The 132,761-nt window shown below is 46.0% G+C and overlaps 10 protein-coding genes across 16 annotated transcripts in view; 2 read left to right on the forward strand and 8 right to left on the reverse strand.

Annotated features, from left to right (window-relative positions):
- Positions 1–4,150: 4,150 nt before the first annotated feature.
- Positions 4,151–24,106, reverse strand: nfkb2 (nuclear factor of kappa light polypeptide gene enhancer in B-cells 2 (p49/p100)). 2 transcript variants are annotated; one of them, XM_004575713.6, is made up of 24 exons: positions 24,002–24,106; positions 22,270–22,362; positions 15,801–15,840; positions 14,423–14,492; positions 13,683–13,723; positions 12,401–12,499; positions 11,471–11,622; positions 10,858–10,970; positions 10,417–10,575; positions 10,010–10,114; positions 9,840–9,928; positions 8,433–8,571; positions 8,076–8,186; positions 7,728–7,940; positions 7,493–7,634; positions 7,295–7,409; positions 6,767–6,974; positions 6,504–6,673; positions 6,317–6,419; positions 6,066–6,244; positions 5,775–5,862; positions 5,522–5,691; positions 4,759–4,870; positions 4,151–4,555 (listed from the first exon to the last, which is right to left on the reverse strand). In XM_004575713.6, the coding sequence occupies exons 2-24, from the start codon at positions 22,284–22,286 to the stop codon at positions 4,485–4,487; spliced, it is 2,706 nt and encodes a 901-aa protein (XP_004575770.1). In that variant the 5' UTR covers positions 22,287–22,362; positions 24,002–24,106; the 3' UTR covers positions 4,151–4,484. The 2 variants fall into 2 exon arrangements, with proteins under 2 accessions (XP_004575770.1, XP_012771644.1); XM_012916190.5 differs by lacking the exons at positions 22,270–22,362; positions 24,002–24,106 and adding an exon at positions 16,636–17,079.
- A 1,984-nt stretch (positions 24,107–26,090) lies between these two features.
- Positions 26,091–39,234, reverse strand: LOC101475256 (glutamate dehydrogenase, mitochondrial). The gene is made up of 13 exons (XM_014413778.4): positions 38,385–39,234; positions 34,975–35,055; positions 34,822–34,877; positions 33,408–33,471; positions 33,123–33,217; positions 31,595–31,774; positions 30,157–30,294; positions 29,876–30,013; positions 29,107–29,187; positions 28,875–28,998; positions 28,703–28,794; positions 28,559–28,621; positions 26,091–27,773 (listed from the first exon to the last, which is right to left on the reverse strand). The coding sequence occupies exons 1-13, from the start codon at positions 38,791–38,793 to the stop codon at positions 27,654–27,656; spliced, it is 1,641 nt and encodes a 546-aa protein (XP_014269264.3). The 5' UTR covers positions 38,794–39,234; the 3' UTR covers positions 26,091–27,653.
- Positions 39,235–41,739: 2,505 nt separating this feature from the next.
- On the forward strand, positions 41,740–50,255 carry shld2 (shieldin complex subunit 2). The gene is made up of 13 exons (XM_076891970.1): positions 41,740–41,961; positions 42,215–42,288; positions 42,606–42,766; positions 43,783–43,950; positions 44,241–44,977; positions 45,599–45,749; positions 46,094–46,201; positions 46,275–46,469; positions 46,618–46,764; positions 47,119–47,328; positions 47,478–47,721; positions 47,841–47,956; positions 49,942–50,255. Exons 1-13 carry the CDS (start codon positions 41,740–41,742, stop codon positions 50,121–50,123), a joined length of 2,715 nt encoding a protein of 904 aa, XP_076748085.1. The 3' UTR covers positions 50,124–50,255.
- Positions 50,256–53,330: 3,075 nt separating this feature from the next.
- Positions 53,331–56,682, reverse strand: LOC105940575 (uncharacterized). Of its 2 annotated transcripts, XM_076891388.1 has the most exons (4): positions 56,334–56,668; positions 54,407–54,658; positions 54,308–54,370; positions 53,331–53,858 (listed from the first exon to the last, which is right to left on the reverse strand). In XM_076891388.1, the coding sequence occupies exons 1-4, from the start codon at positions 56,368–56,370 to the stop codon at positions 53,809–53,811; spliced, it is 402 nt and encodes a 133-aa protein (XP_076747503.1). In that variant the 5' UTR covers positions 56,371–56,668; the 3' UTR covers positions 53,331–53,808. The 2 variants fall into 2 exon arrangements, with proteins under 2 accessions (XP_076747503.1, XP_076747502.1); XM_076891387.1 differs by having other exon boundaries at positions 54,308–54,658; positions 56,334–56,682.
- A 1,986-nt stretch (positions 56,683–58,668) lies between these two features.
- LOC143421741 (uncharacterized) lies at positions 58,669–60,629 on the reverse strand. The gene is made up of 3 exons (XM_076891389.1): positions 60,496–60,629; positions 59,463–59,774; positions 58,669–59,330 (listed from the first exon to the last, which is right to left on the reverse strand). Exons 1-3 carry the CDS (start codon positions 60,530–60,532, stop codon positions 59,278–59,280), a joined length of 402 nt encoding a protein of 133 aa, XP_076747504.1. The 5' UTR covers positions 60,533–60,629; the 3' UTR covers positions 58,669–59,277.
- A 3,231-nt stretch (positions 60,630–63,860) lies between these two features.
- LOC101475848 (uncharacterized) lies at positions 63,861–66,036 on the reverse strand. Of its 2 annotated transcripts, none has more exons than XM_076891390.1 (3): positions 65,905–66,036; positions 64,499–64,699; positions 63,861–64,098 (listed from the first exon to the last, which is right to left on the reverse strand). In XM_076891390.1, exons 1-3 carry the CDS (start codon positions 65,969–65,971, stop codon positions 64,064–64,066), a joined length of 303 nt encoding a protein of 100 aa, XP_076747505.1. In that variant the 5' UTR covers positions 65,972–66,036; the 3' UTR covers positions 63,861–64,063. The 2 variants fall into 2 exon arrangements, with proteins under 2 accessions (XP_076747505.1, XP_024660544.2); XM_024804776.2 differs by having other exon boundaries at positions 64,421–64,699.
- A 5,610-nt stretch (positions 66,037–71,646) lies between these two features.
- On the reverse strand, positions 71,647–73,527 carry LOC105940576 (uncharacterized). Its single transcript, XM_014413777.4, has 3 exons — positions 73,390–73,527; positions 72,603–72,854; positions 71,647–71,930 (listed from the first exon to the last, which is right to left on the reverse strand). Exons 1-3 carry the CDS (start codon positions 73,424–73,426, stop codon positions 71,896–71,898), a joined length of 324 nt encoding a protein of 107 aa, XP_014269263.3. The 5' UTR covers positions 73,427–73,527; the 3' UTR covers positions 71,647–71,895.
- A 3,568-nt stretch (positions 73,528–77,095) lies between these two features.
- Positions 77,096–83,817, reverse strand: sncga (synuclein, gamma a). 2 transcript variants are annotated; one of them, XM_004575719.6, is made up of 6 exons: positions 83,614–83,814; positions 80,346–80,387; positions 80,063–80,190; positions 79,610–79,636; positions 78,442–78,498; positions 77,096–77,462 (listed from the first exon to the last, which is right to left on the reverse strand). In XM_004575719.6, the coding sequence occupies exons 1-5, from the start codon at positions 83,732–83,734 to the stop codon at positions 78,442–78,444; spliced, it is 375 nt and encodes a 124-aa protein (XP_004575776.1). In that variant the 5' UTR covers positions 83,735–83,814; the 3' UTR covers positions 77,096–77,462. The 2 variants fall into 2 exon arrangements, with proteins under 2 accessions (XP_004575776.1, XP_004575777.1); XM_004575720.6 differs by lacking the exon at positions 79,610–79,636 and having other exon boundaries at positions 83,614–83,817.
- A 7,945-nt stretch (positions 83,818–91,762) lies between these two features.
- mmrn2a (multimerin 2a) lies at positions 91,763–121,258 on the forward strand. 2 transcript variants are annotated; one of them, XM_024804777.2, is made up of 11 exons: positions 91,763–91,999; positions 103,798–103,920; positions 105,038–105,144; positions 106,301–106,381; positions 110,689–110,940; positions 115,568–115,992; positions 117,194–117,391; positions 117,497–117,961; positions 118,094–118,457; positions 118,620–119,084; positions 119,194–121,258. In XM_024804777.2, the coding sequence occupies exons 1-11, from the start codon at positions 91,788–91,790 to the stop codon at positions 119,601–119,603; spliced, it is 3,102 nt and encodes a 1,033-aa protein (XP_024660545.2). In that variant the 5' UTR covers positions 91,763–91,787; the 3' UTR covers positions 119,604–121,258. The 2 variants fall into 2 exon arrangements, with proteins under 2 accessions (XP_024660545.2, XP_024660546.2); XM_024804778.2 differs by having other exon boundaries at positions 91,764–91,999; positions 118,620–119,072.
- A 10-nt stretch (positions 121,259–121,268) lies between these two features.
- usp54a (ubiquitin specific peptidase 54a) overlaps positions 121,269–132,761 on the reverse strand; it is a 36,073-nt gene continuing 24,580 nt past the window's right edge. For both annotated transcript variants that reach the window (XM_076891392.1, XM_076891391.1), the window contains 11 exons: positions 131,951–132,665; positions 131,067–131,191; positions 130,778–130,942; positions 129,401–129,520; positions 127,964–128,150; positions 127,791–127,865; positions 125,501–126,309; positions 125,003–125,100; positions 124,795–124,911; positions 123,595–123,820; positions 121,269–123,151 (listed from right to left, as the gene is read on the reverse strand). In XM_076891392.1, the coding sequence (XP_076747507.1) occupies positions 122,613–123,151; positions 123,595–123,820; positions 124,795–124,911; positions 125,003–125,100; positions 125,501–126,309; positions 127,791–127,865; positions 127,964–128,150; positions 129,401–129,520; positions 130,778–130,942; positions 131,067–131,191; positions 131,951–132,665 (3,176 nt within the window). In that variant the 3' untranslated portion in view covers positions 121,269–122,612. The remainder of the gene's footprint in view (positions 123,152–123,594; positions 123,821–124,794; positions 124,912–125,002; positions 125,101–125,500; positions 126,310–127,790; positions 127,866–127,963; positions 128,151–129,400; positions 129,521–130,777; positions 130,943–131,066; positions 131,192–131,950; positions 132,666–132,761) is intronic.

Here is a 132,761-nt window from a genome sequence, read left to right on the forward strand (position 1 = left end):
AGTATTTGTAAGAAACATTGCATATTATATTATATACGAGGGCCAATGCATTTTCATTTAAGAATCAAAGTATACGTTCATTTAAGAGAAAATAAATAGCAGATTTTTGTTTTGCTTTCAAGAATGCTAAGTTTGAACATCTAAACGTCTCTGTGATGACACGGAGCTCCTGTTTGGCTTTTGTTAGCTTTTTAGGATGGAGGTCATCATTTTTGCCACTAAAGTAAAATTCCATCCATCAGGCAGATTTCATACCTGCTGATCTCTAATGTGGAACTTGACCTGCAGTGGCAGGACTATAGCTTCACAGCATAAGTTAGCAGGACGATTGTAAGAAGTAAACCACCTCTGTGGCACAGAAAACCAGGATCGACCCTGAGGTTATCGGGATGAGTCAAAGATCCTGTTTCCTAGGCCTCTAATACTATGAAGAAAGACTTTAAGCTTGTCTAAGTAACTTCAGGGTTGACGCTGGGTTTTATTTTACAATCATTGAAATTTTGTATGCATGTATAGAAACATTAATATTACTATATGATTCTTTAATGTCATTTCACTGTACTTGCTGTCAGGGCGCCGATGTCTTTTTAAACTGACCCCAGAGCAGAGACGACGGAGCTGGTTAGCAAAACAAAAGTGAGCCTTTGAACAACTATGAACTGGGAAAACGATGATGACTGCGGTGAGGAACAACAGACCAGGGCCGTGCAGAGAGGTTTAAAGGGGCGGGTGCCCAAAGTTAAAAAGGGGCACATTGAACCAGGCTGAATAACAACAACACACATTCATCAAGAGTCTAATATGGGAAGGGCAGGGCTGTGTTGATCTGAGACTGTAGACATTAAAAAGTCCACAGGAGAGATGGTAGCAGATTAAACAAGTGTCATGAGATAATAACAAAGTGCAAAGATTGGTGACAGCGCTTGGAACCATAAGGACACAAAAAACTGTGAGAAATAATTTAGGCTCTGCCTGTGAATCACTCTTTGCTTCTCTTCTTCCTTCCTTCCATCATTTCATATATCACTCTCCACTTGCTGTCTATGTGAGAACAAGGCACAACTTGCTATTGCAATAAACTATAATCTAATTATCCACACCTAACAACTCCAGCACTTAATCTATAATAAAATGATGACAGAAAAATGTTATAGCCCTGCCTTTAGTAGCCTCACACAGCTTCTACTGTTTCCTCCTCATGTCCTTACCAGGCATGTCTGCACAATGTTATATCATGAGTAATATTTTTTTTTTAAATCCATCTAAATAAAACACACACATGCACGCACACACAGTGACATGTTAGACCTTCTTCAGAATACTGTATATACTATGGGCATCACGGTGCTGATCCAGAATCCTTACATATTTATTACTAGAGCTACAATAATAAAGCAATGAGGAGGGGGAAGTAATAAATATGAAATAATGTATTTATGATGATTCCATGTGTTTCACTATCCACTCTGTGCAGGGCAAAGCTTATTACATGTTTAAACTGTAGAGATACAAAAATTTTACAGCTGTAAAATCCAACTTTTGTCTTATTTAAAATATAAATCTAATATAATCTGCTTCTTAATGTATGTTCTTTAAAATACAGCGTGTGTTTTTTAAAATATTATAAAAATGCATAATTATGTGGACATGCATATTAGATCATTTTTTAGTGAAATATAATCCCTCCAGAAAGGCAGGAAAAGCCCAGAAACTTACTTTAAAACTAAATATGTTCCCTAAATATGTGACACAGCTGCAGACCCATGACAGCCTTACACAGGTAGCCAGCAGCTATGACCAGCACTACCTGTGCAGTTAATAAAAGGACAGGTAATGTTTGTCACGCTGTTGCACACACAGCACGCTCGTTTGTTTCAGTTCGTCAGTCCAACGTGTACGTAATAAGCTACTACTCCTGTGTGCTACACACTACGGTGTGCGCTGTACACCTACTTACTGGTTGTGTCGCATCAGTCTGTGTTTCTCCTGCAGCTCCGGACCGGAAAAAATGCGCGTGCTCTTTGTGAGCTCGTTCCCGGCTCGTAACCAGCGCGTTCTGCCGTCAAGGGCGATCATTGGTTAAATGTGGTCATGTGACTGATGCAAGCCAGATCCTTCTATTTAGCAAAACTGTGATTAATAGTTAAATATTATTGTTGAGGAGCACAGACAGGACTCCGCACACCCACATTAAAAATTATTATTTTTTTAAAAGTTGCCTCAACAAAAGGGCACTTTGGGCACCCATCAGGAAAGGGGCGGGTGCTCAAGCCCCTCTAGCCCCCCCTCCCCCTGCATGTGCCTGCAACAGACGACCGAAACACACAGGCTGTATCCCAATCCAGGGTCTGCAGCCTTAAAGGCCGCATTTTAAGGCCGATTACATGGCCCAACATATCCCAGAATGCATAGCGCGGCGGTGGGTGTGGATAATTTTGCAGGAAAAAAAAAAACGGCGGATGAGGGGCGGCCGAAGAGTGAACTTTAAGTACTGAATATGATGTCACTGATTTATGTGCAAATGTTTAATAACGAAGAACATTAAAACATGACTGTTGGCCACATGTCGGCAAAGTCATGTGACATTAGTGACGTTTGTGCTAACTTGGTTTTAAAGCCTTTACTTTAAAATATACGCCGTTCAATAGCTGAGCTTCATCTTACAGAGAATGATCAAAGCTCATGTAGAAACAAACACATGAACAAAAGATTTTCTCCTTCATTTCTGTCAAACACAGCTGCATGACACGTTTCCAGCTGTTAGTATCATGGTTGCTAGGCAACCTGGGCATCACAACGGAGGTTAGACCGTCCCATTTCACAAGCCTCGCACTTCCGGCCTTAGCGGTCTTTAAGTACGCGGCCCTTGAGGATCGTTGAGGCTGCAGACCCTGAATTGGGATACAGCCACAGACTAGAGGTAATCTGGGGAGTGGAAACACATGAGGAAACAGCTGACACTAACAAACCTAACGACTCTGTCAAAATAAAACAGGAAACACTGAGAAAACACAATAATCAAAGAATAAAACAGGAAATACACAAAACACTGAGTGGCAGACCCGGTGCTGTGACACAGACAGGACTTTGTACCTACGCTGAGGCTACTACTGGCTAATCTTCCCTCCCTCACATAGTGACAGTTTTTCCAGCAATGACATCATCTAGTAAATGAATTCATGGCGTATGCCAAATTTGGCAAGTTCTGGTCATGAGTTATCTAAAAATAAATCTGTTCGTCACACAAAGAAACAACTTGATCAACAGCCGATAAACTCATGTCATTGAACTTGGTCTCCCACTCGTATCTAAATATGCGTCTGAGGTCTGATCGGGTGAAGCTGGTTCTGCTGTAGGTTACCAGTGTTGCACTGTGCTGTGAACACTGAGGAAGTTTACCCACACACACAGACCAGTTCGTCCTCTTTGACTCCCACCACCCTCGGGAACACAAACTGGGAGTAATCAGGACAACACAGAAAATGTTCCCACAAAGGAACACACATGTGCAAAGGAGGCTCTTAAAACAAGGTTATCATCAAATCAGAGAAGCTGCACAGAAACGAAGGTCAGACACCAACGAGGGAGAATCAGAAGGACAAACAGGAAGTCAGGTTTGTCAGACAGTCTTCTCCCAGCACGATGTCCCAGTGTAGCTCAGACACACAACAACACAGCAGTGCAGGGAGGACCTCTGCACAGGAGACAGATGCAGTGAAAGAATCCATGATGCAGTCTGAGCTCCTCCGTCTCCAGGTGGATCAATCCTGTGCTGATGGTGAGCCGCCACTTTTTGTTCGCCTCTTGGATCAGAGTTAAAATCCTCTTGCTGAGAGATTACGGTGTGTCAAACACCTGAGACCGCGAGCTTAGCTCCTCCTTTAAACTTACCTCAGAAAACGCGGCCACATGGCGGGCAGGTCGCCGTCTTTTCATTCTGGTAAACTTCAATGTTTATTTTTAATTCCTCTCTGAAGTGCGGTCTGATTGGCTCATATTTCACATCAAACTTATACGTTTAGTTTTGGTATCGTCACTTTATTTTTGAGGTGCTGGGATCGTCCATATCAGGGAGCAGGCGTGCTGCGTTTCAGACCGGACAGAAAATGGGAAATTCCAGTTTCCAGAATGGAGAAGAAGCAGCTCAGTGTGAAAGTGAAACAACAGATTTATTGATCATTTCATCCACCCAACTTTTCAAAAAGGTTATTGACACAACACACATACTCTTTAATAAAGTGAAATTATTACAGGAAAATGAAACATAAGTTAAAAAGAGCACGCTCTGAGATCTATGGTACAGTTTCAGCGTCGATTCGTCCATCCTCTGTATTTGTTTTATAAAAAACTTCATCTTGATTCGCTGAGCTGGATTTCAAATGTTCGTCTCGATCCTACAGGAAGCAAACGTTTACAGTCCGATCTCTGAAACCCGCTGCAGGTTTCTGATGGATCGCAGATAGATGGTGCTCGTGACGCACTCGTCACTGCACGCCCGCGGGCGGCTCCACGTCCTCCATTGGTTGGCTGCCGAAGCCGCTGTCGACAGTGACGTCTGATTGAAGAGAAGAATAAGAACGAGGTGAGTGGGTCTGTTGGACGTAACAAAACGTAAGCAGCACTTCAATGTTAGATGTGAGACTAAAAACAGATTCCAGTCGTCGCTGTTCTGCACATGCTCAGTACCGTCCTGCTCTATCGCTGCAGCGTGTAAAACATCAGATCTGAGCAGAGCTAACGGACGCCTCCGTCAGTTACCTGTGTTGTGTTTGTCGTCTCGGAGCTCGGCGTTCCTCAGCAGTCGGACTCCTTCTGTCAGACCGAGAGACTGCAGAGCTTCAACCAGGCCTTCGACTGCACCTCCACCCAGCTGCAAACACACACAAACGTTTAATCTGACCTGCAGCTGTCACAAAGCACACCTCTGCAGCTTAACGTGGAAGACTGCCACGAGCTCCTGTGAGATACATGAGTCACACTGCTGCAGTACCCACATACTCCACCAGGAGGAGCCCATGACATTCAGTTTGTTTCAGTTCTACAGAAAATCACCGAAGTCCCCTCCAGGTGCTTTACGCGGTACGTTAGAGACTCGGCAGTAATAACAGACGCGTTGCTGCTCACAGGTGTCACAGGTGTGTCTGACAACCTGATCGAGATAAACAGGAAACGTCCCTCACAGAGTCTTCCTCTAAATAATAAACTGACAGCGATCATGTGACTGTGTGCACAGGAAGTAGCAGCACAGCTTACGGAAACATCTATGAGCACCAGCGATGCTTCCTGTTTGTGTCGCAGAGCCGGGGCGTGGCTGGCAGGTGAGCTGTTACCTGCAGCTGATTTCAGGGTAAAGACCCTAAAACGGTGGCGAGGACGAACTCCCTGTTAACAGGAAGAGACCTCTAATTGACTCGGGCAGAGGGAGAGGCGGACACGTGGGGTGCCATCACGTGAGGCCGGCTGTCAGACGTGACCCCGCGCAGCCTCAGCGAGGCACGTGTGCAGTGGGCGTGGCTCTTACCTTGTAATGGCGCAGCAGCTGGCGGCAGGGCGTCGGACTGTCCTGGTACAGGTGAGTCAGCGTCATCATGCCCAACTTCTCCGCCAGTTTCTTCCAGGGGACGTCGCCGACGCTCAGCACGTTCACGAGCCGTGACAGCGTGTCCTCGTCGAGCCCCGCGCGCTCCACCTCTGTGGCGGCATCGCAGCTTCACGTTAGCTTGTTTTTAGTAACATCTGAAAGCCGATCAGCTAAAAAGAGAAAACCGACAAACCTTCAGTGCTGCTGGTCGTCGGTCTGATGTTCCCGCTGCCGCGGCGATCCGACTTCGGACTCTTAGATGGCGACAACACTTTCCTGACCTGAAGAGGTGATGTAGCCACACACAACAGCTTCTCTGTTAGCGTCCTCACAAACCGTAACGACGTTCAGAAAATGCCACCTGAGGGTGTACTCTGATTACTCTGAATCGATTACCCCGCTGTTTACGCAGTTGGTCGATCACATGTACATCTGTCGTCTCTACATCTGGAAAATATGCTTTTATTTTGAAAGTACAACTTACCTTTTGGCATTTAGCCAGGTCCAGGGGGGTGTGGCCTCCTGCAGGTCTCTTGCGGGGATTGGATGTCTTTGGGGCGACCTCTCGCTCTTTCTCTTCTTCTCTGATTGGTTCATCTTCATCGTCTGAGGAGGAGGAGCTGAAGAAGAGCGGCTCATCGTTCTCGATGGACTTATCAGCACCTGAGGAACAGCCCACCTTTAATCACCTGTTTGTTAAACGTGGCTCCGCCTCCCCATGTGTGCGTGTCTCACCTGCAGCGATGAGCATGGAGCAGAAGGTCGGCGAGCTGAGGCTTGCGGCTAGGTGGAGCGGCGTGTTTCCTCCAAACGTGCAGGCGTTAACGTCAGCTCGGAGCTGGAAACACAAAGACATTAATGACATCAGATTCACACTGCCGGTTGATGTAAAGAAGCTCCGCCCCCTGCTGTGTCTCGTTACCTCGGTGATGAGCAGGCAGGCCACCTTGAACAGGTTTTCTCTGACGGCCAGGTGGAGGGCGGTGTTCCCGCTCTTCTGCTCAGGCTCGTTTATTTTGGCTCCGCCCTCCACCAGCAGACGCAGGCAGCGCTCGCCGTCCCTCCTCACAGCCAGGTGAAGTGGGTGGAGGCCTGACGGAGAGAAACGTTTCGGTTACTTTCAGCCTTTTATATTTCTGTGTGTGTGTGTGTGTGTGTGTGTGTGTGTGTGGGGCATCCTCTCACCGTGGAAATCAGGCATGTTGACCAGGTGGGCGTGGCATTCTCCCAGGTGAGCCAGCAGGAAGCGAAGAATGTTGTGGTCCCCGGCCAGCGCCGCCAGGTGGAGGGGGGTACGGCCATCTTTGTCCACCAGGCTGGGGTCAGCCCCCGCCTTCAGCAGCACCTCCACCACCTTCACCTGCCGTGTGATCACCGCCAGGTGCAAGGGAGTCTGCAGAGGAGGAGGAGTCAGCGGTCACGTGATAAGGATGTTTGCAGCTTCCTGCAGCGCCCTAACCTGCCCAACAGGTGTGTGCTCCGTGCTCCGATCAGAGCACAAACACTCCAAACAGGAAAAACTTCCCAGGACTTTACCTGCGCATCTGAAAACACCTGATCTGCCAGTTTCTGCTTACCTGTCCTCAGACTGCAGCTAAAAAGATGAGGCGAGTTCTAGTTTACCTAGTAACCTGTAAACTATGCAGGATGTTATTACCTGTTACAGCTGGGTTTACTCATTATCTACATCAGACAGGAGGGGGAGGAGCTTACCTGCTGGAGGTGGTTGGCTGTGTTGATGATGCCTTGCTGCTGGCTGCTGAGCAGAGTGTGGATCAGCTGCTGGATCACACCTGTCTGATGATGGATGATGGCCAGGTGTAAAGGTCTGGAAGGAGAAACAAACACGTGAAGCCACCAAACAAACCTCAGAGGAGAAACTTGCTGTGATTGGTTCTCAGAAACACTCACGTGTCTCCGTTTCCATCTTGGATGCCACACAGGTGTCTCTGGATGGCGAGGAGGACGCGAGCGTCTCCAGTGCTGCAGTACTGCAGCAGGGCGGTGGCGGTCTGCCGGGCGCTCTGAGAGACTCTGCTGTTGAGGGCAGCAGCTGGAAACGCAGCACAGGTGGAGGTTCAGGTGAGAGAGCGTACAGCGGCACGTCATCGGCGTACGACGAGAGGAGAACAGTTTTGTTTCTTACCGATCTGAAGGAGCTGCTGACGGAGCGGCGAGTCGCTCTGTCCTCCTGTCTGTCTGTCGGTCTGCTGCTGCTGCTGAGCAGCACCTGACTGAGGGGCGGAGCCTGACATCTGAGCCCCTCCCCCATTACCGAAGCCAGAGAAAGAGACATTAAAAAACCCTCCCGTTCCTGCTCCTCCCCCGGCTCCATTCATCTCCTGGTGGAACTGAAATCCTGCAGAAAGAAGATTCAAAACTCAGGATGGCTGAGGAAAGCCCGGCGCCGCGTCCGTTTGAGTCTGAGAGACGCCTTCCTCGTGTTCATGCGAGGAAATCCCCCTTCTCATGCCAATCTTAGAAACATTCCTACCTCCTCCTCCTGATCCACCAAATCCCCCGGCTCCTCCTCCTCCTCTTCCTCCTCTCCAGTGCTCATAGTGAGGCAGCGGCTTCTGCTTCTTCCTCAGCACCTCCTCTTTGTCTGCGAGGGAGAGAAGACGAGACGATGGTGACGGAAAACAAACTAGAAAGTGCGCTTTGTGTCTCTCGCTGCTGTGTAATGAACACCTGAGTGAGTAGGTGAGGACTGAAAGTCTGTGCATGGCAACAGTTTCCACTGTGGGAAACCCCAGAACTGTGACCTTTAACCCCAAACATCTGCGAGCCTCTGTGGGGATTTACCGGCAGCGCCCGGTTAGAATGTGCTGTGTGCAGCGTGGCGGCTCACCTAGGACTTGCGGGATGTAAGTGAACTGTTTGGGGTCACTGCTGTCGCCCGCCTTCTTCCTCCTCAGCTGCAGGAAGACGGTGACGGGCCGCTCGATCTCTGTGCTGTGATAGGCCGGCGTTTTGAACACGATGGCGTACTGCAGGGAGGAGAACAGTTACTCAGTGTTAAGTGTTTTCTTCTTCGTGGCCTCTATTAGACCAGCTTTGCATGAGTGAAGGCTCGAAATAATCCTTCTTTACATTACACAGCCTCTCAGATCACCCTTGGCCTAAAATAAGCTGTTGTAGCTCCTCCCCCTTTAAGACAATGCCAAAGAGCCTCCAACACCACGGAGAACCGCCCGTGTATGGTCTTCCTGTTCCACAGGGGGCGCTCTTGAGCTGGTAAAAGCGTCTTTAACAGACTGGAGAAAAAAGTTTTGCTGGTTTCTGTGAGTATCAGGAACATCACAACAGCACAAGCCGCTTTACAGCATCCTAAACCCTTAACCGACCAATCAGCACGCAGTAGCAGGACAGCAGTGCCTTATGGGAAACATCAGCTCCACTGCGAGCCAAACTAAGGGGCTGGTTCCATTTCAGTTCAGACATGTGATCCACGATGGATCTCTACTAAATAAACGCCTTATTCCTCTCTGAGCACGCTCACAAATGCAAGACTTTAAAGTGGGTGGGGCTTCTGTGGCTGGGAGCTACCTGCCCTTTGTGACATCATACAGAGCAGGAGTAGAAAAACCTGAGGTGAGTGCAGTGATGAGAGCATTTATAAAAACACTGACAGTCGTCTGTGTTCACTGTGCACAGCTGCAGTGCGTCACATGACTTCCTCTTTAATGACGTTACACATGCTGTGCTGTGCGTGGGGGCTTTCCTGCACATCGAAAAAAGCCACCGACACTTTATTAATATTATTTTCACAATTTTTAACGTCACACACCACAAACCCACAAACTGCAGGTTTATTGTGTTGAAGGCTGCCTCTGTTTGTCTCTCGGCGACTCAGACATTTCCTACGAAGCAGATCTGAGACGGGATTTCTGGCAGAGCTGCTTCCCCCAAACGCAGCCTCAAGCTGAAGCTGAGGCAGGTGAACTCGTCCAGCGGGCAGATGTGTCTGCAGCCCGTTTGGAGGAATTCCCCTCAGAGCGCGCGCACACACACACACACACACGCGCACGCACGCACGCACGCACGCACGCACACACACACACACACACACACACACACACATGCACACACACACACACACACACACACATGCACACACACACACACACACACACACACACACACACACACGCGCGCACACACACACACATACCCCAAATGTAACCCTGACACTAAAACCACATTTTGAGTCTCCAACTTGTGGGGACGGGATATTGGTTCCCACACACACACTTACCTGTTTGTGGACGTCCGTAGGTGAGAAGTCCCCAAATGCCTCCCAGCATCCGTCCTCGTCCTCCTCGTAAAACCGGATCTCGATGTCATCTGAGGAGCACAGAGGCATGATGGGATATGTCTGCAGCCTGAGCGGCGGTGAAAACAAAGCGCTGGAGGTTTGTTGTTTACCTTTCTGGACTTTGTCGCAGAGCAAGAAGATCTCGTCTCCTCCGAGCACCGAGCCGCACGTCTTATCCATGCGGGAGATCTTCAGGTTGGAGGCGTTGGGAGACTCTGCAGGAGGAACAGATTTTTATCAGAGCTGAGCTTCTGTCAGCGTCTGCAGTGCGGTTCATTTTCTGCTTCTTCATCAGTTACATTGTTTACTTTAATAAACAAACTGGTTACTTCAGCACTAAACACGTCTGCAAATACAGCTCATCGTTACAAAGTTCACTGCGCTCAGATCAGCTGAGCAGGACGCTCAAACCTCTATCCAATCAGAGGCCTGAGGACGCTGCATGGTCAGCATTGATTTCGTCCACCTCTGCAGCACAGCGAGCTCTCGTCTAAGCAAATCTTTACTGAGGACTCACTGCTGTCGTAGATGGGGTTGGAGACGACGGGCTTCAGCGCTCGGGTGAAGGCGCCGGTGCTGTCCTGCAGGTAGGCGGTGAACTTTAACCTGACGATGTTCAGGTCCATCGTCTTCCCTAGCTCCTTGGCCTCCTTCACGATGGCCGACTCCTCGACATCTGCAAACACGCACGAGTTCGACACCTTTTATTCTGCTCGTCCCGCTGAGCTGATCGCTACGTGTACGGTCTGACGTTTGTGTGCGGACATGACAGCACGGCATGTTCTGATGCTTAAAGAAACAGGAAGTTCAAAAACTGAAAGGAGAATTCTGACTTTCTGTTTCTGAACGTCTGAAAGCAAAACGATTACTTATCGTTTCTGAAAACGAACAGCAAACCATTTTAAACGGTGACAAAGCGAAACAAAGACTCAGGACTGAGGTGTTCAGGTGAGTCTACCTGTCAGGTGACAGTGCGGCCCTTTGAGCCGCTTCTTCTCTTCTCTCAGCCTCCGGGTCAGAACTTCAACCACACCCTTCTTGGTCACATGGAGGATCCCCAGGTTGCTGAACCTACAGGAAGTGACATCATCCATTATGCACAGTCTCTTTTCTACATAAAGGTCGTGACTGCAGTGAAACACAGGCAGCGATGTGTTCAGTGTGTTTTTGTTTTTCTCTCTGGGTTTTTTCATTGCAGTAAAGATTCCCAACACTTTGCTGGATTTCATCTGAATCTCAGACAGAAAGCTGCGACTTCCTCTTTGGACTTTTCCCTCACAGCAGCACAAAGAGGCACAAACACACAAACCGTCTGCCTCTCTGTCTTTAAACTGTCTGACACTAAATCCAAACTTTAGAGCAACAAAGAGCACATCGAAAACAACATCCAACTGACAAAGAAAACGAAATAACAATAAAATAAATATTAAATAAAAAAGATTCAAAGTGACCAAAGACTGACTAGAAGCTGACTCTGAGGGGGTCCTTGTGTTTTTTAATAATAATAAGGCCAAGGGGAAGTAAATAAAAAGGGAGGGGGTAATAATGCCGTGATGTGATTGGATACTGACGAGGCGGTGAGGTCGTTGGGGCCAATGTCGATGGTGCAGGTGCCGTTTTCGACGCAGTGGCGTCCAACCAGACTGTGGGCGTGGACGCGAGGAGGGTCGGTGTGCGTCACTAGCTGGACCTCGACCCGGGCCAGACCCACGTAGTTATTGATCTGAGGAACAAAGACAGTATTACGGTCTGCACGCCACAGGCGGGCTTCAGGTTGGACTCCATGAACAGCTTTAATAAAAATGGTGGATGTTCTGGTTAAAGGTGTGTAAAGATGAAGGCTGGAGGTTCTGCAGTGGTGAACTTTGAGCCACGTGTTGCACAATTATTACACAAACATCAGAAAACGTATTGTGGGAGAACGTTTCAAAACCTGCTTTAGGACACGAACGATAACGAGCCCAGCGTGGAGCCCTGTGGGACACCGGCTTTTACGTCATTACCACACACGCGTGGCTCTCTGCGGATAAACATTTATGTTTATTATTGCTAAGAGCTCCTCCGAGCGTCTCCACGCACAGGGAGATCAGGTGTAGTACCGAGCTCTCCCACATTTCCTGTCCTGAAAATACCCGATAAAAAAGTTCCAAAAAGTCTTTAACTGTAAATATAGAGAGACAGCACGAACAGGGACGCTCATCGGATTCCCTGGATGCAAACTGTCACCGATCAGTGTGCGTGAAGAACATTTGTTCCTCAAACTGTCGTGAAGATCGGTACAAATGTGGCGCTCGCCCCCACCTGGCTGGAAACTCCACGTCCACATTTCCCGATCAGCACTGATTGATTATTGGATCGTTCATCCAGAAACAAATGTCCGAGGGTTTGTTTTTTAAAACGACCTGACTGAGTTCAGTTTTAGGTCGACGTACAGAAACATTGACCGCCGGAGAGGTGAACGTGGCAAAATGCCGAGGTTGTTATTGACGTGTGTTACCCACCCTCACTGTGGGGTACGTTCTCTTGTTCTTCTCGCTGGAGGCCCCCGGGAGCCCGCCGTGTGATGGACCCTCGCACTCATAACGGAAACGAAATCCCCTCTGTAAACACACACACGTTAAAGATAAGCACAGCAGTCAAGATAAGGGAACATCTGTATTTGTTTCCCTGAGCCGTCACGCTCACAGTTTCACTTTCTCTTCAAAGCAGTGCATGAATTCAACAACATTTAAAACAAGGCGACGGGTCTGAAACTGTTGTTCATTTCATTACAAACAGCTGCTGTGTGCATGACTCGTGATCTTAAACTTTATTAAAACTTTATTCTGAAGAAAAGCTAAAAATGCGACTGCATATCAGAGCCGGTGTGCAGGCTGTGGTGCTGTGAGCGTTTGCGTCACTACTTCAGCACTGGTTGCGTAAACTCGGCACTTCCTTTGTCTTCAGAGCAGAACTGAGCGATTTGCATAGAGACAGTCGGCAGACACGCAACCTTTAGCAGCAGAAACTCCCTGTTTGTGCTCGTCGGCTCTGTCCCGTGTTCTTATATGACTGTTGGGAAAACCCTGGATAAAAGGAAGTGACTGTTGTATTAACGTGCGGATCAGCCCGCCGGGGAAGCACCGCTCTGAGTCTGAACGAAGTCTCTTCTTCCTGTTTGAGCTTCAGCTCAGGTCGGAGCTTTGAGCTCATTCATCACCTCACGCTGTTCAAATCCTTTGTTTGTTTGCTTTGCCATGCAGGGCATCGTTCGGCTTCACGTTACACACAACAACAAACACATTTTTGTGTCGTGCTGCTGGTGTTACGTCATCACGCTGCATCCCACCACAGCTGTAGACTTTGTATTGTCAGAGCTTTTCTACTTCAAACTTTAAAACATCAGGATAAGACGTTAATGTTATGATGTCTGTGGTAGGCTCAGGGGAATAAAACTGGACTGGGACAAAGCAGTGAACCTGACTCTGATCCCTGTGGGACACCATCAGCAGCTACAGCACTTAATGGACCGTTCGTCGGTAATGCTGGCGTCTGTTAATCACTCCACCGGTGAATAAAATTCAAATGAGGACTAACAAAGGAACAATCACGTTTAAACCATTGTTGAAGATCTGAACCACCAAGAATCCAGGTTTATCAGGCCGTCTGTGTCTTATTGCTACGCTATATTGTTGACGACTGCTTCGATCTTTATCTTTGTCACCTCCATGTTTCCACTGCAGTCTTTATCCACCCACCGCTGCCTTGTCGTGTTTGTAACAGGAAGTAAGATGTGAGTCTCACCTGTTTGGGCTCTTCGATGATCTGAATGTACGGGCCGTGAGCTACAACACAAACACAGGTGAAGAAAAAACACTCGTCAGTCGCTGTGACTGATCATTTCTCAAAATCATCATCAACTTTCACTATTTCATCAGCGAGAAGCAAAATGTTACCAGACGTGAGTAAATTCTAGAAGGTTCTAGATGACCAGGTGTTATTCGCTGGAGTTTTGTGGAGTTTCTTGTAACATGTTACAGTACTGATGCCCACTAACCGACACACACACACACTTCTGGGTATGAAACCCAGACTGTACATGTTTCTAAAACTGAGGGAGGGTACTGGGGCGCCCCCAGGGCAGGATCAGAGAGCTGCGTCCATCCTGAGCTGTTTGAGGTTGTAGCAAAACCTAAAGATGGTGAAAGGCTCTGGACTTCACAAGGCTTGGTTTCAAACACACTCGTGTGTTCTCAGGAGCTCCTGACTCCAGCCTGACCGTGTTCTCAGTCAGACCCGTTAATGGTTCACCTTTGACCTTTTTAAACCAGATGTTGTGGTGCAGTGAGATGCTTCAGACAGGAGGTCAGTGTGTTAAAGGCAACAAACTGACTTAAATAACAAACACAAATGAGAGTCTGCAGATTGATGTTGTTTCCTACAATGGCACGCATCTTTTTTCTGATTAAGGAGGCAAAAAATGAGCTGGGAGTTCAACCTGTTCCATAGTTTGACGTGACTGTGACATCGTCCTGAATGCTCACCTGTCTCAGGCATGAAGGGCTCTGTCTTTATGTCCACTGGAATATAGTCGTACGGCATGAACTGCTGCAGCTGAGGACGAACAAGCAGAAACATCTTTAACAGAGCGTCGATCGATCGTCTTTACAGCTCAGACCTTTCAGTACCATCAGACTGTGCTGTCGGTGTAAAAGCACATGTTACAGTTGTGATGTATAAAGGCAGCGGGCCCAATGTCGATCCCTGTGGAACACCTCCATCACACAGGAAGCGGCTCGTTCGTTGTGCCTCACTCTGTGGCTTACGATTGGTCGCTGGCGGACATTCCAGACTCCAGTTGCCTAGGTAACCCTTGTAAAACAGTTTCAGGGGCTTCATAACGTTCCTGTGAATCATCGATTTATCGGCAAAACTGACACATCCCTGGTATCAAAATGATTGATCAGTTAAACGTGAATCATTAGCGCTGTAAACCCCCTCGCAGCCCCTCAGATTTCTGCTTTTTAACGAGTTTCAAACGAATCGGTTATTTCTTACCGTAACTGAAGCACTCTGTTCTTTAACTGCCTCCACTTGTTTTACACCTTTCTGCATGATTGCATTCAGCTGCACAGAATTCACTCATATAGAGAATGAAGAAGATTTTAAATGTCATTTTTGGGATGCTTTACCAAATTTAAGCTTGTAAGTTGCACATTAATCCTGAGCCACGTCTACAGGAGCGACAACTGCGGCCGTCCTAATGAACGCACCGCGCTGAGCTCGTACTCCAGCAGCTAACCTGAAGCAGACACCCAGTGCAAACATCTGGAGCCTGTTTGGCTTGTGGTAGGCCTCCTCAGTTAATGAGAAGCAGGAACAACTTTATTCAAACGCGTTGTTGTTGCATCAAAGCGAAAACGAGCAGCAACCGACTGAAGCTCTGCGACGCTTCGTTGTGTCACCTGCACCTCTCGCCTGGTTAAATACAAAGCTGTGCTTCTTTGAATGAGAAGTGGCTTCCTCTTTAACTGGAAACGGTGTCATTGCTCCCGAGTCAACATCCAACACTGATCCGATCCTCGCGCACCGTATGAAAAGTTTTCTGAACTGGTTTTGTGTCGCTGCTTCCTGCTGAGGTCTCCACAGGTTTACAACAAAGAGCCCACCGCACGCTTTGATTTCAGGCTTTGATGTAAACGCGTCTCTTCTTTTAGACATCAAATAAAACTTCACAGATGTGCAGAAAACCTCTGAATCCACTCAGGATGATGTAATCAGAGGAGACCTGAAATCATTTCCACGTTCTCGTGTCAGAACGAACGGTTAGAGCGAGGCTCAGGCACGCTCGCTGATCAGCTGGATTAAAAACACACTTCCTGTAGTGGAGAGAATAAAGACAAATGTAGAGAAAGTACTTACGTCGTGCTCGTAGCCGCCGATGAACTGGGCTTCAGTCATCCTGCAGCACAAACAGAGACAGTCAGTGAGAAGCGTTGAGAAAGTCAGAGGCGTGTCGGAGGAACCATCGGCCGAGCCGAGTCGCTTTAAGCCCCCTCAGGCTGAAGCTGAAAGTCCCGAGAGGCGGACAAAGACACAAGAGCGCAGCAAAGCGATCCAAAGTTCAGCAGTTTCACTTTCACGCACTCAAAAACTGCACGACCTCTCTCCTTCCCTCCTTCTTCTCTGCTGTTTGTCTCTAATCTCCCCCCTCTCTCTCTGCCCCTCCCCTTCCCGTATCTCGCTCTGCTTTCAGTCACTTCCTGGAAGTGGCTGAGCTGAGGAAAACCCCCAGAATCCCAGGCCTGCAGAGAGAGGAGGCGGGGCTACAGCTGCTGATGTCACTCTGCTGCTGCCGGTGAGGCAGACGAGGAAGAAGAGCAACAACAAACAAAAAGAAAAACAGAGATAAACATTCGAGCTGAAAAATAAAGACAGAGTCGACATCCTGAGACAGTTAAAGTCTTTAAATAACACTCATGATGGTGTGAACGACTTCTACAGAAACAGCTTCGAATGGAAGCAGCCGTGTGGAGCTTAAAGAGCAGTAAATAACTACAGCCGCACTCTCACAGCTTATTTCACCTCATCAGAGCGTAAACAGCTGATGAGGTCTGCAGCACAGTCACGAGAGAGCGGACGAGAAACCGGCCCGACAGCGTTCAGCCGTCAGACCCCAGCAGTTTAACACTGAGACAAAGCAGCTGATTAAAGCTGAAGCCCAGCGTGAAGCTAGAACCAGCAGACAGGGACGAACCTGCAGAGGTTACAGCTGTGAACGGCGCTCTGTCACAGCCGGGCGTCCGGCTCCGCTCTGCTTCCTCTTTGCTCTCTTTTCTGTCTTTTTGCTGGTTTCTCGTTCGACTTCCTGTCCCTCGTCTAACGCCTCTGACTCAAAACTGATGCGAAGCTCACTGCTCTCCCAGCTTCAACCCGCTGTGACGGGACAGCCCCTCTCAGCGCATCGACCAATCAGAGCGCTGTGCAGAGACAAACCCACAAAGGTAGAGTACGAGCAAGATGAGAGAAAACCCGAGGGGAAGTCTGCAGGAATCCACAGAGGTTATTTCTTTCATGTTTCCCTGAAACAGCTTCAGTCATTCGCTTGAATTAACCTGATGAAACATGCAGCGTGAGAAGCACCGAACGCGATGCAGACACACAAACAACAGCTGAGGATGCCCATGCGACACACTTCATGTTTGTGACCTCGAGCAGACGTCCCAGGCTGCTTCCAGCTCCTTCAGCTTGTTTCCCGAAGCATCCGGACGCTCTACAGCCGAAGAGCTTCAGTCATTCACCACAGAAGAACAGCTGACAGCAGCTGCAGGAATCTTTAAGACCTGCAGTTTAACTGATGTGTGTTATCTGGCTTCACGGACAGAGAGCTGGGTGTCATCAGCATAGCAGTAGAAATGTTTGCTATGATGATCCAGCCTGAGGGAAGCATGTATGATGTGAACAGAGCCGCGCGCTCAGTTTGTGAAACTTTATCTTCAGATACAGTTTGACTTTTGTGTAATACCGATTTGCACCAGCAGATGGTACAATGAGTCATCGTCACGCACATTATTAACATCTGTATTTAAAAAAACATGCCAGTGCAAATGTGATGTCACATTCTTCGTTTGTGTGTATTTAACCAAACTGTGGATCCTGATTCGTCTCACCAGTAAATAAAAACGCTGCAGGTTTGAATGGATCTGAAAGCTTCTTCCACCTGCTGATCAGAGCTTATTGATTACTGCACATTGTTCCTAGTTTAGTTTATTTGTGTCTTTTCTTTATTTTGTTGGATTTGTTCTTCTCGTGTCTTATTCACGGTTTGTGAGTCAGCTGTGAGCTGCACTGACCTTCATGAAACTTGTGCAGCTTGAATCTGGTTATGTTTGGTTTATGATGGTTATAAATAATCAGCCTGAGACGTTCGAGCTGCAGACTGAGTTTCTGCTATCGGCCTCACTGCCGCTCCTGATTCTGTCGCTGCATTTCTACCCCACACTGAAGCAACGAGCAAAGTGCTGCATAACAAGTAAAAATAAGAATAATCATTTAATAAAGAAAGACAAGAGAAATAAGATAAAAAGTAAAACAATGATAGAAAAACAGAAGCTGAACCCAGTCTGAAGCTGAGAACGATGATGAAGAGAAGGGTTTTCTTCAGTTTGAAGGCTGGTAATGAGGAAGACGATTCTGGAGTTTCACAGATTCTGGAGTGCGAACCAATCAGCAGCTAGTAGGCGGACCTCAGTGAATGACACGTGACGTAGACGAACCCCGTAAAGCAGTTAGCGACAATATTTGAAATGTTTGTGTGCACGTCACCGGAAGCCAGTGCAACAATCAGAGGACGGGCCAATAATGGCCACGCCTCCGTGTCAGCAGCATTATGAACCCGCTGCAATCATTATATTAGACCTTTCTACCAGAAACAGACGGTTTAACTTCAGTTAAGTCTAAAGTACGCTGCTTTATCAACGTATTCGATACCTGAGCCAAATGAAAGAATCAAATATGACTCCAACATTACCTGATGTCAGGGCTCAAGATCTGAAGGAGGAGTTATGGAGAGTGCGACCGGCAGCTGATGAACGTCATGTAGGTTCAGAGGGTCATTAATATGGCCCAAAAAATCATTGGACATCCTCTTCCCTCCCTGAAGGACCGGCACATCAGCTGACCTGATTGGCTACCTCCCTGGACTTTTTTGGGGGGGGGGGGGTAACAACAATAATAATAATAATAACAATAAAAATGTGCAATAAAACGTCCCTTTTATTTCTTCCTTTTATTTAGTTAAGTTACTGTGTTGTCCTGTTTGTGTTGTGTGTCGTATTTCATTGTACTGTTGTTCTAGGTATGACTGTGCAATGACAACAAAGAGTTACCCGTCAGAGCGTCATCAGCATAGAAATGATCCGCAACATGTGGCAGCACATGCAGTGAAAAGACAAGTGGTCCCAGACCCGAACCCTGAGGTATGCCCCAGAGACAGTATCCGACAGTTCAGGAGATCCAGATCATGTGATCCACTGTATCAGAGCAGCATCACCACCGTCAACAACACATGCGATCATTAACAACAGACAAAAGAGCAGCTTCTGTGGAGCCAGGCTGAAAAACCTGCAGCTGCTGGAAATCCACGTCCTCCAATACGTTAGAAGGAAAAGACGAAGAGCAGGATGAGGGTGGAGATCTACAGGTGGAGCGTTTCATGCTTACGTAGACCATCCCTTAGACTCACAAACATTTCTAAATGTTAAAACAGATGAGACAGTCATTTACAGGCAGGAGGATTCGACCTGTCAGTAACATTAGTTAGTAAGAAACGCTCAAAGTGATGGATCAGAACGTTAGAGCCAATAAGAAACTGAAATAATCTCAAATCAGATCCAGATTATTAACAGAGCTTCTGTCATGAAAACAAACATCTTGTAACCGCCTCGAGTAGAGATTAAAACCTTAAAAGCTGAACTTTAACTTTTCCATTCAGATAAATCAGATTGTTTCCACCAGAGCAGAAATATTTATATCAATATATACATTTGAAAATTTGCGATAACGATATAACTAACGATATAATTGACACGAGACAAAATACTTTACAACTCCTCAACTTTATTAGTGCAAAAAACCCCATCAATGCATTTCCACTGAAACAAGCAGCTGTTTTTTATCTGCATTAAAGTTATATAAAAACGTAACAGTGCAAACTCCTCACTGACAGTTTAACCAAAAGGCATTTCCAGTGGAAACTGGCCGACACATCCTCAGCATAACCATGTATAATATCCACAACACTTAAAAAGAGCTTATACACACACAGTACGGTAACATTATGTTGAAGCACAGTACGTATCACTCCGCGAGGCTCCGCCTACGATAGCCGTAACGCTCCGACAATCCATCAAGCGGTGCGGCTTCGTAGCTCAGCAAAGTCGTACTGAAACATCTGACAGATTTTCGAGCGCCGTGCACATAAAATCGTCTCGAGGTCAGTAAACACAACCAGAGTTCAGACATAAGGCACACGGGATTATAAGGGGCTCTGTCGACTGTCAGAAAAATCAAAGGATTGATTTTAAGTGCGCCGTATTTTCCAAACAACACGGTAATAACGACGGCCCGCTAGCATGCGCTACCAAAAATAGTGCTTTGTTGTGTATCTGACGGACGGAAGCTAAACCAGTTCCACACCAGTGAAGCTGCAGCATTTTACAAACCAGTTCAGGTTCATGGTTTCACTCAACGATCCGCTTTCGCTCTTCTCGTTCTGCGTCGCCGCCATTTTTCGGCCATGTGCGTATGTAAACAAAGGCACTGCGCATGCGCGTTTTACCCATATTCTATCGCCATATTTCATTTTCTTATCGTTGCCCAACATCATACCGGTGTTACTGTGAACGGTGTGAGATGACCCAGCACTAGTTTCCACACTGATAAACACATTTATGTTCTTTTTACTGCAGTGATACGAGTGTCTGAATCCACTATTGTTCTGTGATGAGAAGTTCAATGGAAGCATGTAAAATCAGGAAATATTTGCCATGAGTCAGAGAATATTCCCCACATATGAACTTCTAAATGTAACAGCAACAACGTCGTCTTTGCTGCCTGTTAGCAGAACAACCGCCAGAAGAACTTTAATAAACTTTAAATAAACCAGGGTGTGTGTGGGCTTCACGGGGACACAAACGCTGCTCTTTTAGTTTCTCATCAAGGAAAAATGAACTAGAACGACTCGAATACACCTGTTATTATTCTCACTACAATATTATTATTTCCTGTTGTTATTATTATTATTGCAAACATACACTGAGCTGATACAGGAGTGATGAAGAAAACCGACAGCGTCTAACGTGTATTTTTACCTAACAGGCGCAGACAGGGCGTCACTTATAATCCAAATCTGAGGATGAGATGGTTTGTCAGTTTTATTTTCTTATTCTTACCCGTATTAAACTGGCCCCTATTGTAAACATCAGGCGCTTCCTGCAGCTTGGCTCTGATTATGAGGAAGAGCAGCAACAAACTGAACGAATAAACCAACGTCAGTCTGCATCAGAGGTTCCCATCGCTTTCAGGTGAGAGCCATATAGAGTCAAACTTTCCGCTGCGCTGGGATGTTTTGTAGCAACCGCTGTTTCAGAAACAACCTCCATGCGCCTTAACGAGGTGTTAGTCATCAGCTGCTGGTTGTCACGGAAACACAAAACAGACTGAGGTCTCAGCTGGTCAGATGATTTATTTAATCTAAAACAGGCTGCTGTCGGCTTGGGACCGAAGCATCAGTCCATCCTCCGTCTCAAACAGGCTCCTGTCTCTTTAAAAACATACTTTTCTCTGATTGGACAACTTGTGGAAGCCTGCAGAGGGGCACTACGTACCTACATGTGAGCTGCGCTGAATGATGATTTATGCAATCCACGAGAGAAAGCATGACACGCTTCAGAGCGGCGGCCTGTTGGCGGTTTAAAAATGATTTCTTTCCTGCAAATCAAGTCAGGGGCGAGGGGGTGGAGCCTACAGCCGGAGGACGCAGACACTACGCAGGTTTGGGTTCATTTCCTCAGGTGATCGAACACACCTGTCTGGCAACCCACGCAGACACGTGGAGGACAAACACACCCGAGTGCACCAAGCGTGACACTGTCACATTTTCACGACCTTTAACCTTTTGATTCATGTTTGTGTTTGCTCTCATTCATCAGCTCACGGTCGGTGTTTCACTGTCAGAGGGTAAAAAACTCGTTTGGAGGACCAATCACATCACTGCTCTTTATGTGTGTGTTTGTGTGTGCTGCATAAAGCGCTGTGAGTGCAGTCAGTGTAACATTGAAGTGAAGTCGTTCTGATTAAAAATGGTGAAAAGAACATGGACCCAAACGTCTTGGGTCGCAGCAGATGGCCCCGCCCCTCCCTGAGCCTGGTTCTGCTGGAGGTTTCTTCCTGTTAAAAGGGAGTTTTTCCTTCCCACTGTCACCAAAGTGCTGCTCATAGGGGGTCACATGATTGTTGGGGTTTTGTCTGTATGTATTATTGTAGGGTCGACCTTACAATATAAAGCACCTTGAGGCGACTGTTATAAATAAAGTTGAATTAATATTACTAATAACAACAACAACAATAATAATAATAGTGCCATGACGATTTAAAACAAAACCCTGGCGCTGCAGCGAGCAGGACAGGAAGTGAGATACACAACCTGCTTTAACTTCAGTGCACAACCTACAAACCAAAACAAAAATCACTTTTTGGAGCTTCGGGGCTTCCGTAGAAACCACAGAAACATTCCTGTGCGTCGCTGAGCTTTGAGCAACAGGATTCCAAAACATCTCATAACAAACAGGAAACGCATCACAGCACATTACAGGGTTAACAGCAGACGTACCGCAGGGCTCCTGCCATGGCTCAGCGCTGACAACGACGATGATGATGATGAGGAGGAGGCAGCTGACCTGTTCTTCCTCCTTCAGGGATTTTCCTGTGGATGGTAAGCGAAGGGTTAATGACACAGCTCGGTGCTGATGGAGTCACATCAGTGGGAATTTCCACCCTCCTCCTCCTCTGTGATGTGTGGGGACGATCAGGGAGCTCAGGCCCAACAGACACAGTTAAAGGAGCAGTCCGCCTTCACCACAGCCTCGGTTTCACAGGGTTAGCTTAGCACAAACACTGAGAACCAATGGAAACTGTTAGCCTAAAACCCAACAGGAGGAGGAGGGGGAGCAGCTCTGGAAAGGTCACATTTACATCTGCTTTCATGTGTTTTTGGAAAAATGTTTTTCAAGCTACTCAGAAAAATTCATCTTTCAAAGAAAATGATGAATTTTTTTCAATGATTTGCAAACCAAACGAGGCGTTTAGGCGCCGTCAGAACTTTCTGTCCTACAAACAGACGAGGAAGACTTGCTGAAGCTTCGCTGCTTCCTCCAAACACAGTTTTCTGAACTTTGACTCTCGGACCTCGGCCTTATTTAAACTCTCCTCAGCTTCTTTAATCTGCTTTGATATTTTCACGTCTGTAAGGTAGAAATTCTCCTTTCATTCATTTTTCCAGAGCGGACAGAAAAGTCTCATTTTAATGTAGCACCATCAGCACCACATCTGTGCTCTGCGAGCGTCACGTGATTGTTGGCTGCTGTCTGTTGTATATTTGTGAGTCTGTGAGCACCTTGAGGCGACTGCTGTTGTCTTTGGTGCTTTATAAATAAAACAGACAAGATGATTAAATATTGTAACATCTGTGTCTAGAAAATTCTCTTTTGATCATATTTACAGTAATGAAGTCTGTGGATGTCATCAGAGCGCCTTAAAGGAAAACTTCAGGGTCAGAGGTCAGTGTCATAACGATGAATGTTCCCTAACCCTGCAGATGTCTGACGTCAGCACGGCTGTTTCACGGGTTCGTTTCGGGGAAATGTGCGAGCAGAGCCACACGCGTTGGATCCACCGTGAACACCTGGATGGAGGTGATGCAGGTGTGGCGGAGCGCCTGGAGCCGCCTCGGGTCACACGGGGTAAAACGGCCGACGGCAGGGCTGGCGTGCAGCACGCTTCCTGTTAGAAAGGCCTTGTTTCCTCTGGAACTTCTTTCAGGTACATCTGAGCCGCAGGTGGGCCACACCGAGACCACCACACGCCACACTGGAAGTCCTCACTCCGCGGCCCCTCGGCAGGATTCCGGAAACTGGCGAATCTGAGGGCTCGGTATGCGGTAAAGGATCATTTTGAACTGTGAAGCAGCTCAAGAACAAACCCCAGGAGCCGAGCACAGTGGCTATTTAACTGGATTCTTTGCGCCTGACAACAAACACGAGCCTGGATTACAGAAGCAGAACGAGCCAGTTTAAACATCACAGCGCAACCTCAACACCTCCACACTTCATCTGCATCAAACACAGCCAGCGCTGAAACGACCCAATAATCGATCATCAATAATCCTCAGTGATCGAGTAACAGCTGCTCACGTCACCCCGAATGTTTGTCACGCGAGAATGAGGCACATTAAAGTTCGGCTGTGGTGGAATCACCTGAGTTACAGGTGCGTGTCCAGCGCTCGGTTAATAATTTTATTTTATTGATCAGCAGTTTGACTTTAAACGAAGTTAAAGAAACGTTACCTGCGCGCAGCTCTCAAGGTTCACTTCAGTCTGGAAACTCCAAACTGGATTCAGCAACAAGACCAAGATCACAACCCCAAGGTCACGTCCTGCTCCCGATTTTCAAAATAAAGCTAAGAACCCTGCACCTCTGATGTGAAGCGAACAGGAGAGAAATCAGTGTGAAAAACATTCAAACGAGAAGAGAAAAAAACAACAAAAAAGGAGGACAATAAAACAATAACAGTCGCAAAAAATATTCAGGAAAATTAAAAAACAGCATTTCAAATGTTTTTTTATTTATATATCAAAAATTCACATTATCTTAATTTTTATTTATTTCCTCTGAACTCATCGACTGTAATACATTCAGTTCAGAGATATCACTATTTCATTTGAATTTTTAGATTTTGTTTATTTAAAATTCTCCAGATAATTTTATACAAATTATTAAAATAATTAATTTAAGGAGAAAAGCGAAAAGATACAAACATTTTTACACAAACAGAAAAATTAGAAATATAAACAAAAAAAGAAGCTTTTAATGCTTTGTATAAAAATTAAAAAAAAATTAAACTAAATTATATTTAACTATTTCACTATCCTTTCAAAATGTGCGGTAAAATGATGCTTTTGTTTTGATAATCAGGAAGTCATGTCCCGCCCTCCGCAACAAACTTGACTTAGGTCAGCTCGGTTGTCATGGTGACCGCAGGCAGGCAGTCAGATTGGAAAGCCCCAGAGCTGAAGGGGAATTCCGGCACCACGTGGCAAACTCTACCTACTGATTGGTGGATGGTAAAGGGGAGCCACGCCCACCCAGGCAGAAAAACAAGAAGAAAAAAACAAAAAAAACTTGTTTTTTAAAAAACGAATCAAGTTAAAAACTTTACAAAAATAGTAAAAACAAATGAATGATCATAAAGAGAAAAATACAAAAACACGAAAAATATTACATATATTCTTTTACTGCTCCTATACAGCTGTGTGTGTGTGTGTGTGTGTGTGCGTGTGCGTGTGTGTGTGTGTGTGTGTGTGTGTACGTGATTGCACTCAGGTGTTATTACGTTCACAGCACTGTGGCATGAGCTGAGCCGGCCTGTGCAGGTCACAGTCGGGGAAGTACCCTCTTGTGTATCTATGAAATCACTGATTCGTCAGATGAGTCGTGAGCGTCATCGCTCATCAGCTCAGGCTGAGAACGGTGTGGAGGGAGGTGCACGCTGTTCCCCGCTCTCCACCTGGATCCACCAAACATGAATCCAGGTAAACGTCTCAGGTGCTTCTGCACCTGCAGCGAGTGCTGACGTCATGCTCAGCCGATGACCCATTAAGATTCTGTCTTCAGCTCGTTCATCATACCCGTGTCCATTCTTCAGATAGTTTTTGCTGTACTTCAGCAGGTAAACTTTATTTAGACAACACTGTCAGGGCCATGAACAGCAGCCAGTGATGCAACACTGCCACCTTCAGGTCAAGCTGTGAGACGCCACCTGCACGTCCACAGATGTCAGTCACAGCAGGGAGCAGAGGTCGTGCTGCGACAGCGCCCCCTGCTGGCTCCCCTGCAGCACTCCTTCGCACAGCTTACATTTTACGACTCAACGTCCTCATTTATTGACTTTTGGTGGTCAGAGTGACTCATTCTTCCTCTTCTGCATCATAAAGTTGATTTGATTTTTATTGTTTGTGTTTATCAGCATGTAAACAAACAAACGTCTGTAACGAGCCAACATGTGCACACGAGCTCACTCCAGTGTGTGACGACCAGCTCTACACATCAAACACTTTGATAACATTGTTTTCATATTAACCTGCAGGTTTGCCTTACAGCACAGGGTCCATCCAGCTTTTCAAAATGATTTGGCAACATGCAAAAACAACTGGAAACAAAACAAACTTTAGAGATTTTATTTTGACACCAATACAAATGAAACTTTTTTTTTTTGCATTTTTTAAATGATCATTTTCCAACTCGACCTACGGCCAGATCGGACCCTGCACCTCTTTTGTTCTTAAATATAAATTGTATTTGCACTGAAACAAAACGCTGTTAGCTGGAGACTGAACAATAAAGCTTGATTTTAAAAAAACGAAACACATTCAGGCGTCACTTTGTTTGGATTTTATTTCTCTTTAACATAAAAACTCAGAGTCCACAGAAGGAACAAGTGTTTGACCCCGAGAGGCGAGGCTGCCAGGGGGCGCTGTGACGGCGAGGTCGCAGGGAACCGTCTGTGTTTGCATAGTTTGTAGTTTTCTTACAGCAGGTTTCTGATTTTTCAAACATTTCAAAGAAGAAGAAACAACTTTTGGTTGTGGTCATTATCAGAAAATAAAAACTAAAGCTGGAATGAAACAGACGTCCTGACTGAACGGCACTTTATCGGCGCAGCAGATTTCCCCTCAATTAACAAAAACAAACTTTTGTGAAACTTCAAATTTTTGAATAAATTTTGGGTTTTTTTTAAAGTGAAACAAACTTTCTGCAGCTAAAGATGAAATCTTCTAAATTAATCTACAGATTTCAAACAGTGAAAAATAAATATCGGCTCTTTGGTCGAGTTTTTCCTGACCTGAATGTTTTGGGTCTGGAGCTCCGGCGGCTGGACTGATGATAAGATGATGAAGTTTTCTCTGCTGTAAACGTCTGCATTCAACTGGATGTTTTTTAAAATTTCAGCGATGGCTGTAAACGAGTTATTGCTCTTAATAAAGTGACTGTGGGCAGAAGAACATTAAAGCGACAGTCCTGAGGCACGTGCGCACGGCGTCACAGTAGAAGAAGAAAAGCACGACACGGTCAGAAGTATGTGGACACCCACAACGAACTGATCTGGGATCAGTGTTTGCAGCAGCAGACGTTCCCTCCACGATACGAACCGGGCCCGTTAACGGAGCCTGAAGGAGGCGACCTACAGACCACTGTCACTCGTCCAAAGAGAGTTCAGCCTCGTTTCAAGTTTTTAACCTTTCGAAAGATAGAAAAAGATTCATTTAATCCTGAAGTTATAATCTCTCACAGGTCTGATCTGTGTGTGATCTCTGTGACAGCACTGATCCAGCGTTCCCACAGAGCGCCGGCACTTTCCCCACAGTTACAGAAATGAGAAAAAGGAAATCATCTCAAGTGTGCCAACAGAAATGTCCCGCTGCACGTCTTCAGGTTTATTCAGTGATTGCACCTTTTTCTAATCATGCGTGTTAAACCGACACTTCAGCTCAGTTTGTTCATGATTCAACCCGAAAATATTAATAAAACAATAAAAATGAAAAAACAAATATTGTTTTTTCCTGAAGCTCGTTTTATGACTCGTCTACTCGAGGCTTTCGGGACCGCGACACTCCAGAGAAAGGAATCGTTTCATCTGAAAGGCTCCGCCCACATCATCTGTGGGGTGTCCACATACTTTTGGCCAGTGAGCTCAGATAATTTGTCATTTCTGTGCAGGAAGCAGCGATTCAGGTGAGCGACCGTGGCGTTAAAGCTGCCGACCGCAAGTTTCTTTGGTTTTTTAAAGTTTAAATTCAAAGAAGGACACAGACACGAGGAGGAGGAGGAGGAGGAGGAGCGACTGCACCAAGATGAAGAATCCCAGAGAAATTCAAACACACGTGGAAACTAAACTCAGGTAGGACAGACAGACGGACGGACAGGTGGATGGAGGCGGGTCTATGTGATGATGAGGCCGGCCTCGCTGTAAACCTTGAACACCTTCTCGATGGCGTTGACGTACGCCGCCGTCCGCAGGTCCAAACCCAGGTCGTACTTGTTGGCGGTTCTCATGATTTGCTGCATCGGAGAAGAGACAGGAAGTGACTCAAACACGTTTGTTTCATGAAATCAAATATTACAGACTTTTATCAGCGAGCACGCGATGCATTGATTTATCATCCATGTGTTCATCAGGGTGAGGGGTAGATTTATTCTAATAACCCTGACACTGCGTTTAAACTGTGCTGTCTCGTGTCATAAACGATCCGTCAGGAGTTCCTGGCGATGTGCTCACTTCCTTTTCCCCCCTCGGTGGGAGGAAGCGTGTAGCCGCTAACGCTGTCACGTTCAGATTTCTTCAGAAGGAAGCACGGGAGGAATATCTGTCGTTCCAAAGATTTCATTTGCTTTGACAGTTGAAATGACAAAAGTTACAGCTTCTGTTTAACTTTTGTGTCACCATAGAAACGAACCAACAAAATCAGGTCAGGGTCACGCCCTTCGGGGAGGTGTGGTCTCTGAGGGCGCCAACTATAATAAATAAAAATACACGTACATCTGCATTTATTCTGACGTACTCTTCATAACAGTCGGGTTATGATCCAGGTGTTTGCAGATGTGAGATGTGAAAGTTTAATGTAACCTTTGGGTCGTCTGATCACCCGCGTTAAACCAAAACTGGGATCAACGGATGAAGTCGCTCATCATCATCATCGTGTATATTCATCTCAGTTCCACATCGACTGTGACAATAACGATTCTCTGTCATCATCTGCGTTATCGCTTATTTTGAGTCATAAACTGGTCGCGGTGACGTTGTATGACTTTCCCTTCGTGCGGCGCTGCAGGTTTGGCGTGCTTACCCGGGCAGAGCGCTCCATGGTGTAGGCCAGACCCGAGTGAACGATGTCCTTCTCAGACGCTCCCTGAAACCACAGAGTGGAGCTTACACACCTGAGGAAGAGGAGGAGACAGTACTCGAGTACTACGAGTATGTGTGTACTCACGGCGATCCGAGCCTGGAACTCAGAGGTGGGGACGACGGGGACGGAGCCGCCGTGTTTGCCGAACTTCCTCTCCAGACTCTCCTGGACCGACACTGCAGGGAGACGAGAGCGTTACTGACAACAAAGATCAGAGCGTTGGTGGGAGGCTTCCTGAGTGGATGCTCAGACTCACTCAGCAGGTGATAGTTGGAGTCTCGCTCGTATTTGAAGGTGAGTCGCCCGTAACTGACGTGGTTCAGGTTCTTCAACCACTCGAAGTAGGAAACCGTCACACCGCCAGCGTTCAGGTACATGTCCTGACCCACGAGAGGAGAAGAGAGAGGGGATAACACAGACGTCTCGTTTACTTCAGTCTGAGACTAATTAACCTTTGACAAAGGTCACGAGCGTTTGCGTCCACTGACCGGGATCACCAGGATGTTTCTCTCCAGGAAGATCTGGTCAGCTTCAGGTGTAGTCGGCCCGTTGGCTCCCTCTGCGATGATCTGAAGGTACCACAGACTCCAGGTCAGTTTACTGATGGAAACCCACAAACGGTTTCCCAGGACGGACATTTTTAGCGCTATTTATTTAGATTACTTGAATTTATCTGAAATGTTTACGGCTTCCAGCCTCTGGACCGGCACGGTTCCTCATGTGTGCATGAGACACAGCGGTATACAGGGGTGCATGTGGAGTTCCTCCATCATTGGCCCACTGGATTTTAATATAACGTTCATCTCCAGCTTTAAGGATGTTTCCCAGCAGCTGTTCCCAAACAGTCAGAAAATCCAACAACGACTATTTTTAAATCAAAAGTCTTGTTTCCTCAACTTCTGTTTGTTTCTCTTTATAATTTTCTGCTCTTTGTACTTTTTAAAGGTTTTTATTTACTTTTATTTGTAGGTTTTATTTATGTAAAGCACTTTTTTCTCTTCACATCTGAGAACATTCACTCCTTTAAATTCATACATACGCAGTATATTTATAATCTACTAAACCTTGTTTTCTGTATAAGTTTGTGGGTTTCTTCCTTCTATGAATTCTGCTTCTTGCATGAAGGATTTTGTTTTCCTGCCAGTGCCGTTATTCCCGAGAGTCGGAATAATTTGTGACTAAAGACTGAATTAAATATTGCGTGCATGAGTTATCGTCGCACGTATACGTGATGAGCTGATCTGGTAACCGTGGCACCTTGGCCTTGATCTTGTGGGCGTTGCTTTTGGTCAGCTGTTTCTCACTGGCGGCGGGGATCAGGATGTCGCAGTCGGCTTCGAGGATGCTTCCTTCGTATGGCGTCGAGTCCGGGAAACCCACGATGGTCCCGTTGGCCTGGAAACGACAAACCGTTCAAACTGATGAAAACAGCAGCTGCTTCACACGAATCATAAAACAAACCAGCTGGACTGTTAGTACACTGCAGTGACACAGTACTGCCAGCAGGTGGCACACTGCTCCTGTTTCTGTGTACCCACCAGTTTGTAGTCCTCCAGCTCTTTGGGGTTGATGCCTTTGGGGTTCCAGATGCTTCCGTCCAATTCTCCGACTCCGACGCACCTCGCTCCAAAGCGGTGAAGGTAGCGCATGCTGTGAAGCCCCACGTTACCGAAGCCCTGCAGGCAGAGCAGAGGGCGCATTAACCCATGTGTCTGCTTCACTGTCAGAAATCACACAGCGTTCTCCTGAATAGGAAACTGCACACTTTTATGTAGAGTTATTAGAAGCCGGGTCAGCCATTTGGTGGACAGACACAGCACTGGTTTTAGACTGGGCACCAGCACGGTATGGGTAGAAAAAAATAAGTAACTCAGATTCTGTGACAGTCTAAAGTGGCTGCATTACTGTGGCGAGGATCCAGACACTCATCCATCTCTATCCAAGTCATTCAGGCCCTTTGAGAGAAAATGTTCCAGTGTGTTCAACCAAAGTCAGTGCCAGAAGATAAAAACAGGAAACGCGCTCACAAAACTTCAGGGAAAAGCTGATAGCTTCAGTTTGCCCTCTGACCTCACTTGGTCCTGAGGCGGTGACGTAGAGGAGCACCACCTTCAGGGGTAAACCTGGAGGTGCGTCTGTAATCTCGACTGAAGTCCTCGGCGGTTGTTCTGTGACTTTAGTGGTTGAGTTTTCGCAGCAGCAGATGTTGTGGGCACGACGTCGCTGTATCTGCTCAGGTCTGTTTTCAGTCAGCGTCGTCTCCTCGTGGTCCTTCTGCGTCTTAGTCGCTGGATGATTTGCCTTTTGAAAAAACCCAAACATCATCAGCACAGAGGACGGGCGGAGCCTCCTCCCTGCTCTCCAGCAACACTTGTGCTGAACGTCATGAAGGGCATCCTGAGGTCTCTTTGTTGCGGTCGCCTGTTGATTAAATGAAAACATGCAGCTGGACATGAGTCACCTGAGGAGGGAAGGATGGAAGAAGTGACGAGGAGGAAGAAAAGTTTTTCTCATTTGTTCTTCATAAATGGATCCAGACCGAGCCGTCTGCTCTCACACTGTAAATAAAAGATGGACCTGTTACTCCTCCTCGATGTCCCCGTCTGAGGTGCAGTTGCTGCAGTGTGATGTAAATTATCCACAGCCGAGTCAGTGTGGTCAGAGCAGGCAGCTACATGCACATCTGCACGTTGCCTCATGCTCGCCGTCTGATGATGAGAGTTACATCACTCGGACCCGAACGGATGAGGAAACGTCACTTAGGCTTAATCTGCTCATCATTTATAACATGAGCAACCCTTCTTCACATCGGCCCACTCCCGCTGACGTCCCTCAGCTCTTCTGTGAGAACTTTACACGGAGGTTTCGGGCTCGTGGTCATCGTGCTGCGTTCACTGTTCATCCTGCTTTTAAACGAAGTGTGAGAAACTCGTCAGAACGTTGCAGACGTTCTGTTGTGACGATGGCGGAGCATACCTGGATGACGAAGGTCTTGTCCTGGAACCCGGGGTACATCCCGAGCTGGCTCATGTATGACGCCTCGTTGATGAAGTTCTCGATGCCGTGGAAGACTCCCCGGCCGGTGGCGGAGATGCGGCCGTGAATTCCTCCCTGACTGATGGGCTTCCCGGTGACGCAGGCGTGGGCGTTGATGTCCTGAACATGGACGACACGCCGAGGTCAAAGACAAAAACAACAGCCTAATTCTGAAATAACACATGAAATGCTCTCGTGACCGTTTTTACAAATACATGTAGGAGTGGGTCGTATAAACGGTATACGGTAGAAACGATATAAATCTGGCCACCGGTAGAGATTTTGACTATACCGCTCTACCACGATAGTGCATGTTGATGGTGTCATCAAGCTGCGCCTGTTTCTGCTTGAAAGCATGGCAGCGGCTGCAGCAATAACATCTGCAAATTATGGCGGCGACAGTAAAAGCAAAGAGACGAAGCACTTTTGAAATATGGGGAAAGCCAAAAACTGCGCTTCCTTCACTTCCCTATCATTGATTCACTAATGCTGAATTCTCTCGCAGCTGCTCTGTTCCCATGCAGCAGTATATGAATGACTAACCTCGTACTGTGGATGGATTATCTCAGTTGTTCTCCTGACTGAAGTTTGGTCCGTTTACAGCATCCTGCCATGCGATTGCATTTGTCTCTAACCATCAGGAACCGTCACGTTAACTTTTATCGAATGGAAAAAAAGTTAGCTTCATCCTCCAGCTTCTCTGTGTTTATGCTAACATAGCTGTGTCGCTAGCGGTCACGTAGCACATCATTATATACCAGCTAGCCCAACTTCAGTAACCCTGCAAACGTCACTGCTGTTTAGTTTCCTGTCTTCATTTATGTTGGAAGTGATAGCAGAGCTGTACGTTTGAATTTTTCAGAAATCTCTCAGTCAGAACATGCTATATCATGCTTAGGTAACTAGCGAGCTAACTCCCTGCTAACTTCTAACTCCGTTAAATGTAATAACTTTTGTTTTCATGGATGCCTGGAAGTTAAACTTTATAGTTACACCTGGTAAAGCAGCAACGCTGATCGTTTTATTAAAGATGAAAGAATTTAGACAGTTTTTAACTCTCAGTGTTCGTTTGACTTTGGGACCTGAATCTGACAGAGTTTAGGACCCAGATTACTCCGCGAGGCTCCTGACTACGGCAGCCGGCTTCGTAGCTTATCAAAGTCGGACTAAAACATTTTTGACAGTTTGCTGAGCGCCGTGTAGCACAGAAAATCTGTTCGAGGTCAGTAAGCACAACCAGAATTCATACATGAGGCACACTGTCGACTTTTGAGAAAATTAAAGGATTTTAAGTCCTTATAGTGTGGGAAATACGTTATAAAGAAGAACAGACTATATCGTGATATATATCGTTACCGCACATGATTCAAATTATACCGCGATATGGATTTTAGGCCATATCGCCCAGCCCTAATGTGTAATCATACGCATTTGGACGTCACGTCTTTTTTGCTGGGTCAGTACTCACATTGTGTCCCATGACGGTGGCGAAGGTGTCGGCGATCCAGGACATCTCGCGCTCCCCGGTGCTCATATCCGGAGCAGGAACGTCGATGCCGGGCCCTGCAAGAGCGCATCGGTTCAGGGAGGACGCGAAGTGAAAATTAGCCCACGTCAGCTGACTCTGTCTGAACTTCCTGTCAGTAAGATTTAAGCCACTTGCAAGCCACTCTGCAGCCCACCTCCTGCTCTAAGAGCCGCACCACCTTCAGTGGAGCTGACAGGTGTGACATCGCTGTGTGACATCACTCACCGATGAAGCCCTTCTTGGCGAGCTCGATGGTAAACCTTCGGGTTATCTTCTCCAGCTCGTTGTCCTGAAAACACAATTAAAAAAAATACACATATTTTTATTTTGATGCATTTCACCTTTCAGCGGTGCTGGCTGGAGTACACACCCCAGTCTGACCCCCATTAAACACAGCAGGCACTTTTATAGGACAGCACGAGTGCACGCCCACATTTGTCTGGTCTGTGTCTGACGAGGGAAACCAAAGAGCAGCAACTGGGAACATGAAGGAAAGTCCCCACTACCACAAGCTACGTGTTGCAGTGTGATCAAAGGGAAATGCTTGGCGTGATTCTTGTGATCCTCCACTTTATTTTTCCATTGCGGCATTTTGTAGGCGGTCCCTGAGCGCTGTGGTCACGACGGGTTTGAGTGAAAATGAGCTCTCTGCGTTAATGACCCGAGGAAGCTTCTGCTGATGTTCTGATATGGTTCCTCACGGGTTTGTCATAATTGGTCGTCACCGCGAGTGGCAGTTTTAAACCAGACACAGGATCCGTGTCTCCAGGGGGGGTTAACCAGCAACCTTCAGGCGAACAACAGCATAAACCACGACATTAAGAGGCCCTCAGGCATCTCTGGAGTTTATTTCTTATGTAACCATGAAAGTGAAGCGATGCAAACATCCGTATGTTACAGTAAATATGGCGTCCTGTAACTGCGCTTTCATTTTTATTTAAACGATCATTCTGTCTTTACACAAAGGAGAAAACACGATAATCAAGCAAAACGAACTCGTGTGATTTTTCTTGTGGTATAAATCAAACGCAATCAAAGTCTGACCTAGCGCTCGGCAGGACAAGAACAGCTCTACTTTTAACATTTCATCATGTCTGTCCGTCCATTTCCTGTATTTCTCTCATATCAAGAGGTCAGAGGTCAGCAGTCCTCCCAGTTATGCTCGTGTCAGCTGATCGAAGTTTTCCAGCGGAGAAAGCAGCAAAGAGCGAAGGTCGAGCAAACATTTAGAGAGGGAGGGGGTGGCAGAGGGCCCTGACATCAATGTGGGGAGAAAGTCACGAGTCATCACGTTTCAGAGTGAATCCTGGCGTCTCTCTGCCAGCTGATGGCTCAGCGTTTCCGCTCAGGTCGGAACGTTTACTGTAAAACAGCAGGCAGCTGCTCCGGGTTCTCCATCTACAGCCGTGGAACCATTACAAACAACAAGCTGATGAGCGGGGCCGACTGCAGCATCGTGGGAAAGAACACTTGCACACTCGCGCTTCGTTCACTTACCCACAAGGCATTAGGTTTCCATGGCAACACAATCGCCCCAATAATCCTATTTCCAGTTTAGTTCGAGGCCGAGCGCTGATCAAGAAATAAAACCACAAGGATCACCGAGGAGGGCCGGCCGGCGTGGAAGCGTCGCACTTACCGAGTACTTCTTCGGGTTGATCTTCACGCCGGCTTTGGCTCCACCAAAAGGCACATCTGGAAACAAAGTCACTTTAGTTCACAAGACAACAAGCAGCAGATTCACTCAAACACAGCAGAGGGCGACGGGGTGCTGGGTTCAGTGTGTCCTCACCTACGACGGCACATTTGTAGGTCATCAGCGAGGCCAGAGCTTTCACCTCGTCCACAGACACCTCTGTGCTGTAACGGATACCTGCAACAGACACACGCCGTTATTTCACAGACTTTCAATGGTTAAAGTTCACCATCTGTGCCAGCCCACCTGCACTACCTGCTTTGGCCACCAGGAGGCCTCTGCCCATATTTGGGTAACGTTCCGTCCATAATGGAAGTGTGTTTGAGCTTTAAGGTGGACGTGCAGCTATGTGAACATTTATAAAGGTGGCCTGAGCCGCTGAGGCGAGCGCTCAGAAAGTGGAGGGAGGTCAGCGTGGAAGTGGGCCAGCAGCTCTCACGCATCACTGCAAACACAGGCTGCAGGGACAAAATGGCTGCGCTCGGAGGCGAGTGGGAAGGAAAACAAAAACACATGGAGGCAGGTTGAAATGTGAAAGCAGCGGCGGGAGGAAGTGACAACATGATGGATGAGGAGACAAAAGCAGAGAAGGAAGACGGAGAAATGCAGAAGTGAGAAGGACGGCGTGGAGGAGGAAGCAGAGAAACTCGGTGTGACTCAGGGCGGGTGTGGCCACCTCGCCTCAGACACACGCTGCTTTATAGGAAAACCACCACACCCTCCACCTGCTCCACCACGTCTCTTTATTCGCACACAACACTGGATGTGATGAGTAAAAGCTGTAAGCTGGACTCGCTGAAGGACCTGCAGACACACAGCTGACGACACAGCAGCAGACAAGAGTCACGGGAAAGACCGCTGTGACCAAACCATCAGCACACCACAACTCCCAGTCTACTGAGTAAAACACGTCTGTGGCTCGTACAGCGCCTCTTCTTACCGTCAGCAAAGCTCTTTGGGACAAACAAATGCCAATAAATAGAAATAAAACCAACCCTCTGTCATCCCAGCAATCAACTCCAACTGCAGACTGTATATCAAAGATGGACAATGCCATCATAAAGGCCACTGTGGAGTGGAGTCACCAGCGAATGACGGGTGAACAGGAATAAAAAGCCTTTTGTGGCCTCTTAATGGAGCCCTGTATTCCCCCTCAATCACTGATGAGCAGGAGTCAATTACATATAAGATTAATAACCCAAAGCTCATATACAATGGGGCGATCGTGGCTCAAGAGTTGGCAGCTCGTCTTGTAATCGGAAGGTTGCCGGTTCGAGCCCCGGCTCGGACAGTCTTGCTCGTTGTGTCCTTGGGCAAGACACTTCACCTAACGCCTACTGGTGATGGTCAGAGGGGCCGATGGTGCGATATGGCAGCCTCGCTTCTGTCAGTCTGCCCCAGGGCAGCTGTGGCTACAACTGTAGCTGCCTCCACCAGTGTGTGGATGTGAGAGTGACTGAATAGAGGCATTGTGAAGCACTTTGAGGGTCTCGAAAAGCTCTATATAAATGCAATCCATCATTATTATTATTACAAATATCATTAATGCAATAATACTAATGACATCAGGTTAAACAGTCTGTGAGGAGCGTTTGCAGCATCTTGTTGAATCGAGAAGACTTGAATATTAGCAAGATGTGCATAATAAAGTGTCCGGAGACTGTATGTTCATCACGTCCATCATGTGAGTGAATTTGAAACATTATAAGTTTAACTGATTAAATTGTGTGCCGAAGCAGCAGACGTGAATAAATCCTGAGTAATTAATCTGACCGGCTCTGTGATTTCAGAGCGAAGCAGCATCATGTGATCGTTCAGGTTCCTGCGAGTCTTCGGGGAGCTGCAGGAACTCTGAGGACAGTTAAAGGTGGAGGGGTCCATGACGACAGCTGAGGCGGGTGTGAAAAAGCTCTGAGCTGATTGGACAGCTCAGGTCTCTGTTTGTTTGGTGGTTCAGGTCACATGAACGCATTAAACAGGCTCTCTGTGTTCTCATAAACCGTCTAACTACAATCTACCTGAGGGGAACATTTCCTAATAATCGCTTCCCTCCTTTCTATGAACTTCTGTCCAAGCTCCGCCCCCCTGGAGGCCGCTGACGGCTTGCGGTCGTTTACTCAGCTGGATTTTTTCCAGGAAACCTTCACTGGGCGGCTCGAGGCTCAAACTGGCACCAATTTGTCAGCAGAAACATGAGCCGAGTAAACCTGTAATAGCAGGAAAAGCTCAGGTCTGTGTGTGACCGGAGCCAGCAGGCACGGCCTCACAGTGGAAACCCCAGTAAAACCAGCGTTTCCACTGTGAGGCTGGGGTGTGAGCTCAGAGCAGGACAGTTTCTGTCCAGCACACAGGAGGAAACTGGTCATCAGAGACAGTGTGTGGGTGGATTAAGGTGCAGCTCAGGCAATAACCTGACACCCCGTCAGCGTCATGAGCTGACATGTTAAAGAGTGAGTGCGGCTCAGGCTGAGTTGTGTCACAGCAAGTCTGCGTTCAAAGTCACTCAAAGCAGCTTCGAATCCTCTGCTGCACCATCGTATCTGTTCAAGTCTCCAAACGTGGTCTTTCGTGCTCCGAATAAACCGAGCATTTCGTTCACGACACCTCCACCTGTCGGACCACTGTGACCCCCGTCTCCACATGTACTGCAGAGTCTGAACCTCGGACCAAACAGAGTGATGGCACAGAGCTCAGAACAAAAACACGGCGCCCTGAGCTCGAACCGGACTGACAACATTCCTGCCTCAGGCGGAAACGTCAGCACCAGGAGACAACGCTCCTTTCAGCATGTACATACACGTCACACACACAGATCCTGTCCAGCAGCTTTTGCAGTCAGAACTGTGATCTGCAGCAGGCAGTGGACCCGCTACAGGCCAGAACAGAAGCCTCCAGCAGGGTGCGGGGCCACATCCCACAGGGGTCATGGCTCAGCAAGCCCCAGACACGCACACACATGCAGCATTCACGCCTCACTCTCGCCCACCCCAGCTCTTATACTACAGCTCTTTTACAGTGCAATATTTGCATTATTGTTCATTGCCGTTTGCTTGACGTCGTTATTGGTTTAACCGAGCTATCTTTGAACCTTTACCTCAACCGTCTGATGTTATTAAAGCTGTGTTTCAGGTTCACACAGGAAATCCCTGCTTTGGGGATGAATGCACATTAATTAGTGAGAGGAGAGTAAAATCCTAAAGTGGCTGTCTCACTGGACGAAAGCTTCCTCGGGCTGGTGTGAATAACATTTCCTGCACATCTGATTTTAGTTTCTTTGCGCATGCACAATGTGGTTTTAGTTGGTTAAAAGACGGGAGTCTAGTTTTAAATCACAGTAAAAGCACAAAAATCTAGTCTGTCTGAATCAGGCTGCTTTCAAACCCTTTACACTCATTTTTCATGTGGGTTCAAATCGTGTCACGCCGGCTCTGCGCGAACGTCGCTTCACGTTGTTCAGTGAAACTTTTTTCAGCGGTGCTAACAGGCGCCGGGCGCGGGAGACTCACCTCCCTTGCAGGGCGTCCGGTGCTGGCTGTGCTGAGCCCGGTAGCCCTCGATCACCTCCCACTCCCCGCTGTCTCTCTTGATGGGGAAGCTGACGCTCAGGACGTGGTTGCACGGCTTGATGATCCGCAGGATCCCGCGGACCCGGCTCCTCTTCTGCTCGGCAGTCTCTCGAGTCTTCAGGTCTTCCACCAGCTTGTCCTCCACGATAGCGGCGCCCTTATCGAAGAAGCCCTCTACCATAGTGAAGAAGTTCGGGTCGTCGGCCGGATCTACGGCCTGGCTGTAGCCGCGGTGCCGCAGCAGGGACGCGGACGCCGGCAGAACAGAGTCAGCAGCGGCGGCGGGGTACCCCGAGGCCAGGACGCCGCCCGCTCCCCGGGTGAGTAGCTCTCCGAAGTACCGGTACATTTTCACGGTTTGTAGAAGTTCGCTGTCCCAGGGAGGTGAGACGAGACCGCGGGGAAGACGAGGAAATGGAGCCGCGTAAACACAGAGCTGTACCGCAGCAGCGGCTCCTCCTTCCCGCCGCCCCTTCCTGTCAAGCTACACCGCCGCGTGCGGCGCCGGGCAAGACGTGCGGCTCAATTTCATACACAAAAACCCGCACGAGACTGTAACGGCAGCACCGGGGAGGCACGTAGCTTAGCTTATCGTTAGCTTTTGGCAACACCCGGAAAAGTCGTTAAAACTGAACAACTTATTAAATAAAGTGCAGAGAAGCACACGGAGAGGACCAAATACCGCTCTAAAACGGAAGCATCCACCCAAAAATGGACATTTTGATGGTATTTAACACGTTTAGAGTTAATGTGTGGCGGTTTAAGCTAGCATCGCCACAGTTTTGCATATCCGGTCGTCTGGACTCAACTTTCCAAATAAAAGCCCAACGTTCACTGCAGATTTTCAGCCATTTTCTCCTGATACAGTGGTCCCTCGTTTATCGCGGGTGTTACGTTCCAAAAATAACCCGCGAAGTAGCCAACTTTATTTTTTAAAATTATTATAGGTGTTTTAAGGCTGTAAAACCCCTCACTACAAGCTTTGTACACTTTTCTCAGATACACGTGAACTTTTTCACACTTTGTCCTCTTGTTTAAGCGTAATTTATGACAGTATGTCTGCACTGAAGCACCGCAGCAATTTCCTAATGTTGTAAACCCGCTCAACATTTGGCAATAAAACCCTTTCTGATTCTGATTCTGACTTTACACTTGAAGGAAACGGTTTCCAAGGCCTAATCCGTGGATCGACTTCCTTCGAGGCGTGGACGTCTATCAGCAGAGAATGTCCCTTAGTCTGTAACACAGTCAAATATATTCTCAAGTAATATTCAAGCATGCCATTCAGCGTGTTAGTACGAGCTCGGGAGCAGCTTGGGAGAACAAGAAAACAGAGACTGCTTTAGATTGTCTTCCCAAAGTGACTCAACTTTATTCACAAGTATAACAGTTTATATAGAGGGTAAAATTCATGAGACAGCAGATTATTAGTTTAAACCAGTACAGACCAAGATAAGGCAGCGTCTTCCTGCCCTTGGGTGAAGAAGCATCCTTTGTGTAGTGTATCAGTTCAGCTACAATTGTGATTATCTCAGCGACATATTTTCAAGGCACAAAACAAAGAGTTCTTTCATTAGTGAAATCTGAAACAAACCATTTGGCCTTCAACAGGCGTCTCCTAAAAGATTAAGAAACTAATGTAGCTGAGGGAGTGATCTCTGTGGTATTTCAACCTTGTACCAGCCTGTGATTCTCACACATCAATTCTTGGGTCAAAGAGAAAAATAACTAAAACAAAGGGGCCTTATTGAATGACAGAGTTTTCCTGCATAATGTCACTATAAAACAATATCCAGTAAATGCTCCCATGGTACTAAAATACCTAACAACACTGTTCTTACTTCTTTAGTGATGCGCTGATGTCAGCATGTCACAGACTTATTCATACAGCTGGCCAATCAGGAAACAGTGGGGTGTAGGGAGGCGGACCTGAAGTAGACGGGCGCTAACACATTTAGAAAGGGCTGAATATCACAAAGACTGTACATAAAAGACGGACTCCTATTTTTAAAGCATTTTACACTCCATTTGTGTCCTGTTGTTGATGTTTTTATTTGTTCTTTTGCTACCATGATATTGTCCATAGCAACACTAACTTCATAGCTGATGTTGTGCTCAGGGGAAGTTTTTTTTTTTTTAAATACTCATTGTTTGTTAAATAAAGTTTATATACAACATACGAATGGATGAAGTATACAAAACAACAGAACATGAACACACAAAGCCAGGGGTAAAAGAAAAAAGTAACAATTATAAGAATACATGCAAAAATTCACATGCATATCACCATGAAACCCAAGACTGTGTAAACACAACATTTACACGATAAGTAAATATTGTCAGTGCAGATTCCTCAGTTTACAAAAACATTGTCTGAAGATGATTTTACAGTGTTAGGGACAAACCCCAGCACTCAGATGCTATCAGCCAATCAGATACTGGCTCATCATATATTTGTTCCCTCATTTTTCTACTGCTGGTTAGGATGTAATGTATGGCGTTATTTTAGTGCCTCTATTCTGAGCACACACTTCTGAGCACTAGTGCAAACATGTGATGTCTTGATACATCGAGCAGATATTTGAAGTTTGCACAGCACCATTCTCACCTGAAAATATCTTAAAAGTTTGGGTCTCGCAACTGTCTCGTTTTGGTTTTGGACGAATTGCATTCTGGGATATTTGCCTGGGTTTGGCTACAGTAGCTAGCGAGCTGATTGGAGACCAAAACAGCCAATCAGAATTTTTGCATCCAAGTCTGTGTGTCTCGTGTGAGAATGCGAAATGCAACGAACACGATGATGCTTAGACTATGTTGCCCCCTGCTGGACATCAGAGAGAATGCAGGTTTAAACCACTCAGAAGGTCAGAGAGGGAGCACGCTCAGCTTTGCTTTCACTCGCTGAAAGAGCAGGCTTACAGTACCTGAGTGACCTGGAGGGAGGATGGGGAGAACCTCTATGGAGAGATCGAGGTCCGGAGCGAGAAATGGTGGAAGCTTCAGTCAAAGGTGGACATGGAAGACGCTTTGATGGAAATGCTGTTTGAAGAGTTTGCTCCATGACTCATCCATGATTTCTAAAGAAAACGCTGCAGCTGGAGGTCAGACAGAGGAGCGTTAAGAATGACGTCCCAACGTTTTAAAGGTTAGAAGTGGAACCTCACAGGACAAAGTGTCTCAGGCGCTTTACAGTGGGCTGAGCAATGAGGTCAAACAGCTGGAGGAGTTGGACGTTCAAATCCAGGAGCAGCACAGATCTCTGAGCGCAGGAGGAAGGAGAAACATGAGCGAAAAGATGATCGACGAGATCTCCAAGAAGCTCAGTGTCCAGCTGCAGGGTGAAACCCCAGAAGAAGAAACGCTGGAGGACCAAAACGAAGTGCAGGAACATCAGTCACTGAAGGACGAAGAGAACACCGATACCTGCTCCCAGGAAGTCTGGAAATACCGTGTGATGAAGAGGAGATTGTACGAGCTCCGAGTGATGCGATCCTACGGGAGGAGCGTGAGTCTGCAGGTAAACCAGACACAGGAAGAGACGCCAGCAGGCCGCTGCCAGGAAAATGCTGTCGGCCATGTTTGGCTTCAACTGCTAACTGAGCAAATAAAAAAGAACGTCATTAAAAATGGCTTTATTATGAAAGTGCATTTCCTGTCTGTGTTTTCTCCAGTTCCAGGCCAGAGTGAAATTCTAGGATTTGAATTGGATGTTGCTGATTGGCAGGTATCTGCAGTCTGAGCACTTCACCGTTTTCTGTTGTGTGAATCAGAAAATGAACGTGAAGTCGTTACGGTTACTCGGTGTGGAGGAGTGGCTGAGGCGTCAGGTGCTGCAGGTGCTGAGGTGTGCTCACCTTTGACCCCGATGCTAAAACAGAAGCTGTCGGCCTGGATTCAAAGTGATTTTAGTGCTTTTGAAGGCTGCGGGTCTAAAACTGTCTGCGCCTCTGTAAACCCTCACCGATGGGCGACCCTCCCCCGGCGTCTCGCGCTCTGATTGGTGGAGCTGCTGGAGGGCTGTTTACGGCCCTGTTATCGTTCCCAGCTGTGAAACACATCATCAGTCTTCACTTCTGCGTTTCTGCTCGGTCATTGTTGTGTAACTTGTTATTGAGTTTGGCTGAGAGATGTTTCAGTTCTAACGAAGCTTCGGATTCTCTGACGTCTGAAAAGCGCAGACGTCCTGGCTTCCTGTCAGAGTCCAGACTTTCTGCAGGTCTCAGAAGATAAAAATCTTTGGTCTCACAGTCTGAGACTCACAGATGGGTCATTTAATCAATATTTTGTTGGTAAAACTTATTTATTATTATTTACTTTTTTGTGCTGGGCTTCTGTCTGCATTAAGCTGATTTAGCTCCAGAATAAAGTGCATCATTTTACGTTTTCTTTAGATTAAGAGAATTAAACATTTTTATCATTAAATATCTTCTTTTAGCCCAAATAAATACTGACTTCATGAGAGAGGAACACTGGTGACAGCTAGTTTTCAGAATTGTAAGTATTTAAAGGACTTTTTAAGGAAAAACAGTTAATCCCATTAGTTTGCAGGAACACTGGACCAGGTGACCACAGGACTGTTGTTCATGCTGACGCACGTTTCCTTTTTTCAGCCCTGTTTTGAAGGAAATGCACCAAATTTTCTGACCATCCAAGTATAAGGCAAGGCAAGTTTATTTGTATAGCACAATTCAACAACAAGGTGATTCAAAGTGCTTTACAGAGACATTAGAAACAAGAACAAATAAAAAGCATGATTTAAAATTGATTAAAACAAGCAAATAAACGAACTAACTAATTAACAAACAAACAAACAAACAACAGTATATAAAATCAAAACAGATAAAATCAGAACAGTAGATAAAATCAGTAGTTAAAATGTAAGTTTTGAAATTTAAGCTTAAAAGTGTGGATTTGGTGCTTTATTCAAATGCAGCTGAGAACAGGTGAGTCTTCAACCTGGATTTAAATAAACTGAGTGTTTCAGCTGATCTGAGGCTTTCTGGGAGTTTGTTCCAGATATAAGGAGCATAAAAGCTGAATGCAGCTTCTCCGTGTCTGGTTCTGACTCTGGGAACTGATAAAAGACCGGATCCAGATGACCTGAGGGATCTGGATGGTTCATACTGGGTCAGGAGGTCACTGATGTATTTTGGTCCTAAACCATTCAGAGCTTTAACTGAATGCTTTTTATTTTTCACAGTCATTTTACGAGTGGAGCTCTTATTTTGAAAGGCTCTGTGCAGCAGCAGCTGATGATTAATCAGTCACTTGTGAAAAAGCATCCATGCATGGATTTAGAGTGAAGTGGTTAAACTTCCGTACGTGTCCGCCTCTCCAGCAGGGAGCATGTGTGACCAGAGAAAGATCCACGTCTTCCTCGGGGCTCCTCCGCCCGCCTGCAGCCCAGCCTCAGAGCCCGGCGCCGGGTTAGAGGAAGACGATCGTGCTCCTGCTCGCTGGAGACACCTGGAGCTCACCTGGAGGGACGGGCAGCTCAGACCTGCAGGTGAGACGTTCAGGGACCAAACAGGGGGGAGGAGCACTCACTGCTGCTTTGGTCTTTTTATTAACTGAATTACTGAGCTGTAAATGTGCAGGCAGCCACAGGCCATGGCTGTCTGGAAAACGAGTCTCTGTGAGGACGTCTTTGTGTCTCTTTATGGGCTGCAGGTAACTTCAGTTTTAAAACTCACCTGTTAGATTTAGTGATCAGGATCCCTCAGGAGGCAGAATCGTGAACGCTTCTCTGAACGTCAGACTAAGAAAAATAATCCAGGACATTTGTAAATTTTTCAGGTGATCCTGGAAATGAGACAGGAGAGGCGAGTACACACCACGATCCGACAATCGCTGAAGGCGATTGGACAGAAAACAGAGTCGGACAGGAAGGAGAGACAGGGAGTCTGAAGGAGGATCTGCGGCCTGAGAAGAAGTTTCAGGAGTCAGACGCTGGACGGGACGATCAGCCATCAGCTTCGGTTCACAAGTACCTGGACCGCTGTTTCCCTGCCGCTCAACCAGATCATCGAAAACCTGAACAACCGCCAGCTGCCGCACCTCTTTCCTCCCAGACTCATTACCTCACCACCTGGACTCTGAGCCAGGCGTTAATCCTGAGACGCAGTGTCCAATCAGCATCCAGCCTAGAGAAAACCCCGCCCAAACACACCCAAACGCCTCCCTCCGTCTCGTCCAGCACCCCAGAGCTCTTCAGCCCAGCGATGCCATCACCTGCAGCCTCTGCCGAGCTCTTCAGTCACCCCTGTCTGACCCCGAGAGTGGAGGAAGGCGGTGTTGTCCTTGAGGCCACCACCGATGGGGTCCTCTGTTCTCAAGAGTCCACAACTAACGCCGAGTCCCCAGCCGTGTCCCCCAGCAGCAAAAAAGCCAGAATCTCCCCACAGTCACCTGACAGAGGTGCCAACACCAGACTCCACAGTCCCACCACACTCCTGGCCCGATGTGACAGACCAGGGGTGCGGTACTCAGTTCTGGTGGCGGTGGTTCACCCCTGTCACCTGAAGGAAGTCAAGGTGAGTCCAGGTGTGTTTCCAGGTAACACCAGTTTGTACCACAGCGTGCTACAGTGGGATAACGCCTTTCTAACCATGTTTGGTTAGAAAGAAATGAAATAATAAACACCTGGATAAAGAAATAAATTCTAATCATGAGCATGAGATGTTTTACTTCCTCTGATATGAGCTGTGAGAAAGGGAAAATATTTAACCTTAGTGACCAGTTTAGGACAACCTCTGGAAAGCAGTGATGCTCTGGACTGGCCAGTAACTGGTGACAGCAGTATTTAACAAAAGTGTGGGGGCAGAAAAGGCCCTAAACAAGCCCCATCAGGGTAGGGACCAGAAACATGAAGGAGGATGTCATATAAAGAAAAGAAAGCAAGATCGAGCCCTGCAGAGCCGGGCGGTGACTGTTGGGCTCATCAGTGACGACTGCTGAAAGACGGCCTGGTCGAGCGTAAAGGGCAGTGTCATCAGCATACAGGTGAACAGACGTGAGCTCGAGCCCTGAGCTACACCTTTACTGATAGAGGGGGGCTGAGCTTAGACTAAACTGGAGCTCTAATCACACTCTATCCATCTACTGGTGAAATATTTCAAAAGCTGAATTCACGAATGTTTGTTTAATGTCTACAGGTGAAGTCGGGGCCGTCGGCGGGCGCCTCTGTGCCTTTAGCGTCTATTGTAGTGACAGACCAATCTGGCGTTGAGATGAAGGTGGTGCTATGGCGGCGGGCTGCGTTCTGGGCGTTGACTGTCGGTCCTGGAGACGTTCTGCTCATCACAGGTACACAAACACAGCTGACTGGTTTAGTTTGAACACGATGCTCTGTGTCAGGGATGGATGAAGAAAAGACGTCAAAACAGACCTGGAGGCAGAAAGAGAAACTCTCTCAGTTACTGTTCGCAGCGTCGTATCAGGAGGGATCCATGTTTCTCTGGATCACTGAAGAAAACAGGTCTTCCTCCCACCTCGGCTTCATTTTTGAGGCTTGGCAGCTTTGTCCATCTTTAATTTACAGTCTGCAACTTTTCTTCATAAATGGGCGGGGCTGTCACCTTCAGATGGTCGCCGCCCTGCCATGAGGTGAGTTGTGTCCACGTGCGTAAGCTCTCTGTGTGTTTTGTCAGCGCTGCAGGTGAACGAGGACAGGTGGAGAGGGGAGACTGTGCTGCAGTCAACCTTCAGCAGCAAACTGCTCAACGTGGGACAGATCACTTCCTCCTCTTCACCACCAGGTAAGCCGAGCCTTCGTCCAATCACGTGCCTCCAAAGCTGACCTGCTTCAGTTACCTCTCTCTCTCTCTGTAGTTTCCCAGCAGGTTAATGCTCGCTCTCTCAGGTGTCTGTGCAGCTTTCTCCGAGAGCGGCGCCCCCTCTTGGTGTCTCTGCCACGTCGCCCCCCTCAAGACCTGAACCGCCTCCCCTACGCCACGCTGAGGTCACTGAGGGCAAACGCACTGGTTCACGCCCTGCTGCGAGTCACGCATACACACATCAGCCCAGGTGAGTCCTACCTTTACCTGTGCTGCTCTAATTGAAGGTCTGAGTGTTTCAGCATTTGAAATGCTGTCAGCAGTCGAGTCGAGTCAGTGATGTAGATTATTTAAGTCGGCTGAACTGTTCGCTGCACGCTTCCTTCCCTGTTTTTCAGAGTGGCGTGCTGAGGCGGAGTCTCGCAGCAGGTCGGCGGTTCAGCTGAATGCTGTCCTGACTGTGGAGCAGCCAGAGGACCAGCAGGGGGCGGTGTTACTGTGGGGAGCAGCTGTGGACTGGCTGCCTCGCTTCAGCAGAGACAAAGGTACGCTCTGGAACAAAGGCTGTACGTCAAAGATGGACACAGCTGTCGCCAGACCCCACTGTGGGGTGAAATCTCACTTTCACTCTAGTGTCTGTGGGACGGTACGAGTACTGCAGTACTTCTACTGTAGGGATGAGCCTTTGGACACTTTCACATGCAGCACAGCTGGTGAGAGGAAGTTCAAATGGATTCCTTAGAAATGGACACAAGGAGAAAAGCTGTGTTGATACAATGCTTAGGAGGATGTCTGACGTCCTGGTACCACCAAACTAAGAAACTGTCACTTTAGATTCTAGCTTTACTTTAAGAGTTTGTTGCTGTGAATCACACCGACAGTAAATCCTGCCTCCTCAGGGGCTGTTTGGGACTTCCGTGTCCTCCTGGTAAGGGAGGGTCTGACCTCTGACCTTCCAGAACTGCACTCCACCCCCTGGAGCACCGTTCAGGCCGTGGACCCGACTGACCGCCGAGTGCAGGACTTCCACCGGACACGACGGTGCCAGAAAGGAAACAGCAGCACTCCGGAGCTGGACTTGGACACGCTGCTGTCCCAGAAGTACAGCGGTGAGTGAAACTACGAAAACTCGCCTGAAATGTCCACAGCAGCTTTATCGCCACGTTTAAGGAGCAGCGGAGCTCCTCAGGGTTCCATTCATGGTCCTGTTCGTTTTTATTTTTACATTTTTAAAAGGTTCTCTTCTCCGCTCCATCAGGTGATGTGGAGCTCAGAGTCCAGGTCATCACGTTCTGCTTTCAGGATGCACCGGCTTCCCAGAATGCACCTCAGCCCGTCCTGGACTGCTCCACGTCACTGGAAGGCATCATGGTGGCGCTGAGCGGTGACATCACTTACACCGGCTGCGGGCGCTGCTCTGCAGAGCTCGACACAGACGCCAACGACATCTACAGGCCGTGTTACCCCTGCCTGCCCCACACCGCTGTACGCCGCTACTACAGGTACTGATGACATCATCGGATGATTAACGGTTTTCTTTCTTTTAGTTTTAAATATAAAAAATAACAAGTTTCAGAGCCTCACAGATAAAAACACCAGCATGTGTTGGTGTGTTTTTCAGACCAGGTGTGCTGACAGTGAGTGGGCGGGGCTCCATCCAGGTGTGTGTTCAGGTACCTCCTGATCCTCTGCAGAAGATCCTCAAGGCTCCGCCTGATAAACTCCATCGTAGCTCAGGTGAGACTGTCGTTCAAAGAGTGACGCTTTATTCCAAGCAGGCATGTGGCCGCACAGGCGTGACCCACAAGCTGCCGCCACAGCTGGGTCGGTGTCCAGCCACAGCTGGGTCGGTGTCCAGCCACAGAGCCCGACCTCCTCATCGGTTTCTCTGGTCTGCTGCTGTCTGCAGCTCCGATGCAGAGTGATGGAACATCTCCGACTGGCCGAAGGAGCTCAGCTTGCTCAGGAATCTGCTCTGTGCTGCTTTTCCAGCTCAGCCGGAGCTCAGTGTGGATGGCGAGGTTATCACACTCCTCCACCACATCCACCTCACATCCTCCAATTTCACCATCTCTCTGGTCAAAGCAGATGAAGCACAAAAACATCCACTAGTAATCAGCCCTCCTTCTCCTGCCCATCACTAGCACACCCAGAGTGTGTCTGCTGGTGTGTCTCACTGATGTCGCCTTCCTCACTGTTGACCACTTCCTCTGACAGGTGAACTGAGGCCTGTGCTAATACAGTACATGTAAATCTCACTGAGCAGTTGTCTCACCTGGCTCAGCCCTGCAAAGGTGATGTCAGTCCAACCGTCTGAGGGCAGGAGGAGCTGCAGTTACAGAAACTGTCCAGCAGAGGGAGTCGCTGCTTTGCAAACCTGCTGCACAGGAAACCTGCTGGAAAATAATGAATATGCAGGACAGTCTGAGGATGCTGATTCAGCTGAACATCCTGGCTTCTTAGAAGTCATTTAATCATTGTAATGACATAGTGTTGGTGAAAAATATGGATTTACTGTCACCTGCATTCCTGAAACAAGTGCACAGATGTAAATGTGTGAAACAGCCTGAAGTTCGCAGAACGTGTTTGCAGATCTTAATGAGTGGCTGTGCTTCCATGAATGAATCCAACACGGACTGACTGCTGGTTCCTGTCAGCGAGACGATTATAAAAGGAAAACAAACGGTCAGTCGTGGAACATGCCAAAGCTTCGGGAGTTCCAAGTCTCTAAAACGGGAAATGCACAAGAAGACCAATCCAAACCAGCGGGATAGAAACGGAGCTCGCAGTGGGTATAGAGGAGCCATGGAGGACCATGGGTGGATGCATGGATGAATCGGGGTCTGGCAAACCGATTGTTAAAGCTCTTCCTCAGAGTCTGGCGCTCAGATCGAACATTTCAAGTGGAAAGGGAATAAAATGGTGACGAGGCTCCATCCTCCATCTTTTCCATGGTGGAACCAACTTCATCGTTATAAAAGCTCAGAGAGCTGCACCGGGATGCTTTCTTTGGTGATTACATCATCGTTAGTCATGCAAATTCTGTTTTTGAGGTGTGTTTGATGAAGCCAGGCTGTTAAAATAGTTTGGTAATAATAATAATACATTTTATTTATGGCCTCCTTGAAGACCCTCAAGGTCACCTTACAATAATATATTAGCAGTAAAATAAAATATAGCAACATAAAATGTAAACATAAACAGTGTTGTTGGTTTGGTTCAAAGAAAGAAAGCTGAGTGAGCATCCTTCCTGTAACTGTGCTGTCACGTGTCCACGTCCCGCGGCCGGCTGAACGCGCACACAGACTCACTGAGGCCCTAAAGGCAGCGCGAGGTAGAAAATGTCTGTAACCCAAAATGTAGTTTATATCGCCTGTTTCCTCTTTCTGCACTTGTTGTGCAGTTTGCTCGTGTCTGTGGTAACTGCACTTTTTGGGTTACAGTACACTGAGTAGCAGAATGATCAGTCAGAGGGAGGAGTCACAGGAGGGAGGAGTCAGAGGGAGGAGTCAGAGGGAGGAGTCAGAGGGAGGAGTCAGAGGAGGACTCATACAGAAGAGTCACAAGGAGGAATCAGAGGGAGTCAGAAGAGGAGTTACACAAGGAGTCAGAGGGAGGAGTCAGAGGGGAGGAGTTACACAAGGAGTTCTTGGTTTCAGATCCTTCCTGGTGTGATTCTCGGCGCCTCTGCTCATCTTGTCTGCATCTGTTTTGTTCCTCAGCTCCGGGGTCGGAGGTGAAACACATCCAGGTGGCAGCAGAGAGGATCCACACCCTCCTCTCCCTCCCGAGGAAGACCTTCATCGCCACCATCAGAAGCAACTTCCTGTGCGATGAGAACAGCATCCCCATCAGTCAGGACTTCACACTGCTGGACCTTCAGTTCCTCCCTGAACCCCGCTGACCTCACAGTGACTGCAGACCTGATGGCAGCTTTGGGATCTGTGGGTCCTGAGGACACGTGTGACATAAGTAAAGAACAGGGCGGGGCTTATCAGAGGTCATAGGTCAATAAAAACTCATTTTCAATGCTTCAGTGATGTTTTCATGTTTCACATTTATACCTACAAATGATAAGTACCCTATATTCTGGAGTACCCTCTAGCAGATCATTACATGAAGGAACCTTTTAAATGCCAGCGCGTCCATGCTCACAGGTGTACACACGGGTGCTCACACACAAACTGCACCCTTTTTGGCTCCTACCTCAAAGCACACTGTGCGCTGTCGATCCTACGTGCTGCACAATAATGTTTAATACTTTGTATTTACTGTTAGCAGCAGGGTTAGCTCCCTAACCCAGCTGAGGTGTAACGAGTTACATTTACTTGAGTAAGTTTTTGAAAAAAATGTACTTTTAAAGGACCCTTTTTGCACAATACTTTTTACTTTTACTTGAGTACATTTGTGAAGAAGAAACGGTACTTTTACTCCACTACATTTGCAAAATTCGACTTGTTACTTTAAAAAAAAAAAAATTAGTCTAACACATTAGATAACATGCTGCCAGTGGAGTTTCCGGTAACTTCTTTTAGCCTCTGATCTCATACAATTGAGATTAGAGGCTACATCGCAGCTCCAGTCACGGCTTCCATCACTGCCTTTGTCTTTTCCCAGAGTAACAGCCAAACCGTGCAAGGAGGATCTATTGGCGAGCACTGCTTGTGAAGGACTTCTCAGTCGTGCAGGACTCCTGTTCACTGCTAAACAGTCACAGCTTCACAGAAAGAACCTTGAGAGCAAACTGCTGCTGAAGCTGAACCATCACCTCACCGAGTGAAGAAAGGGCACATTTTTGCTGAATATGCAGAAATAGATGCACAACTTATGGTAAACTGAGCTGCCTTGTGTGAAGATGCCTCGTTCAGTTTTCTCTGAGGCTGCTGTGCCATTTGGAGCAAAGATGAATATAAAGTTTACAGCATATCTTGTCACTGGACATTGTTTGCACTGTTTATGTATTTATATTATTTACTGTAGGTATTGGTGAAAAAAAGCTTTATGCTGTGAAAAACTGAAATCTGGAAATTAGAATTGTTGTTTTTACATATATTCCTGTTGAAAATACGAAAATTTGTATATTTATTTATTTTGTTTGTCTGATAGCATTTATCTAAAAAATAAATCGGACATTTCAAACAGTTACTGCTTGAGTAGTCTTTTCACAACGTACTTTTTTACTCTTACTTGAGTAACTTTTTTGACGACTACTTTTTACTTTTACTCGAGTAATAATATCTTAAAGTAATGCTACTCTTACTTGAGTACAATTTTTGGATACTCGACCCACCTCTGGGCCACAGTGATGCGGACGCTGCACCGGACCGTCGTGGTGAAGAGGGAGCTGAGTGTAAAAGCGAAGCTCTCAATTTACCGGTCGATCTACGTCCCTACCCTCACCTATGGCCACGAGCTGTGGGTAGTGACCGAAAGAACGAGATCGCGGATACAAGCGGCAGAAATGAGCTTCCTCCGAAGGGTGGCTGGCCTCTCCCTTAGAGATAGGGTGAGAAGGTCGGCCATCCGGGAGGGGCTCAGAGTAGAGCAGCTGCTGCTCCACATCGAAAGGAGCCAGCTTGAGGTGGTTCGGGCATCTGACAAGGATGCCCCCTGGGCGCCTCCTGGGTGAGGTGTTCCAGGCATGTCCCACCGGGAGGAGGCCCCGGGGCAGACCCAGGACACGCTGGAGAGATTATATCTCTCGGCTGGCCTGGGAACGCCTTGGTGTTCCCCCGGATAAGCTGGAGGAGGTGGCTGGGGAGAGGGAGGTCTGGGCCTCTTTGCTTAGGCTGCTGCCCCCGCAACCCGGCCTCGGATAAGCTGAAGAAGATGGATGGATGGATGGATGGATGTTAAATCTAAATCTTAAATGTTAACTCTAAATGTTACAGGAGGCCATGAGCTGCTTCACTTCTTGCCTACCAGCACGTCCAGCGATTTAGCTGAAAACATCGGAAGATCCGTTTTGTCGGCCAACCAGAGGTTCAGCAGTAGTGCGCTCTCAGCAGCTGTGGTCTCCACTTCACAATCGCTGCAGCACATGTCCAGCTAAATCGCTGGACGTGCTGGTAGGCAAGAAGTGAAGCAGCTCATGGCGGTGAGAAGTGACCATCAGGGAGAGCAGACACAATCTGACCACTACCGGCACACTTTTGCACCCGAGGATTTCGTAAAGCTTTTATTTTGGTATTTCCGTTGATTCGTACAATAAATTTGCATGTTAGCTAAATATTTAGATTTAACATTTAGATTTAGATTTAAATATAATAAGATTTAAATTCAACATTTAGATTTAACATTTAAAATTGTGTTTTAAATATGAAAAGTTACAAATATTTTACTAAATGTTGTAAAAAAATGACTCGAAAAAAGGTTTTTGAAAGGTTTTGAGCTACATGTGGAAAAATGTTGCCATTAATTTCAGCATGTTTCACTTTACAAACCATACATTACCCATGTAAATCTCACAGTCTAAGAAGGCTAACCTGCCACTGATCAGTGTTGCTGATCAATGGCTCATGACAGTTTGCATAATAATGATCATAAACTGAGCTCCCAGCCCATTGTTCCTTCAGTGGGCTGATTTCAGTCATTATGCAAATGTCCTGTTTATAAGATTGAAACCTGCAGTCAGCTGAGACTGAAGGAGTCAGCTGGATGATGACCAAACGTTTCTCCCACTGAAAACGTCCAGATGAACAGAATCGACCTTTTTGGACACACAATATCTAGACATCTGCAAAGAAACACATTTCTTCATCGTCTCCTTTGTTCTTTTAATCCTGGACCTGCATCATCCAGTAATCTCATACTAAGCTACTCTGTCTGAAACGAGCTGCTTTAGCTTAGCTCTCATTTAAATATTTAAACAGTATAAAAACATTTAGGCAAAGACTGCAGAGCTGACAGTTGTTCAGACGTCACTGCTGTTCCCAGTGTTTCATCGAAGCATTTTAATGCCTTTGTCTTATTCTAATATCTGAGATACTCTTATTTCTGTGACTACTTTTACATTTCGGTTTGAAATGTTATTTAAATGATTGAGTTTATAATGAATCAAAGTGTATGTCAACATAAGGAAAAACATCAGAAGTAAATGGAAAAAAACACATTTTCATAAATTTATTTCTTTATTTAATTCTGTTTGTTATGACAGTATTTATTTCAGATTGCTTTTATTGATTTTCAATGATCATATATTGAAATATCTATGTGTAAGATGTTTATTTTTCTTAAAATTAAAACTAATATATGCTTTAAAACATCCACCATGGAGTTTACGAGAAGCTTCTACGAGACAAAATACTGACAAACTGACCAAAAGAAGGAAAAGTCCCCTCCAGTAAAACATTTAAATTTATTCATTCATAACGTCTTTGCTGGTGCTATTATTATGATAAAGTTAAACACACTGACTGGTTATCTAAAAGCAGAAAACACGGTGAATAAAACACGGTGAATAATAGGCTGATAATGCATTAAAATCTTTAGTTCTGTGCAAAACTGTAGACCAGAGAAAAATGTGGGCGCTCTCGTCCTTCCAGATCTTCTCTGAGTGGTTGTGGGAGTCGGGTTTTCTTCCTTTTGCTTCAGTTCCCTTTCATTTCGTCTCCCAGCTCGAACAGATCATCCATCAGATCTGAGACAAACCAAGAAGACAGAGGATAGGTTACTAACTCTAAACAGATTATACGTGAGTCTGGGCTGCTGATACGTCAGTCGGAGGTTCACTAAAGACAACTTAAACCAGTGAGTGATGAAGGCGTAAAGTCATGACATACTTAAACCAAAAGATGCAACACGTGTGTGAATATATCTGCTTTGGATTTCTGGACTCATCCAGAATCCCAGTACCTAAAAACCCCTTTAACTTTTATCAAGGCTTCCTCTGAATGGCTGACTTCAGGAAGCCTGCTGAGGGGCAAAAACTGGTGCTTGCAGCGAGCACCCTGCCTGTAGCTGATTCTTTCTTTTGTCACTTCCTGACATGTTTTCTTTTAGCAACAACTTCCTGACTTTAAGCCTTCATGGCTTCATCTTCAGTGAGCGGACAGCTGAGCACCAACAGGAGGGTCTCTTTATCCCTACCTCTGTCTGTTGTGACTCCTTCCTGTCCTACAGGTCCAGCTGATCCTCCACTTCCTCCTGCACCTCCTCCCATCGTCGGTCCCACGCTCCCTCCTGCACCTCCTCCCATCGTTGGTCCCACGCTCCCTCCTGTAGTTCCCGCTAAATTCCCTTCGGGTACTGGTTTCTTGCCCCCACTATCATCTTTGTTGGGCACATTTGGGAGGGGTGCTCCTTTATCGTCTTTGTCCTTATTTTTGTTCTTGTTGCCTCCAAACATCGAGAAGATGCCGCCTCCTCCTCCTTTCTTCTCACCTTTGTTCTTGTTGGCTGAATTCAGAGCTCCCTTCACTGCCCCCTCCACCAAGCTACCTGCTCGGAAAAAACAAACACTTTAGGTTCAAAAACATCTTTTCTCGATCTCCACTGCCCCCCTTCTCTGCAGCTCAGGTTTCCAACACATTTTCCTCATTTAATGTTTTGAAGGCTCTGAGGAGAAACTCAGTAACGTTCCCAAAATTCACCCAGAGGTGAGATCCAACAGCTCTGTCTCAGACTCTGCAGGCCTCAGTAAAGGTTAAATTTCATGACAGCCATACTTGTCCATCAAATGTGGGTTGTTTGGAGGGCTGCAGGAGAAAGCCATATTCTTCTCTTTAACAGAACACGGCAGCAAAGCTGCTTCTGAACAAACAACACCAAACTGCAGATGTTTGACCGTCATGGACAGCAGCACGTTTGGAGGAAACAAACGCCTCAGAGCAGCTGTGAGCACCGTGGAGGAGGAATGATGATCTGAGTGCACCACGAGCTCCTCTCTACACCAAAGTATTCTTGAGTCAGCGTGAGGCCGTCTGTCTCACAGAAAGTTCGGACCAAACTGGTCATCAGCAGGACAAAGCTCTGAGCGCAGCTGCAAATCTGCGACAGCACGTCTGCATGGAGCTGCTGCAGAGCTCAGAGCTGAGCATGAATGAATGCTGCAAACCTGAATGAGCTGAAGCGACGCTGCAAAGAGGAACTGCTGCCCTTTAATGGACACAGCACATATGTTTACATAATGAAATGCAGCAGGGAGTCACATGTCTGTTTATCAGTTCGTCACCTTGGCGATCTCTCGCTGGACAACATTTTCTTCCTTTTTACAGCACCACCCTGTGCTGGTGCCGTTTGGTATCTAACATTACAGGACACAACAGAAACCATCACTGCAACTTAATGCTGCTGAATCAGGGGGCGGAGTCAGTTTGCTTTAGTTCCTATCAAATAAATGCTGACATGATGCAGTGCGTCACACTTTTGTTCTTCTGAGGCTGTATCGAGTCATTTTAGACCCGATAAAGACCAGATGACCTCACCTCCTCCTCCTCCTCATCTTCTGGTGGACACTCAGGAGTGCCCCAGGGCCTCACCTAAGAGGTGCCCGGGAGGTGCCCTCAGATGAACCCATGTTATGACGTGGACAAGTGGCGTCTCTACTCTGAGCCCCTCCCAAATGACTGACTCCTCACACAGACAGGTTTTTCTACCAATTCCTCAGCTCTGACTCGTCCCTGACGAGGGGGGCGTGGGACTCACATCACAGTTACAATCAGTTAACAGGTCGGGTATGCATAATTAACAATCATTAATAAATGCTTAAACACAAGTTAACTTAATCTGAAAAGGGGAATATTAACTAAAACGGCAGCCTTCTCACCTGCACCAGGTAAAGTCAGGTAACCTGAACAAAAGGACGTAAAAATGAACAAAAACTAAAGAAAATATGAGCTGTTTTTTTTCTTGATACGCAGAATAAATCTGCCCTCTGCCTCTGAGCCTGCTTCTAACAACAAAGCAACAAAACTGACCAAAGGAGCCAAAGAGGAGGTGAAGCCCGGCAGGAAGGAGCTGCTCTGACCCGTCTCGCCAACAACAAAGGCTGCGAAAATCTCAGGTTTTACTAATGAAACATCATTTCCTCTTTACATGTCTGCAGTAGAAGAGTTTATGCCAGTTTCACTGTTTCGAATCAGACCATAAACGGATGCTTTGTTTTTTTACTCACCCGCTTTTTGGCCGGCTATCTGTGCGAGGTTGTCCATCTCTGCGGTGTTTCTGTCTCTGAGGCGCACTCAGGTGTGCTTTAAGTTCAGCTCTCAGGTGAGAGCGCGGCCGGCGACGCCCATCAGGTGGCTCAGCTGAGGAATCAGGTGTGTCTGCAGAGCAGCCCGACCTGTTCCACCGGCTAATTCATCATTCACAGAAGTGCTCTCCTTTTCTGTACTGATGTTACTTCGTATGTTTCTGTGCATCGAACTAGTTCCAAAACATGAGCCAACACAAACCGCCCATCACTGAATGTGAGCTCAAAGTGCTGCCACGCTCTTCAGGCCACAGACACTTCACACTTTAAATAACAGTGTATGAACTGTTAAACTGTGACTCACCTGAAAACAAAAGCAAAATCAGTGAGTAAGTATTTCTATGATACGCTACTTTCTGTTTCTACTTCTATTCTCAGCTACTGCTCTGATGCTCAGATGTTATTTGTAGTCTGTACCAGTACACGTGCACAGTACACAATGTGCACGTGCTCCCCTGTAAAATAACAAATCTGACCCTAGAATAAAACTAGTTCATGCATTTATTACCTCCAGGCTGGACGACTGTAATTCATTATTATCAGGATGTCCTAAAAACTCGCTGAAAAGCCTTCAGCTGATCCAAAATGCTGCAGCAAGAGTCCTGACAGGGACTAGAAAGAGAGAGCAGATTTCTCCTGTTTTGGCTTCCTGTTAAATCCAGAATTCAAAATCCTGCTCCTCACATACAAGGTCTTAAATAATCAGGCCCCATCTTATCTTAATGACCTTGTAGTACCATATCAGCCTATTAGAGCACTTCGCTCTCGCTCTGCAGGCCTACTTGTTGTTCCTAGAGTATTTAAAAGTAGAATGGGAGGCAGAGCCTTCAGTTTTCAGGCCCCTCTTCTGTGGAACCAGCTTCCAGTTTGGATTCAGGAGACAGACACTATCTCTACTTTCAAGATTAGGCTTCAAACTGTCACGGTTCTGGGTCCGTTGGACCCAGTATTTTGAGTTTATTATGTTTTGGTTTATTTCTGCTTCATGGATTGTTTTCTTCTCGTAGTGATGATGATGATTATTATTAGTTTCTTGTTTCTGTTTATCCGTGCTTAAGGATTTGTTCTCAGTTATATCTCACGTTTAGTTTAGTTCAGATTCCATGTGTCATTCTGTCTGTCTCTCAGTGTAAAGTCTGCATGCTTGTTTAGTAATTCATGTTTCCTGTTTTATTGTGAAAGTCTTTGTCTTATGTTAGTGTGTGCAGCTTAGCTCCCCCGTCTCGTTAGCCCTGATCTCTCCCAGCTGTGTCTCCCTCCTGTTGCCGATTCCCCCGTTACTACCCTGTGTATATAAGCCCTGTGTTTTCCCATGCTCAGTGTCGCGTCGTACCATCAGTTTTTGCCTGTGTGTTCTTGGTCTCAGTGTTCCGTCCTCACTTTATGTTTGTTTTCCTGCCCGCAATAAAGCTGAGGTTTTTTGAGTTACATTCCATTTTCCGAGTCCTGCATTTGAATCTTCATCTCTGCCTGCCCGCACACAGAGCCTTGACACAAACTTTCCTTTTTGCTAAAGCATATAGTTAGGGCTGGACCAGGTGACCCTGAATCCTCCCTTAGTTATGCTGCAATAGACGTAGGCTGCTGGGGATTCCCATGATGCATTGAGTTTTTCATTTCCAGTCACCTTTCTCACTCACTATGTGTTAACAGACCTCTCTGCATTGAATCATATCTGTTATTAACCTCTGTCTCTCTTCCACATCATGTCTTTATCCTGTCTTCCTTCTCTCACCCCAACCAATCACAGCAGATGGCCCCGCCCCTCCCTGAGCCTGGTTCTGCCGGAGGTTTCTTCCTGTTAAAAGGGAGTTTTTCCTTCCCACTGTCGCCAAAGTGCTGCTCATAGGGGGTCATATGATTGTTGGGTTTTTCTCTGTATGTACTATTGTAGGGTCTGCCTTACAATATATACATATATTACATATTTTATAATTATTTTTTTGTTATACATCTAATTTATGTATTCATGTATTACATATATTCACGACCCCCCATCAGGTCACAGAAAGGTCATTGATTGGTCACCTGTGTCACAGGTAGACTGTCATACCAAACCTGTGCAACGTTTCAGGTATTTTCTCCTCACATTTAGATCAGTTCATAGAAATGGATTATTTATGTGTGTGATGAGCTACCTCAGAGACTCTGTTTGACCAGAGTAATAATTCCACATAACTAATTTATTCATTTAATTTATTCAATATTAAAGGACAACCAAACCAGAAACAATAAATGAATGTATTTAAAGTCCATGTTCAAGCATTTTAGTTTTTATTACCCAACAATCATATGACCCCCTATGAGCAGCACTCTGGCAACAGTGGGAAGGAAAAACTCCCTTTTAACAGGAAGAAACCTCCGGCAGAACCAGGCTCAGGGAGGGGCGGGGCCATCTGCTGTGATTGGTTGGATTGATCCATGTTAATGCTGACAGCTCTAATAATAACAAATGATTAAATGCTGATTATTAGAGATAGGTTGATCATATTTAAGATCGAAGCATTAATTAATGGCAGGACTTCTTTGAGCAGTTTTGTAGGAATGGGGTCTAAAAGACACGTTGATGGTTTGGAGGAAGTAATTATTGAAGTTAACTCAGAAAGATCAATTGGAGAAAAAGAGTCTAACTTAACATCAATGGTACTAAGAGTAGCTGTAGATAATATTACATCTGTGGGATGATTATTGGTCATTTTTCCTCTAATGGTTTGTGGCACGCCATTTCCTTTCCAGCTTACGAGTTATCTGCCTGAAGCTGTGCGTTTCTGAAAGACGGACAAAAAAGTGGATTTTTTTTTTAGTCTTTATTCAGGAGTGGGAGTTGATTCCTCGGGGGTCGGGATGTGCTTTACAGCTTCCTGTTTTAGTTTCCTTGAGATGTTTCTTCAGCCAATTCGAAAAGATCATCCAGCAAATCTGAGAAGAACCAAAAGTGAGACATTATGAACGAATCCATTCAGCGGCACAGCTTGTACACTTCCGAGGTTGCCATATACAAAGAGGCTTCAGTGTGACGGAGCGATGTGCAGTCCTGCTCCTCATACGTACCCCCATCGTTGGCAGAAGCACTTTGTGGTTTTTCTTCACCTTCTCCTTCCATCGCTGCTCCGCCACCACCGCCAGCTTCAGGGAGCGGCCCTTCAGTGAAGAGACCCTTGAATCCGGACTTCCGCTCCTTCTCATATTCGTCCTCTCTGTTGAAGAGTCCTCCTTTGTCTTCGCCCTTGTCCACCTCCTTCTTTTTGTCCTTGTCGCCTCCTGTCCGTGAGAAGATTCCTCCTCCACCTTTCTTCTTATTCTTGTCTTTGTCTTTGTTCCCTAAATGCAGAGCGCCCTTCACCGCACCCTCCACCGCATCTCCTGTACGAAAAGCACAAGTTTAAAATAATGGGTATACACGACGTTCTTTCCTGCACTTCCACTTCCTGTTCCTCTTCCTCAGTTTCCTTTATAGCCGCAGAATCAGGTGTTGTCCCACTGCGACTCGTATAAAGGCTTTATGGATGTTAAACCATGCCAGGTAACTGTTAATACTGATAATCAGTAATAATCACTCAGCTGAACCCAACGAGAGTAATTTTCCAACTATATTTTCCAGCTCCGGAGGCCATCTTTGAAAAGATGATCTCACTTGAACTTGTGAGATCACAGTGAGCATGTTTGCAATGTCACTGTGTATCGTACTGGTTTAGAAAGGTTGTCCAGTCTCGACTTTGTCATGTAAGCTGTAAAAGTATTTTTCACACATTGAAATCTGAGACAATGCTTGAACATGAAAATATCAAAACTATTAAAGATAAAAGAATTAAACTGTTATTTGTGTTTCTCTCCATCAAAGCGAATCAGGGTCTGTGATGTGTCTGAGCATTATGAAAAAAGCTGTCCTGTTGAGTCCAGTATTTGAGCGCACACTGAAAGAGTTGTTGTTACTGTTGTCTGTGCATCAGCTCAACTAAAAAAACTTAAGTTTGAGTTTCCACCTGACTGCAGCTCCGCCTGTTCCACCAATCAAAGCAGGAGCAGAAAAACGAATCAGCTTCACTTCTTTTCCATTTATCATTATTACTGTTTTTGCACTCACCCACTTTTTTCCCGACAATCCCGGCCAGTTTGTCCATGTCTGTGATTTTCTGTGTTGCTGTGAGGAGACGTTTCCCTTCTCAGGCAGGTGGAGGTGAGACTGGAGCCGGTGACACCTCTCAGGTGTGTTTGCAGACCAGCTCGACCTGTTCCACCTGCTGTGACCTCACAGAAATGTAAAACACAGAGTGTGGTTCTGACAGCTGAACTGCTGTTTGTTGTGCTGCGGTGATGGTTTTGTGCATTCGTTTGGAGCAGTGGTGTCCCAGCAGGACAAATCTAAAAGTAAAGCGCTGTCCTCTCCCCGTGTCCCCGTGTCCCACAGCGCTGTCACAGACATTTTACTCTTTTACTTTACAGCCTGTTGACTTTTTTTTTGCCAGTGCTTCATTTTTCATTTACATTTTAATAACCCTGTAGATCCCAACGGTTAACCATTTCCCACACAGCTTGAGCCTTTTCAGCGGATTTCGTAGATATGTGGACATCCACACGTGATTGTGCTGCGTGTCATGTAAACACATGATTTATAGAATATGATGCATAAACAGAATATATGAAGTATTTAAAATGAGCTCAAAGTTCAACACCTGTAGCAGTCGGAATATTCTACTGCAGCATTAATATTTTTACCTTTAATATTTCAACATCATCGTTTATTTGTATAGCACTTTAAAAACACAGCAGGCAGACCAAAGTGCTGAACAACACAAATCAACACAACAAGCAAAATTAAACATACAATAAAACTGAGAAGAAAGGTGTCAGTTTCCTACAGAGTTAAAAGCCGGGAATAAAAATAGGTTTTCAATCTGGATTTAAAGACCTGCACTGATGACGCTTGTCTAATATGGAGGGGAAGCATCGGAGCTGCAATTGAGAACCCTCGTTCTCCTGAGTTTTGGCCGCGACATAGGTACCGACAGCAACAGCTGCTCAGCTGAACGCCACGAGCGAGCAGGAACATGACAGGAGCCGGTGTCACCGGCCTGGGTCTGAAGGATCCAGGGATTTTGAATAAGCATGTGTATTTTTGGTGCTGCTGCCCTTTGTTTCCATGTGTTTGTGTATAGGTGTGTGTGTGGGTGTGACAGAGCACCGGTTCTTCAGGCCTGGTGGGTGTGTCTGCCAGGTGCCAGGTTTAACAGTGTGCGCTGTGGCGCTTTTTGTCCGGTCACTAGCGCCACAGCATGAAAACTTTAAAATTGACCCAGAAATGTCGCTCCGTTGTTTTGTACATTTTTCATTCTCGAGGAGCTGGAAAAACTTTATCGTTGTCACCGGCATGTTTGGTACCTTAGACTCATCAGAGACAATCACATCCAGGTAAAATAATTTTATTTAATCTACACGCATTTAGGAATTACTTAGCTAATTCAATGGATAATTTCAGTAGGCCGGGTAGGCCACTCACTTCTGTACGGAAGCGTAGAGCTGCCACCCAGGCAAAAGAAAAATACAAGTGTATCACGTTATAACGTGAAAGGTTTATTGTTCTAACAAGATACTTTTCCTGTTTGAACAACATAATATCACGTTATTACAATATACATAATTATCACGTTCGTACAATATAAATATTATATTGTACAAACAGGAAAAGTATCTTGTTAGAACAATAAACCTTTCACGTTATAACGTGATACACTTGTATTTTTCTTTTGCCTGGGTGGCAGCTCTACGCTTCCGCACTTCTGGCCTACCCGGCCTTTGAAGGACCCGTCCTACGTGGACCAGGTGGGTCGGGTCCTTTGAAGCATGCTGCCCCTGAATTTGGAGAGCATTAGGCTACGCAAAAAGGTCACAAAGCTGAAAACAGGCTTATTTTTGAGTTCACAAAAAAGCTTGTTTACACAGATGAAGTCTATAACGTTTAAGTCTTTTCACAGCGTATTAGAATATTTTACTTAAACTTAATAACCTGAATAATGCTTTGATCTCTTCAACTAATTGGAATTTATATTGGCGCTTTATATCGTACAGAAGATCGTACAATAATAGAAAGGAGAGGAAATTAGGACAGGAGGTCTAAGGCCTCTGTCCTAATTAGTTATTACAGCAGTGAGCTTGAACTCTGTGTCTAATACTGAGCTTCAGTAAAGATTCAAGCTGCAGTTATTTATATTTCCTCACCTTAAATCTTCACTCAAAGACAAGTAAGTATCTTTGACAGTGTGTATACAGATGTGTTATATATAAGAGACAAATATTGTTCTTTTAATATGTTGGCATCACTAAATTTGGCTCAATGCTTACATACATGTGTAAAAAGCAAATGTACGAGCTGTGATAACTGTGTCTGATAGAATGAAGAGTCGACTGATATATGAAATATTCCTGTATTGGGTGAGAAAATCAGACCATGTCATAACTGCTTTAACCAATTCACACTACAGCCTGGGTTTGCCTCTTATCTGTATTTAATTTTAATAACTGTACAGTACTCTGTTTTTGGTAACTATGGTCTTTGATGTAAATATTTAAAAAAAAAGTGTATGTTTCTGTTCTGTGTCCTGTTTGTTTGTATATTTGTTTTTATTGCTGTTGTTACAACCAAATCTCCCCCTGTGGGACAATTAAAGGATTATTCTTTAAGTCACACAGAATAGATATCAGAGCCTTAAACAGGCTGACGTCTGCTAAATGGGTCAAACTGGGCAGAAAGTCTACAAACACATAACATCCTTATAGAATATGATGTAACACTATAGATCAACTTAGCTCAGAATATATAAAGCAAATAAACAGTTACAGCAATATGATGCAACACACACAGCAGCTACTGATCCAAAATACTCAAAGCTTCATAGAACTGAAACCAACATTTATTTTAGCTCCATTCTGCTGCTGATACAGACTTTAGGTTTCTGAACATTAAACTTGTTGCTGCCTTTCATAGTGTGTAACTTGAAGGCCCTGAGTACTTTCTCCCACACTGGAAACACTGGGATGATCACATTATTTGAACATTACCTAATAAGACTGATTCAGCACAGACAGTTATGTTAAACTTTCCTAGCAGTCCTTCACAAACAGGGAACAGTCTGTCTATTCTCTCCATCTGTCAGCTGCTGCTGGCTCTTCCTCCTCCTCTTCCTCACACACTGCTGAGTTTGTCCTGGTGGATCATCAGGGCTGCAAAGCCTCACAGATGATGTGCAGCAGTGGGTCCCTCAGTCTGTACACCTGAGCCATCCTTCAAATCCGGGGAAATGAAGGACGCATTTATCGGCCGCATTTGGAGCAGCCTTCGTCATGTCGCTGTGACGTAATCGGCCTACAGATGCGGCCTCAGGAGGATGCAGACCCTGATTTGGGACACTGCTTAAATCTGACTAAACAAATAAAGCAGGAAGTAATGCACACTGGTGACAAAGCTCTTTTAATTGTGCCTGTTTATTAAGGCAGGACAAACAATATAATGATAATAATCATAAAACAATCAGACGGAAGAATTTGAATTTTCTGCTGAACATGAAGTGAAAGAAGATAAAACACAGCAAACATGATATGATGTAGTCATCTCAGGAGGCTGCAGGTGGAGGTTTGATGGGGCTGAAGGAGGTTTTCTATTTAAATAACCCGCCAACGACGTTCCCCAGACCTGAGAGAGAAACGAGAAATTAATATCAGACAAACACAGATGGAGCCGTCTCTGAAGCTGCAGTTCCTCCCACGTCCAGCAGAGGCAGCAGCGAGTCGACTCCCACACACTGACCTCTGTGGATATTTTCCTCTTTCATAACACCTGTACAGGTTTGATTTTTTTGGATGATAACGTGACAGGGTGCCATCAAATTCAAAATGAAATCATATCAAATTTAAATATTTGGTCTAAATCAGCTTTCTGCTTTCATCCTGCACGATGCCAAGTCACATGTAAACACAAAATGTTTAAAAATGCTGCTCCATTAGGCAGCGCTCACCTCCTCCACCTCCTCCACCTCGCTGACCCTCGTTTTTGTTTCCACCGTCGAATGACAGCACGTCATCGATGTTGAGACCTCCTCCACCTCCTCCACCTCCTCCACCTCGCTGACCCTCGTTTTTGTTTCCACCATCGAATGACAGCACGTCATCGATGTTGAGACCTCCTCCTCCTCCTCCTCCTCCTTCCTTCTTCTTCTCACCCTTCTGGCCACCCTTCTGCCCCTTCTGTGCGTATGCACTCATGCCCTTCTTCACTGCACCCTCCACCACCTTACCTGCACAACAAACAGCGTTTAGGCATCCTCACCTGAAGGGCTCTCACCATCACATTTATATGTACTGATTATTACTGCTTATTTCTACTTTCAGCGTGAGCTATTTCATCTGTACTTGGCCATCTGCAACCTGCCGACACAGCTCCACAGCCACAGATGGAAGAAAGGTCAGGGAAGGCAGAGGGAAGAAACAGGAGCCACGGCCGCTGAAAGGTGAACCGTGTCTGTGCGTGTAGTGCTGCTACTTTGTGGTGACCCTACTTTTGGAGACATGCTGAGCAGCTAGGTTGGAGCTGGTGGCCTCAGCTCGCTCTCTAAAGCTTCTGGCCTCACGTTAGCGTTGCTGTGGAAGGGTACGCGTGGACCAGTTTCCTCTTTTTGTGTCTGCAGTACCTGATGGGCGGTGTGGGCGTGCGTGACGTGGGCGTGTACCTGCTGTGCTTCGTGTCTGCTCCCTGAGCTTCAGCGGCTGAGTTTGCAGAACAGGCTGAACAACGACGGCCGAGTGCGATAATTACACTTACTTTGCATTGACGTTTCTATGACAACATGATTGATTGCACTGTAAACAAGGCCGCCCTCACCGACACGGCCGTGTGGAAATTCCTGTCAGTTTCACGCAGGAATGTGGACGGACAAACCGGGGAACTGTCGGTGTTGGTGTTTGCATTGATGTTGTTGCACACCTCGTCTTCTCAACAAAGTCCAAAAATTACGTTAAATATTTAAATTTTTTTTTACTGCAGGCTGAAAATGAAATGACTGCTCATTCATAAAGTCTGTGATTTAGTATCAGACAGTGTTATCGCTTCCTGGTTGTGAGTCTGAACTAAAGTGTGAGTGCTCAGTCAGCTGATCGCCACACAACATTTTATCCATTTTTCTGTTTTTGCTTAAAGAGCAAAAGGATTTTAAAAAGCGTGGACAGTTTAGATAACCACAGAAAAAGTAAGATAATCATAATCATGATAATAGAATGAAACATCAAAATAAACAGAGGTCGTAAGTTTACATTTCTAATGAAGAGATTCAACTCAACTGTTATGACCTAATTAAAAATCTTTCATTTTAGCTTCATACTTTGAACCTTTTGAAGGAAACTCTCTGAGGTTTGAAGCTGTTGCAGACAGCAGAATAAAAACTCTTCTCTTCTTTGAAATAATATTTAAAGCTGATGAAATCTGAGAGATTTTCCTCAAACTCACCGGCTTGCTGTCCCAAAGCACGCGCAATCCCATCATTTCCCCCGGGTTTGCCACCGAAGTCTGCCATGACTGCTGCCGCCCGGAGTGTGTTTGTGGATGCTGAAGCATCTGTCTTATACAGGAGGGTGCGCTCGTCCCCTCAGGTGACGGGATACGAGCGCCCCTCCCGCCCTGCTGAGGTGAGGCTGCCGCACAGGGCTGACCTGTCACACAGGTTTGAGGCCAGGCGGCAGCATCATTTATCTATTATATTATGTATACAGTGTCAGCTCACGACAACTACTGTTGTGGTTGGTTACTTCAGACTTTTAATAAAAGACCTGCTCAAACAGGAACGGTAATTTGAGAAGATGGCAGCACTGAGGTGGAATACACCTGTGATGGTGGGAGTCCAACAGGTGACTGAACAGTTTCCTCTAGATGAGAGACGAGTGCAAACCTCGCTCATAAATCATTTGTAGACTATGAATGTGAGCAAAACAGCATGAGTCAAGTCAAGTTGGCTTTATTGTCACTTCAACCATGTACAGTTAGTACACAGCGAAGCGAAACAACGTTCCTCCGGGACCAAGGTGCTACATGCAACATAAATTAACAGAAAACACTAAACTAGCTAACTAAGAGGCCTAGTTAGCTGGCTAGCAGAGGCAAGACAGACTGGCCTAACATAAATGAACAAAAACTATCTAACTATCTAAGGAAGACTTTTTTTTGTTAAGAGACAGCAAAGTGCACGTGCAAATGTGCAAACAAGAGCAACAAAGTGACAGTGTGACAAAAAAACACAACGTAACATAATAATAAGGTTTTGTAGGTGAAATGCAGAGATCTGTTTGGGCTCTTCTGCCTGACAGGTGGCAGGTGTGCTCCCTGAGACCGAATGAGGAGTTAATATGCAGCTGAAGCTCCTCTATGGCTGACGCAGTCTGAGGGAGGAGCTCCGCTGCCCTGCAGGGTGGAGTTGATGAGCTTCAGGCTCATCCCAACGATGCTCCAGCCGACGAAACTTCGTAATGACTCAGTGTTTAACATGGCAGAGCTGAAGTGACTGAATCTTCATGTTTTGACAAATGTGAAGAGTCTCCTGCTCTGTGTGTGTGTGTGTGTTCTAAAAGCCCTGCATGAGTCACGCTGTATTATTTATGTTCATAATAAGCTCGTTGACAAAGAGCTTTTTCACAGGACTCCGGGGTTAATCAGGTCAACAGGACATCATCACGTGGGTACCTGCAACATCCCAGGCCTCAGTTCGTTGATGGAAACTCAAAGATTTATTTCAAAAGGTCAAACAACGAAAACAAAGAGACAACAAACAAGTGAAACAGAAGCTGTCCACATGTACACCGTGACCTCAGAGACCTACATTTATCTCGCAGTTTGTTGTTTGTTTCACTGGGACACAAACAACATGCTGGAAGCCAAACTGGGATCTTCTGCTGTTTGCAGGATTGCCTCACAGCTCTCGGGAATCGTTCAGCGTGTGAACACAGCGAGGACTCAGTCACATCCTGGTGTTGGTTTGAACATCTAGAGACAGATGTGTGATCAGGGTAAACGTGCAGCCTGCCTCACGTTTTATAATCTGAAACCTTTTGGGGAGTAACGCAGTGTGAGTTCACTCGTCAGTTTCTGCGAAGCTCGTTGTTGTTTATTGACCTGTCAGACCGGTCGATTCACGCTCTTCTCTCGATGGAGGCGCCAAGGATAATCCGGTGTCTGATTGGCTGCAGAATCCAGGTGTTGCTCCGGGCAAGTGATTAACATTTATGGGTTTGACTGTAGCCGCCCTGCTGTCACTGAACGCCTCTCTTTGTTTGCTTCACAAATAAAAGTGGGTTAAGTAACCACGGAAACCAGGTGATTGGATAGAAATTGCTCCAGTCTTGATGTTGTTCTTGTTAAGAAGTCACAACATTTCAAGCTACTTTACAATTTTGCCAGACCCGTGATCTTTGTGATATCTGTAGCTTGTGTTCTACAAGATATTTAATTATATTCATATCACATCGCTGTAACCACCGGTGACGGGTCCGACCTTCCTGTTCCCTCTCTGTAAACATTATGGGCAGATGCACAAACTTGTTTATTGCTGGATCGTTCAGGACATGCAGCCTTTTTGTTCGGTGGTGAATAAGAACGTTGCGAGCGTGCAGGAATATTATCAAAATGTTATATTAAAGCAACAGCTGCTGCTCGAGGGGTTGGTCAGTCGAGCACGTGGGGAAACATTTCTGCCTGACAGGTAGAACCATGGTTTCCACGTCTGCACCTGTTGTGGGTGCAGTGATTCAATAAGCTGCAGAGGTGTGCTGAGGGAGACCGTTCTCATTCCCAACGCGTAACATACCGATGATTTGTCATGTCCCGAGGTGTCCCACAGGAATACGAAAGCTGACCTTCCGTGTCCCTATGATACGCGCCGGATTCTGGAGGGAATCCAATAGAATGACTGAGTTGGCTGTAAAGGAGGTCTGTAAGATGAGCAGTAGTCATCCTCCAGCCTTATGCAGTCTTAATCCACGACTGATAGAAAACTCCAGGCCTTCCTTGAGCTGGTGATGAGACTGAGCAAAATAAAACCGGAAGAATCTAAAGAGCAGACGCAGAGAAGCTACGTGGAACAGGTCTTTGAATGGCGTCTGTGTCTGTGTGCCACACAGCAGCTCAGAGCGTCCTCATGGAGGTGCTCCATCGTTCTGCTGAGGGACTTCAACACTTGTGTGGGCACGAGTGTGACCTGGACAGGTTTGAATGGGAGAAACGGCCCAGTGTGAACACGAGTGGTGTTCTGTTATTGGACCTCTGTGCTAACCACACATTGAACACCGTGTTGAAGGATGAAGGTGTTCATATTTGCATGCGGCACCAGGATTTTGTAATCATACCATCGGATCTGCAGCTGTATGTTTTGGACACGTGGGTCAAGTCGTCATCACCACCTGGTGACGACTTGGTTGGGGCGATGGGAGAACAAACATACAGTGAGGGTGGGAATGTCTGGCTGAGGCCGCGAGATCTTCAACTGCTGCCTTGTTGTTGTCGGTGAGGCAGTGTGTCATCGTCAGGGGTCCTTGACAGGAGCATGGCGGACCTCTGACCTCCGTCTGTGACAGCGAGAGTACAAGTAGCGTTTAGTCAAACCGGTGATGATGGAGGGAAAATGGAAGTTCATTGGTTTACAGAAAGCTTTACTATATTCATGCATTTCAAATTCGCTCAGGAGATCTTACCAACATCTAAACGTAGAACCTTTCTGTAAAACACCGACACTGTCATGGTACAGAACGACTCCGTGTTATTAAAACTCATCGTTTGAGTTTCTGGTTATTTGTTTATTATTTCTAGTGTTTAGGTGCTCCTGTGTGCCTCCTCCTTGTCTCCACGCTCGTGTGTTTCCTGTTGTATTTTGGAGAGTTTCGCAGTTTTTTTTTTAATCGAGGTCTTTTTATTGAAAGAGATTTTTATACAGTCACAACAACAAATAAACATACAAGCAGAGGGACACACTGCTCATAAACTGAAACCGTCCCATCTGCCAGAAGGAAAAGAAAGAAAAAACAAAAAAGGCAGAACGACTTATATAAACTTGACATGTACAGACACACTGTGGAGGAGGCAGCTATTGTCCATCTTTCCATTTGCCAATAAATGTCAGAAATGTTTGCCAGTTAGTGTGAAAGCTGGACGTGGCTCCTTTGACGGAGCATCTCATCTTTTCCAGTTGAAGTTACTGCATAACATCTATGATCCACCGTGAACATGAAGGAGGCGAAGAGTCAGTGCTTTGAGTTTTGAGTCTCGTCTGATTAGTCTCAGCTGCCGTTTCCTCGTCTCCCTGTGTGTGTGCTTCCCTCTCTTCTCTGTCGGATCGTCTTCGTCGTCAGCCGTGTCCCCTCCTCCTCCTCCTCGATGTCTTTGCTCATGGTTGTAAGGTTTTTGTAATGTTTTCCATGTTCCTCGTGTTCTTTTGTTTAGCTGCTCCTGGTTTCAGCTTTGTTGTGTTTTTGTTGAGCCTCCGAATAAAGACTTGCTCTCAGTTTAAGCTCCGCCTACACCTCCGTTTGTCTGCGCTTGGTCCGCTCTCTCTCATCATCACACGGTCTGCCTCACACATATAAATATATTCTTGGAGCAAATGAAGTAGAGCACCTAAGAAACGAGACAGAAAGTGGAGCTTGGACTCTGTGGTTGTGGCTCACCAAGTATAAAAAACAATGATTTTGTCACGGATGCTGAAGGAACCAAGTGCAGGCACTGACGACTGGCGTCCTGTGAGTGAGCTTTATTTACAGGCTGGATGAAGTGCAAACAAAAGTAGAGAATGGTAGTGACATAAACTAAGAAAAACCTAAACTGGTAACGAGAAACATGCAACCTGAGACAAAGAACGAGAGAAAAGCTGAACGTTGGAGAGAATGACAGCAGGAGAAACACCAACACAGGCAGGACAACGAGAGGAACAGCTGGGAATGATCAGACATAACCAGACAAAGGAAGCAAAGCGGAATACACTGAAGAGGACTGCACTCAGAAAAATAAAGGTGTCAACTGGAACCAAAAGTGGTCCTTTAGACTGATGCCGTAGAAGAACCTTCAAAGGTTCCCCAAAGAACCATCAAGAAATGGGTCGTTGGGGAACCTTTAATGGTTTTTGAAGAACCTTTTTAAAATGGTTCTTTACAGAATCATTTTAAAGAAACTTGAGTGGTTATTCAAAGAACCATTTTAAATCTTTCAAAATAAAATGCATCATAAATGGAATTGTCTTGACTAGGGTAAAATAAATACGAGCACAGCACAGACATGTTTTAATGGTTTATTGCCAGTTTGCAGTATACAAAAAGACAAAAAGACATTTTAACCCTCAGCACAACATCACTACTCATAAATGTCACATATTAGTGTTTTAAACAGTAATAAATAAAATTCTTTACTACACTATAAATAAAAACATAAATACTATATCTATAGATAACACAATGAATACATGTCTTGGTTAATTAATAAAACGTCAAAAAGTGATAAAAACACATTAGAAATAGCAACAGCTTCATAACAGACCAATAAAATAACATTTTCACCAGCAGATGTTTGCATGTTCAGTAAAAAACAACGTTTTTGATTAAAATGATCAATGAACTTCAGCATTATGTGAGGTTAGTTTCATGTTGGACTCGTTGTCCTTTGTTAGTCCAGTTTAGGACCATGTCTCTGACGTTTGTATCATATCAAAACAAGCCCACACCTGCAGTTGTTTCAGTTTTTTCACAGGTGTTTCCTGTCAGCTGGTCAACCTCACTCAGGTGGACATCCATATCAGCCAACCAAACGACAAGCTCCTCCCTTTGTGCTTCAAATCCCTCCCACTCTGAGACAAGGAGCTGAGAGAGAGAAAACAAGGGTCAGTTATAAAGAAGAGAGAAAGTGAAACCCTCCTCAGAGGGTCTGACTCTATCTCACTTTGTACAAGCCTGCTATTAAAGTTTAGCATTTAATCGTGAAATAATTAACTGCTGGGTGCTGACATGTAAGAGAGCATTGCAGGAGTGACACAGGTGGGTATTGTATTACTGCATCACACATTTAATTCATTCTGTTTGTGTAATTATGTAACCACACAATCACTCCACCCCATGCACCCCCTCTACATCCACACACTTAGCAGCATATTAGGAGTGATGTCTCTCCATGAACCCAGATTAAAAACACCTTCAAATGAATAAAACCACATCATCATCCATGTTATTTGAACAAGTTTATTTCATTTTCACATAATTTTTTTTTACCTTGTGTACATTTCAGAAGCACTTATTTTAAAGTATTCCCAATAAAAGATCTCTCATTCAGGATTTCCTTTAAACCAATGAACATATATGAATATACACATTTTCAGAGAAGCAGTTTCCCATCAGTTCGGTTGGACACTTTCATCTCAGGCGGCTGCAGACGGAGGTTTGAGGAGGCTGCAGGAGAATCTGGACCTCTGGCTTCCTACTTAAAGAGCCCCCCGAGAGCGTTCCCCATACCTGAGAGAAAAAGAATCCGATTAATAAAAGACACTGAATGTGAAAAGACATCAACAGCCGGGGCCAAAACCTGCAGTTTCTCTAGTGTCCGGCAGGGGCAGCAGTGAGTCAGTCTCCATAGACTCCCATGTTAAAACTGCAGCAGAAACAAATGTTTACAGTCTGATACACAAACTGCTTGACTTTTGCTTGCGTGTGGAGGAAACTTCTACAGCTCTTATGTTGAGTGTAGGCAGACTGCTAAAGAATGTGTCAGGAGGAACTCAGAGGACGTTTTTATTGTTCACATGTTGAATTTTTTAACAGCTGGGATGCAACGATTTCATAAACCCACAGAAAACATGTTCAGCTGCTACCAAACTCAAAATGAGTCTTTAGTTAGTTTAAATGTTTGGCATGTTTCCTGTGGTCTATCGTTTATGAGGAAACTGCATTGTGCTGTCATTTATTAAGGTTTGTGATCCACTGCTGGTCATGAAGTGCAAATTAACCTGCACAACATAAGATCAGTTTTAAAGTTGTTTCACTTTAAAGTAAGAAAAGGATGCTGTTACAGATCCTGGCACAGCTGGGATCTTATCACATCCACATCATGTGACAGCTGTTGCTTTGCCGTAGCTGTGAGCTTCACAGTTACAGGAGGAAACGAAAAGGAAGTTAGACAGCGCTCACCTCCTCCTGCTCCTCCTTGATCCTCATTCTTGTTTCCACCGGCCAGTTTGAGGACGTCTCCCACGCCGAAGCCTCCTCCTCCTCCTCCTCCTGCTCCTCCTTGATCCTCATTCTTGTTTCCACCGGCCAGTTTGAGGACGTCTCCCACGCCGAAGCCTCCTCCTCCTCCTCCTCCTCCTTCCTTCTTCTGCTCACCCTCCTGCTGCTTGTTTCCACCCAAGGCCTTCTTCACGACACCTTCCACCACCTTACCTGCACAGTAATGATTTATTAGAGGACGTCCTCACTGATGTCATCTTTTTATCATCTTTCCTTTTCTTTTTGTATTTTTATAATTTTTGCTAAAACTGTTGAACTGATTCTGCTTTAAATGATTTATTAAATATGTTCATGTTTGAATGGAACCTGTTTTATTTAATAGTTCTGTAGTTTCTGTGTCTGATCATCTGTCTGACATTTTTCTCTCATCTTTGTTTTTAAACTTGATCCATGAGTAAAGTTATGCTCTTTGTCGTCATGGTTATCATTGAGCTGTGTGTATGAAACATGATGTCAAATATGATGCGAGTAAGTTTGACTCTACAAAAACATCCCAACTTTAAAATGTTTGAAACACGATCTAATGATAAAAAGAAAAAAGTGCACATTCTTTCATAACATATTAAAATCTTTGCCTTTAGCTTCTGATTGTGCATCTTTAGAAATAAACGGCCTGAGGTTTGAAGCTGTTGCAGACAGCAGAATAAAAACTCTTCTCTTTTTAAAATAACATTTAAACCAAACTCACCGGCTTGCTGTCCTGCAGTACGAGCAATCCCGTCCATGACTGCTGCTGTCTGGAGTGTGTCTGTGGATGCCGAAGCTTCGGTCTTATACCCGCGGGTGCGCTCGTCCCCTCAGGTGATGCGGTACGAGAGCCGTTCCCGCCCTGCTGAGGAATCAGGTGTGGCTGCCACACAGGACCAATCATGTTGGTGTGAACCCAGGCGGCAGTTGAAGAGTGACGGTGAGGAGCTCCACATGTAAAAGTCACATCGCCTGCGGTCAGAGCTACGCCGATACTATGAGCATCACCTACTGGCTCTAAAAACAATGAGGGGTGTGTCTGCATATTTAAGTGACAATAACAAGCTTTATTATTAATGCTCATAATAAAAACCTGCTTTCATAGAACTGCATCAGGACACAGCAGGAAGGACTGTGTGTGTGTGTGTGTGTGTGTGTGTGTGTGTGTGTGTGTGTGTGTGTGTGTGTGTGTGTCATGACACAAATGTGTCTTCTCTCTTTGGTTCCTGCTGGTTTGCTGTCACACGGCTGCTCGGTTCTCACACTGCTGTGTTGATGGAGGCAGCGATGAGGATCGGGTACGTGATTGGCTGCTGAATCCAGGTGTTGCTCTTAGCAGATGGTTTATGGGTTGGACTGCACCTGCCCAGCTGTTGTTGAACGCCTTTCCACATTAGTTTACAGTAACCATGGAAACCAGGTGACAGGACAAACTCACCTGCAGCCTTTTACGCGCAACATGTTCATGTTGATCTTATTAGCTCATTTACAGGAGTCAACATAATGGAAGCAATTCAAGCAACATAATTTCACGTCTTCAGTAATAAATTTTTTTTTTAAAAATGAGATAAAAACAACATTTTTAAATTTGAAATATATAAATAAATATATAAATATATATTCATGTTAGTCCACATTTTGAGACTAAAACTCAAAATCTCAAACTAGCATAATAAGATAACATAATATAAAATCCAAAACATTTAACATTCCTGAAAACCCTCTCCTGTCTGATCATTTCCTAATAACATTTACATTTACAATAATTGATTACACAGCGGTGGAGAGTAGACTTTATCACAGTAGATGTCTTTCTGAAAGCGCTGCAACTAAGTTTAAGAATATAATCCACCCACTGTTATCATCTTCAATGCCCTGTACCAACATAGAGCAGAGCAGCTATCTGAACGCTACCCCAACAGAGGTCGATTATCTTGTTAATAATTTCACCTCCTCACTACGTACGACTCTGGATACTGTAGCTCCTGTGAAAACTAAGGTCTCTAATCAGAAGTACCTGACTCCGTGGTATAATTCTCCATCACGTAGCCTAAAGCAAAAGACTCGTAAGCTGGAGAGGAAATGGCGTGTCACAAATTTAGAGGATCATCATTTAGCCTGGAGAAATAGTTTGCTGCTTTATAAGAAAGCCCTCCGCGAAGCCAGAACATCTTACTATTCATCACTGATTGAAGAATAAGAACAACCCCAGGTTTCTCTTCAGCTCTGTAGCCAGGCTGACAAACAGTCAGAGCTCTTTTGAGCCAACAATCCCTTTAACGTTAACTAGTAATGACTTCATGAACTTCTTCACAAATAACATTTGAATTAGAGAAAAAAGTATCTGTGAGTGCATCTACATAAGAAGGGACAGTGTTTGCATCCCACCATCCACTGTAAGGACACAGATGTGAGCTCCCACGAGGTACCTGAACTGAAACTAGTTGAGGTTTAGTCCTTATACAGAACAGCAGAAACAAGTAGGCAACCTTTTCTGTGTCGTCTGGAAACATTTGGTCTATATTAACTTTTCTACGTGTGTTGTGTAGATCTTCACAGTGCAGCAAAAGTGGCCCAAGTATGGAGCCTTGTGGGACTCCTACAGAGGATTCAAGCTCAGCAGATCTTTGGTATACACTGTTATGATTAAATCCACATTAAATCATAACAGCTTCTTCAGAAAGATGAAAACGTGTGAGTTTCATAAACAGATTGTGACTGGCAGTATCAAATGGTTTTAGTCGTTTGCTGTTTTTCCTGCTATATGTTTCTTTATTGTTTAAACTCAGTTAATCTTGACTTTTAAAAATTAGCGAGGAGTTTCTTCAACTGCCACTTTGTGACAGAAACACCCATCAGCTGCTCTGCAGAGAAACAGGTTTCTCTTTCATTAAGTGACAGTTTCACGCGATCATCAGCAAGAAGTAAAAATACTCGTGAGGAACGCCCTGCAGACTGGAACATACCGACACATCGCTGCACCTGAAAACATCCAGTAAATCTGGAACACAAAGCTTAATCAGGTCAGGAAACAAAGAGCAGACAATAAACTAACTGAAAATAGAACTGCATTCCCAAACACTGGGAACGTTCAGCAGCTCAGCAGGTCGGTCACATGATCGGGTCTGAAAAGAGGATCTCAGAGTTTTTCAGAAGTAAAGAAGAGCCGAGGTTCAGCAATCTGCAAAAACTCTACTGTGAAGACAATTTATAAAAATCACAGTTTTACAGAAGTTTATGTTCTGGGTCAAAACTCAAACTCAAAGTCCAAGAAAAGTGCAGATCAAAGCATCAGTTACAATTAAATTACTATTTAAAATTACGATTTAGAAATTCAAATCAACACAATAATAAAAAAGATGATATAGATTCATAATTTAAAAAATGATGAAATAAAATTTCTAAACTGAAATAAAGTTCAATATGAAGAAAAAATGTAAAATAATAATTTGCTGATTTAATGTTAAGACACCAGACGTCAGATTTCTGAGGGTTAATATAAGAAACTCATCGCTCTGGGGAAAAAGTTTAAATGATGACAGGAATCAAAAAGCTTCGCTCTCCTCCCGACAGCAGGACGAGCTTGTTGCTGCGCATTTCTGACACTGGGTGACGTTGCAGCAGCTCGGCGGCCCTGCAGAGGAGCAGCAGCGCCTCACACATGTGGCAGCTTTAACATTTAGACTAGAAACAGTGTTTCGATTTTAGCAACTCTGTTAACGGAAACGCAGAATCACTTTAAAATGAACACTAGTTAATCAAATATTTAACATAAAGAGTGAAAATTTACACATCGCATAGTTTTAGCACTAGCCTTAAACCAGGACAACAACAGCCACGCACATCGAAATAACGAATTCTGTGTTTAAATTCAAAGCATTTCCTGTTTATACGGCGAGTCTTCCTTTCTGAGTCCTACAATAAACATCATTTTTCTAACGGTGGACCGAGTGACACCCGGGTGAAGATGAGAACCAGAAACCTGCAGCGTCAGCAAAAGTAAAAGATATTCTACTGGATATCAATCAGAGTTGTTTTATTGTGTTTGCTGACAGGAAGCAGGAAATCAGGCACATGTTTACTCTGAGCCCCAAAATAAAAAACTGAAAAATCCTTTCATCAGCTCGTCTGCGCGGGCGGAAAACACGAGCTGAGTGTCTGTGGGCGACACAGACGTTTGCTTTAGTGACGACACACAAACACCAGTCTTTCAAGTCTTTTTGTTTGTTTGTGTTTTTGGTTTTAAATTTAGCAAATCAAAATTCATTTTTGAAACAAACGTTCCCCCTCAGACCGTCCCGGGAATACTGCGGACACATGAAAATGCTCCACAGCAGGTGAATAAAATATGAAGCAAAATAAAATCCTTTGAATAAAAACAACAAGAACGAATCAACGTTTTGTGACACTGAAGACGACGAAGCTCAGAATGTTAAAACATTTTTATTTTGTTGTTAAAAATCAGCAACACATACAGGAAGTGTGTGTGTGGATTAATCGTTTCAGTGTGTGTGTCAGCAAAGCCACGTGCATTTATAAGGCTTCAGGTAGCCCTCTGTCAGGGGGCGGAGCCCAAAAGAAACCTGTGGTCCACAACAGCCAATCAGATGAAAGTGTGGAGTTAAACCGACAGTGTATATGATGAGCGAAGGCGGCGTAACCATGGTGCGCGGGGGGAGTGATGAGGAGGGTTTCTCTTGGTTAATGAGGGGTCAGAGGTCAAAGGTTGAGCAACAGATAAAATATGAAGATCCTTCTTCTTCTCTCGTTCGGTGACGGCAGGAAGTTCAGAGTCTGAGGGAAACCAAATGAAGAGGAGAAACATTTTGTTTAAAGCAGGTGAGTTAGGTCAGCTGACGTGAAGCTTACCTGTGACAGGTACGGTGCAGCACATATATCCAAAGGACATTTTAATCAAGGACTTTTGACCTGTAATGGATCATTTTTGTGTTGTATTGATGCTGAGCTGTGGGCATCTTTCCTGGTGACTCGCATCACCGAGCAGCTTTTCTTTTCTGTATGTTCTCATAATTATGTTGTGCCTCCTGGTGGCAGCTTCATGCTGGTTTATTTGCTTGTTCTCTGCACAGAAACTTTATGATTAGCACCACGTTGGTCTTATTGGGGCCATGTTTGTTATTTACAGCTAACAGGAGCAATGTGAAACCTGAAGGGCTGTGGGCTTTCACACCAACAGCTGTGGCTACAGTGTAGCTGCCATCACCAGTGTGTGAATGGGTGGATGACTGGATGTGTAAAGCGCTTTGGGGTCCTTAGGGTCCTAAAGCGCTATACAAATACAGGCCATTTACCATTTAGTGTACTGCACAGAAATGCCACCAGAGGGCAGTAAGTGCTGGTCTGCTGAGCTGAGACACTTACAGATGTGCGCCATCAGCACCAGCAGGTGATCCTTCATCTGCTCACTCATGTACCATCAGGATGTCCGATAAGAATCTTTGAACCAAGGTAGGGGTGTTGTTATCTACTGACTCTGTCGTTTAAAAGGATGTTTGCATTTAGACGAGTTAACTGATCTAAAAGTGAACCGCTCCAGCAGTTTGACCTGCATCTTCGGCTAGTCAGACACAGCTGACATGAGACTGATTAACTACGAGGGGGAGGGCTTTGTCAGGAAGTGCAAACAACTCTGCAGAAAAGAGCGAGTGCACTCTGATCGTATGAGGATCATTATCATCCTGCTTCCCCAAAACTCTGCAGATTCATCTGCAGCTGAAACTCAGCATCACCGCTCTTTCATGGTTTTTCTCACCTACTGTTCAGCTGGTTCAGTCTGTTCTCCTCCTGCGTTTGGTTTTTGCAGCTCAGTCTACAAATCAGACAGAAAAGAGGTCAGTGCAGCAAATTTGTCCATACACAAAGCTGCATTTCTCCCCAAAACAGAAGCCATTAACACAACACTAATGACATGAATAATCTCCTTGTGGTTTGACTCTGAGACACCACTTTAAAGGTTTGCTGATGTAAAATAGATGTAAATAGAAGTTAAGCTGCTTATTTTTGGGAGAAATGAAACTTCATTTGGAGCAATCAGAACCACAGCAAGGCGTTCAGAAATCCAGAAAAGTAAGACGAAGCCAAAGTTGAGCAAAGGCGAAAGAAAAACTCGTGTTAGTCGCTGTAAACAACCTGCTGAGATCATCTGTGATCATTTCCAGCTCCTACTTTGGTTTCTGTAGGCTCCTCAAGAGAACATGGCTACATATGATGCGATACATCAGGAAATATATTTCAAAGTTACATGTAGTCATTGTCTTCATGGGTGCAGAGTTGTCAGTTGTGGTTAACAGAATAAAGAGCAGTATCATGCAGCCGTTTCCTGTTAGTGTTGTTATTCATCGTCAGCCTCTTTTCTGCTTAAACACCCTTCATGCAGGTTTTGTTTCTTGTGTCGTAGGAGCAGAGATTGCTGTTCGATTCCCTCTGATACTTCCATACTGCCACCGCTGTCACAGCACCCACACCGCTTAAATCAAGCCCAGCTCTCAGAGAGCGCCTGTCAGCATTAAACGAAAGGTCGGAGAGGGATCATTAAGGCTGTCAAACAAATTCTCTAGATTCTACTTTTTTCTTGTAAACATGCTCCTTTTCCACATTCATTTTCCTTTGTTTTATTTTCACATATCTGCTGGTTGTTTTACTGTAAATTCGCTGGTTTCTTTTCTTTTAAGTTTACAGTGTTTTTGCTTGTTATTTTGTTATTCTCCTTGTCCAGGACCTTATTTGTCTGTTTTAACTTCATACGCAGCGACAGTAGGAGGACTTTATCTAAAGGAAATGATATTTTACTGATGTCCAAAAAATCCCTGACATCTGGTCTTTTCTGATCTGAAATGTCTGATTCGTGAAGCTGTCGATGTCAGATAATCAGGCAAGAAGCTTCATGCCATGCCACCCCTCCCCCTCAACCAATCAGGCACCTCCTCAGGCACTGGCTCCGCCTCCTCCTGTTCACATCCAATAACCAGAGAGTTGGAAATGACAAAGGACAAAAAAAGTTATACACAAAAAACAGACTGTGAATAATTACTGCATGAATGCTGAACACATGACTTTGACTCAGTAGTCATGAATATAATGAAACACACTTTATGTGAGTCTCCAAAATTCTGTCACGACTTTCAAAATTCGGTTTAGAAATATATTTTTGTAATTTTGTTAATGTGCAAAGTAGAAGTCCAGCTAATAAATTACTTAAAAACAGAAATTTGAAATAATTGTATAATACAAGTATAACCTTTATCTGTAACATGTGAGAAAAACAAACCCCAGGTTATACAAATAAAATAACAACAACACAAAAGCAAAAATGGAAACGAGACGCCTCAGTTCTCGTTTATATTTAAAATTTATAATCAGCTGACGTCACTCACCGTGCTAACGAATCCGGTTGCCGCTGCCGCATTCTCCACCCCCTGCACCGTTGCCTGGGCAACCTCATTGGCCCCAGAAACAGCGGTGTCGGCCACGACGTTAGCCTGCTCGTTCGTCTTCTGAGCAACTGGGAGACAGGAAATCAATGCTATTTTTATTGTTTACGTTTTAAAGTAAATGAGAAAAAGATGAATTTACAAACTCGTGAATGATTTCGATTCTTGCTTCCACCATTGCATAACTTCAGTACAGTAAGTGCAGTTTGCACTGCAGGTGCTTTACCTGTGTTCACACCTGTCACAACTCCCTCCATCGTCTTACTTCCTGGAAAAAAAGAGAGAAAACCTTCGTGAGAAATGCATAAATCAGAAGCAGAGAGTTTGTGTGGTCATTATTCCTCTCTGGCTCTTCCGCACCGTGCCGCCCCTCCCTGAGCCTGGTTCTTCTGGAGGTTCCTTCCTCTTAACAGGGAGTCTTCCTCTCCGCTGTCACCGAGTGCTCGCTCGTATGTTTGTTGGGGTTTTCTCTTTACTGTACAATATAAACCAGCAGAATGCAACACTGTTTGTTTTTGTGCCATATAAATAAAATCAAGTTGATTCGATTCACCAACAGTGGCTGGAGACTTTCTCGCTGGCTTCTCAGTGCTTACTTTGCTGATGCTTCATACAATGTTTGTTCTTCACATCAGCGCAGCAGCACAATCACAGCCGTGTTCATGGACCCGATTTTATGAGTCTGGATTTCAAACCCTTCCTGCTGTTTCCAACGATTAAAAAGGCTTCAAAGAATCAGGCCACAGCTGTTAGAGGCGGCCAGACAGAAAATCTCATCTCTTCACCTTTGTTATAATCTATTAATCTGTTTCATGAAAAAGCACCATTATCAGACTCAGCTGTTTTGCATGGATAAAGGATGATGATTGTTTATTGGTATGAATAAAAGGCCATTCGCTGACAGCAGCCAATCTGCAGCCTTGTTAATTATGCATCATCTTTGCATCTTTGAGCTTCTTCCTTCCTGTAACTGCGCTCGTGCAGCAGCCTCAGCTTCAAACATCAGCGCTGCAGGGAAACAGTTTCCACGGTGTTTGTGTGAGATCAGCCGACAGCGAATCACAGACAAAGAGTCCGTTCACTGCGAACCGTCACATGTCCGAGCAGCTCGACGCCCACTGGCTGAATTACAACCGAGTCTGAATCGTTTCCAAACAACACGAAGAAGAATGCCGAGTGTTGAAGTCGTCCGTCCACCTCGCTGTCTGATCAGAGGCAGCGCGCCGTCCCCAGAATGTTAATAAAGAACAAAACAAGGGGAATGAGAGCAGAGAGTGGGCTGCCTGGGCGCAAAGTGGGTGACATGAGTGAATAATTCAGAGAGCTCAGTTTATCTGTGAGGTAGAAACCAGGTCAGCCTCCGTCTGGACGTTTAAAAACAGACGTTTGCTTGTTGCTCCTGGTTTTATTCGCCCCACATGAGCTGTGGTTTGTGGCTGAACAGAAGAACAGTTGAATGAACAGGGCAGAGCTGCTTTAATGTCATTACATATCAAACAGCACACACATTTAAACCCCACAGATGACGAATTATCCTTCAGCTGTCAGAAGCTTTTACTTTGAAAGCCTGAGCTTGCTGAACAGGTGAGCACGGTGTGATTAGGTGTCGGGCTCATCTCTGACCCTTCCTGCTCGTGGACAGGATCCAATCTGGGGATCTCTGAATGCAGATGATGGTCTTCTGTTCTTCACACGACCTTCAGCATGAACCGGCGCCGTCTGCAGCCGGGCGTGAGCCGGATTACTGCCTCAGGTAACATCCACCATAAAGGGTCATAATGGGCGGGGCTTTGGTTGTGTTTTGGCCACATGCTGAACAAGCACGTTTTCAGAAACTATGAATTGGCATGCATGGACCTACATCCCCGCAGTGACCGAGAGTCTCTGGATGAAGAAGAGTGAGAACTCGTCTGAGGGACTAAATGTGTCTTCGTGCCTGGGAGGGCCTCGCCACTCCTGCTTCACCTGCTTCACCTGCTTTGGATAAGTGGACGGATGAAATCGTGCTGCAGCAGCAGATCAGGATCCGGTCGCAGCGTCGTTCTGACAGGTTACGCTAACCGGAGCTGCGATCCATCAGGAAGAGCTGCACTTTAAATCACTGAACATTCAGCTTCCTGTCGCCCGCTCTCTTCATCCCTCCTTGATTTTAGTGTCCTCCACTCAGCCCTCCTTGATTTTCTACACAAGAAATCTCAGTTCTTTCTTTCCATTAGTCTGTTGTTCTGGTGTTTAACAAATGCCACTCAGTGTTGGGGAGTAACAGAGTACATGTGCCGCCGTTAAGTATTTAAAATACTAAATATGAGTAACTGTATACTGTTACAGTTACTGTTTAAAAGGTGGTATTTAGAATACAGTTACTTTGTTGAAATAAACGGATTACACGGCGGTACTTTCCTGTTTCATATGTTTGCTATGATCTCTCTTTTTTTGGTTTCCACGTCGGTGGAAACCCAAACAAAACACGCATTAAGAGGCTCAGATGTCTGTGTCTCAATCTCACGTCTCATAATGATTTAATATGAAGGCAACAGGCAGAGCGTTACAGGCATCGCCCTAAAGCATGGAGCCTGATGGGTGGTGTAGCCCAGCTGTAAGTAAGCTATTAAGACTCGACTGTACACTGTGTTCGTGTTTTCCTCTTCCTCCACCTCCCCTCATCTTCCTATTCTCCCTCGGTCTGTTCCCCATCATGAGGGATGCGAGGAGGACGAGCGAAATTCGACAGCAAACGGGGATGAATGAAAGGAAGGGATGAAGAAGGGACAAGAAAGAGACAAACAGCCAGAAGAGGAGAGATGGAGGATATACTTTTGGTGGTGAATGAATGAAACGAGTGGGTGTGTCTGTCTCCGTCCACTGCTGTTTGTCCTTTGGTGTTGGATTTCACTCGTCCTCCGCCCATGCTTCATCCACTGTCCACCAGGAAATGTGAAATTTCAAGTGCAAAGTAGTTTTAGAAGAGAGTGAAATTCAAAGTTGGAGCAGAAACTGAATCCTGAAATATTAAAAGAAACACACGGACGACAGGAAGTGGAGAGAAAATTGCAATTCATCCTGACGCTGTGTTAAATCTGCAGATGGAAAGATGGAGGGATGGTGTTGACATTCACTCCGTCCATCCATCGCTCGGGTTCCAGCAGAAAGATGAAAGCTTCTCTTCTTTATCCCCCTCATCCTCTCATCCCTCCATCTCTCTTCCCACATCTTTCATGCACAGCGTCGGGATGAATTGTGTTTCCCTGATCTGTCACTAAAGTTTAACTTCCTGTTTTATCCCTCCCCCTGCCTCCTCCTTTCCTCACAGTGCTGTGATTGTTTGTAATTTTTCATCATATTTTCTTTCTTTCAGATTTTATTTGTCCTCCACCCGTCCCTCCTTTTATCTTTTCTTCTTAAACGATAAATTATTTAAATGCAGCTTCCGTCCTCGTCTTTCTCTTCCTCTTTTCACCACAAATCTAATTTTACTTGCATCCATCTCCTCTCACCAACGTAGATGACCCCCTCCTTGGTCTTGGCAGCTGCCTCCTCCACTCCGGCCTTCGTCTTCTCGGCGGCGGCGACGACTCCATCCTTCGCCATGGAGAATCCCTTCTTGAAAACGTCCATGATGCTTTGCTTGTCTTCTTCTGCTGCTCCGTCTGCCTCGGGTGCCTCGCCTCTTCTCGTCTGCTGGGATCTGTTCCTCTTGCTAATGCATAAGTGAGAGAGAGGGTGGAGAGAGGGCACGTGAGGAGAGAGGGCTGCTTACGAGAAAGGGAGGGAGGGTAATACGTGCAAACAGCTCTGGATTCATGTGGTGCAGTGGAGCCTACAGAGGAGAAAAGTGAGTCGGAGATAAGAAGGAAAAGGAGAAAACAGAGAAAATGCTAAAACCATAAATGTCCCCAGACCTGGAGCTCAGACTGAAACACACAACAGAGACATTACTGCTCAGAAACACCTGCAGGGGCTAAAAACTGGCTTAGATGTTTTAAAATGGGGGTTTGTGGGGACTGGCTGGCTTTCAGAGCCTCGCGTGGACAGCGGAGGAACATCGGCTTTGGTACTTCCTCCTTTTTCAGGTCTGGAGGATTCTTGGTTTAATCAGGAAACTGAGTAATGACGATGTCCCACAAACACGTGAAATATAATATTCTTTATCTCAGGACTGTCACTTTACTCAGGCTCAGGATTTTAAAGGTAACTAAAGCTAAAGGACTCCTGTTTATTGGACTGTTGGAGTGAAACAGTGTGCGGAGGCTCCCCGTCATCTGTAGCTGTGCCTTCGACTCCATTAATGTGGAAATTCCATCAAAATATCTGCAGGATTTCATGCTAAGGATTCACTCAACAAAGAGCTGATATTCGAGAACGTCTCAGCTTGAGAACTTCTGCTGTGCTGTTCACCCTCTTGGACCTTTCCTTTGGTCATCTTTCTAACAGCTGCAGGAGACCAGAGTCCTCCCTGAACCAATCAGATCTATCAGACATATAAAATGATTCTCCAGCTCACGAGCTTTTGGTTGGGGCCACATTTTATCCGCTGTAGTGAAAACTTCAGTTGCACATGGAGCAGAAGGTAATCACTTAGCTGCTGTTTGCTGAGCGCTGAACAGAGCCTCCAATCAGATTAAAGGAAGCCAGCCTCCATCTTTCCTTCTTTAATGGTGAGATGAGACGAGGACACTGGGAGAAAACACAAAGCCAACTTCACCGTCCTCTATTTTTAGCTCAAAGCTTCTTCCATCAAACATGGTCCCTGTGTGCATGCTGACACGGTTAATCCACTTAGACCAGCCGTGTGTGTGTGCGTGTGTGTGTGTGTGTGTGTGTGTGTGTGCATGTGCGCGCGCGTGCGCGCGCGTGTGTGTGTGTGTGTGTGTGTGTGCGTGTGTGTGTGCGTGTGTGTGTGTGCGTGTGTGTGTGTGTGCGTGCGTGCGTGCGTGTGTGTGTGTGCGTGTGTGCGTGCGTGTGTGTGTGCGTGTGTGTGTGTGTGCGTGTGTGTGTGTGTGTGTGTGTGTGTGCGTGTGTGTGTGTGTGTGTGTGTCTTTGTATGCATGTGTGTGTGTGTGTCTTTGTGTGTGTGTGCGTGTGTGTGTGTGTGTGTGTGTCTTTGTGTGTGTGTGCGTGTGTGTGTGCATGTGTGTGTGTGTGCGTGTGTGTGTGCGTGTGTGTGTGTGTGTGTGTGTGTGTGTGTGTGCGTGTGTGTGTGTGTGCGTGTGTGTGTGTGTGTGTGTGTGTGTGTCTTTGTGTGCGTGTGTGTGTGTCTTTGTGTGTGTGTGCGTGTGTGTGTGTGTGTGTGTGTGTCTTTGTGTGTGTGTGCGTGTGTGTGTGCATGTGTGTGTGTGTGCGTGTGTGTGTGCGTGTGTGTGTGTGTGTGTGTCTTTGTGTGTGTGTGCGTGTGTGTGTGTGTGTGTGTGCGTGCGTGCGTGCGTGCGTGTGTGTGTGTGTGTGTGTGTGTCTTTGTGTGTGTGTGCGTGTGTGTGTGTGTGTGCATGTGTGTGCGTGTGTGTGTGTGTGTGTGTCTTTGTGTGTGTGTGCGTGTGTGTGTGTGTGTGCGTGTGTGTGCGTGTGTGTGTGTGTGCATATGTGTGTGTGTGTGCGTGTGTGTGTGTGTGTGTGTGTGTGTGCGTGTGTGTGTGTGTGTGCATGTGTGTGCGTGTGTGTGTGTGTGTGTGTGTAAAGATGTTGGAATAAATTATAGATTGTACCATGTGTTTAATGTGTGTCAGAAGAGCAGTGGGATCTTTTCGCGATGGATCTGCTCCATCTCTGTATTTTTACTCAAACAGCTTTGCATGACTGATAGTTCAAAATAATCCTTCTTTATCTGATGCTGGGCCTTGTTCATTCTCTGGGAGCTGTTTTACCTCCCGTCTCTTTAAGCCCTCCCTCCCTAAAAGCAACATTCCTCTGGTTGGCCAACTTCTGGAAGCCTGCCGAGGGGCAGCACTCAGCAGTGTTGTGTCCACATAAGAAAGAAATGAGTAATGTTCCACCTCTGAGAGCTCACTGTCAGGCCTTTTTCTCAAAGAATAAAACTGCTGTGCACTGCTGCGTTATTAATAAAACTGACCTGAATTACAGATTTAATAAATATAATAAGAATAACTGTAATATCTCAGCTTCTCCCAAAGATCGGGTTGAAATTGTCATTGCTCATGTGGTGTGAAAGCATGATGCTGGTACAATACTGAGGCGCGTGATGCCTCGAGTTATCGTCATCAGAAACTCGTCGTCTCTCTTTAACATGAAGGACGACTCTTTAAAAAGCCGACCACGTAACTTTACACCTAAACAGTGAGTGAACACGCAGCTACAGAACAAATGAAAAAGAACCAGTGGCTTTGAGGACCCTCACCCCTCATTTTCACAACTTTACCGAACTTTGTAGGCCTTTGTTGGACTTTAGAAATTGGCAGACCTGAACTTTTATCTTTTGGTGGTCAAAGGTGGCGAGAACCATGATCGAAATGTTTCTGGAGCTTTCTGGTGTCGTGTGGTGAATGTGGAAGTCCCGTTCGACCGCGGCGAGTCTGGCAGGTTTATGGAGGACGTGGCAGAGGAAATGATGAAGGAGTGGATTCATCACCTTCGTCCTCTGAAACGAACCCGAACGTGACTCAGCAGAACACGCAGCTCTCTCCCACACTTACCCTTGGCTGCCTCACCTCTTCTCTTATTGGCTGACTGCAGGCGCCGAGCTATTTTTAGATGCACTTTATTTCATGTTTTTCCCCACACTGATGGGCGAGGCTCATCAGCAGCACTGTCTGTTGTGGGTTACCGTGGCGATAAGAGCTGTCTTCTCAACAGTAGTGATCGATGCTGACCATCAGCTCTGCGCGCACACACACACACACACACACACACACACACACACACACACACACACACACAGGCGTACACAGTAATGTTATACATTATTGATTCTCATGAAGAATTCTCTAATAGCTGCACAAAGACGCCTATTGATGGTTTGTGTCATTGATCCTCGTTGGGAAATGTGACCTGAGAGCAAGAAGCAGATTCTTCTGATCATCAGTGAAAGGACTGCAGCGCTTTGTTTACCTGTAAATCACACTTTTAACCAGAAGTGAAGAATTATTCACAGCTGATCAGCTTCAAATATGTCAAATATAAAACGTCCAAAAGGTTTCAGCTTTGTGGCCTCTTAGAAACAAATGCTTCAAAAACATTTTACACCAAATCACTTTCCAGCATCGTCTCTGTTATTAGTGACAAATCTCTCTTTACCGCCAAGCAGCAACAAGAACATGAAACCTGCAGTTCCTCTGACGTCCGACAGAGGGCGGCAGCGAGTCCGTCCCCATAGACTCCCATGTTAAACCTTCCATCAGAAACACGTGGTACACAAACTGTTTGGTCTCTGTGGATCACTTCCTCCTTTATAACACCTGTATGGAGGGACAATGTTTTTATAACTCAGCTGAGTTAAAGTTAGCATTATTAGGGGCGTGGCCTCTGTGAGTGACAGGTGAATGGTGGCACAGGTGGTTGTAGCTGCTAGTTGTCTGCTAGTTTTTAGTGACATCATGTGACCAGTAATATCGGTGCTGTGAGTCACTGTACTCACAGAGCATCTGAGGAGGCGGAGCTCCAGTTTTGGTGAGTGAAATTCCAGAAATCAGCTGATTGTTGCAGGTATCACCAAGCTTACTGGGCATTATCCAATAACATGGTCACGTCTTAACAAACAGCCTAAACCTTCAGACCCAGGAGGTGTGGCCTCGTGTCGGCTCAGCGTGTCCGTCCTCTTCTGCTTGAATTTGAATCCCAGCAGAGCTAAAAACCCTAAATACTGAACTGAGATGTGTAGTTAAATGTAGCTGAAGTGCTTTTCAGTGAGCGTGATTATTGGATCAGATATCACAGATGTTTGTATTCACACTGCTTCAGCTGCTCGCCTTCAGGACACAGACAGACAAAGGGCTCTTTAATCCAGATGAAACAGAGAATAATGGACTGGAAAATACTTCCAACACAACGTTAGCAACTCACAAACACACAGACACGTCACTGAGTTACTGCCACCACAACAATGAAATAAATACTTTTTAGTGTAATTATGACTCATATTTCAGTCTTCAGTGGGAGCATTGGCAAAGTGGATTATTGATGACGCTCTTAATAAAAATACTAAATGCTGTTTTTTTTGGTTTGGGGTCTGTAAGCGTCACGCATGCTGTTGCTTTTAAAGATTAACATTAAAACATTAAAGTTTTAATGTGAAAAGTCATAGACAGGAAGTTTGATGGCTCAGTGGAGCTGAGAGTGTCATTAACATGTTTAATACTCAGTTTGGTTGGTTGAGTCCAGCGTGTGTGTTAAAGCTCATGGATGAGTCATCGAGTCTCATGATGTTTTCCTCCCGACGAGCTCAGGACTGAACCTCCGTGAGGAATCTGACGGCTAATTGAGACCCACCAGGTTGAAGTGTGTGTGTGTGTGTGTGTGTGTGTGTGTGTGTGTGTGTGTGTGTGTGTGTTTCTCACATGCCTGTTTGTGTTAATTATATTTTCACAGCTGTGGTGACCTGCATGTTTCTGCAAAGACAGCAAAAACTCAACGACTCTTAATTTTAACTCAACATCTTCAGTTCAACCTGACACACACACACACACACACACGCACACACACACACACACACACAGTTTCAGACTCGTGTATTTGAAGCAAACACACGAGTCTGACCTGAATCACAGTAAATCCAGTGAACGTGGATCTGGGACTAACGATCATTTAAACATGGATCACTGAGAACCAGGATGTCCTGGTGGTGCGTTCACTGACAGTACGGAGATTCTTGCTCAATAATAATAATCCCACGTGTCATGGACCCAGCAATGTGTGCCTGAGTTTGTGGTTTTTGTCAATGTAAACTGACTGACATCTTTGCATTATTCTTGTGAATTCTTATTGGCCGTTTTTATTTAATACCGGTCAGGTGACCCTTTTTGGGTTTAAAAGAATGCCGAGTCAACGGACGGCTGGGTGTCAGAACCTTCCTCCACTGAAGCGTCCCGCTCAATGGAGGAGAACATAATTGAAATTGGAGACTCTGTATTGTTTGTTCTAAGCTAAAAGATTATTCTGTCGTCTTTGTGCACTTTAAGCCTGTTTTCAGCTGTTTTCTTTCCTTTACATGGTTCCTGCACAAGCGTCTTCTTATGTGTATTTATTGATTATTGACCATTGGCTCCAGTTTAAAATAGCCCAATATCCTAATACCTCATTTGTATTAACTCATTAGTGATTCATCCTTGTTACAAATGTCATGCTGAAGCTAACAGCACGGAGCAGCAGGTCAGCTGATCGCAGCCTGCACACAGAAAATTCTGCTGGTAAAACAAACAAGTTCGATTATTTCTAATTCTCAGAATCAGCTGACGTGTTTCACCTTCAGACCGTTCCAGAGTCAGAGGCCTCTGCTTTTTGGGCCTCTGCACTGGGATGAGGGGTCTGTAAACGGCTGGTGGGCTGGGAGGCAGAGCAGTTAATGTGCCGGAAGAAGATTGTTGAGCTTGTTTTGTTATCGCAGCAAGCAGGAAATGCCCCCCCGGCCGTTTTCTGCACAAACACGAGCTGGGACAGCACAGGAGGCAGAAATCTTCACGTTTCCCCAGAACTCAAATCTATAGACAGAGAAGCAGAGTTTATGGAGCTGCTGCCCCCTGCTGGTCACATCTGCAACACACAGCCTGGGCTCAAAGTAGAGACTGCAGGGAGAAAAACACAGGAAAACATTCAAAAAGCACCCACGTCAAAGAAAAATGAATCAAAACATCACATAAAAAGGTAACCATTAAAAAAATACACGTGGCACAAATGAGCCCAACTAACAAGAATCCCACAAGACGAACATTTGGAAATTTTTTGTTAGCCTTCAGGCAATAATTCTGATTAGTACAGTGCCGGACAGGACCGGCAAAAACAAGAACAAAGAACAACAGTGACCGAGTATTAATCACAAAAACAAAGAATAGCCACAATAAAATGAGTCAAAACAGCATAAAAAGCAAAAGCTCAACGAAAACCACACTTCCTCAAAATCATTTTCATCCATCCATCCATCCATCCATTCGCTCATCCTTTTCAGGGTCGCTGGAGCCTATCCCAGCTGTCGTAGGGCGAGAGGCGGGGTACACCCTGGACAGGTCGCCAGTCTGTCGCAGGGCCAACACACAGGGACAGACAACCATTCATACTCATATTCACACCTAGTGACAATTTGGATTATCCAATTAACCTATCCCCACAAGCTGCATGTCTTTGGATGGTGGGAGGAAGCCGGAGTACCCGGCGAGAACCCACGCAAACACGGTGAGAACATGCAAACTCCACACAGAAAGACCCCGGCCTGATGTTGGAATTGAACTCAGGACCTTCTTGCTGTGCAGCAACAGTGCTAACCACCGTGCCACCACAAGCCTCAAAATCATTTTATCCACAATAAATCACACAGATAACACAAATATGGCCAGCACGTGCACAATCCCTCATTAGTAGTAGTAATCTTCATTTTCTCATTCCTCCTCCTCCCCCCAGCTCTGAAACAATGCACGGAAACGATCCCCACCCAGAAGACCAGCTGCCCCCTCCTGGCTCCGGCTCCAGGTCGGCCTCCGTCACTGCGTCCTGCTTCACTTCACCTTAATCAGCTGCAAACATGAGAAAATAAAAGTGTCAGAGTGAGACGAGGCCCCATACCTCGAATAAAAATCCCAATAAAATCAGCTTCTACTAAACGGATTTTAAAGTAGAGTTTGTTTCAAATCCAAACTGAATTAAACAGAAAATCATGAAAATAAAAATCGAGTTTTAGTTTCTACATCTCAGCCAAGATCAAGACTTTAATTATTTTAAATTTCTCTGTATTTTAGTTTTGTCTAAAAATGTGCATAAAACAGGTGCACAGCAGTGCCGTGTCCTGCTGCAGGAACAGCGACCTCTGCTGCCACAGCTGGGTACTGCACACAAACTAAAGTTTAAGAGGAGCAAAGTTTTAAACAGACCAGGACAGAGACGAAGGGACGTTCGGCTTCAGTCTGGATAAAAATGAAAATCTTTGGCCTGAAGGAGCTGCTCAAAGAAAATGTCCTCACGTTCAGGTCGAACACTCACAGCAGCTGCAGCACAAACAGAAAGGAAGGAGGCGGGTGGATTTCCCCTCCTCTTATCACTCTGCACAAGCACAGACCCTGAGTCAGTGAAGGAATCTTAATGGAGTCAACAAGGAGGTGAAACTGTCCGTACTGTGTTCACACAGAGAGCAGCAACAACAGGCACAACGCCCACTGAAGCCTTTTATCGAGCGGCTCAAAGACATAAAGTACCTCAAAGTATTTAATAAAGCAGGTAAATAAATCCAAAATGCTACAAATGCAGAAAGCTTTTCACTCACAAAAAGAAAAGGGCAAAAAAATGTTCAGAAAACATTAAATGAACTGAAAATGTCTCTGCATGAAAGAGTGTCGATCACATTTATTGATCCGTTATAAACACAGAGCTGGAGCCGGTCGGAGGAGGAGGGGAAACGTGACTAAACCCTTTCCTCCTGCAGAGGAAACAGGAGGCGTGACCTCCTCCCTCCCCCCCCTCCTTCTCTCTCCTCCAGCTGTTTAAAACCGGCTGGCGCGTGAGCCACACAGATGCAGACATGACGGCAGTGGGAGAACTGGTGCTGGTGCTGGGATTATTGGTGAGCGCTCACTGCGAGGTGAGAGCACGAGACCCCGAGGTGGAGGAGGAGGAAGGGGAGCTGGGAGGAGGAGGAGGAGGAGGAGGAGGAGGAGGAGTGCTCCCCCTTCACCCCAGGACGACCGAGACCAGCCCACTGGGAGAGACGGGGAGCAATCCGGCCCGATCCGGGTGAGTCCACAAACCACTGCCTCCTCACTCTGCAAAAGAAAAATAATTTCATAGAAAAAATGTTTTTTTTTGTTTCAGTGAAACTTTTTGTTGCTGTGAAGTTTTTTTTTGATTATTTTGGATCCTATTATTTATTTGGCATTTCTGCTTTTTGTTTTCATAGTTCTGGAACATCTGTTCATTTCTACTCCTTCATGGTTTAATCTTTATTTTGCAACCCCCTTATTTGTGAGTTGCACCACTTTGTGCTCATTTTGCATCCCCTGTTGTTTTTGTAACATATCATTTTGTTTATTTTGAGTTTGTGTGGTAATTTTGCATCCCGTTCTAGGGTAGAATAAATCCACCTCTCTTTGGTGTTGGGTCACAACACGTTAGCGCGAGGCTTGAATCAGCGTTTGTGTCGATGTGCTCAGAAATAAGACGTCTGGTTGGGATAACATTTCCTGCTCTTGCTTCCTGTGGAACATCAGGAACAATGAGAGCGGCTGTGGCACTGAAGGCTGTGACTTTGGAAGAGGCGTCCTCTGATTCAGATGAAGCTTAAGATAATCTTTGGTTAGGGCTGTGGACTCACAGTGAGCACGCTAAGTTTGCAAGGAGAAGCTCTTTGTCTTTGTGGCTGTTCTGCAGTTTGTTTTGTCGGCATGTTCAGACACGCTCACCGCTCTGGACCTCACACGCTGATCTGCATCTTCTTCACGTGCAGGGCCTCCTCTTCATCGGCTCTTTGTGATAGGTGTAAAGTTGAGAAACAGCTTTGCCCTGTTGACTCTGTCATGCCAGCATAATTTTAACAGGCTGCAAACACATGCATGATTCATGTCCCCTTAAAGCCTGTGCTCCAGCTGATGGTGAAAGAAGTCCTTTATTCAGAGTCCCACCAACAAAGTGTAGTTCAGATATGAGACGGGGTCTGTGAACACATTAATCTCTCGTATCTTTGGACTTGAGTAAACATCTCCTGTCTAATTCTGCATGTCAGCACTTTGGTTTCTAATGGCTTTGTCATCATTTTGCATCCCTCTTTTACTTTGCTTGTGAATCTGGTGTCTTTGCATCCATCTGATGTGTGGTAGTTTTCTTATTTATGCCTCCCTGTCCTGATTTTGTTGTTTGTTTGTTTTCTTCCCATTTTGTGAACATTTTGTGTCCCGTTTGGTTTGGCTTCTCTTTGAGGCCATTTTATAGATTCACTTGATCCTTTTGCAGCACTTGTATTTAAGGTCATTTTATGGGTTCAGTTTAATTATTTTGAATCACCTCTTTGACATTCATTCATTTCTTCTGTTGCGATGTTACTTCATGTCTGCTTGACTTTTTGTTAACTTGACATTTTTCCTCTTTTATGCTCATTTTGTCTCCCCTTCTTCATTTTACACATTTGGCTGTACTTCCAGGTCCTTTTGGAGTAACTGTGACATTTTATCATTATTTTACTTGGTTTGTTTTTGAATTTGTAGATTTTCTTTCTTGTGTGCACATTTAAGCAGCTTTTCAGTGATTTTACAACTTTCTTGGGGCCATTTAGCATCCCCCTGTTGGTAGTTTTGTGTCTCGTTTGAAATGCCTTTGCGTTCACTTTTAGAGTATTTTCTAAAAGACAACAGTTATATAAGGGAGGACTCTCTGACAGTGAGGATTATCTTACAGTGTTTGTTTTTCCTTCAGTCACATTTCATGATGTCTTAAGTGGAGTGGACGCTGAGATGTGGAACGTGTTTGTTGGAGCTGAGACTGACAGACTAAATAAGAGGATTAAATCTCCAAAAGGGTGACTTTTTTTTGTTTTTGGAGTATGCTCAGAGGCCTCGGTCATTATTCCGACCCACATCCATCGTACAGATTCCCAGATAAAACGATCCCCCGGGCTCTCAGCAAAACAACCCTCTATTAGCTCTTTAAGTGCCCCCATCAGCCCCCATCACCACAACGCTGCTTTAATCACACAGGCGGAGCTCTTTGTGCTGTAACGATAACAGCTCCTTTCCTCACGGAGTCGGAGGGCGGCTGACTGTGTACATTTTCATCAGAGGTCAAAGGTGAACGGATAGTTTTTGATTCCTTCATGTCGAGGCTGCCGACGTTTTCAGGTCCTTTAAAAAAGATCAGCTCGAAACTGCAGACGTGCTGCAGGAACATTCAGACCTTGAAATAAACACTTTATTGTATTTTATTCAGTTTTTTTATTTATATTTTCTCTTAACAAAGTGAGCTCTCTGTTTTTTCTTCTTTTTCTTTAACCCTTTGACGTTATTTGAACAAGATACTACACTGTGCAAAAGTCTTGAGCTGGCTCTCATTTCTTGACAGTTTACTTCCAAGAACTCGGACTTCCTTCCCGTCTCAGTTCTCCGGCTTCCTGAAGCTCTTCCAAAGTTCTTCTTTGGACATTGGCTGCTTTTTCACCCATTTTCAGTCCAGTCCTCACACCTGAGAGATGTTTTTTGAATCTTGGTCATATCAAATATTTACTTCCAAGCTAAACTGCTCCATGTGTTTACATGGGAAGACTGTTGCACAGTGCTGGGTGTAGATGCATGCTGTGCTTTTCGGCTGCCCTCTTGTTATAGAATTTTGAAATTATGTGTCTGCGGGAGAAAATGGACTGAGCGCGCTCAGATATTTTAATTCTTTCTCTTTGTGTGCTTTATGTGCGCATGCCTCCAGGTGACTGTCATCAGCGTTCAGATAACATGTCCTCCTCATCGTCAGCGCTGTAATCGATGATCATGCAGGTGTGTCAATCTGGTATAAAAATAATGGTGCAGGATGAGAAGTTTAAAGTGTTTAAGGGCTGAAGATGATGAGATCAGGCTTGTATCTTCCACCACGGTCACATGTCTGAGCTGCACATGCTGATGGGTGCAAAGCATAATTTAATATTCATCGTGCTTATTTAAAGTGTGCACAAAGTCTCAGGAGAGCACCGCCGGTTCATCCAGCACCGTCTGCAGCCACATTTTCATTAAACTGACTGCAGACCCTCCTGATCTCAGCAGGATGAAGCCTTCGCATCTTCCAAACTTCACGTTGCTGAGAGTGAGCTCTGTGTGGTGTTATGACATATCCGTCCTGACCTCCTGCAGCCTCGTTATTCAGATCGAGGCTCTTTCACAAACAGCCTTCAGATATGAACCTGAACTCTCGGCCTGCAGCAGGAACCTCAGCGGCCTCGGCTTGTTTTCCTCCGTGTCTCTCGGGATGACTCTTCCTCGGAAACGCTAAGATCTTGATCTTGTACGCTCACCAAAACAAATGCGCACACAGCTAAACGCGGCGGTTTGACAGACCACAGCTGTGACGCCGAGCAGATTTGAGGATGTTTGGTCCACGATGTTTAAAACACAGTGACACCTCCTCCTTAGAAAATGACTGACAGAGTGAAATTAAACCCACTGACTGGATGTTTGTGTTGGAAAAGCTCAAATCTCTTCAGGCTGACTCACACTGAACATGTCAGTGCTCCTCTTAAAAGTTCAAAAACACACTGTAACATCTGTTGCCGACAAAAAAACCCAAACAGCTTAATAAGCTGATAAGATGACAGCCAGGAACGAGTAAAACTATTACAAAATGCTGTTATTAATAATGCAACAATAATTATTAATAACTGCATGGAGACACAAAATAACTTGAAAGATGGAAAATGATCACAAGTAGAGACAAAATCTCAAGAGGATGGAAAATAAAAACCAAATGACAGGAAAAAAAATACTATGAAGGTGTAACATGATCACAAAGAGACACCAGGTAACTGGAAATGGGAGCATTTGTTAAAAAAGAGATGCGCAAGACATGAAACGGGATGCAAAATGAGGGAAAAGGCTAATAGAAAACGAAATAGTAGAAAATAACGACAAAGTTTGTGCAAAGAGATGGAATATGGCCCAAAGTTAACCACAGGTCTAATGATGAGAAATAAATTACCAGAATGAATGATGAATCACCAAAGGGATCCCATTATATAAAACTGGTGATAAACAGATTGGTATCTTTACTGCCTCAGTTTTTGAAGATTCTTGAAAAACTATTTGCAAACAAACTAGATTCCTTTATTGATAAATATGATTTATTGAATGATCATCAGTATGGCTTCAGAAGAAACCGTTCAACATCTCTGGCTGTGATGGAATTTATTGAAAATATTGCAACGGCTGTGGACGAAAAACAGTTCGGAATAGGTGTTCATTGATTTACGTAAAGCCTTCGATACGATAGATCATTCGTTACTTTTACAGAAGTGTGAAAGGTAAAGAGGTGTTGCACAATTTTGGTTAAATAGTTACTTGAATAATAGGTTCCAATATGTGAGTATTAATAACATGAAATCTAAACTTAGAAAAGTAACTTCCGGAGTTCTGCAAGGATCTGTTTTGGGACCTAAGTTATTTTTACTTTATATAAATGATATTTGTACAGCCAGTGATACTTTAAAATATGTGGTGTTTGCTGATAGGACATAAAGAAATTACGGAAAACAGTGGAAACAGAACTCATGTAATTAAATAGATGGTTTGTATTAAATAAACTATCATTGAGTGAAAGTAAAACAAAATTTATGTTATTTGGAGGTAGTAAAAGTAATATTAAAGTAAAATTGAATTTAAATAATGCTGAAATTGAAAGAGTATATGAGACAAATTTTTAGGAGTAATTATTGATGATAAACTTTGTTGGAAGCCCCACATCGAACATGTGAAACGGAAATTATCCAAGTCTGTTTCTATTCTTTATAAAACAAGAGATTCTTTGAATAAGAACTGCCTTGATTTATTGTATACTTCCCTTTGTTTGCCTTATATGGCCTATTGTGTGGAAATAGGAACACATAGAAAACCTATTTGGATTCAATATTTAAATTGCAAAAAAGAGCTATTAGAATAATAAATAAAGTTGGATATAGGGAGTCCACCAACCAGTCTTTTGTAGGATCATCTATGTTAAAATTCATGGACATTATATATTCTAAAACTTTAGAAATTATATATCGAGTGATGACAAAGAATGTTCCAATTTGTATTTTAAGTATGTTTCAACTAAGAGATGCAAAATATGATTTAATGGGGTCTTATGTGTTTGAAATGCCTAAAGTGAGAACCAATGTTAAGTATAGATGTGTGTCAGTTATGGGAGTGAAATTATGGAATGGACTTAATGATGAACTGAAGATGTGTTTTTATTTGTCATTTTTCAGGAAGAATTAAAAAATTTGTATCATACAAGGTAATAGAAATTTGGTTTGATGAATAATTTTGTGTTGATTTAATTTCTTGATTTATCATTGATTTCTTTTCAAACTGTTATGTAACTTATTTATCAATGCTATTTATTTTCTTGGCTAAGGATTTGATTATTCGTATGGGGGTAAAGGACAGGATAATTATAAGCCACAAGGCTTCAGCCTATTCCTTTTTCGGTTACTGTTTGGTTGAATACTTTTATGTAAAATTATAATCTGTTGTTGTTGTTGTTGTTGACCGAAAAATAAATTTAATTTCAAAAATGTCCAGAGTGGCGACACACAGTGACTTCAAAGGCGGACGCTAAATAGATTTATGAGGAAAATGACAGAAGAAAAGCCACTAATATTATGTAAAATGACTATAAATATACAAAGTGACCACAATAGTATACAAAATGAGTGCAAAGGAGGAGAAAATGGACCCAAAATACAGGCACAGGGATTCAGAATGTCCACAAAAAGGACAGAAAAATGACTTTAATATGCAGGTACATTAAACAGGTACAAGGATGCGAAGTGATCAAAGGGACACCAAATATTGCTAAATTGGTGCACAATAGGTACAAAGATTAGAAAAATAATTTCCACAAAATCCCAAAGGGATGCCAAATAGTAACAAGAGCAACAAGTGTTATTGTTGGCAGACATTAAATGATCACAACGGAACAATCATGTCTGATCACGACAAGTGTTAAAGAAATTACTAGAATTATCCAAAATGAACAGACTCAGAGGCCAAGGGACGCTGAATGGGCACAGGGATGCAAAATGACCACAAAGAAACACAAAAGCTCTATAAACAGATGCAAGATGGTTACTAAAAGTTGTTCAAAGGTCTACAACGTGAAGAGTAAAAGATGTAAAAAGAGCTCAAATCTCTTTATCTCTCATTTCTTCTGTGAACACTCATTCCCATCATCCTTCGCTCTCCTGCTACAAGTTCAAGCACAAATTTCGAAATGTGTTCTAGGAAAATATCGTCTGCTCTCAACTATAGGAAATTACAGTCATTCATCACTGAAGTAATTCCTGGCATGAGTCAAACATCCATCTAAACAGCTTCTCTGCAATCCAACAAAAACAAAATCCCCTCATTTAGTTTCACTTTGTTGCAGCGGCTCATGTTTGTGAAGATAAAGTGTTGAAATGAGTCGGAGGAGTTTCCACTTCACTCTCAGACCTGCAGGTTCTCGCTCTGCTCGCACATTTGAGGAGTTTTCTCAGGATAAATGACGAGATTAGCCTGCATGATGTGGTGCAGAGCCCCGAGTTTAGTCTGACGGGTCAAATGGAGCTGAAGGTGGAGATTAAAGAGTTGCTCTCTGATGTTGTTGCACTGTCTCACACTCACCTGTGCACGAAAGACGTTTAACAGCTTAGTTTCCTGGAAATAACACGATGACCCAGCGTGCAGCAAGCACAGACGGGCCCCCAGCATCCCACAGAGGAGCCACACTCCCCCCAATTACAGAGATTTGTGCTCTTTTTGCAGTTACTTTGTTTTTGGATGTTTTTGTGTCTTTGTGGTTAACTCTTTTGTGTTGCTGTGTTGTCTCATTGTAGTCCACAAGCTTCCTAATCTGCTCCTCCAGCTTGCTCATGCATTTGTGTTTCAGTTTAGCCTGGAGTCGATCTGCGAGGTGTGTGTGTGTTTCTGCTTTATTTGTTTGAAAGTGTGTGTTTCGTTGTTCAGGCTCAGCAGCAGGATGAGGGGAGACTTCCTGTATTGAATTACTCACACTGTGAGGACAGATTGTTGAGTAAAAGTTCAGCTACAGAGGGGAGGATTGTCACATGCTCCTGAAATAAAATGGACCAGGTTAGCCTATCAAATTAAACCTTATCTCAACATTCTTTAAGGTGCAACGAGAAACCCCGAAGACCCCGAGGACATCGATTTAAATGATCCACAAAGGAGAACAGCATGAATGTGAAACACACAAAAGCCACAAGGAGATGTCAAACATTTAAAAAGAGGATGCACAATGACCACAAGGCTGGAACTTTAAAAGATGAAGGAGTGAAGAAATGCCCTTTAAAGGGAAACAGCCACGGGAAGGATCAGAACATTTACGAATGGATGCACAATGGCTGACAGGCGGAGGGGGGGGGGGGCAACCGCAAACGAGTAAAAGTTACGAGAAAATGATGGAAAATCACTACAAGATGCACCCCCCCCTCCCGGGATGCAACTGTGGAGGCTTCAGAGGCCTCGTGCATCAAAACTGGGAGTCGTGTTTGTCTAAGACTCGCGTCCAGGAGCACAGACGAGGTCGTGAAACGTGAAAATACGAACTCTGAGAGCTGTTGGTGCCACCGTTCGCCAGAGTCAACAGACAGGAAGTCCCGAGATAAACAGACACACACACAGAGTAGCTGTTTGCTTCAGCGTTCAGTCGACCAGTAAACTGTGGACGCTCTCTCTCTGCAGTCACACAAACTGACGCCGTTCTCGGGCTTCATGCTGTGACTGCTCCTTTCTACACATCCTGTACTCGTGACTGAAAGCCTCAGCAGGATTACGTTTTTCTTTTAAACTAGACTTAAACTGGACATAGATGGCTTCTTTTACTCCTCTTTCAAACCGTCTGTCCTCTCTGTCCAAAATGTGAACATTGGCATCCTCGAAAGATTGACCTTTGTCCTTTAGGATGCCAATGTTCACATTTTGGACAGAGAGGACAGACGGTTTGAAAGAGGAGTAAAAGAAGCCATCTATGTCCACTGTGAGCGACCATCTTTGAACAGAGGCGGTGGTTTACGACACCAACTGTAATCTATAATCTCGTTTTGAGATCTTTTCTCAGTCACATCCTGGGCCGTCTGACCTCAGGAAATCACATGATAGGGTGGGGCCAGGTTTCACAATGAACTCACCCGAAACTCTGGTTGATTGGGACCCACACCCAGTTTCACACCTTGGCTCATGTGATTAGGTAGAGGAGCATTAGGGGGTCCTTTGTCCCTCTTGAGGGGGGAAACTCCCACAGGGTTTAAATCTGGGACTCTCCACCATTTGACCTTAGAACTGAAGAAGCTTCTCGGATGAGAGGTGAAACGTCTTCAAGCAACTTAAAGAAGTCCAGACACTTTTCTTTCCAAGCTCCTTAGACTGCACTTGGTAATATTGCAGATCAGGGAGACAGTTTGTTTGTGTGTGTCTGTCTGCACATGTGTGGTCATCTACAGAGACCATGTTGTGGAGTCTGACAGCAGTGGGAAGGAAAGACCTGTGAAATCTCTCCGTCCCACACCGTGGGTGCTGCAGCCACTGAAGGAGCTGCTCAGTGCTGTCACAGTCTGCTGCATGGGGTGGGAGATGTTGTCCAACAGGGATGACAGCTTAGCCGCCGTTCTCCTGTCACTCACCACCTCCACTGGGTCCAGAGGGCAGAACAGAGCTGGCCCTGCGGATCAGCCTGTTCAGTCTCTTCCTGTCCCCGGCAGAGATGCTGCCGCCGCAGCAGACCACAGAGTAAAGGAAGGCTGAGGCCACCACAGAGTCATAGAAGGTCTTCAGGAGTGGGCCCTTCACTCCAAACGACCTGAGTCTCCGCAGCAGGTACAGCCTGCTCTGCCCTTTCCTGTAGAGGGCGTCTGAGTTATGAGTCCAGTCCAGTCTATTGTTCAGATGAACACCAAGGTACCTGTAGCTGTCCACAGCCTCGATGTTCATACCTTGGATGTTCAGTGGTTGCAGTGGAGGATGTTTGTGCCTGTGGAAGTCTACCACCAGCTCCTTGGTTTTACTGGCGTTGATCTGGAGGTAGTTCAGCTGGCACCAGTCCACAAAGTCTTGAGTCAGTCCTCTGTATCCTTGTCGTCTCCATCAGTGATGAGGCCGACTATTGCAGAGTCATCAGAGAACTTCTGCAGGAAGCACTGGGTGGAGTTGTGGGAGACGTCTGCAGTGTAGATGGTGAAGAGGAACGGAGCCAGAACCGTTCCCTGTGGGGCCCCCGTACTGCAGACGACCCTGTCCGACACACAGCCCTGAGTCCTCACATACTGTGGTCGGTCGGTGAGGTAGTCCAAAATCCATGTAGTGAGGTGATGGTCTAGAGATGGCACGATACCACTTTTTTATGTCCGATACCGATATCATAAATTTGGATATCTGCCGATACCGATATGAATCCGATATAGTGTTTTTTAATCAACAAAACTGTTTTTTAAATATCTTGCTGCATTTTGTATAAGTTCATACTCAAGTTTAAAACAACAACTACACTAAAGCTATTCTGTTATACCTGTATGCAAAAAAAAAAATTTCATAGTTCAGCAATACTGATCAATCTAATAAACTTAAACCTACACCATCCTCCCTATTCTGGTATTTTAAAGAGTACTTAGCATAAATATTAAGCAACCTAACTAATAGGGTTCCAACTCCCAGCAACAACAAAAATAAATAAATAAAAAATAGGGAACCACCCCTCACGCTCCACCTCATGATGCTTAATCGACGTAATCAACCTTAATTTGATGCAGTGTGAAAAAAAATGCACAGAAATCAAAAATTTTTCAAGAAATATTAAATAGATTCAACATCTTTCTTCAACAAAATTGCAGACTGCACAGATGGTACCTTCCCAAAGGAAAAAGTACTATAGCTTACTAGGGTGTATATATTAGACTTAATAGTCACTATATACAGTAATTGACTTCTATTCATTTTACATCAAATTAAAACTTTGGGTGTCAGATAATTATTTATTAAAAGCTCGACATTTTAAATGAGAATAAGAAAGAAAAGTGTGTCTTTGTGCCCCCTTTTCCCTGTTCATGCCCTATCGGCCCCCCTGGCTAAACTTTGCTAGATCCGCCCCTGCACAGTTACCAGCGTCAGCTACGTAGAAAAAGATCCTGGAGTAGAAAGTAATATTAAATACATTCTAACAACAGCTGATCAAGCTTAAACGTGCTGCTGTTGTTCAGCCGCTGGTTTCCTCTTTCTGGTGCAAAGTGGGCCAAAAACAAACAAGAGAGACGGACTCGCACAGAAAAGCCGATCAGCTGATCGTTAAGCAGTTTCATGATTGAAGTAGCAGCCAGAAGAGGCAGTCGCTCCATATATCGTTTGGTAAGCTTAACGCAGGAATGCTTTACAAACATTCAGAGATGGACTTACACACTTGCTTTACTTCTCTCGGGATAACTTTGTCGGAGATGAAATGCCGGGTTGCTAGCGAAGCTCCAAATGCTATCCAGACCACCGACAGGTCCCGCATGCCACAGCCGCTCTATCACGTGATGCATACTGCTCCGACGTGCTAACGTTCTGAGGTGAGTTACGGCGTGTTGCAAGTTTTGCGAGGTGCTTTCGTGATATTTAATGGATCGGATTACATTTTTTATTTTTCTCCGATATCCGATCCAGTAATTTAGGTCAGTATCGGACCGATACCGATACGTAATATCGGATCGGTCCATCTCTATGATGGTCCACTCCAGAGTTCTCCAGCTTGTCCTTCAGGACCGAGGGAAGAATAGTGTTGAAGGCACTGGAGAAATCAAAGAACATGATTCTCACAGTGCTTCCAGCGGTCTCCAGGTGAGAGAGGGAACGATGTAGGAGGTGAATGATGGCATCATCCGCTCCAATGCCAATGGTAGGCAAACTAAAGTGGGTCCAGTGATGAGCTCACCAGGCGCCGAAGCTGAGCCAGGACCAGCCGCTCCAGGGTCTTCATCAGGTGGGATCAGGGATTAAAACAAACCCAAAGACGAGCCTTGTGTCTTTTCACAAAAACAAAAAAAGAATCAAAACTTTAGTGATCAGATCCCAAAGAGATGAAAACCACGTCAGAACAACCGAAAAGAGAGAGGACATTTAGAAAAGGGATGCAAAATAATTACAGAGGTATCAGGATAACACGAGGCAACTGCAAAGGAACAAGAAGCATTTAAAAAATGATGCTAAATTAAAAACCATGAAAAATGTCTTGGAGCAAAAATATTCATAAAGGGATGCCAAATTAACATAATAACTAAAAACATAGTTTTTAGTTATTCTGGTGTTACTATTTCATTCGCCGTTGTCTCACAACAAAAACATAAACTAAATCTGCATTTTTGGACTCGGCTCACGTTTTTATTCTTATTCTGTGGTTTTCATGGTTGATTACTCTTCAGAGAGTGGAAGAGGGCTTTTCCTTGAAGCTGAGTGTTGGTGGCCACTGAGAAGAGGGCACAGTCTTTGACCTCTGACCCCAAACAGGAATACAGAACAACAAACTGTGTGTGTGTTTCCATCTTCCTGTAACGCTGTGGACATCTGGGGTTTTCCTGGCTCACAACCGGCCTTTAAGAGGAGCCGACTACACGTCTGTGCACATACAGCAGAGGCAGTTAGACCGAGTTACACACAAATATGTGATCTTTCATCTTGTTCTTAAAGGAGCACTAACATTTTTTCTTAGCAGGAAAACTGTGGACATATCACACTACATCCTGACTCTGTCTGTGTGTGTGTGTGTGTGTGTGTGTGTGTGTGTGTGTGTGTGTGTGTGTGTGTGTGTGTGTGTGTGTGTGTGTGTGTGTGTGTGTGTAGGAACTGGTGTCCGTTCGTGCATAACCATGTGCAAACGATGGCAGTTATGTGTGGAACAGAGAAGTACACCATCAAGTCCCAGAGTCCATGTCCGAGCGGGACGCCCGACTGTCACCTGACCATGTGAGTGTCTTTGGTTCGTGGCTTCAGCTGAAGAAGACTGTGACTCATTCGTTGATCATTTTAGTTTTTCTCATTGGGGATCGTGAGGTTTCTATAACACCGTGAGTGTAAAATGCGTTGATCTTTGCTCAGTAACTTCCAAATCTGTTTAATATGTAGATATGATATATATCTATCTAACAGACTCCAGTTTGTGCATGTAAATGGAGAGTCCTCTTCACACACTGAGGTTAATTATGGAGTTCCACAGGGCTCAGTGCTAGGACCAATTCTGTTTACATTATACATGCTTCCCTTAGGCAGCATCATTAGAAGACATAGCATACATTTACACTGCTATGCAGATGACACCCAGCTCTATCTGTCCATGAAGCCAGATAACACACACCAATGAGTTAAACTGCAGGAATGTCTTAAAGACATAAAGACCTGGATGGCCGCTAACTTTCTGCTTCTTAATTCAGATCAAACTGAGGTTATTGTACTCGGCCCTGAAAAGCTTAGAAATATGGTATCTAACCAGATTCTTACTCTGGATGGCATTACCTTGGCCTCCAGTAACGCTGTGAGGAACCTTGGAGTCATTTTTGACCAGGACATGTCCTTCAATGCACATATTAAACAAATATGTAAGACTGCTTTCTTCCATTTGTGCAACATCTCTAAAGTTAGAAATATCCTGTCTCAGAGTGACGCTGAAAAACTCGTTCATGCATTTATTCTGTCTCGTTATTAGTCTCTGTCTCTCTTTCACAGCATGTCTGTATCCTGTCTTCCTTCTGTCACCAAAGTGCTTGGTGACAGTGGCATCAGATCTAAAAGCCTCCTGTCACTAATCATCATCTTCAAACTACTTTGATGTGTGTTTTCAGTGTAACTTTAGTAGACAGTAGAAAGCATGTTTTATCCCTTCACTGACCTGGGTCCAGCTTGATGTTTCATATTTCTCATGTTTTCCTGTGTCAAAATCCTGAATCTGAAAGTTCAGAGTCAGAATAAACCTTAAACTTTGGGAGTCAACCCGCCCACAGACGTGACGTCTTTGCTGAAGGTGATGGCTTCTATAGAGGCCGAGCAGCGGTAACCACGGTGTGTTTGTGTGTGTGTTCGTGTGCAGGTACAAGCTGTCCACACGGCCGATTTACAGGCAGCAGCAGAAGATCGTAACCGCTCTGCTGTGGCGCTGCTGTCCGGGACACGGAGGACACAACTGCGAGGACACAGGTGAGTCAGCAGCATCACCGTCACTCGAGTCCGCGTTAAGGATGTTTTTGTGAAGCAGACTTCAGTGTTGCGCAGGTTGTAGCACAAACGCTCAGACTGACATCAGAGAGTTATCCATTAAAAGTCCACCTTAAGCGTTCCTGTCATGTTTGGTGCCCTTCCTGTTTTGGCCTTTAGGTGGCGCCGGGTCTGCACTCGCTGGCTAAAATCTGCTCTGGTTTGTTTGGGTTAAAAGCAGCCTGATTACATTTATCCACTGCACTTTAATGTGGTTCCAAAGTCAGAAACAAGTGAACAGAAACAGCCTGAATAACATATTCAGGGAATAATGTATGAAAATGTGTTTTATTTATATTATTGTCCTTTCAATGGTAGAAATCCTTTTGTATTTATGATGTAAACATATTTATTAATATTTATGTTTAGTGAGTTTGATCCCGACGGCCACAGTGAGCCTGAAAGCAGCCGCGGTTATTCATAAACTACTCGTTTTAATAGAGGAGATGAGGATGGAGCATATTAAGAGTTGCTCTGAATGGACGCCTGGTTCTGGTTTCCCTCCGCTGGAGTCTATTTTTACTTTTCCAAGAACAGGCGGGCTTTAGTATCGCTCGGGAACTTAATGTGTTCCAGATTTTCTTGGCGGGTGGGAACAGCCGTGTTTATCTGCGGGAGGACGTCCTCTGCTCTTCGCTTCTGTTTGTGTGACGCTCAAAGTTTATCAGCGGTCGTCTCTCAAAGCTCCCAGCTCCCCCACAAACAGGCCACATTATTGCATGATCGTAGCCGGCTAAAACAGAGACGGCTGCTGCCTGCGTTTTTCTGTTTCCAGCATCTGAGGCACAAAGTCAAAGCCACGAGTTCATGAATCCATCACTGAGTCTCAAATCAGGAGGTCATGAAGAGAAACATTAAAGTCGTTCATTCTCTGCCTCAGTTTATTATTATTATTGTTATTATTGCTGCTCTGAGCCCTCGTTGTGCTCGGACGTCAGCTCTGATTTAATCTGAGTTTATGGGAAGAGGAGGAGGAGCGGGCGTCTCAGCTCGGACCGCTGCCTCCAGGATACAATCATTTGTATTGACTGTCTCTGAGCTGACTCTCTGTCTTTGTTAGTTTAAACTGCAGTTTTACAGCTTGTTTCTTCTCCAACAGTCTCAGGCCCTCGGCAGGATTCTGAAAGCTCGACTCTGATTGGACGATCTGAAGCAGGCACATCAGAGGTCAAGGCTCCAGGTACGCTCTTGGAAATGAAACATTTTTGACTCTTCAGGTAACTCACGTCTCAGACTGTAGAACCACAGCGAGCCAATCAGTGCGTTGGTCATAATGAACAGGAAGTGGTCATCGATGGAGTCAACAATCAGACTCCACCTCAGGGTGATCGATTTGAGACTTTTCCACTTACAGTCGAGACCCAGAACTCAGCTTTCTATCAGATCTGTTTGTAGTAACTCTTTTTAAAGCTTACAAGTATTGCCCCTCAGCAGGCTTCCTAAAAATGACCAATCAGAAAAAGAGAGAAGAGCTAAACAGCTTGTTTCAAACACAGGATGCACTGATGATGCATGGACCTGAGAAAGAAGGGTTACTCTGGACTGTGAATCATGCAAAGCTACGTCAGTCACATGACAGATTTAAAAACAACAGGAAATGACCCAAATTAGTCTCCAGTCATAAATCATTGAAAATCACACAAAGATACACAGAAATATAAACATATTATTAAAAGCAAAGTAAAATGAATAAATATGAATAAGTGTAAAGAAAAGATCAGGTAGAGGGAATAATAATGATATGTACTCATTAAGAACAACAAGTGAAAAGATCTGGTCATTAAAGGGTGGAGGAGGGGTCTGCAGTGAGGATGACCTCAGAAACCTGAAGGAAGAATAAGCTGAGAAAACGCAGCTAGAGGAGCCGCCTCCAGCTGCAGGAGGTGCTGCTGCGGTCACACCGGGGAAAACTGGTTACGGCGATCTCTGGCTGACCTGCTGGTCTCTGTTTGCGGTGGTTTTCGACTTCGTGTTTGCTCAGAATAAATTGGTTGGCTCTTGAGTTTCACCTTCACTCTCTGCGTTAACGCCGCGCTCTGACTCATTACTGTTCTAACAAAGTGAGGAAGCACCGCGCTTAACCACCGCACTCACATTGACAAAAGGTCAAGTTCCCTCCTCTCCCCTGGAGAAGAGGGCGTGGGTGCGCCAGTACCAAGGTCACCTCCCACCCCACCCCCTACTCCCACATTCGCAACATATAAACAAAGAGTGAGTCATCTGGGAACCACAGACACACTGTTCAGAGGTCAAAGGTCACACTGGCCTGATGAGAAGATTCAAGTTGGAGTGAGCTGATGGAGAGGAGAAGAGTGCAAGTCAAGTCAAGTGGCTTTATCATCATTGCAACCATGTGCACAGTGAAGGAGAACAAAAACAGTGCAACACCAGACAGTAGAAAAGTGCAACAATGACAGTTGGTTGTGCAAAAAGACCGAGCATTGTGCAGGACAGGTGGGCAGAGGTGATCCTGATGCAGGACACATTTCACACGACATTGGCTGCAGTGACCTAAGACCATCACAAACAGATGCCAAAGAATATCAAATACACCCTAAATGACTACAGTGGGATGCAAAATAAGTACTAAGACATGTAGAGTGACCATGAACTGATGGAATAAGACCACAAGCATGCACGAAAAGTAAAAATTTGACTACAAGGGTGTGCAAAAATGACCAAAATTAAACAAAACCCCACAAAAGGATGCAAAATAAGTACTGAATGATGCAGAACAACTTAATGACTTTAAACAACCAAAGCAAAAGCAATGACTACAAAGGGATAACAACATGAGTGTATAAAAGGGCAAATTTACCGCAGAGAAATGCATGATGTTTGCCTACTGGTGGTGGTCAGAGGGCCCGGTGGCGCCAGTGTCCGGCAGCCTCGCCTCTGTCAGTGCGCCCCAGGGCAGCTGTGGCTACAATGTAGCTTGCTATCGCCAGTGTGTGAATGTGTGTGTGAATGGGTGAATGACTGAATGTAGTGTGAAGCGCTTTGGGGTCCTATGGACTAGAAAAGCACTATACAAATGCAGGCCATTTACCATGATGATAGATATTTTTAAAGACGAACAAAATAATCAAAGGGCTGAATGTGAAATTACCACAAAAGAATGAACAACAACATCTAATGGACACTGAATGACTAGAGGGATGCAAAATAAGTACAAAGAGACGTTAAAGGGAGTTTAAGAGCGCGCAACAGCAGAAACTCAAACGAACGTCAATGAACCGAGGAGAGCAAGTTTTTGGTTGTTCTGCTGTTTTTCGGTTTTCTAACTGCAGCAGGTTGATTCTCTTTGTTCTGCTTTTGATTCAACAGGAAGTAACAACAACAGTTTTCTCAGCTTCGGTGCCGCACTGTGAAATTTCATTACTGCAGGATACATGCAGAGTACATGAAGTATTTATAGCGTGTGCGGCACTGAGAAGCCTGAGAATCAAAACAGTCGATGTTGTTGGAAAAACACGGGACTGAAATAGACCTTTGGCCTTTACGGGCTCGATTTAACAAAGAAAGACAAACAAAAAGGCCGTTCCTCACACACCTCCACACGGTACAGTCCGCTCCCACCGCGCCTACGATTGAACCCACTTCCTGCGAGCTGGGGTCGATGAAATTAAATCACTAACACGATGGGACACAATAACAGGAACACCTTCAAATACAACAAGCGTGAGTCATCCACTCATAACACTTGCAAGCACTGCATCACATGAAATTCTTTGTGCGGTAGTAGCCTCTGCAGTGGAAGCTAATGCACGTGTGTCCAGCTTTTTAAAGAGAGAAGAGATCAAGACTTTAAAACAACAAATTGAGCCATGAATCCCTGAATCACCTCTCAGTGGTCTTAAAAATGATAAATGAGACGAGATTACAGTTTTGTTTTAGAGCAGCAGCTATCGGTTAAATCATCAGTTATCAGTTTCTTCAGCTCCAAAAATATCTAAAATATTAAATTCAGAGAAAAGAGAAGTATCAAATGTTCACACTTAAGAAGCTAAAACAAACAAATCTTTGGGGTTTTTTCTTAAAAGTGACCAAAATAATTATTCAACCGTCCAAAGACGCAAATACAGCGACTCACATTCGCTTACTGTACTTATTCTTTAGTTTCTTTAGTCCACTGCAGATCATATGGAAGCAGACACATGAGTGCTCCCAGTAGGATAATGTTTGCAGCCAACCTGAGGTAAAGTATCGCTGAGGAAGATAAATCTAAAGTTTCAGACCTTCCTGGTTAGATGCATGAATGAGGTGATGCAGGCAGAGAGTTCAAGAAATTGAAGGAGAAACTCTCCGAACTGAATCGAGTTCATTCAGGATGACAGCAGTCAGACGGATGAAAAAGAAATCGTATAGAACCAAACATATGCAACCAGAGGGATGCAAAATGGGCACAAAAGAATGGAAAATTATTTTAAAATCATACAAAAGAGGCACAGATCCTCAACTACATCAAGGGGATGTGAAATGATTACAGAGGGATGCTGGGGGGGATCCTGGGGGTGGGCTGGAGGCAGACCTGCTGTGGCGCTCCCTGAAGGAAGTACCTGAAAGAAATGCAAGACCAGGAACAGTCTACAGAGGAATAACGATGATAACGAGACACAACATAATGAAGTGAAGTAAAAACTACCACTGTGGGATACCGAATCGCTCCAGATGGATGCAAAGAGAGCACACAGGAAGGCTGATCTACAAACTGTTGTGGTTTCAGACAAACAGCCACAAAGGGATGCAAAATGACTACAGCAGGATGTGAAAGGAGAATAAAATGACAAACCATTACAAAGAGATTCACCTGCAGACCCACAAAATAAGCCTAGCAACGTAAAATTACCAAAAAGGTTTTACTGGTCACATATTTCATCTTTCCATCCACCCCGGCTTCCTCTGAATCTGATCCAGCCAAACTGATGTTCCTGCTGAATTAAAAGTTTTTAACTCTTCTGAGTTGTCAGATGTTCATGAACAAAACTTTTAGATGGGACTAAACTCAAAGACCTCAGACGTGCTGCAGCCTCAGAGGAGAAAACGATGACAGTGTTCCTCGCTGTCTTCCTTTGCAGCCGCAGAAGCTGCTTTGATGTATTTTATGCCTTCGACCCGGCCTGCAGGTCACCGACTCAGAGATCAGCGCTCCTGCTGTCGCTGCGATTCCAACAATGAGCTCAAACAAAAACGACGGAAGCTCAGCGGAGAAATCCCCAAATACATCAGCCTGTTTCCCATCAGCCTCTCCGTCTCTCTCACAGCCGGTCTGCAAGACTTCCTGTTCATCTCTGTGTTAGTTCAGGTCAGTGAGGCTCGTATCGTCACTGTCTGCCTTCAGTTCGGTATTCCCAAAGAAGAATACACACCAGGTTTGCTTTTCCTGGGCGTGTTTTAGGTTAACCTCGATTATCTCAGACATTCGTCAGTCTGAGTTTTTAACGTTTTCTGCAGCTTCTCGCACTGATTGTTGTTTTTACGTTTCAGTTGTTCATACTCGGCCCCAGCAGCGGGGCGGAGACCTGAACCACGAACAGAACGACCACCAAGTGCCCGACAGCACACTGTATGATGCCAGCTACCCAAGCAGCCAGGACAACGACACACATCCCACCCCGGGGCCAGGACACGCCCACAAACGCCATCATACATCATACCAGGCGACGAACACTCACAACCACGACCGACACCCCCACCACCTTGATCCAGATCACCCACAGCAGGAACACCGAACGCCAGGTGAGTTTCTGTCTGTACTGAGAAGGTTCCAACAGCCAATCACGACCCAGAGGTCCAGTTCAGGGACTCTAATTAGCTGAGGTGAAGCCGAGCAGACGACTAGCAGTGTCACCATCCACCTGTCAGTCAAGGAGGCCACGCCCCTCCAAACTTTGAACCTTAATATAATTTAAACAGGTGACACTTAAAAACTTATGAGGGGAAACTGTTCTGACTAATGGGGACTCTTCCACTGCTGGAGCCTCCGGTGGACATTGGAGGAACTGCAACCTGCCTGCATGATGAAGTCAGGGCTTTTATTTTGGCGTTCCTGATTCTTTTATTTAAATAAAGACGTGAGCACATCTTCCATTGCTGATAAACACCCACACACACTTCCGCCGAAGGAAATCCGCTTGTTCCTCCGTTACATATACATCAGTGTGTGTGTGTGAGTCACCCGACCAGCACACCTATGACATCACACCCCCACTTCCAGCTTGTTTGGGATTGGCCAGCTCTCAGTTTCCCACAGTTCTGTTTTCTCTGACCTTTGACCTCAGTGACCAGCCAGCTACATCATCCTGAGAGGAACATTTATGAGTGTTTCAGAACCTCCAGTCCAGAGAAAAATAACAGCTGATCTATAAAATCATCTCTGTGACGGAGCTGTTAGCTTTAGCCTCCTGTGCTGGTGTAGAAAGCACAGACAGCGACTCCTTAGTTTATGTTTATAAAACCATCCAGTGATAAACAACAAGTTTTATTTCAGTCCACAATATTTTGTGTAATTTTGGGTTCATTTCTTATGCCATATTAAGCTTTCCTTTTAATAAACTTAAAGTGACGTCTCACCTTCTTAAGAAGAAGAAATGAAGCGCTTCAGTGTAACACACGCTCTTTTGTCGAAACAGGAAGTCGCCTGTGCTCGCCTCCGTAAATCACGCTGACGATCATTAGATAGAAACACTGCAGCTGACACGGGAGCGTGTGATTTCTTTCCCTCTCTGCTGACTGCAGCTGCAGCCTGAGGTGACCTCACTGTAAGCTGACCTTTGACCTCTCCATATGCTAAAGAAAACGGGTCATGATGATCAGAGTGAGTGTTTCAGGTGGTTTTGTGTCTGGACTGCATCTCCAAAGCCAAGCACACACACACACACACACTTGTATTCCTCACATGTGAGGACCCTTGCTTCCAGCATACCCAGACCTGTAAGCCCCCCCCCCCCCCCAAACATGCTTGATGGGTGATGTGTCCGGTGAGTCTGCTGGCCATGCATGAACTGGGAAGTTTGCAGCTTCCAGGAATTGTGTACAGATCCTTGTAATATGGGCTGTGCATTATCGTGCTGCGACATGAGTAATGGTTGTGGTTGAATGACACAACCATCAGTGTCACGATCTCTGTGATTCAAAATGCCAGCAATGTGTTCGTTGTCCATAACAGACGCCTGCCCATACCAGAACCACACTCGGTCCACAACGCTGACATCAGCAAACCGCCCGCCCATACGCTGTCTGCCATCCGTCCTGAACAGTGAAACCAGGACGTGCCAGACGCCATGAAATGTGCGCGTTGTACGACGACGAACTGCAGTCGGGTCGGGACCTTGGTGAGAACACGAGCATGCAGATGAGCTTCCCTGAGACGGTTTCTGACAGTTTGTGCAAACCGATTGTTGCTGCAGCTGTCCGGTTGGCTGGTCTCAGACCATCCTGGACGTGAACGTGCTGGAAGTGGAGGTCCTGGGCTGGTTACACGTGGTCTGTGGTTGTGAGGCCAGTTGGATGTACTGCCAAATTCTCTGAAACACCTTTGGAGACGGCTCATGGTAGAGAAACGAACGTTCATTTCATGGCAGCTGCTCCGGTTGACATCCCTCAAAGGTTGGGGCATCTGTGGCGTTGTGCTGTGTGATCGAACTGCACATGTCCGAGTGGCCTTTTAGTGTGAGCAGTCTGAGGCACACCTGTGAGGTGGGATTATCTCAGCAAAGGAGAAGTGCTCACTCACACAGATTTAGACAGATTTGTGAACAATATCTGAGAGCCGTGGGTCTTTGTGTTTGTAGAAAATGTTTCAGATCTTTGAGCTCAGCTCGTGAAAAATGGGAGCAAAAACAAAAGTGTTGCATTTAACCCTTTCAGACACAGTGGTGCCTACAGCTATTCAAAGGCTGTCTTCTTGTATTTATGTCCATGTTGATGGTTTACTTGCACATAAACCACTACATTGGACACTGATGTGTCCATGCCCTGCCACCCACTGGTCAGCCAGTGTTGTTCACCTTGGTGGACATGTAAAGAAATCTATTTTCATGCCTAAAGATGAATAAAAATACTTAAGAAAAGAATCCAGATTGAGGTTGTCATAATTCATGCATGAAAGGGTTAAATGTTTGTCCAATAAATGAGGGGGGCTTTCAAAGTGTTCCAATTCCCAACATTGTAGAAAAATAACTCAGACTGGAAAAAGTCTTCCACACAAAACCGGCCCTGGAATCGAATCCTTTAATCTGTTAGCATCCACCACTCGGACTCGTTCAGGGTTACATTCATATTTCGCCCTTTTTAAAGACATTTTTCCAGTGAAGCGTTGGTTTGAAGGCCAACATCTTTTCCTCTGTGAAACTCACTTTGTGTAGCATGTGTAGCGCTAACCTGAGCCCCACTGTTAAGTGCTTTACTGGAAACCTGGTGACTATCAACAGGTTCAGATTAAGAGCACTTTTCTAACTTTCCAAAGATGCAGCGTGGATTTGAACTCGGAATAAGCCAAATACGTGTTTCCGCCCAGTGGAGGTGATCGTAATGTGACGTGCGTCTGCTGAAACACAGCTTTCATGCTTGCAGCAGCAGTTTGTGGCTGGCTTTGGCTCAGCCTGTTCTGTCCTTCAGAGCCTCTCGGGATCGCTGAGCAGGAAGTGTAAGCACAGTTGGATTTATTTCAGACTCCAGGAATAACAATAACAACACAATCAGATCCTCTTGGCCCCGAGGTGCCTCCGACCAGCCGAAGGACCGGCAGCGCCCTGAGGTCTGCATGTTCACTTTTCATCAAACCATCCCAAGGCGCTGTAAAGCTCGGCGACTATCCTCTGAATCCTCCCAGCAGCAGTCTGAGGTGTGTTTGCTTCCCTTTGGAGCTCTGCTGTGTTTTTAACCCAGACTGGAGCCTCAGCTGGTTCCATTTTAGAGCACAACAATCCAGTCTAGCTCCCCAGAGAGCCATGGTTCACAGGGGGGAGTGTGTTTTTGTCAGCAGTGGGCGAATAGCCCCTCGGGGTTCTATTTTTATTTCAGAAATCTGGTTCAGAAGTCCAGAGTTTCCCAGCGGCTGATATCCTACTGTCAGGTTCCTGCGTTCTTCTAGTGCCGCCAACAGGTCAAAACTTCTGCTGCAGCCCACAACTCCTCATGTGGTCATGACTGTTCTCGTGTTTTTGAATCAGCTTTTAAACCAGTGAAGATAGAAACTGGACATTTTTACCATTGCATCATTTATTAAACCAGTGACATTAAAACAGACCTGAGCACACAACACAGTTTATACAGTTTCAGAGTAGATACACAGGTTCCAGTTTAATGTTCCAGCAGTTCTGTTCTTGACTTCTAGTGGGATGAATTTCTAGGCACAGCTATGAGGTGGAGACTTTTCTGTTCAGAGGTTTCAGGAGCTCTGCTTTTTGCAGATGATGTGGTTTTGTTGGCATCATCAAATGATGACCTTCAGCTCACACTGGAGCAGTTTGCAGACAGATGTGAAGCCACGTTGATGGATATCAGCAGGAAGGAGTGCGCTGCCATGCTGGATGTTTGCAGGCCAGTCTGTGTTCCTATCCTCACATGTGACCATGAGCTCATCAAGAATAAAATGTCCCAACAAGTTGATTCTGTTCATCTGGACGTAGTTTCTCACTGGGAGAAACATCAGCACACTGACTAACAACGAGCTCAGCTTCTTGGTCATTAATATGCAAATTCTCAAGGCTGTTGTTGGGGAATGGCTGCAGTCACAGCAGGTAACACAAAGACAGCGTGTTCACGTGTCAACAAAGGTCTGAGTAAAGGCAGAAATAAATAAATGCAAAGTTTAAAACTCTCCCGTGAAATCAGAATACGCAGAATATTTAACTCCAGGTTCAGTGTAAGAATGAGAGCTTTGGCTAAGTTAAGTGTCTCATTGATAAACAGCGTGCTGGGCTGCTCCCTTTGTCAGTTTAGAAAAACTTCATATTTCATGAGAAACAGAAATCAAGCGGATTGAGAGACGAGCTGGTGGCACATATGAGAGTGTCCTCTGCATAAAGATGTATATTCAGGTTTGAATGCAGAGATGATCTCTGTGGATCACCTGCATTAATTACAGGTGGACTCAAAGGTGTTACAAAGGTATGGCAGGACGTTAGGACCTGCTCTCATTGTATGATCATTTAGATTCTTTCTACCTTTTATTTAAAATATTTGGGGGGTTTTGCATTTTTTCCTACACAGATCTACTTCCAGATCGAATATAACCAAGTAGCTTATTCCAGGACAATCCACACAGTCGTTGAGCTGTGTAACTGCAGTTTCCTTTGTACCGTTTGGTTCCTTTAATTTTGAAATGTCCAAACATTGAAAACATAATTTGTATTTTTTCCAGAGGACCTCAGTGCCGCCCCTCTCCCATATCCCGGTGCCCTTATTCCCCTTATTGTCCCCTACATGATGGACCGGGTGTGGTCCCAGCTGCAGCCGGTCATGGAGCACTTTAACCACTCACTGGAACACCTGAGCCAGAGGGTAGGTGACCTGGCCCATGATGTGGCCCAGCTGAAGAGCAGCCAGCTGGGGGCGGGGCATCAGATGACTCTTCAGGAGGAGCGTGATGATGGGGTGGAGGAGCGGTTGGACGCCAGATTAGATGAAGTGATTCAGAACATCGGGGAGGTCAAGAGGCAGGTGGAGGCGCAGCAGAATGAGATGGAGAAGAGGCTGCACTCGCAGCATGTAATGCTGCACTACAACCTCACCAGCTTCAAGGCCGACATCGACGTGAAGCTGAAACGCCAGCAGAAGACGCTGCAGGTCAGTGCACGAGGGAGGCCAACACTTTACAGGATTCATGGTGATGTCGATATAAACCTTTATAATGAATCAGGAGGATGTAAAATGAAAAGAAATGATGACATTATGACAAACTGAGGCCTGGCTGGGAATTTAAACATCTTTAAAATGGCCACGATCAATAATTCATCCTTTTGGTCATTATTTACAGTTCTCTAAAACGTTAGAAGGCTCCATGAAACTTTTGATTTAAACATATTCCAGTATTCCTCATCCCAGCTTCTCTTTTAAAGAAAATGACTTCTGTTATTCCTGGGTGTCATCACTGACGGCCTAATATTTTGGCACTGTCCCTGGATGCTGGAGAATCTGGAGTTTGTCATCTCCAGCTGTTTTCCTCTTCTTTTCTTTCTTACTTTTGTCCAAACTTTCTTTTTCGACTGAGCCACAGTGTCAGAGGAGATGACATGCGGTGCCTCCATTATTTTATGTTTTTTGATCTTGAACCATCGTTCCTGTGATGGATGCAGTCTGGACGGTTGTGCCTTTTCTTGATTCCTCTTGGACACAACGAACAAGCTCGTTGTTTTCCTGCCTTAGAGATGCAAGCTTGTCTTTGACATCATCACTGCTGTCTTTGCTTCACCTGGAGGAAAATGTGTTATATAGAGGAAATGGGGGCGGGCTTATGCAGATTGCACAGGCTGGTGTGCATGTTGCATGAATCGCATGTTTTTTGTGCAGGATACAAATGTTTCCACGAACTGTTAGGAAATGAGGTTTCAGAGCGCTCGCGCTTCATTCTGATGCAGCTTTGCTAACCAAAGCTCTGCTGCCATGTTTCTTTTAGAGAGAAGAGGCTTTCTCCTGCAACCTTTCCAAGCTTTTCACATGCTAGTTGAGGCCAGTTGAGTATGAGCTCTTGGGTTTTGCACGGCCTGACTTCAAAGAAGACTGTCAGGTGTCTGAGTGATCTTTCTCCTGAGGTTGATGCACAGCTGCAGTCGCCTCCCTGAGATCATTGCTGATGTTTCCTCCCTGTCATTGTGTGGTTGGTCCGATCGGTGACATAGGTCATTATAATCTAACATTAGCTGGTGTTGGTGGGACCCTCAGGCTGTTAGAGGAAGCCAGAGTCAGGGCAGCTCTCATTTTTAAGTACAGTCTGTTCATATGTTGCCAATGAAACACATTTATTCATAACTCCTGTTGCTGATCTCAGGTCAGCCTGCAGGCCATGAACGCCACGCTGACAGAGCTGAAGTTGGACCAGTGGCAGATGGCTGAGGATGAGCAGGATCAGGACGACCTCCATCCGCCCACCAACCCTCCACACCAGCTGCCGCCTCCCACGGACGCCTCAGAGCTGTGGGACGCCATCGACCGGCTGGACAACACGGTGGTCAACAACACGGTGAAGGTGAGCCTGCACACATGAGGACTTTGTTCTTGACGTTCAGCACGAGTGTGCTTTCTGACAGTAAAATCAGGACTGAAACAGGAAACTGAAATGTGTCCCGTGCAGGTGACCACACTGATGGAGGATGCGGCGGTGACATCGCGCGCCGTCCAGCAGCTGAGTCGGCACGTTAAGGAGCTGGAAAAGCAGATCAACGACACGGCGCGGCGCACCCAGGTGCTGTTCATGGAGACGGGGCTGGAGGTGGAGGACGCCAAAGTGAAGGTGCTGAATCGTGTAAACGAGCTGGCGGGGAAGCTGAGCCAGCAGGTTAAACGACTGGACGATGTTGAGGAGGACATGGACTGCCTGTGGACGATCCCGAACGCCTGCAAGAACAACTCGCGCATCGAATGCAACTGTGAGAGCCTGCAGGCGACCGTGGCTATCTTGCAGAGGGACTTGGCCAACGTGACCGAGCTGGCCAATGAGAACAGATTAGCTCTGGACGACAACAGCAGGGGAGGGCATTGGGGTACGAGCAGCGACTGGGAGCCGGCGGTAAAGGCGCTCCAACTTGGCCTCCACAGGGTACGAGCAATGAAACTGTAAATAAGAGCAGACACGACTTTCAGCTGATAACGATCCGGAGACAGGTCCACACAGCGTTTCTAAACAGGCTGCTTTCTGTGTTTCTGTTTCCTCTCCATCCTCCTCCTGCAGGAGCAGAGCAGGATCAGGACTCTGGACCTCGGCCTGACCCACCTGAATGCCTCAGTCTCTGGCCTGAAGCACGCAGACAGACAGCAGGACGCCAAGATAAAGGTGCTGGACACCACCTTCAACATCCTCCTCCAAGACGCCAGCCGACACAGCAGGGTACTGAAGATGTTGCTGGGAGACGAGGTGATCGACTTCTTGAAGATGATCAGCCTGAGGGAGAAGGAGAGGCAGGACCACGAGGACGAGGAGGAGGAGGAGGCTGACTTCATCTCCGTCCAGGCTCTGAAGGAGGACCTGAGGCACCTGCAGGAGCAGCTGAGAGAACACGAGCATACGATCATCATGCTGAAGCAGGGCCAGACGGGTACGCCTTTACTGTGAAGGGACAGCTGCAGGCAGCTGATGCTTTTATTTTGAATGAGCTATTCTGTCAGGGTTGCCCCCTGCTGGATGTTAGATAAAATGTACTTTTAAGAAGCTGCTTCCTGTTTTTGCTTCAACTCATTTTTGACTCGTCTGTTCTCAGGAGGCAGAGAGGAGGTGCCATCTGCAGACCAGCCTCCCTCCTGGTTGCCCGGTGACCCAAGGAGGGGCGGCGGCGACGGACTTCCTGCTAGGGAGCAGCAGATGCTCTTCCATCCCGGGGATGGCGGTGACCTATGGAACCTGGAGAGGAAGGTGGAGGAGGTGGAGCGCAGGCTATCCCAGCTGGAGGAGAAAACGTGCTCCTGCCCCAACGCCTCACGTGTGGCTGCCACGGTGATGAATGAGGTGACTTGGCTGAAAAAGGGGCTGGAGCAACACCTGGGGGTGTTCAAGAACGTCTTCAGCAACGCCGACGTGCTGGCGAGATCCAACGCCACGCTGGAGCTGGATAAGCTGTGGCAGCTGCTGAAGAAGAAAGAGAAGAAGAAGCAAGGAGGACGGAGGGAGGAGTCAGAGAGGGGAGGAAAGCGGCGCAGCAGGAGGGAGTCACCAGGTGAGGTTTCAGGTAACACACTGCTGCCCAACAGTGTCTTAATGTTTTATTGATAATAGTTGTTTGTTTGTTGGTTTTTTTCTTTACATCTTCTTCCATTGTCCCCTCCTCTTCTCTCCAGGTGAACCCGTCCCCGCCAGCCTATCAGAACGCGCCCCGCTGTTCGTTGCTCGGTCTCTTCAGAGCGTCTCTGGCGTTGTTGTTTTTGAGCCGTCTTTGACCCAGGGTCAGTTTTACTCTGGCAGTACCTTCACGGTTCCAGTGGATGGGATCTACCTGTTTGTCCTCACCTTGCACCTGAGACCAGGCCCCGCCCATGTGGTCCTAAGGAGCATGGGGGAGGAGGAGGAGAAGGGCGGAGCGTGGGTGCCTCTGCAGAGGCAGGAAGTAAGTAAGGAGGGGCCGGCTACCGGGGTCAGCCTCCTGCTGCTGAGGGAGGGGCAGGAGGTGAGGCTGGAACTGAGGGGAGGAGACTGGGCGGAGTCAGAGGACAACATGTTCGCATGTCTGCTGCTCTACCCAACCACCTGAGAGCGCTGTGGACCAATCAGCTGACAGCTGAAGGAACTGGTTGGATGAATGGACGGATGAAGGCAGCTTAGAGGACCAGGAGGAGTGAAATAATCCGATGTTGTGATTTCAGCTCAGAAGAAGAATTGTTTTTTTTAATGTCATATTTAGCGTGACGGCCAGTTTAGTTCCAGCAAAACACTGAGGAAAAGAATATGCTAGAAATGAGCAAAAGAAAAAATCTAAACCTCTCAAACCTACAGTATGCACTCACTGCCACTTTATTAGGTGCATCTTCCTGTAAATATCTAATCAGCCAATCACAGAGCAGCAGCTCAAAGCATTTAAGCATGCAGACGAGCTGCTGAAGTTCAGACTGAGAAAGGAGGAGTAAGAGACTCAAAGTTGGTCTGAGTGTTTCACACAGAGCTCATAGAGGAAACATCCAGTGAGCAGCTCTCAGGGAGGAAATGACTCGCTGAGGTCAGAGGACGATACACAGACTGCTTCAAGCTGATAGGAAAGAAACGGGAAGTCACTCGTTACAGCCGGGCTCTGCAGAAGAGCATCTGTGAATGTGCAGCAGCAGCAGAAGAGCAGTCCTGTGTTAAGAACAGGAAGCTGAGGCTACAGCTCACACAGAAACCTGGACAGCAGAGGATGGAGAAACGTTTCCTGCTCTGTGAGTGTCAGATGGTCAGAGTTAATCCATCCTGCCTGCGTCAGACCTCAGCCTGCTGCTGCTGTGATCAGGGCCACGCCCGTCCTCTGATGTCACAAAGCGAGTTCACTCAGGCGGCTCCACAGTCACAGATCTCAGTTTAACAGAGCAGCTTTGAGATGTGGAGGAGCGGGAGGGTGTCATCACAGATGCAGCAGCTGAGTGATGATGTCGTGATGATGTCGTGTCACCATGGATGAGAACCTTGTCATGTCTGTCGTGAAGGATTAAAGCAGCTCTAGGTGTACCTAATAAAGTGGCAGTAAGCCTCCAAACTACATTTTTGGTTCTACTGAAAAAAAGGCGGACGTCTGTGTGATCTTCATATGGAGAGTAACTCCTCGTTTTCATGGACGTGAAGTTTATGTTTTTATTTTTTTTAAATTGTCAACACTTGCCCCGTGTATCCTGTCAGCGTTGATTCTGGGAGTTGAAGGACGGTTTGACCCGATGAGTCTTTGCTCGTGTTTTGAATCATTAGACTAAAACAGAGAGCACAGCTCAGCCTCGTGTTTCTAACATTCAGTTGCAGGTTTTGGTTATTTAAAGGTTTTTAAAAGCAGAGCTCAGCAGGAAAGCTCTGGTTTCATACATGTGACAAAAAAAAAAGGATTTTCTTCTTCTGCTGTCAAAACTACAGAATCGACGTCTCCTGAAAACCCTCAGCTCTGTGCAACGCCGTGACGCTGAAAGTCTGGACGGACTTCAGTGAAAGCCACGCCCGTGTGATGGGTGGGGCTTATAGCAGAGAGCTCATACAAGCTTAAAAATGCTCAATTACTGACCAATCAGAGTGGACATAAAGTGGGAAATGTTTTTGTTATTTTAAACTTGAGGCAATTTTTAATTTTTACTTTATTTTACATGAAGAAAATATTTGAATGTAAAGTCACGAGTTTCATGATGTAAAAACACAGCAGAAAATATTTAAATAAACCCTGAATGAGACAATGAACCAGTGAGACTTTTTCCTTTAAACATTTTATTCGTCCTCTCGTCTGTGTTCACTCTACAGCGTAGAAAAATAAGCATCAAAAATATACCAACGAAATCAAAATCCACTGTGGCAAAGCAAACGTGATGCAAAAATAACTTCATCTGAAACATCAACCTTTCACTCCGAGCTCACCTGGAGCACCACGTGGGTGGAGCCAGTGCCGGTCTTGGCAGAAAGTCTAACAAGCCAATCGGAGTAAGAAAAATAAGGAAGGCTCCTCCCCCAAATAAATGGGAGGGATGTCGAAAGAAATTGGCAACGAGCGAAAGAAACGTCTATTGTAACATTTGTGAAGTGCGCTAAAAGCGGTCAAGCTACCGCGCTAACAAACGTCATCACGGCAGCACACGAACACCTGCGACAGGTGAGCTGAAGACATGCTAAATATTAGCTGCTCAAACAAAGCTGCGGTTATTCTTCTACAATAATCTAGAGAAGAGAAATGAGCCGGCCGGGCTGCGACAGGTGAGCACGCTCAGGTTAGTTCGCCTACACACAACTACAAAAATCACCAGGAGGACGCGCTTCCACGCGTCAGCGCCACGATCCGCAAACAACTCCTGATGCTCCAATCAAAGTTGATCAACTGGACCAACAGAAGAAAGTCCTCCACCCGTGAGCCAGCATCCACCCGTCACTGAACGAGCTGAAGCCCTCATTGTTTATATACAGGTGGACCAGAGCGCCCTGCTTTTGCAGGCCGGTTCTGGCCCCCGGACCGTATATTTGACAGCTTTTCAGTTAAAACCTCCTAACAGACTAAAACAAAAAAAATGATGCTGAGGTTAATGCAAACTGCGCCGGCTCGTTGGGGACGTTCCTCTGAAGACGGTCAGGAGCAGAGTGGTGTTATAACGCTGGCGTCCACCAGGGGGGGCTCACGCGATAGCAGGTGAACCCACGCCAGGCATCGCAACCGTTTGTTAGCGTTTAAGTTTACAAGCAGCGCGTCTGAATTTGAGCTTTACAGAAATTATCAAACACTTCTCTAAGATCAGGACCTCGAGCGTGCTTCAGCTCTCAAACCAAGCCGCTCTTTGCTTCTGTCCAATCAGAGTTCAGGGCCGAGCAGACAGCAGGTCGCCGCTCGGAGCTTCGTGATGTCAGAGACGTGTTGGTGTGCGTGAGCTCGGCGAGGCGAGCGGAGCAGCAGGAGATCCGTGATGAAGTAGTGAGGATGAGAGGGCGACACTGCAGAGCCAATCCAAGAGTTTTCCTCCAAAGTGACATCATCACGCCGCACACACAGCGTTTGAGCTCCTTCACGATGTCAGCGAGCCACATTTGCAGTAAAACTCTCGCTGTGGTCCGATCAGCTGGTTGGCCGGAACCGAGCCACGTAGGCACCGCACGAGGAGCAACAGGAGCGCGCCGGCTCAGCAGGAAGCTGCTGGCAGAGCGAGCAGAGCTGGGGGGGCCGGCGGGGCCGAGGAGGCTGCGGGTGGCGAGCGAGGCGGGCGTCCCAAGAGGAGCTGGGCTGGACTGTCCTGGAGTTGGTATCGCGTCGCCAGTCGCCGTCTGGGGGGATGTCCAGGCGGAGTGGGTGGGCAGGGCCATCTGACGCTCTGAGGTGGTGGGGGGCGTAGCCCAATGAGGGGTGCCCGTAGTGGCCGTTGGCGCTGGCGGCGGAACGACGAGGGCGGAGCATGGTGGCGTAGAGGCTCTGCTGTCCCAGAGGGGAGGCGGGGCCGGTGCCAGCTCTGGGCCTGGGGAGGGAGGAGGTGGAGGGAGGTGGGGCTCGGCGAGGAGCTCGAGGCAGCGTGCCGTAACTCAGCGGGACGCCGTGAGCTGAAAGAGTCTGACGCCGGTCAGGCACAACCAGAACGTGCTGCTGGATGCTCGCACCAGCTCCTGAGGAAGAGGAAGAGGACACGTCAGGCGGCGTTCACGCTTTCTGCCACACCCTCAGCGCTGTGCAAAAGTCCTGAAGACGACCGGCAGAAATGAGGCGGGGCTCACACCAAACAGCCCGCCTCCATCATGTTTCAGTAACTGCACACGTTTCACTTTTTCCTACAAACGGTGACTCAAGACTTATGCACAGCACTGTTGGCGTGACGGCTTCACATGTACAGCACGGCAGCAGGGTCACATGACTGCAAAGGAATCCTGTCACTTTGATCATTTCCAGGTTTTCACCTGTGAGCAGGTTGCCATGGGAACGCTGGGAGCGTTTAATCAAACTAAACTGTCTGAACTACAGAGAGAATCTGACTTCAGCATTTGTTGAACTGCATTTCCCAGCATGCCCGGCCAGCTGCTCTGAAGATGGAGGTGAAGGGCCGGCACGTTACCTGAGTGTCCCCAGGATGAGGGCCTGGAGCTGGGGGGCTGTGATGTCTGCGTGGGGGGGTGCTGTGCAGGAGGAGAGGGGCCGTGGAGTCGGGGCTGGTGGTGGTGGGAGTGGTCTGCAGTGAAGGAGGGAGAGGAGGGGGGATGCAGGGTAGAGGAGCTGGAACGACGCAGGAGGGAAGAGGAGGAGGAAGAATGTCTGAGGGGGGGTCTGGACACAGAGGGGTCCTTCAGGAGGAGGAGGAGGAGGAGTGAAGGTGGAGGCGTCAGTGAGAAAACAAAGGGAGGGGGAGAAATGAAAACATGTTAACGTGATGAAGAAAAAAACACACATGAAACAAGAGCGAAAAGATAAAAAAAAAAACAACAAACATGGGGGAGGGGCTTGCATCTTTGAGATGCAAGTCTGGGGGTGACACCATGATCGTGTCTGCGTGCACGCTGCTGAATGACTCAGTTCTCCCCTCACGTTGTAACAGATTTAGGAATCAAACCCTCGGGCCGAGGGAACGCGGTGAGGATCTGACGCCGAGCGCCGCTCAGCTGTCGGGCTCTGAGGTTAGAAGCTTAATGGGAGAACTAAACTGCCCATCAATGTTTAATGCGGCGGCCTGAGGCGATTCCTGAGGCCTGAATACGAGATGGCTGAACGCCAGCGGCGCCGAGAGCAGAGCGAAGCGTGCAGAAACACAGGAAGCTGCTGCTCAGAGACAGTTCCAGTTAAATATTCTCCATCCTCATGAGTGGTAACGTGTTTATGAGGTCACAGGCTAAAATGTGACAGCGTCACTCGATGGGTGTGACTCGAGTTCACCTGGACAGGTTCACTGATTTTTAAAGATGCCTCATTTTTCTGTGACATGGACGGAATAAAGAGGTTTCCCTGCTCTGCACCAAAGCTGAGCTCCAGGCTGCAGTTACAAGGTGCGACCACAAGGTAGCAGAAGGAAGCTGCTAGTGCCTCTGTGTGTTCCTGTCTAACTATCTTTGTGAGGACCGAAATCTGCATTCTACTACACTTGTGAGAACCGGTGTGTCCTCACAAGTTTGAAGCCTTTCTGAGGCTCAAAATGTGGTTTTAGTGTCAGGGTTACAATTAGGTCATGGTCAGGTTTAGAGTCCGGGCGAGGGAAACCATTATGTCAATGAAGGTCCTCACTAAGATAGTTGAACGAGCTTGTGTGTGTGTGTTTCTCTCTTACACAGCTGTGGGAGGGGGCGAGGTTTTGGGGTCGCGACCCGATGACGGTCCCACTGAGGCTGCGGGCGATGCGTCGCAGGTTTTCGGCGCTGTAGCTCTCGTCTTCAGCTGACGGCGGCTGCAGGTCAAACAGGAGAGTTCAGTTTTTTTAACAAGGTCGCACAAACAACGTGAACGCCGTCATCGGCTGAACGCACAGGTGTGCACACCTTCTGCAGGCCTGCTATTGGGGTCCTGTAGGCGTCTCTCTCGATCTCAGCTGTCGGCGTTTTTGAGCGTCCGGGACCCAACTGCCTCCTCCTCACGCCTGCACGCACACGCACACACACACACACACACACACTATGAACATCATTTATAGCTCACAGTCACACGGGCAGGATGGCGTCTGCTATCAGCAGCTTCATGTCTGTGACGTAGAGGAGCTGAGACCAGCGTTGGTGCCTCACGTTTGATCCGTTTCACTCACTGCAGGAAACTTAAAGTGCATTGTGGGTAAACACGGAGCAGGCGTTGCTTCTGCTGGAACAATCTGAACTTGTTTTATTAACTCGTGTTAGCAGCGCCATCAGTTCACGTTTATGACGGCATGAACAGGTCAGCTGAGCGAAGGCTCCTGATTGGTTGGAACTATTAATAAATGTCCAGCTTCAACCTCTGAGGCACCAAACGCTGCAGTTCCACTGACGTCCAGCAGAGGCTCCTACCTGGTTTGCTGCCGCTCGGCTGGGGGCTGACTCCCCGGCTGCCCCGGTGCATGCTGGGAGCCAGCAGACTGGCCTGGTACAGCGATTCCAGCTCTGACAGCTCCTCGCCGGGCGTCACCAGCGGCGCCGCCACCAGTCCCCCTCCCCCAGTGCTCTGGGAGCCATAGTATCTGTTGACGTTTTCAGCCCAGCGTTCCACGGGCAGCGCCACTGTGGGCGGGGAAACGGGCAGGTCCGGGCGGCTCACTGGGGGAATGTTGGCGGGGGAGTCTGGCGGTGAGTACAGGTGCGAGCTGATTGGTGGACTGGGAGAGTCGATGACGTCTTGGTCTAGGTATAAGCACGACCAGTTCCTGGTTGCATGAGGGGCAGGGGGCGGGGACGGTATGTGGCTGGAGTCTGGGGGTGTGGCCTGAGGCTGCCGGGTGTAAGACGGTTTCAACGTCTCAACAGGTGACAGGATTTGGGGATGCAGCCGGGGTGGGGGCGGGGCTTGTACTGGAGGCACTGGGGCAGGAGATGTTATGGTCCACTGCACTGAAAGCTCCTCCTCTTCAAGCGGAGGGGGTGGAGCCAAGTCTTCCACAGGGGCATCCACACAGAGAGCAGGGAGGGAGCCGACGCTACAGAGGGTCTTCCTGTCCTCCCGAGGTGAACCTGAAGGGGCGGGGTCAGACACCAAGGTTGACTGGGGAGGCAGCGACCTAATGAGGCAGGTGGAGGGAGGCGGCGTCTGCTGGTCCACAGAGGAGGCTGATTGGCTGCTGTGCATCTCTGTCAGAAGTATTCGGCCCGAGAGAGGCTTTTCACTTTGGGGGGATAGGATAGAAAGGCGGGGGGGAGAGAGGGGTGTGTTAATGACTGGCTTTACGCCAGAGCTCTGTGTAAACTTCAAATATCTGCTCCATTTATCAAGACGTCACATATTTGCAAAAGTGCTCTGACGTCTGTTAGCCACCAGCTGACCGCACAGCTGGAGTGGCCATTGGGCATGCCGGGCATTTGGCACTTTCATTTTCTAACGGTATAAACGATGATGGTGGTGGATTAGCCAATTGGTCATGATCAACGCTGGGCTGGACCAATTACAATACATCCATGTTGAGGTGAAAAGGGAAGCGATTTGTCCCGGACTTCAGCTACAATGAAAAAAGACACAAAGCTGGAGTTATTCTGTGTCTTTGCTGCACAGCTGTTTCTTCTTCTCTCATTCTCTCCCCTCCCTCTCCTGTATCTACTTCAATCATGAAACTGATCAATGATCAGCTGATCGGCTCTCTTGTTTGTTTATCGCCCACTTTGCGCCAGAAACAGGAAACCAGCGGATGTCGCGCTAAACAACAGCAGCACGTTTAAGCTTGATCAGCTGTTGTTAGAATTTATTTAATATTAATTTCTAGTATCAGCTGATGTTTGTGGGAGCCACAGCTGGAAAGCTGCTGGTCATGATGTCGGTTTGGAAACATGAAGGTGATACAAATCATACATATATACAACAGTGTACGTCACTGTCACAGCAGCTTTGCTTTCGTTCAAAGGCTTTATGGTTTTTCATGTAATACCTGGTGGGCCGGTCAATACCTGGGGCCACGCCTTGACCACCCGGTCAGCTGGTGGGTAACAGGCATCTCTGGAAACGTTAGAGCACTTTTGCAAATATGTGACGTCTTGATGAATCGAGCAGATATTTGAAGTTCACACAGCAACATCCTCACCTGAAAATATCTTAAACGTTTATTTTGTGACCCAGACAGAGTAATATTTCAAACTTGGCCACTCTGTGTTTTGGATGAAATGCATTCTGGGATATTTGCCTGTGTTTAGCTACAGCAGCTAACAAGCTGATTGGAGACCAAAACAGCCAATCAGAATTTTTTGCATCCAAGTCTGTGATTGGCTGGTTTTGTGGCACAAATATAACGGTGTAGAGAAAGAGCTGAGCGCACACGGGCAGAAATGTTGAGAGCGCGAGCAACACATGCAAAAACTGAGCGAGAGGGGCTGCTGTTGTGTGTGTGTGGATAATAGCAAACACTGAAACACAGTTTTTGCACGCAGCGATGAGTTTTGTTCGCTCAGATTTAGCTTTTCTTCGCTCAAAACAAATTTCTCCTCAAAATGCAAAACTTGCAAATTTTTCTTACGTGCGCTCAGATTAGTGGCACAAAAATAACGCCACATCATCGCGTTAGAACCACATGTGTGAGTTTACTGCACGAGACTAATAATTACTGCCCGATTTATTCTCAATTTATTTTTGCTCTGGTTGAAGCTCTCGTCAGGTTCTTACATCAGCCCATGAGGAGGTAAGATGTCAGGAGTTTTGAGCTCAGCTGAGGATTTACACCTCCAACCTCCACAGGTTCTGTTCACACATCAGGAATAACAAGGTTTAATACACAGAAGGTAACAGGGCGCCACCTGCTGGTGCGTTCTGATTGGCTGATCAGGCTGCAGCGGTACCTGTGCTGTTCCTGGAGCTGCTGCTCCTCCTGCTGCTGCGGTGGTTTCTCTCTGCCTGCCTCTGAGTCCTGCTGTTGTTGCTGCAGCAGTTGCATGCGCTGCTGCAGGCTGCGGGCTCTCCTCATGCAGCGCTGCAGCCGGCTGTGACTACTAGCTCCGCCCTCAGCCACCACCGGCCGCAGTTTGGCTGCAGCCGGGTCACAATTCAACAGAAAATCCACAACAGAAGGAAAATGAAAAGAAAACAGAAAGAGAGAAAAGAATAAAAAATGAACCAAAGATGCAGAAAAGAACTCGTTATGATGATTTCATGCAAAACAATCTGACAAAGAAAACTCACAGCTGACAGGAAATCAAACATCGCACTGCTGACATGAAGGTGGCGTGGTTATTAACGATGAAATGGAGAAATCAAGTCCAGACAGAAGGTTAAAGTAAGAGAATCACAACCAAAGAAAAACAACCCGGCTGTCAGCTTCGAGGACGCCTCCGACACGCTTGATCATCTACGGGTGACGGCGCTGAACCGCACGTTCACGTGTGACCTCACAGCGCAGGAAGTCACACATGAACCAGTAATTAACAGAGGCTGCTGTGTGATGCAGCCCAGTGTGCTTTTCTGGGATGTTTGCAGGTGTTTAGAGGAGCAGAGCTCACGGCTTCTTAGATTCACTCCAGCTGCTTTTCTCTGTGGCGAGGAAAAACTGACGTGCTGTGATGATGGTCTGTTTGATAAATGGATGACTTTCAGAATTAAACTTCTTTCCAACAGAAGACAGAGGGACCATTTGGAGTTCCAGATTACTGACAGAAATGAAGTCGAACTGTGACCCCGTCCACCTCTGACCCCTCAACGTCTCCCGTTTACAGCACTGTGTCATCTGCATACAGTGACACTCTTCTTCTTCTACTTCCTCTCATCTTTATTCTCTAACAGAAGTTTAAAACAGGCGTTCTGAAGGGAAACCGTTAGTATCAGGCTGTAAGTATGAATATTCCTGCTCTATCATTTAACATGGGAGTTTATGGGGACAGACTCACTGCTGCCTCTGCTGGACATAAGAGGATCTGCAGGGGGCGGGGTCACACTGAGGACATTTCCTGTCTATTTTTAATGAGGACAGTCTTCACTTTGTCCCACTACAGAATGAGCCAAATCTGATGAAGTGACTCGAACCCTGAGCTGAGTTAACACTCTGTGATATTTACAGACCCTCATGGTTCACATCTGACTGACACACGTGAAGCAAACAGCGGCGAATACAGACGCAGTAATGATGTCATCAAAAACCATCCCGATGTTTGTTTGGGTGAGCGGATTGTTTAAAGCTCGATTCAGCTTCTCGCGTTCGTGTGTGTGTAAGTCGGCCGTCAGGTTTCTGCCTGGCTGCGTTCAAAGTGGAGAGAGTGTGGTTAGTGGCAGTGGGAGGAGCTTACAGACAGCTTCATTGACAGCTGACAGCGCGGCGGCGACCTCGCCTGCCTGCTCCAGACGCATCGACTGGTCCAGCAGGAGCTCCGCCTCTGACACGCACCGCTCGCAAGTGTCCGATTTACCTGCAGAGCAAAAGAGGAAGACGCACACAGCTTTAAACTTTGTGTTTTCACGGAGTCCTTCCCGACTCCCCCGCGGACTTTCCACTGAACTCCCAACACCTCGATGCGTCTCTCCTTCTGCTCGCGACACTAGCTAACCGTCCAATCAAACAACCCACTCGCAGCACGAGACAAACGCCACATAACGAGAGAAAAAACAAAGAGGAAGCAACAAGAGTGAGAATTACAGCCAACAGGATTTTCAAAATAAAACCATTTTTTATGAAATCGTGAATTTAGTAACAGTCTGAGCTGAAGCGTGAAGAGTGTCTGTGTGTGTGTCTGTGTGTGTGTCTGTGTGTGTGTCTGTGTGTGTCAGTGTGTGTCAGTGTGTGTGCGTGTGTGTGTCTGTGTGTGTGTCTGTGTGTCAGTGTGTGTGTCAGTGTGTGTCAGTGTGTGTCTGTGTGTGTGCGTGTGTGTGTCTGTGTGTGTGTCAGTGTGTGTGTGTGTGTGTCTGTGTGTGTGTCAGTGTGTGTGTGTGTGTGTGTCAGTGTGTGTCTGTGTGTGTGCGCGTGTGTGTGTCTGTGTGTGTGTCAGTGTGTGTGTGTGTGTGTGTCAGTGTGTGTCAGTGTGTGTCTGCATGCATGTGTGTCTGTCTGCGTGTGTGTCAGTGTGTGTGTCTGTGTGTGTGTGTCTGTGTGTGTGTCTGTGTGTGTGTGTCTGTGTGTGTGTGTGTGTCAGTGTGTGTCTGCATGCATGTGTGTCTGTCTGCGTGTGTGTGTCTGTGTGTGTCTGTCTGCGTGTGTGTCTGTGTGTGTCTGTGTGTGTGTGTGTGTCAGTGTGTGTCTGTGTGTGTCAGTGTGTGTCAGTGTGTGTCTGCATGCATGTGTGTCTGTCTGCGTGTGTGTCAGTGTGTGTGTCTGTGTGTGTGTGTCTGTGTGTGTGTCTGTGTGTGTGTGTCTGTGTGTGTGTGTGTGTGTGTGTCAGTGTGTGTCTGCATGCATGTGTGTCTGTCTGCGTGTGTGTGTCTGTGTGTGTCTGTCTGCGTGTGTGTCTGTGTGTGTCTGTGTGTGTGTGTGTGTCAGTGTGTGTCTGTGTGTGTCTGTGTGTGTCTGTGTGTGTCTGTGTGTCTGTGTGTGTCTGTGTGTGTGTGTGTGTCAGTGTGTGTCTGCATGCATGTGTGTCTGTCTGCGTGTGTGTCTCTGTGTGTCTGTCTGCGTGTGTGTCTGTGTGTGTCAGTGTATTTGTGTCAGCGTGTGTGTCTGTGTGTGTGTGTACCCTGGATCTGCAGCTGGTCCAGGTCCAGGTACTTGCTGGGTCTCGGGTTGAAGCCGAGCGCCGCCTCCCTCTCCTTCTCCTGCCGCCGCTGCTGCTCCTCCTCCCTCGCTCTCCTCAGCACCTCCTCCTGCAGCTCGTCCAGCTCGCTGCGGCCTGCAGAGGGCGCTGCAACAACACCATCAGCATTAATATATAAAACAAGTTTGCACGCCGGAGTAAAGTCGGCCTGTTGACATGCAGAGCTGAGAGCTCAACGTCTGCATGAGCAAGAACACGAAGACGTTCGTACCGAGGCTCCCCCTGCTGGACGAGCTGAGCTCCTGCAGCAAAGCGCCGCTGCTCTTCGAGCGGGCGTTCCTCCACGAGGGTCCTGAGGAGGAAGAGGACGACAAAGCCTTCTTCACCACACACTCCCTGAAGAGGAGAAACAGAGACACGTTTAGCGTCAGGAGCTGAAGTTTCATATAACAGAGCCAATCCTGAGTTTAGACTCCACTGAACACTCATATTCTGTCATACAGGTTCAGGGGCAGGATCATTCTTTAATGACTTTACAAGAACGAACTCTCAAACCACCAAAGGACTCACTTAGCATGACAGGAAAGTTTAACTGCTGCAGCAGGACGGGGTCGTAATCAGCTCTGCTCCTAATCTGACAAACCCGCTGCAGAAACACAGCGACGGCGATCCTGCGTGTTTTCTTTTGTGTATTATTTGTTTTTACAGGATCTGATTGGTGCAAATGGTTTATTTTTGCCAATTGTTTGAGTAAACAGGGCACATGGGCAGTTCAAGGACCACTGAAAAGGTGGAAATTTCCTGATTATGCCACTTTTTACAGCTTTGTTTATACAGATGAGAAAATGTGCATTTTTAAATCTGCTGAAGGATTTATTTTATATTTACATTATTTTTATTGCATTGTTTTCTTTTTATTTAATGGAGTTCTTTTATTATTGTACCTTTTATTTCACTTTGTGCTTTTATTATCTCATCGTATGTTGTTTTTTACGTTACTGTGTTCGCGTACACGCCATCTCACGTTTGAATTTACTCCCTTGTTCTGTCTTTAATAAATATAATTATTTTACTTAAACAGTGACTTCACGTAAGGTGCGATACGATCTGCCGACTGGAGTATTGATCGATTGATGACGACCTTCTGGAGCTCACCTGTCTCCCGGGTTCAGGTCCAGGCTGACCGGGCTGCTGCTGTTCCTCTCGCTGCTCTCGTAGCCGCTCTCCATCCTCTGGATCAGCCTGGGTGGAGCAGCAGGAGGAGCAGCGGGAGACAGCACGGCTCCTCCCGCTCCTTCGTTCTCACCTCCCGGTCCAGCTCCACCTCCTCTGTGGCTGCTGGAGAAGGAGGCGGGGAGAGTCCTGGAGGAGCCCGTCCGGACAGGCGTCACCTCCTCCAGGGCCGAGGAGGCGTCCTGAGCTCCACAGTCGTCGAGCAGCGGCGCTCCGAGGGGGCTGTACCCTGCTTGCCTCCGCCTCTCGCGGTTAAAGATGCTGTCGATGTTGAGCGCCTCCCTCCGGGGCCTCCAAGCCGGCCGGTACCTCCCTGTTCCCCCGGAGGAGCTGGACTTTGACTCGCTGCTGGTGCTGTCGGCCTCCCAGTCCTGAGCTTTCCCAGCGGAGGAGGAGGAGGAAGGAGCGGCGCTGCTGGCAGGGAGGTGGTGGTGATGGCTGCTGTTCGAGGAGGGGGTGATTTCAGAGGAGAAGCCGGCGGCCGGCAGAGACGTGGAGGAGGAGGAGGAGAGGGGTCGGCTGTGGATGATGTTGCTCATGGTCTCCTTGAAGTCTCGCAGGCGGCTGGTCGATGATGAGAAGGAAGACGAAGGTTTGGGGAGGTGACGAGGAACCTGCTGCTCCTTTAACGTCTCGCCTGGAGGAGGAGAAAAGCAGGAGTAAGAAAAGACGAGGAGGAGAAGGAGTAACCTTACCCCAGAGGAGAGTGAACGAAGGAGGTGGATGAATGACT

This window comes from Maylandia zebra, linkage group LG13 (assembly GCF_041146795.1).
Source record: "Maylandia zebra isolate NMK-2024a linkage group LG13, Mzebra_GT3a, whole genome shotgun sequence".
Lineage (NCBI taxonomy): Eukaryota > Metazoa > Chordata > Actinopteri > Cichliformes > Cichlidae > Maylandia > Maylandia zebra.

Coding starts and splice junctions, on each gene's coding strand:
- mmrn2a (XM_024804777.2), top strand. CDS start 91,788: ATGACGGCAGTGGGAGAACTGGTGCTGGTGCTGGGATTATTGGTGAGC. Junction 105,145..106,300: donor ACACAACTGCGAGGACACAG/GTGAGTCAGCAG, acceptor CTTCTCCAACAG/TCTCAGGCCCTCGGCAGGAT. Junction 118,458..118,619: donor GCTGAAGCAGGGCCAGACGG/GTACGCCTTTAC, acceptor GTCTGTTCTCAG/GAGGCAGAGAGGAGGTGCCA.
- shld2 (XM_076891970.1), top strand. CDS start 41,740: ATGATCGACGAGATCTCCAAGAAGCTCAGTGTCCAGCTGCAGGGTGAA. Junction 42,767..43,782: donor ATTATTATTTACTTTTTTGT/GCTGGGCTTCTG, acceptor CCGCCTCTCCAG/CAGGGAGCATGTGTGACCAG. Junction 45,750..46,093: donor AGACGTTCTGCTCATCACAG/GTACACAAACAC, acceptor GTGTTTTGTCAG/CGCTGCAGGTGAACGAGGAC.
- LOC101475848 (XM_024804776.2), bottom strand. CDS start 65,971: ATGGCAGACTTCGGTGGCAAACCCGGGGGAAATGATGGGATTGCGCGT. Junction 64,700..65,904: donor TGCTTTGGGACAGCAAGCCG/GTGAGTTTGAGG, acceptor TTTGTTGTGCAG/GTAAGGTGGTGGAGGGTGCA. Junction 64,099..64,420: donor AGGTGGAGGAGGTGGAGGAG/GTGAGCGCTGCC, acceptor TTTCTCTCTCAG/GTCTGGGGAACGTCGTTGGC.
- nfkb2 (XM_004575713.6), bottom strand. Junction 7,635..7,727: donor TCAGCAGCTCCTTCAGATCG/GTAAGAAACAAA, acceptor CTGCGTTTCCAG/CTGCTGCCCTCAACAGCAGA. Junction 4,871..5,521: donor AGCTGCTGCGCCATTACAAG/GTAAGAGCCACG, acceptor GTGTGTTTGCAG/CTGGGTGGAGGTGCAGTCGA.
- LOC105940576 (XM_014413777.4), bottom strand. CDS start 73,426: ATGGACGGGATTGCTCGTACTGCAGGACAGCAAGCCG. Junction 72,855..73,389: donor TACTGCAGGACAGCAAGCCG/GTGAGTTTGGTT, acceptor ATTACTGTGCAG/GTAAGGTGGTGGAAGGTGTC. Junction 71,931..72,602: donor TCAAGGAGGAGCAGGAGGAG/GTGAGCGCTGTC, acceptor TTTTTCTCTCAG/GTATGGGGAACGCTCTCGGG.
- LOC143421741 (XM_076891389.1), bottom strand. CDS start 60,532: ATGGACAAACTGGCCGGGATTGTCGGGAAAAAAGTGG. Junction 59,775..60,495: donor GATTGTCGGGAAAAAAGTGG/GTGAGTGCAAAA, acceptor CTTTTCGTACAG/GAGATGCGGTGGAGGGTGCG. Junction 59,331..59,462: donor TGCTTCTGCCAACGATGGGG/GTACGTATGAGG, acceptor GGTTCTTCTCAG/ATTTGCTGGATGATCTTTTC.
- LOC105940575 (XM_076891387.1), bottom strand. CDS start 56,370: ATGGACAACCTCGCACAGATAGCCGGCCAAAAAGCGG. Junction 54,659..56,333: donor GATAGCCGGCCAAAAAGCGG/GTGAGTAAAAAA, acceptor TTTTCCGAGCAG/GTAGCTTGGTGGAGGGGGCA. Junction 53,859..54,307: donor AGGAGTCACAACAGACAGAG/GTAGGGATAAAG, acceptor GGTTTGTCTCAG/ATCTGATGGATGATCTGTTC.
- sncga (XM_004575719.6), bottom strand. CDS start 83,734: ATGGACGTTTTCAAGAAGGGATTCTCCATGGCGAAGGATGGAGTCGTC. Junction 80,388..83,613: donor GGAGGGGGTCATCTACGTTG/GTGAGAGGAGAT, acceptor CTTTTTTTCCAG/GAAGTAAGACGATGGAGGGA. Junction 78,499..79,609: donor CGGAGCCAGTGCCTGAGGAG/GTGCCTGATTGG, acceptor TCTGATTTGTAG/ACTGAGCTGCAAAAACCAAA.
- LOC101475256 (XM_014413778.4), bottom strand. CDS start 38,793: ATGTACCGGTACTTCGGAGAGCTACTCACCCGGGGAGCGGGCGGCGTC. Junction 33,218..33,407: donor CGCCAAGAAGGGCTTCATCG/GTGAGTGATGTC, acceptor GCGCTCTTGCAG/GGCCCGGCATCGACGTTCCT. Junction 29,188..29,875: donor CCCACAAGATCAAGGCCAAG/GTGCCACGGTTA, acceptor TGGTACCTTCAG/ATCATCGCAGAGGGAGCCAA.